We start from the raw sequence: 144,179 nt of genomic DNA on the forward strand, positions 1-144,179 counted from the left end.
GCCTGAGCCACAACCTGCCACACCAGTTTCAGAGTTGTAGCCAGAGACAAAGATGCCTGAACATGCCTTCAGTTGGCAATCTGGGACACTTCCTCTAGCAGAAGACTTCAGCTTCTTGCCAGTTTTGGAAGAATTCCGGGAACACAATTGAGAACACTTCCTCTAGCAGAAGACTCCAGCTTCTTGCCAGTTTTGGAAGAGTTCAGGAATTGCATTAAGCATTCCAGAGTTGTTGGTCATCCTTAAACCATCACAGATTGAGAACACTTCCTCTAGCAGAAAACTTCAGTTTCTTGCCAGTTTTGGAAGAGTTCCGGGAACTGCACTAAGCGTTCCAGTGTTGGTGGTCATCCTTAAACCACCGCCCTTTTTTACCAACATTTCATAGAGCACATTCAGCCTAGTGCTGCCATGCATTTTTTGCACATGTTGTATTACAGCTCTCTTCTTGGACTCATACATAACCCTTCGGATTAAGGGGGGGAATGTTGGACACCTAATCCTAAAGGGTTAGTGTGGAATTCGAATGGACAAAAGCAGTCCAAGAGACCTTGGGATCTGAATCCCAAGAGTCACACATTGTACTATAAAAGTATATCTGATGTTAATAAAAATATGCACTCACTGATTTATCTTTCCTATATTCTATGTTTTCCATGTGAGTTTAACAGGAGTGATGGCTGAGATGCTTTACAAGTCAATGCAAGGATGAGAATAACATTGTCAGGAGACTTTCAAATCAAGAATATACATATAGATATACATATTTGCCATGTCTGATGATCATGCCTAATGATACATGAATAGACATCTAATAATACATGAATATGCGGTATGGATGCAGCCATCAGAATAGGAGGGATCATGTGCAAAGATCCTCGGTATGGTCGTAGTCATCCAAATAAAAAGGATCATGAATATGGACCCACTGTATGGTCGCAACCATCCGTCTAGAGGAAACATGTGTACAATCATGAATGACTCATAACTCCACGCAACCTAGACTTTATCAGACAAAATTTAGGGTCTTGCGCTCTTGTCTCGACCCGATCAATTTATGAATCCTAATCACGCAAATAGATGTTCAAGTCAAACATGATAGAAAACCACTTGATTACCATCCAATGATGTAAACCGTTAACAGACACGAGAGAAACCACCAATAATGATAATGGCTCTCAAGGTACAATCAGCACAATCCATGAATGTGAATAATGAAGCTGAAGTTGAACACCCATGGAATCATCTGATCAAAGGTCAATGATGTAAACCTGTCATTGAATGCGAAGAACTTGCCATTGAGGCATGCAAGCTCTAAGGTATTGGAAGGGAGTTTCTAGATCATCTTCCCGGATAATGAGTTGAAGTCAAAAAGAAGTGATCCGTCGAAGGAGGGCCATAATGAATACCACTTCATCGACACAAAACAAAAGGATGTAGTAGAGTAGATAAGTGTGATCCAAGATTGTTGCAAAAAGTCAAACAATGTATAGGCAGTAAAGAACTGTATATAGGGCTTCTCTAGAACATATTGACGACATGACTCTAGAGTTTGGCAACATTTGACTCAACATAGGATCAGAGATCATGATGATGAAATGGTATAATCAGATGAGAGGAAAAATGGATTTGCCAAACCCAGGAAGGAAAGTTACCAAGTGAGGATGTCCCAAACCTGACACAAGTAACATATGAGTGTCATGTTCAAGAGCGACATGCTGCCTTTACGAAAAGCAAGAGATGATCTCTTTCTCTTTTTCCTCCACCATTTATGGCGAGTACCCCATATATTTTTATTGCAAGTTTGAAGGGGATAACATATGCTTGCCATATAAGTTCATCCTTTGGATCAATCCATCCTAGTAAGTTTTACGAGCACTAGGAAGGACAAACTCGATCTCATCATGGTGACATGTCCTACGTCGTTTAAGTTTTACGAGTCCAACGAAGGGGAAACTCGACATATTTTTCATATTTAGAGAGTATGAAAAAGAAGTGAGAAAGAAAATCCCAAAGTTCCCTTTTCGTAAATCGTCACTTGAACCTGAAAAGGTAGAAAACAATATCCAAGAGAACCTCTTAACCATGGTCGACTAAGGTATTCCTTTTTTGTACAATAGTCTAAGTCTGAAAAAGGGTTAAACTTATACTGAGTAGATGCCATTTTATTTACTATTACGAGTTCGAAATGACAAGTACTCAACAATCTTTTCATTTCAAGAATCAGAAAAGAGCTTAAAGATGATTCTCGGGGGCACTTTTTTGTTTATTTTTTACAAGTTCGAAAAAGTGATAAATAAAACTTGTTGAATCAGTCAAGATAAATCACCGTCATTAAGAACATATGACTTGTCACTGCACAAGGAAATGCACATTACTGATTTCGAGGAAAAATATTGAAAAATGAGTGAAATATGCCCTAATTTGGTAAAAAGATTATTTAAAACTTATAAATAGGGAAAAAAGTAAATTATTTTTACCATTTTACCAATTTGCAATTGTGAGAGCATTTTTACCTTGATTTTCAAGCAAGGAGCATGATCAATCCGGGACACCATTTGTCGATTTGCTTGATGCAGGTAAAAGATATGTCCCTCCTCTTCAATTTGGTAGTCATTTTATGCATTTTCATCCATAGGGTAGGCAACAAGGAAGACTTGCAAAAAATTCATATCGTGGGTGACCATTGTGGGTTTTACCGATCAGACTTGCACTGCTCACCCTATGGTCAATTAGGCCCTCGTGCTGGTAGCGCGAGAAAACCCATAAACAGATGCATTGGCATCGAGGTAAAAATTTTAAAGTGAAATATTCCATGTAAAATAGTTAATCTTGGATTTTCTTTCCATGGATTCTCATGAAATATTGGTTTGTTGATTTTTTGCAGGATAACTAGTCCAAAATGGTGATTGAATGGAAAGAGAGGGGTCATGAAGCCGAAGACCATTAGGCTATGCAAGATTAAGATTGTATTAATGCCCTACGAGCATGTCGATTACTCAAGTTCTTCATGATTCCCGAGATAAGATCACAACTTGAGTTATTGCAACGCCTAATTAGTTGGTGGGATGTAGATCACCAATTGTTCATGTTCAGGGATCAAGAGCTTGAAATAGAGGTCATCGACATTTATTTCATCACTAGGTTGTCTAGAAAGGGACAATGGGTTCAGTTGTCAAGATCACGCACTGGAGGAGAGAGCATGGATATGCTCATTGTGAGGCATTTTCTGGGGGCCAAGAAGACTCACAATGAGAAAATTGACATAAAAACCATTACCAACCTCCCACTATGAACAATCCTACACACTACGGCCTGAATAACTGGGGTGCAAGTGTTGCATGAGGAAACAAAGTCTCATTTCCAGTATGTAATTGAGTGCCTAAATCCCACGGTTTTCAATTGGTGCGAAGGTTTGTTGGTGTGCATGAAGCACCAACTTACCAAGTGCAAGTCAGGGAATTTGAAACAATTTGGTTTTGGATCTATTCTGGTGACGTTCATCCTAGAATGTGTGCCATTGTTCCATTATTAGTGGTTGGAAGTGGATCCACTAGCACCCAGAGATCCACGATTACTCAGATGGGGAGAGTTGATGCCTCGACATGGAGGTGGTCAACAGATGTCATTCCCTCTAGAATTTTTTGGATGGCTACACCAGCAGATAATCATGGTTGATGATTGGGCATATGCAGGCACAAATTTCCGAGGAGATCCAGATCTTCCACTCCCTCTAGGGGCATAGTGGATCGATTCAGGTTAAAAACTATTTTTGAAGTTTTATATTTTTTTTTATATGTGTACTGAGATTTGACTTATGATGTTCTGTAGATATTGGACCAGAGAGACATCAAGGGGTTTCTCTAATAACCTGGCAAGTGGCATACTAGATTGAGGAGGCTCCTCCATGTAAGGAGGGAGGAGATCCTATCATCGAGGTAGAGCGTAACATAGAAGTTTTAACCAGGGGGATTCCAGAGTATGCCTCGATCGATGAGGTGCCATTATGCTGCCAGAGTCACACTATAGGGGCTTCCGCCAGACTGCGTTGGATGTCGGGCCGAGAAATTAGGGTTGTCTTGTGCTATCATGAGCACCATGTGGGCAAATAGCAAACTTCTAGTTTACTTTCTACACTATTGTGGGCTTATAAAACCATGTGTCTCAGAACACAAAATTTTGTCATTTTGATGTAGCAAACTCTTTTGCAAACACTCGCTATATATGTGTGTGTGTGTGTGTATGTCTATGTGTTTTCATGTTTACCATGTCTGATATGTGATGCTTTACAATTTACAAGTTTTGCAAATGTCTATCTAACACATAATTAGCCAATGCATCTGTTAATGTGTTCATGCGTCATGGAATGTGATGATAAGTAATAAAATCAAATTCTCGTTCCAATGAAAAAACTCACAAATACATTCTCAAAATTGGAGGATTTATAACTAAATATTGTCCATTAATTGGTAGCACAATGAGTTCTGAATCAAGTTTTACTATTAACTCTCTAATGCCAAGAAAAATAGCATCTGAAAAAAACTCGATGACCGCACTATATTTGACAATGTTATTAGTCTTCCGACCTAAACATATACCTTGTAAATTCACTAACTCACCATTAGGGTCATAGTTTGCCCATGCAACAGAAGATAGATTCTGTGTACTACAACAAGCACTATCAGAAAAACCAGCGTAATGGTTGGATGACATCTGAAAACCAATAAGAGAACGAGGTAAGCAAAGGAAAACATTTGCAAAAACTAACACACAAAAACCACACTGCACACTAATGTACATAAGTTTTTACACGAATAATCATGCATAATACTTCTTTAGGTAAAGCCCGTTTCGGGGCTCAGCCAAAGAATTTCCTTCATATTCTAGTAACTCATAAGCACCTTTTTTAAAACGCGTTTGACAATGTAAGGCCCGTGCCACATTGGTTCAAATTTCCCAGCTCCCAATTTGTCATTAGCTTGATCATAAAGAAAGACCAAGTCACCCTCAACAAAAATGCAAGGAGAAACAGTTATATCGTATTGAGTCTTAACTCATTTCTTCTAGGCTTCAATTACTAATGTTGCAAAGTGGCAAGTTTCATCGAGCCTTTTGAGGTAAAGTAAACATTCCTCTTCACGTGAGGTATCCTGGAGTAATTCGACAACTAGTTTCAGTGAATGAATTTCACATTTAATTGGAAGAGTTGCCTCTAGACCATACACTAGTTGAAAGGGTGTAAATCCAGTGGCAATCTTAGTTGCAGTTTGGTAAGCCCAAAGAGCTAAAATAGCATAAGATTTCAATTTGATTTATGCATCCCAATGGTGTGTTGAAGCATAGTAACCAAGACTTTGTTGACTGCCACAACTTGGCCATTGACTTGTGGATAATAAGGAGTTGAGTTGTCACGACACAAACCCAACCGAGCAGTAAGTTCCGACATCATGTAATTTCAAAAATGAGATCCATGATGAGTAATGATGGCTTGAGGGACACCAAACCAAGCTATGACATGGTTGAAAAGAAATTGAGCAACAATTTTACCATCAACATCAAGTGTGGGCATCACATAAGCCCATTTACTGAAATAATCAACGACGACAATGATATAACCATGCCCCCTGGCTGAGCGAGGGTTACATGTCATGAAATCAATACCCCATTTAGCAAAGTGGCTAACGGTAACAACTGGGTGTAGAGGTGTGGGTGGGGCATGTTGTTTATGGTTGTAAATATGGTAGGCGTGACCTTTTTGGAATGCTAAAATGAAATCTTTAAAGATGGAAGGCCAAAAATAACCGGCACGAAGGATTTTCTGAGCAGTAGCATACTTTGACATGTGACCAACACAAGCCCCAGACTAGTAGTCATTTAGGACTCTCTCAGCTTCTTCGAGTGTCAAACATCTATGAAGGATAGAATCAACACCAACACGGTACAAAGTATCACCAATGATTCGATATGGTTGGGATTGATGTCAAATGCGGCGATGTTCATAATTGGAAACTCTGATCGAAAAGTTTGGGTCTGGAGATACACAATAATATCCTCATACCATGGTCAAGAGTGATGATGAGAAAGAGAATCTCATCAGGAATGATCTCATGAAAAGCAGTAGATGTGGTTGCAGAGGTAAGTTCACAAATAAATTCATTGAAAACCAATGATTTCTTTGATTTGGTTGTAGCAAACTCCAAATAAAATTCTTGAAGGATAACAATCCACTTAGAATATTTGCCCCCCAGCAACTAATGAGTCAGGATGTAGGTCATGGGTTGCAATCAGAAATCACAGTGGTTTTTAAAAAGAGAATATAGTGTCGAAAGCATTGAAGAACGCGAACAACTGCTAAAGAAAGTTTCTCGACATGGGCATATTGAGTTTCTAAATTGATAAGATTTTGGCTTAAGTAGTAGATCATGTGCTTTTTCCCATCATCATTGTCCTGCACCAGTCTCATGGAAATAGTACTATTGGTTGTGGCCAAGTACAAGAAGTAATTGTGGTAATAGTTGGGTAGATTGTTACGTGAATAAGACACCCTAGGTATGGGTTGAGCACCCCAATAGAGCAGAGGGCATACACCAACAAGAAGCAGACAAACAAGCAGCCTTAATACTTAAACTACTGAAGTAGGAAGAAGAAGTATTACCCGAAGGTCCTATGTTTGAGGTCATTCCCGTAGGGTCCAAACCCTTTGCTTCCTCTAATGCCTTAAAATCTACAACTCATTCAAGCAAAGCATATACAACAATAGTTACTAAAATCATGTTCATGATATAAGTGTTAGATCATATAAGCATATAAGTATAAAACATGGAATCATACATTAGTTAGATTAAAACATGAATTAAAGAATTAAGATATAATCATCAGGAACAAGACATGGCTTCTTTATTGATGAGAACAAAAGAGTATGGAAGAATACAACTTGATCCTTCTCCAACTCCAAGCGAAACATTTCTCCAGATCCGTCCAGCCCAAGCCTCAACAATCATCTTCCAAACACATACACATGGATTCCATATAAAGGATATGGACACCACGATGAGGAAACAAGGGTTTCCTATAGCTGGGATTACAGGAGGCACAGGGATAAAATCAGACTTGATCAGGGAAAGGTTGGATATAATATCAATATCCTATCTCTCTCTCCCCTTAGGCCTTCCCCATGAGGTGTTTTTATATAATCTCAAAATATTTTTTTTAGTTGGGAAACAGTTAGTCCATGGGATCCTTTAGGCAGGCTTTCGGTGTAACTCGTAAACCCCACCCAAAAAATAGGGGTTTTATAATTTTTTTCATATTTTAAATCATATACGCAGATTGGATATAGCTGAACCCACGTGTGCACGTGCTTTTTACAGTCCAGAGTTGCGTATGAAATTTAAAATAACACTTTTTAATATTTGGACCAAGTCTAAAGGGGAAGGGTTGCCCAATTCCATGACTTAGAGCATCAAGTATACAAAGGAGGTAAATGTTGTTATAATAGATGCCCCCTAATATATGAGGTCAGAAGGGGTACATGATGGTCAAAATGTATTAAGTGTATAGAAAGAATCATGTAAGGACTTGGGAGGAGATCACCAGATTCTAGCTCGCCAAACCAACGAAAGAGATAATAAATAAATCTCATGTCTGAGGCAAGCATACCCATGCTCAGAGATAGTAAAACATGTCTACATATTGAGTGTAGAGCAGATCCAATATGTATACAAGTAAAAAGGACACTGAGAAACACATAGCGGATTGTCTAATCACAGCCGCAAAAGTACATATCAATGCCACGTCGCAATATCACATGTAGAAGAACTGATTAATGATTTTGAAGTAGATATATGATCACTGAAGTCACATAACTAATCCTCAAAAGTACAAAGTCAAAAAGTGGAATAATGGTACTACATGTAACTCAGGTGCCAACATATAGGATGCTATTGTGATGAACTGCAACATATAAGGTGGATGGTGTCACTCGAAGTAAACTGGAGGGACTGACATGTGAACCATGGAATGCTAATGCAAACCAAGGTCTTCACTGACTACCATGGTACATTTCTACGTTATGGGAATAAATGAGTTGAAGTTGACCATGTGAGAAAGCATTTGATTACCGATCATTGATGTATACTGTTAAGAAATGTGAGACAACTCACTGATAATGATGATGAGAGTCAAGGTACCCCAGTATAATCTAACAAGTGTAAATAAATGAGTTGAAGTTGAACACTTGAGAGAATCTATCGATCATGAAACATTGATGGATTCTCACCATTGGTAGTGAAGGATTCTGCCACTAATGACTACAAACCCTAAGGTACTAAAAAAGGACTCTAGATCTTATTCCCAGAGCAATGAGTGGGAGTTGTTACACTAAAATTTGTCACCATGACTATTTGCAGTCAGTATGGCTCCATCAATTGTCATACTGTCCTCCTTGGCAAGTCTTATACCTCTGCTCCTCATGTCAAACTCCAAGAAAGAGAGAAAGTCTTTAAAAGTCAATATAACTCTGGTTATGCAGTTTCTCTTACCCTTACCTACGTGTACGCACCTAAAATACATAATACCTGTGTACTTGTACACTTTGTCTGTAAAGGGGTGGGTGCGTACTCCTGTAAAGGTCAAAAGGCACAAGTTTTACTTCAAAAAACTTACTTGTGGTCGATTCTAGAGCATTCTAGAAGATGGTTTGACGTGGATTGAGCGCCTCCAGATGGTTCATGCATCCCAATGAAAGAGGAACTTATCCCATCAAGAGGGGAGCTATCCCATTGAAAGAGGGGCTTATCCCATTGATGGTGGACCTGATTAACTTCCTCCAAAGCACTATAAATATAGGCATTGGGCCAGAGGGAGGGGAGGTTGAAAGTTGAACATTCCTAAGGGTAGATGCTGCTGAAATTAGGACTCCCTTTTAGAGCTTGAGAGGAGAGATTCCAATCCTTTCTTAGCTTCATTTGGAAGTGGGTGAGCTGATCAAAGTAAAGGAGAACTCTTGCTGGACCCTGGGAGGGACCTGCACAACACCAAGGCATTGGTTGTAATGGTTTCTTTTGTTTCCAATTAATACAATTAAGTTCATTTTTCTCAACAAGTTGTTATATATAATTTGTTTCATAAACTCCTTGGTCTTTATGATGAATATGTTTTATTATATGAGTTATTCAGGTGCTATGTAATCGTTTGCTTGTTAGTGAATGCAGGCTTAAAGGAGAAGGAGCTCATCTGGATCGAAGAGGCTTGGCTGCTACAAACAAGCGTTGGACTAGAGGTAAGCCTTAAACACCTGGTTGCTTTTATTTTAAATGCATATTTAGGGAAAGATAGTGCTTGATTGTTTTGTTTGTCACTAGAAAGCCTTACTTCTAGGGAGGTCGGTTTTGTCCGCAAAATTGACTCTTTCCGCATGACAGGAGTCAATGGGAAAATATATGCTAGAAGGTAGGAATTAAGGCATCCTATATCAATCCAACATGAGTGTAACCTGCAGGCTAATAATGTGGAAGGAATCGGATGAAGAAAGATGAAGTAACCAAACTGAAGCACATTTCCGGCGTACACAAGATGTGGCTAGCGCATGACAAAAACCCTCTGAACCAACCAATAATGAAAGTTGACATAGAGGTGAGGAATCCACCAGTGGGGTCAAATGGAAACCATGGTATTGCCTGAATCTTAATGTGTGATAATGTAAGCTGACGTCTAACACAAAGGAAACCACTCAGGGAAAGACCCATAATATTGATCGATGTTTAGCACAAGGTCACCTATCAATAATGGAAATAGGGCCAGGGTGCAGCTCTAGGCCTACTCTAAGAGCAATATGTCAAAGTCGATTAGAGAAAACCTTCCAGCAAGAAGTCAATGGAGACCTTCGCAAACCAACATGAGCAAATGACCAAATAGCCGATGGGATACTGAACATAACTTTGACAGACTAGGTATGGCTGACAAAATATGAGTCAAGAGACACCACAGAAAGGCAGACTCAGGTTTACTTCCTTTGAACAAAAGCACGACTTAACTGTGCCTATATGGAAGCATATGATAACTTTGTATAATTATGTCATGCAGGAGGCATAAACAAACTCTCCATATGATTGGAAGAGATAACCAACCAGAGGAGTACTAACCCAATAACAAGGTTATGGCTTCTCCTAAGTCAAACTAAATCCCATCCCGATGGAGGAAAGACTCATTTTAAGTGCTCTGTTCAAGGGCGACACAACTGACTCTTGATGCCAACAATGATGGAAGTAAAGTCCCGTTCCCACTCTTTTTGGAATATATTATTTTTTTGTCTTTTTCATATTTGGAAAGCCTGAAATAAGAATAAAAGAATGCCTATGGTACTGTGGAAAGAACGAGTGTCCAAATACAGAGGCGCTAGTTCTTTGGATGGGAACATTCCTATGCTCAATGCAAGGTGACGAAATTGGTCATTGACACTCAAAGGAATGTTCTTTCCATGGGCAAAAGGTGTCAAGTTGCAGAGGCTAAGTGATTGCAAGGTTGATTTTGCAAAAAGACATGGTCAAAAAGTGGATTATACATGAGTCCAAGTGAAGCCGACTTAAGGCCAAAAGGTAAAAATAGTCAACATGCAATGCAAGAGTACAACTCAACATGTGGGAGCCTCTAGGGTATAAATCTTGAAAGACAACGAAGAAGAAGGAGAATGAAGCTTCATCGCAAAAAGTCATAGTGGGACTAAAGAGGACTATTGAGCCTACTCAATATTTGCAGCATGGGAACATATGTAAGCGAGGATCTAACTAGGAAGCCCATGTAAAGGAAGGATCTACCATCATGTCATGATTTTATAAGTTGGCAAGTGAAAAATGGTTTTAAGAATCATAACAAAATGGGGTCGACCCTAAGGCAATATATCGTAGTATGGAGGCTAGAATGCATAATGCAACGGAAAAGTGATATTTCCTAACCTATATGCCAGTGATGAAAAATGATACCTTCCATGATGGGTCAATGGTCATGGAATCTGTTATCACCAAAATAAGAGTTTACATTTTTCCTAATCTTGGTCTTAGATGAGTGTCAAGTCATCCTATGTTTTAATGGGTAGGTGATAGGTTAGGAGTCTCATGAGTCTCATTTCCATTACTAAATAAAGTCCATCAGTGTTGTCTGACCCCTTATGGATCCCATATCATGTTTAAAGTTTCATGTGCCTGGTCATTTCAAAAATTTGAACGTGCTACGAAACTGTCTAGGCATTTTCGTACTGCAAAGTCCTGAAATTACACTACATGCGCTATGAAATCACTGAAGAAGCCTTTTTTTAGCAGAAAAATTGTTTTAAGTAGTCAACTTCCAGGAGGTTTTTTGAGCAACTGAAAGCATATTTTGGAAAATTGAAAGAGGTTCTTCTTCTTAACATACCTATCTAAAAAAATCTCTTTCAGTTTCTTCAAATTCATTATGATCTGGGAGAAGTTTATGACTCAAATTGCACTACGAAACTGCTGTAGGAGTAGTTTTTTCAGAAATCATAATTTTCCAGTTTACACATGATATTCAAAGACAGTTTCTGGGCAGTAAGAAAGGTATTGTGAAAAACCAAGAGAGGTTTTTGTTCAGAACCGAGTGGTCTACAAAATTTTCCTTTAGTTTTTCAAAATAAATTTTTGATGAGGAGATAAAAGCTCTCTCCCAACACCTATTTTTCAGCCAGAACAGAGCAGGGGTCAGTTTCCGAGTTTTCAGGGCAGATAAAGGAGAAGCTATTGAAGGCCAGCAGGAGGGTTATGGACATCATCAAGGTCGAATTTAAGGAGGAGAAACTGTTAAATATCAAATTTAATTCATATTTTAGGTTGTTACTATCATAAAAGGAGTTGTACTCCTAATTGTATTAGGACTCTAGGACTGTTAGTTAATTGTCTCTTGTAATTAATAGTCTGTTTTAGGTATGAGTAGGTGTCAGGTCAAGAAAATTCGAATTCCCCTCATGTTGGAGGAAGGAATCCAATATTGTAATGATGACTCTATATAGAGAAAGAGGTGTAATGCACCAGGGGTTGGAAATTTTCAAAAGAAACAGTCATACTGTGACATTGTGGAAGACTGTATTTTTTCATGTTAATACATATATTTGGCTTCATTGCTCAGGATTCAGAAGAGAGTTTTAATGTTTGATTTTCCTCATGGTTTCCTCCATTTATTCACTTGCAGTGGTATGAATGCATGTTACTTAGAATTCATTGACAATGCTCTAACTTCCTACATGTGTTTATAAGCTGTGTTTCTTATATTTTTGCTCTGTTTTGCTAATATATTAAAAGTCTTGATGCCATGAATTCCATGTTAAGCTAGTCTTACTGTGATACTGAAACATATGTTGACTCCATAATCCCAATGGATGTTTATTGATTGTGTTCAACCATTTATACCTTTTCACTTGTTTTTTCCATAGAGTTAGCCATCTAATCCTTAATTGAAATCTTTAATCGAGTGAGAGAGCCCTCTCAGGTTGAGGAGGCTAAGGCTCAGCCAAAAGCTTGGCTTGAAATAGTTACTCAAAGTATTCATGATCAGTAGCCTATCAGGGTTGGATTTTGTGATAACATTTTGGTGCGTCTACCGGGAGTCTGAAGATTATTCATTCCCAAAATCAAGAAGCTGAACTTTTGAAGGTAGAAGGAGCTCAGAAAGTTTTCGAGGTTGCAATCTACCTTGGCGACTCCATACATCAAATAACAAATTGGAAGGTGACTCCACTGCTAGAAGATCAGTAGCTTGATGAAGTTTCAAGATGAGTGCCATTGCATGAATGAATGCCATGTATGCCCCTATGAATCAGTCTCATATCCCTGGTTTTCCAAATCCTATGCCAAAGGTCGAATGGTTAGATGATCTTTCAATATTCAAAGATGAAAAGAAAGACAATGCTGCTCTTCATTTGGTTAGGTTCCATATGCATGTATGCAGTCTTAAGGTTCAGTTCCCTGAAGATTGTCTCATGAAGATGTTTATGACCACTTTAGAAGGAAAAGCATGGTCTTGGTATAAAAGCTTGGAAAATGGTTCATTATATTCTCTTGCTGATTTCCATGATGTATTCTATGACATGTATAAAGAGTGTCATCCCTCCTTATTGCTGGTCAAAGATTGCTGTAAACATTCTGTGAGTTTTATTCAATATTTGGAGGATTGTTATGATGATGATGAATTCAAGGATGAAGAAATTTTAGAGGTTCTTCATAACAATACATTTCAACACCAAGAAGAAAGGATAACATCCCATGAAATGCAACATGAAAATCAACAGGGGTTTACCTATGAAAACCATGTTACATCCTCTGAGATTAATATGAAGATGCAGCAAACTTGCCAGTGTTTTGATCATAAAGAGTATGAAAATGATTACAAGCACCTAGAAGAAATACTGGAAGAAATTTTTTATAACCCTCAGGCAGAGGAAAAGGTTGATCATTTATGTAATTCCTTGCAGTAGCTTACATCAAAGAATGATCATATTAATGAGGAAAATTATATTGTTTGTGGGAATCATTCAGAAAAGAAATTGGATAGCATATCAAAGGAATTTTGTGTGGCTAAGAATTAGCTGTCTGAAGATATAGAATGTTATGAGAATCATCAAACTAATCATGTCTTTTTTGACCCTATAGCTGATTACATGGAAAAGATTTGTTGTTCAGATTTCCAGTTATATTTTTATCTTGAAGATTAGTTACATCTCATGCTGACTCGGTTATTTCAGTATCATGTTTATTTTTTCTTCAAGCACAGCCAAGAGATTCAAGTGTCAGATCAGATTAATGACTGGCTTCATTGGAAGTTTCATGTTCCTTGAGCTACAAATGGAGGTTGCAGTTGATAGGGTAGGTAGGAATGTGAAAATAAGCTTAGGGTAGGTTGACTGAGCATTTTTCAGTAGATATAGATTTCTTTCTTCTACAGTGATCATCAAGCTTAAGCCTGAGTTGAAGGCCCAACAGTTTGAAGAAGATGCTTGTCAAATCAAATAAAAGTATTTATGTTTTACCAAAAAATAGATAGCACTGGAGCTACGAGTTCTTAGTGTGCCACAGGGGTACACTATCCCAAGTGGAGCCACTGTTATCACCAAAATAAGAGTTTACATTTTTCCTAATCATGGTCTTAGATGAGTGTCAAGTCATCCTATGTTTTAATGGGTAGGTGATAGGTTAGGAGTCTCATGAGTCTCATTTTCATCACTAAATGAAGTCCATCAACATTGTATGACTCCTTATGGATCCCATATCATGTTTAAAGTTTCATGTGTTTGGCCATTTCAAAAATTTGAATGCGCTACAAAACTGTCTAGGTGTTTTCATAGTACAAAATCCTGAAATTACACTACATGCGCTACGAAATTACTGAAGCAACCCTTTTTTTCAGCAGAAAAACTGTTTTAAGTAGTCAACTTACAAGAGGTTTTTTGAGCCACTGAAAGCATATTTTGGAAAATTGAAAGAGGTTCTTCTTCCTAACATACCTATATACAAAAAATCCTTTCAGTTTCTTCAAATTCACTATGAGATGGGAGAAGTTGATGACTCAAATTGCGCTATGAAACTACTGTAGGAGTAATTTTTCAGAAATTAGAATTTTCCAGTTTACACCTGATATTCAAAGACAGTTTCTGGGCAGTAGGAAAGGTATTGTGAAAAACCAAGAGAGGTTTTTGTTCAGAACCGAGTGGTCTACAAAATTTTCCTTTAGTTTTTCAAAATAAATTTTTGATGAGGAGATAAAAGCTCTATCCCAACACCTATTTTTCAGCCAGAACAGAGCAGGGGTCAGTTTCCGAGTTTTTAGGGCAGATGAAGGAGAAGCTATTGAAGGCCAGTAGGAGGGTTATGGACATCATCAAGGTCGAATTTAAGGAGGAGAAACTGTTAAATATCAAATTTAATTCATATTTTAGGTTGTTACTATCATAAAAGGAGTTGTACTCCTAATTGTATTAGGACTCTAGGACTGTTAGTTAATTGTCTCTTGTAATTAATAGTCTGTTTTAGTTATGAGTAGGTGTCAGGTCAAGAAAATTCGAATTCCCCTCATGTTGGAGGAAGGAATCCAATATTGTAATGATGACTCTATATAGAGAAAGAGGTGTAATGCACCAGGGGTTGGAAATTTTCAAAAGAAACAGTCATACTGTGACATTGTGGAAGAATGCGTTTTTTCATGTTAATACAGATATTTGGCTTCACTACTTAGGATTCAGAAGAGAGTTTTGATGTTGGTTTTCCTCATGGTTTCCTCCACTTATTCACTTGCAGTGGTATGAATGCATGTTACTTAGAATTCATTGACAATGCTCTAACTTCCTACATGTGTTTATAGGCTGTGTTTCTTATATTTTTGCTCTGTTTTGCTGATATATTAAAACTCTTGATGCCTTGACTTCCATGCTAAGCTAATCTTATAGTGATACTGAAACATATGCTAACTCCATAAGCCCAATGGATGTTTATTGATTGTGTTCAACCATTTATACTTTTTCACTTGTTTTTTCCATAGAGTTAGCCATCTAATCCTTAATTGAAATCTTTAAACGAGTGAGAGAGCCCTCTCAGGTTGAGTAGGCTAAGCCTCAGCCAAAATCTTGGTTTGAAATAGTTACTCAAAGTCTTCTTGATCAGCAGCCTATTAGGGTTGGAATTTGTGATAACAGAATCGAAGTGGTAGAACAAATCTCAAAGTCTTCAATTTAACCTGAAAGACAACCTATCCCAACACTCAAGGCCAAAATGTCACAAAGTTTATAAAATTATTAGAAATTAAAGTGAAACTTTGTAAAAGTGGCTTTTTAAAAGTTTTTCAAATGACAAGTTATAAATAGACCTTTTGGCCCAACAAACCTCATTTGCATTTTGAAAAATTGAGAGAAGGAGCTCCGGAGCAAAAACCAACAACCACAATCCACCTTATTTCTCGGCCCGAACAATTACCAAATGTCCAGGTATTCCTCAAATTCGATCCTTTAATGAATTTATGTGCATTTAAAACAATTTTTTAAGATTTTTACTGTAAATAATTTGTTTTTATATTTTTTCTCTGTGCGTACGCGGGTTGGGCATATTGAAGCCATGTATGAGTAAGCCCTATACACGACTTTGTATGATGTGAACCCGCATGTGCGCAATGAAAAATTTTAAACTATGATTTTTAATGCATGAAAATATTTGAATTGTAGGATGACTATCACATGGAAAGAAAGAGAGCATAGTGCAGTAGACAATGAAGTAATGAATGACCCACTGTCACTAGATGCATTGAGAGGGTGTGGGTTGTCAAAAAGTTTCAAAATTCCAAATATGAAAACTAACACAAGGTTGCTAGAGATGCTTGTGAATTAGTGGGATCCAGAAGAGGATGCTTTTATGATTGATCAAATGCACTTGCGAATTGAAGTAGAAGATATCTATTTCATCATTGGATTTTTCCGAAGAGGGGATCCAGTTAAATTGCAAGGGAAGGGCCGAGGCAGTCTCAACGTAGATGATTATATTCGCATATATTTCCCCAAAAATAATGAGAACGTAGGGACACATATCCTAATAAAGAATGTGGAGAGTCTACCCATCAGGATTGTCCTTTTTAATATTGATAGGGTAGCATGTTCAGCTTCATTGCACGAAGAATCACGTGTTAAAATGAGCCTAGTAGTGGATTCCCTCACCACGGTGTTTGATTGGTGTACAACCCTATTGATCAATCTGAAGAAGCAACCCACTTCTATAAAAAAGAGTAACACCAAACATTTTGGGTATGGTACCATCCTTTGCACTTTCTTCTTTGAGAGGATACCAGGGCTTTGACCCAAAGTTCTCTTTATCGTCAGCAGCCCGAGGGATCCACGTATAGGTAGGTGGGTTGATTTGATGAAGAGACTAGGAGGTGGCAAGGTCCCTATAACAACTTTTGATGACGATTTTTTCCTTTGGCGGGAACAACAAGTCATTGTCATCGAGGAATACCCCTTTGTAGGTATGGAATTCAAAGGGGATCCAAATCTAGTGCTTCCACCAAATGCTGCATGGGGTGCCATAGGTAAAAATATTTTTAAGTTTTTTGAAGTTATTTGATTTTTTTTTTTAGATTTCAAAAGATTATGAATTGAAATTCTTTTTGATGAGACAAAGATTCTTACAAAATTATTTGATCATGATACAGATGTGGGACCAGTAAGACCAGAGGGTCTACCTAGGCACAGGCATCGTGGAAGAGACGCTGAGAGTGCCACAACGGAGGCTGAGAGATGCCTCCATACTATACAAAGGAACTTAGAGAGGTTAACTCACAAGGTACCTATGGTGGCGATAGAGGATCTACCAGAGGCTATGCAGATATGCGTGGTTGGAATACCACGAGATTGGGTGCATCTCTTCAGACAGCTAGCTAATTCCATCATCTTCTTCTGAGATGTACTTTCGCAGCTAGACCCATAGATATAGATTAGAGATGTCTAGATTTTGATAGGCATGATTGGGCTTAAGCCCTAATTTTGTACGAAATTTTTGTCCCGATTTTGTATAACATTTTGAACAAAAACTTCTATCTATATACAGATGGTTTCATAATGTGATGATCATATACATAGATGATGTTCGACTATTTTTTATTTTTAATGCAATGAATGATTAATATGTCAATCTAATGATTGATTAGCTATGGAATCAACAAATGAATTTTCTGATTGTGGAATATGAATAAATGTGATAAAATTAAATGATGTTTGTAATAAATGCATTCTCAGAAATTAGCCATATAAATAAGGATCTCTCACACAATAGATGTTGTTTAACTCAGAAACCACCCGTTGTGAATCCAGGTATAATACTAAAAAATCAATACCAAGAGACATTGCTTCAGATAGTAGGTTAACCACAACAATATATTTGGAAACATTATTTGAAGTAGGGTTGATACATACGCCTCTTGAAACCAACAATTGACCTGATGTGTAGTAAATTACCCAAGCCGTGGATGCCAAATTTCAGGTATGTCGACTAGCACCATCAGTGAACCTTAGATATACCAAATCATCCATTGATACCTGCCAAAGCAGATTAAAATATCGATATCAGTATGAAACCTATAGACAGATATGCACAAACATATACAATATCTATAACCAAGAAAATGCTAGGAAAAAAGCTAGGCATAGTACATTTTAAGATAGAGCCCATTTCTGGGCTTCGACAGCTCATTTCTGTCAAAATCAACCAATTTGTAAACTCCCTTTTTTAAGACCTTTTTAATGATAAAAGGACCGTACCACATGGATTTAAAATTACCTGCCCTCAAGGCATCTTTGTCTTGGTCAGAGACCAGGACAAGGTCACATATATAGAAAACCCTAGGACACACAACCTTATCATATTGGATTTTCACTCTTTTTTTATGAGCTTCGTTGATTGTGGCAGCATCTTGACGCTACTTGTCAAGATGTTCCAAATGAACGATACATTCTTCAAGACAAGAAGTGTCTGGAAGAAGTTATATATCTAATTTAAGAGAAGGAATTTCACATTCCACATGGAATATCAATTTCAAACCATAAACTAGTTGAAAAGGAATGAAACTCGTAGTGGTCTTAACCGACATCTCATATGCCCAAACTGAAGGATATAACATGATATTCCAATTGGATTGAGCCTTATTAATTGTCCTTTGTAGGATAATTTTCAGGGATTTATTCATAGCTTCCACCTGACCATTGGCCTGAGGATAGTAAGGAGACGAATGCTCCTGTCGGAAACCCAACTTGAGAGCCAATTCAACCATCATCTTGTTCTGGAAATGACTGCCATGGTTAATGACAATCTCCTTTGGAATACCAAAATGAGAAATGTCTTGGTTGAAAAGAAACATGGTAGTTGTTTGACCATCATTCACTATAGTAGGCATAGCTTTGACCAACTTGGTAAAGTAGTCCATTGCTACAATATAATACTTATGACCCTTCGTCGAATGCAGGGTACAAGTTGTAAAATCAATTCCCCACTTTGTGAATGGTCTGATAGTAATAATAGGAAAAAATGGACATGGATGAGTGTGCATTTTCTGAGTATAAACCTAACAAGGATGGAATTTTTTGACCGCATCAACACAATCTTTGAAAATGGAAGGCCAAAAATACCCTGCATGCAAGTTTTTTTGGGCTATAGCAAGTCCAGATAGATGACCACCACAAGCTCCACTGTGGCAATCATTCAGTACTAACTCAACTTCTTCTAAGGTTAAGAACTGTCTAAGGATTGAATCAACCCCATGACAATATAAAGTGTCGCCGATAATAACATAACTTTTCGCTAAGGATTGAATCAACCCCGTGACAATATAAGGTTGGGGACAACCTTGGACTGAAAACTTGCGCTGGCATGCGAGTGTATGACTGAGCAACTTGCCATCAAAATGAGTAGGCAGTGGAGCGAAATGCACTAATCCCAAAAAATAGGGTTTTAGACAACCTTCTTCATAATGGATTTAGGGCAGTTTTCCTTTGATTCTTCAGGGAGGCTTTGGTCTGTATATCATGGTGTATATGCTGCACAGTAGTCAACGTTTTTGAACTTCGTGATATGGAACAAGAAGTGAACAGGAGGTGTGACAAAATATTGTGTAACAGATTGATGAGCCCCAAAAATGGACAATTATTTGGGCTCATTCAACCTCCTAATTTGACTTAATCCACCATTCTCATTAGTTTATTGCATGTTTTTGATTATATTTATGTTAATAGAGTGAATTTGGTTAGTCATTATGCCAACAAGTCTAATGGGTGCTTTGTGTAGCCTTTTTGGTCAACTTGGAGACAAAATTGAAGGTCTTAATGAGCACTTGGCAGCCAAATTCGTGGGAGAACAAGCTAGAGGATTTGTAGGAAGGTGTCCCCTTCATTTATGGGCCCTTACCTCGAATTCTCCACCATCAGCTCGGATTTCAAGGGCCACCGAATCAATCAGCACAAGGGCAGCCAAGCAAGTCAAGTAGGACTGCTGTTAACTCCAAGTTTTGGGCAGCCGAGTCCCTAAAGTTTAGGAGGACTGTTGGGTCCTCAATTTGTATAAATAAGAAGGCTTAGGCCTCATTTTGGTTAGCCAGTGGATGTTAGCTAGTTAGCCAGTAGATAGTAGCTAGTAGTTAGTCATTTCGTAGCCTTGTTGTAGTCATTTTGTAATTCGATTTGTATGCAATAGATTAGCTTTGCTTTCAGCTCATTCTCAAGCTCTCCTTGTGGACAGTTTTGATGTAACTCTTCATTCTTGATTAATAAAGATGAATTCAGCTTTGCACCAGCTCTAAATCTCTCTTGGGAGGCTGAAGCTATTGGGGTTGGGCCCATCTCAAGCGCCCAGTACCTCCCTTGTTTATCTTTATGTGTGTTTGCTGCGTTCTTAAAATAAACTCTGCTCTTTAGATCTTGCTTTGTTATTTTGGTTGTTTTTGTTGGTTAAAGTAGCTTTTTATGATTGGGAATCGATTGGTAGGAGTTTGTCATGCATTTAGATCTTTCGGAATGTTCTTGATCACGTGATGTACATGGTTCTCTTTCCAAACGAGGCTGCTGTTTATTCATTTCATTGACAGTTAGATTAAGTTAGCTAGGACTTAGTTTGTTTGCAAGAATTCATTGATTCGGTTGAATGTGCATTGTGCAGGGCATCTCTATCACTCACTCACATGGTCAAGCTTCATCAGAGCCATCTGATTCATCCCATATCTAGGCTTCTCGCTTCACACCCATCCTCTTGCCCACGTAACCCTACCTTCTTCTCCATTGTTGTCTCAACTACCTTAAAGCCAAATCAGCCTTCCACATATCATCTCACCACTCCATCTATCAGTTCCTGGGTCACTTCAGACCCCCATCCTACCTCCATAACCATCCATGCATCTTCCATCAATCACCCATCCTCAAAAATCCCATTTCGAAACATCCTGTAGAAGAATTACAGAACATCCTGTAGAAACCCCTGCAGACTTCCTGTAGAAGTCCATAACCTCGGTTGCATAGCATCCAGACTTTGTGAAACTCTCGGAAAGAATGTTAGGGATCCCTTAGACCCTCTCTGTACCATCCCAACCTTTCCCAAAGCATTTCATCCCTTGATCCATCCCTGCACAGTGGAAAACTAGTTAGAAGCACATGCATGATAATTTCAACAACTTAAGCAAAAATACAAAAAGATGTTTTCTTCAGATAGTGATAACTTAGACACATGCATTTTACCTTCCTAGAAGTAATGGCACTCTTTTCGTAGTTTTCATTCTTTCCTTTGCATCAGTATGACTAGTTGGTAGAATTAGGGTTTTCTAGGGTTTGCGTTTCTTTTTGGCTTTCAGTTTCTTTCCGCAAGTAGATTAGCTTCCTTTGAGTTAGCTTTCGTCCATCAGTTAAAAAGCTTCTTCTAAGAGCTCATAGAAGTTGGCTTGAGCCCCTAGCGGACTTGTGCCAGCTGACCAAGTGACAGCTGCGGCAAGAGCTAGTACTTGTGCATACAGCACCGTCACTTCCAAGTTTGTTACGAACTATCGGGTTGATAAAATTAAAGAAGGGAGTTCCAGGAGTTGTAGCATTATTGCTACAATACTGGAGCCCACCACAGATGCCCCCTAAAGCATGAAGGAAAAACAAGGAGTGATGGTTGAGATCCTTTACAAGTCAGTGCAAGGACGAGAACAACACCGTCAAGAGACTTGCAAATCAAACATATACATATACATATACATATCTGAAATTTCTGATGATCATGCCTAATGATACATGAATAGGCATCTAATAATACATGAATCGACAGTATGGATGCAACCATCAGAATAGGAGGATCATTTGAAAAGATCCTCGGTATGGTCGCAGTCATCAAAATCAAAAGGATCATGAATATGGACCTGCTGTATGGTCACAACCATCTTTCTAGAGGAAACATGTGTATAATCATGAATGACTCATAACTCCACGCAACTTGGACTTTATCAGACAAAATCCAAGGTCTTGCGCTACTGTCTCGACCCGATCAATGTATGAATTCTAATCATGCTAATAGATGTGTCGAAGTTGAACATGATAGAAAACCACTTGATTACCAGTCAATGATGTAAACCGTTAACAGACACGAGAGAAACCAAAAATAATGACAATGACTCTCAAGCTACAATAAACACAATCCACGAATGTGAATAATGAAGATGAAGTTGAACACCCATGGAATCAGAAGCTCAATGATGTAAACCTGTCATTAAATGCAAAGAACTTGCCATTGAGGCATGCAAGCTCTAAGGTACTGGAAGGGAGTTTCTAGATCATCTTCCTGGATAATGAGCTGAACTCTACAGGAAGTGATCCATTGAAGGAGGGCCATAATGAATCCCATGTCATCGAAACGAAACAAAAGGATGTAGTAGAGTAGATAAGTGTGATCCAGGATTGTGGAAGAAAGTTAGACAATATATAGGCGATAAAGAACTGCATATAGGACTTCTCTAGAACATATTGACGACATGACTCCGGAGTTTGGCAACATTTGACTCAACATAAGATCAGAGGTCATGATGATGAAATGGTATAATCAAATGAGAGGAAAAATGGATTCCCCAAACCCAGGAAGGAAAGTTACCAAGTGAGGATGTCCCAAACCCGATACAACTAACAGATGAGTGTCATGTTCAAGAGTGACATTCTGCCTTTACAAAATACAAGAGATGATATCTTTCACTTTTTCCCCCACCATATATGGTGAGTACCCCATATATTTTTATCGCAAGATTGAAGGGGATAGCATATGCTTTCCATATAAGTTCATCCTTCGGATGAATCCATCCTAGTAAGTTTTACGAGCCCTGGGAAGGAGAAACTCAGTCTCGTCATGGTGTCAAGTCCTATGTCGTTTAAGTTTCATGAGTCTAACGAAGGGGAAACTTGACATATTTTTCATATTTAGAGAGTTTGAAAAGGAAGCGAAAAATAAAACCCCAAAGTTCCCTTTTCGTAGATCGTCTCTTGAACCTGAAAAGGTAGAAAACAATATCCAAAAGAACCTCTTAGCCATGGTCGACTAAGGTCTTCCTTTTCTGTATAATAATCTATCTAAGTCTAAAAAAGGGTTAAACTTATACTGGGTAGATTCCATTTTATTTACTTTTGCGAGTTTGAAATGACAAGTACTCGGCAATATTTTCATTTCAAAAGTCAGAAAAGAGCTTAAAGATGACTCCAGGGGGTCACATTTTCGTTTATCTTTTATGAGTTCAGAAAAATGAAAAAATAAAACTTGTTGAATCAGTCAAGATAAATCACCGTCACTAAGAACATATGACCTTTCACTCCAGAAGGAAACGCACATTACCGATTTCAAGGAAAAATATTAAAAAATGAGCGAAGTATGACCTAATTTGGTAAAAATATTATTTAAAACTTATGAATAGGGAAAAAAGTTAATTATTTTTACCATTTTACTAATTTGAAATTGTGAGAGCATTTTTACCTTGATTTTCAGGCAAGGAGCATGATCAATCTTGGACACCATTTGTCGGGTCGCTGGTTGCATGTAAAAGATATGTCCCTTCTATTCAATTTGGTAGTCATTTTATGCATTTTCATCCATAAGGTAGGTTGCAAGGAAGACTTGCAAAAAATTCATATCGTGGGTGACTAGCGTGGGTTTCACCCATCAGACTCGCCTTGCTCACCCTACGGTCAATTAGACCCTCATCCTAGCATCGCGAGAAAACCCATAAACAGACGCATTGGCACCGAGGTAAAAATTTTAAAGTGAAATCTTCCATGTAAAATAGTTAATCTTGGATTTTCTTTCCATGGATGCTCACGAAATGTTGGTATGTTGATTTTTTGCAGGTTAACCAGTCCAAAATGGTGATTTAAAGGAAAGAGAGGGGTCATGAAGCCAACGACCATCAGGCTATGCAAGATTAAGATTGTATTAATGCCCTACGAGCATGTCGATTGCTCAAGTTCTTCATGATTCACGGGATAAGATCACAGCCTGAGTTATTGCAGCACCTAATTAGTTGGTGGGATGTAGATCACCAATTGTTCATGTTCAGGGATCAAGAGCTTGAAATAGAGGTCTTTGACATTTATTTCATTACTGGGTTTTCTAGAAAGGGACAATGGGTGCAATTGTCAAGATCACACACTAGAGGAGAGAGCACGAATATGCTCATTGTGTGGCATTATCTGGGGGCCAAGAAGACTCACAACAAGAAAATTGACATAAAGACCATTACCAACCTCCCACTGTGAACAATCCTACACACTATGGCCTGAATAGATGGGGCACAAGCGTTGCATGAGGAAACAAAGTCTCATTTCCAGTATGCAATCGAGTACCTAAATCCCACAGTTTTCAATTGGTGCGAAGGTTTGTTGGTGTGCATGAAGCACCAACTTACCAAGTGCAAGTTAGGGAATCTGAAACAATTTGGTTTCGGATCTATTCTTGTGAATATTATCCTAGAACATTTGCCATTATTTCGTTATTAGTGGTTAGAAGTGCATCCACTAGTGCCCGAAGATCCACGATTACTCAGATGGGGAGAGTTGATGCCTCGACATGGAGGCGGTCAAGAGATGTCATTCCCTCTAGAATTTTTTGGATGGCTGCACCAGCAGCTAATCATGTTCGATGATTGGGCATATGCAGACACAGATTTTCGAGGAGATCTAGATATTACACTCCCTCTAGGGGCATAGTGGACTGATTCAGGTAAAACACTATTTTTGAAGTTTTTATATCTTTTTTATATGTGTACTGATATTTGACTTATGATGTTGTGCAGATTTTGGACAAGAGAGACCTCAAGCGGTTTCTACAATAGTCAGGCAAGTGGAACACCTGATTGAGGAGGCTCCTCCATATGAGGAGGGAGCAGATCCTATTGTCGAGGTAAAGCGTAAACTAGAAGTTTTAACTAGGGGGATTCCAAAGTATGACTTGATCGATGAGGTGCCATTATGCTACCAGAGGCACACTATAGGGGTTTCCGCCAAACTGTGTTGGCTGCTAGGTTGAGACATTAGGATTTTCTCGTGCTATCATGAGCATCATGTGGGCGAATAGCCAACTTCTAGTTTACTTTCTGTACTATTGTAGGCTTATAAAGCCATGTGTCTCAGAACACAAACTTTTGTCATTTTGATGTAGCAAACTCTTTTGCAAACACTCGCTATATATATATATCTATCTATCTATATATATATATATATATATATATATATATATATATATATATATATATATATATATATATATATATACATGTTTTCATGCTTACCATGTCTGATATGTGATTCTTTATGATTTACAAAATCTGCAAGTGTCTATCTAACACACAATTAGCTAATGCATCTGTTAATGTGTTCATGCATCATGGAATGTGATGATAAGTAATAAAACCAAATTCTCATTCCAATAAATGAACTGGAAAATACATTCTCAAAATTTGAGGATTTATAATAAATTATTGTCCATTAAGTTGTAGCACAATGAGCTGCGAATCAAGTTTTACGATTAACGCTCTAATGCCAAGAAAAATAGCTTCTGACAAAATCTCGATTACTGCACTATATTCGACAATGTTATTAGTCTTCCGACCTAAACAAATACCTTGTAAATTCACTAACTCACCATTAGGGTCATAGATTTCCCATGCAACGAAATATAGATTATGTGTACTATGACAAGCACCATCAGAAAAACTATGGTTGGATGACATCTGCAAGCCAATTAGAGTAAGAGGTAAGCAAACAAAAACATTTGCAAAAACCAACACACCAAAATCACACTGCACACTAATGTACATAAGTATTTACACGGATAATCATGCATAATACTGCTTCAGGTAAAGCCCGTTTTTGGGCTTAGCGAAATAATTCCCTTCATAGTCTAGTAACTCATAGGCACCTTTTTGTAAAACACGTTTGACAATGTAAGGCCCATGCCACATTGGTTCAAATTTCGCAGCTCCAAAGTTTTCATTGGCTTGATCATAAAGCAAGACCAAGTCACCCTCAGCAAAAATATGGGGAGAAACAGTTCTATCGTATTGAGTCTTAACTCGTTTCTTATAGGCTTCAATTACTAACATTGCAAAGTGGAAAGTTTCATCGAGCCTTTTGAGGTAAAGTAAACATTCCTCTTCAAGTGAGGTATCATGGAGGAATTCGACAACTAGTTTCAGTGAATGAATTTCACATTCAATTGGAAGAGTTGCCTCCAGACCATACACCAGTTGAAAGGATGTAAATCCAGTGGCAGTCTTAGTTGCGGTTCGGTAAGAACAAAGAGCTAAAAATATCATAAGTTTCCAATTTGATTTATGCATCCAAATGGTGCGTTGAAGCATATTAACCAAGACTTTGTTGACTGCCTCAACTTGGCCATTGGCCTATGGATAATAAGGAGTTGAGTTGTCTTGACGCAAACCCAATCGAGCAGTAAGCTCCGACATTATGTAATTTCAAAAATGAGATCCATGATCAATAACGATGGCTTGAGGGACACCAAACCAAGCTATGACATGGTTGAAAAGAAATTGAGCAACAGTTTTACCATTAGCATCAAGTGTGGGCATCACCCCATTTAGTGAAATAATCAACGACGATGATGATATAACCATGCCCCCTAGGTGAGCGAGGGTTAAATGTCATGAAATAAATACCCCATTTAGCAAAGGGGCTGATGGTAACAACTGGTTGTAGGAGTGCGGGTGGGGCATGTTGCTTACGATTGTAAATATGGCAGGCGTGACCTTTTTGGACTGCTAAAATGAAATCTTTAAATATGGAAGGCCAAAAATAACTGGCACGAAGGATTTTCCGAGTAGTAGCATACTCTAATATGTGACCACTACAAGCTCCAGAGTGGTAGTAATTGAGAACTTTATCAACTTCTTCAAGTGTCAAACATCTACGAAGGATAGAATCAACACCAACACGGTACAAAGTATCACCAATGATTCAATATGGTTGGGACTGATGTCAAATGTGATGATGCTCATAATTGGAAAACTCTGACCGAAAATTTTGGGTCTGAAGATACACAATAATATCCTCATACCATGGGTCAAGAGTGATAATCAGAAAGAGAATCTCATCAGGAATGATCTCATCAAAAGTCATAGATGTCGTTGCGGAGGTAAGGTCACAAATCAGTTCAGTGAAAACCAATGATTTCTTTGATTTGGTTGTAGAAAACTCCAAATAAAATTCTTGAAGGATAACAATCCACTTAAAATATTTCCCCCCAGCAACTAATGAGTCAAGATGTAGGTCAAGGGGTTGCAATCGGAAATCACAGTGGTTTTCCGTAAGAGAATATAGTGTCGAAAGCATTGAACAACATGAGCAACTGCTAAAGCAAGTTTCTCGAGATGGGCATATCGAGTTTCCAAATTGATAAAATTTTGGCTTAAGTAGTAGATCATGTGTTCGTTCCCATCATCATCGTCCTGCAGCAGTCTCATGGTAATAGTACTATTGGCCGTGGCCAAGTATAAGAAGTAATTGTGGTGATAGTTGGCAGGATTGTTACGGGAATAATACACCCTATGGTATGGGTTGAGCACCCCAACAGAGCAGAGGGCATACACCAACAAGAAGTAAACAAACAAGAAACCTTAATACTTAAACTACTGAAGTAGGAAGAATAAGTATTACCCGAAGGTCCTACATTTGAGATCATTCCCGTAGGGTCCAAACCCTTTACTTCCTCCAATGGCTTAAAACCTGCAACTCATTCAAGCAAATCATATACAACAGTAGTAACTGAAATCATGTTCATGATATAAGTGTTAGATCATATAAGCATATCAATATAAAACATGAAATCATACATTAGTTAGATTAAAACATGAATTAAAGCATTAAGATCTAATCATTAGGAATAAGACATGGCTTCTTTATTAATGAAAACAAAAGATTATGCAAGAATAAAACTTGATCCTTCTCTGACTCCAAGTGAAACCTTCCTCCAGATCCATCCAACCCAAGCATCAACAATCATCTTCCAAACACATACACATGGATTCTATATAAAGGATATGGACACCACAATGAGGAAACAAGGGTTTACTATAGCTAGGAGTACAGGAGGCACAGGGATGAAATCAGACTTGATTAGGGATAGGTTGGATATAATATTAATATCCTATCTCTCTCTCCCCTTAGGCCTTCCCCATGAGGTGTCTTTATATGAGCTCAAAAAAAAAAAAATCAGTTGGGAAATAGTTAGGCCACGGGACCCTGTAGGTAGGCTTCCGGTGTAACTCGTAAACCCCGCCCAAAAATTAGGGATTTTATATTTTTTTCATATTTTAAATCATATACGTAGATTGGGTATAGCTAAACCCATGTGTGCACGTGCTTTTTACAGGGTAGAGTCACATACATAATTTAAAATAACATTTTTTAATATTTGGACCAAGTCTGAAGGGGAAGGGTTGCCCAAGGCCATGATTCGGAGCATCAAGTATACAAAGGTAGTAAATGTTGCTATAACAGATGCCCCCTAATATATGAGGTCAAAAGGGGTACATGATGGCCAAAATGTATTAAGTGTATAGAAAGAATCATGCAAGGACTTGGGAGGAGATCACCAGATTATAGCCTACCAAACCAAGGGAAGAGATCATAAAGAAATATCATGCCTGAGGTGAGCGTACCAATACTCAGAGATAGTAAAGCATGTATGCATATTGAGTGTAGAGCGGATCCAATATGTATACAAGTACAAAGGACATTGAGAAACACATAGTGGATCATCTGATCACAACCGGAAAAGTACATATCAATGCCACGTCGCAATATCACATATAGAAGAACTGATCAATGATGTTGAAGTAAATATCTGATCACTAAAGTCACATAACTAATCCTCAAAAGTACGAAGTCAAAAAGTGGAATAATGGTACTGTATGTAACTCGTGTGCCAACATATAGGATGCTGTTGTGATAAACTGCAGCATATAAGGTGGATGGTTTCACTGGAAGTAAACTAGAGGGACTGACATGTGAACCATGGAATGCTGATGCAAACCGAGGTCTTCACTAACTTCCATGGTACATTTCTACACTATGGGAATAAATGAGTTGAAGTTGACCATGTGAGAAATCATTTAATTACCGGTCATTGATGTATACCATTAACAAACGTGAGACAACTCACCGATAATGATAATGAGAGTCAAGGTACCCTAGTACAATATAACAAGTGTGAATAAATGAGTTGAAGGCGAACACTTGAGAGAATCTATCGACTAGGAGAAATTAATCTATTCTCAATTTTGATAGCGAAGGAGTCTGCCACTAATGACTGCAAACCCTAAGGTACTGAAAAAGGACACTAGATCGTATTCCTAGAGCAATGAGTTGGAGTTGACGGGAAACGATCTGCTGGAAGGCAAGCATTAAGGCATCCTATATCAATCCAACATGAGTGTAACCCGCAGGCCAATAATGTGGAAGGAATCAGATGAATAAAGATGAAGTAACCAAACTGAAGCATGTTTCCAGTGTACACAAGATGTGACTACACATGACAGAAACCCTTTGAACCAACCAATAATGAAAGTTGACACAAAGGTGAGGAATCCACCAATAGGGTCAAATGGAAAGCAAGGTATTGCATGAATCGTAATGTGTGATAATGTAAGCTGGAATCTAACACAAGGGAAACCACTCAGTCAAATACCCATAATGTTAATCGATGTTGAGCACAATGTCACCTATCAATAGTGGAAATAGGGCCAGGGTGCAGCTTTAGGCCTACTCTCAGAGAAATATGTCAAATTCGATAAGAGAAAACCTACCAGCAAGAAGTCAATGGAGACCTTCTCAAACTAGCACGAGCAAAGGACCAAATAGCTGATGTGATACTGAACATAACTCTGACAGACCAGGTATGGCCGACTGAATATGAGTCAAGAGACACCACAGAAAGGATGACTCAAGTTTACTTCCCTTGAACAAAAGCATGACTCAACTGTGACTATATGGAAGCATATGATAACTTTGTATAATCTTTTCATGCAGGAGGCATAAAAAACTCTCCATATGATTGGAAGAGATAACCAACCAGAGGAGTACTGACTCAATAACAAGGTTATGGCTTCTCCTAAGTCAAACTAAAGCCCATACCGATGGAGGAAAGACTCATTTTAAGTGCTTTGTTCAAGGGCGACACAACTGACTCTTGCTACCAACAATGATGGAAGTAAAGTCCCGTTCCCACTCTCCTTTTTGGAATATATTATTTTTTGTCTTTTCAATATTTGGAAAGCCTAAAATAAGAATAAAAGAATGCCTATGGTACAGTGGAAAGAATGAGTGTCCAAATACAGAGGCGCTAGTTCTTGGGAGGGGAACATTCCTATACTCGATGCAAGGTGACGAAACTAGTCAATGACACTCAAAAGAATCTTCTTTCCATGGGAAAAAGGTGTCAAGTTGCAGAGAATAAGTGATTGCAAGGTTTATTTTGAAAAAAGACATGGTCAAAAAGTGGATTATACACGAGTCCAAGTGAAGCTGACTTAATGCCAAAAGGTAAAAATAATCAACATGCAATGCAGCAGTACAACTCAACATGTGGGAGCCTCTAAGGTATAAACCCGAAAAGATAATGAAGAAGAAGCAGAATGAAGCTTCATCACAAAAATTCATGGTGAGTGTTAGTGTCAGTCTTTACAGCCTTCCTCCAATGATCAAACATGCTCTTACAAAGTGATTTTAATGTGTCAAGGTCAAATTTTGTCATTTCAGTGAGTCTTCAAGCAAAATTTGGTCACTAGGCATTGGGTCTAGGGTTTGATTTTACCCTTGTCAAAGTTGTCCAAATGTCGGTCCATGTCATAGTTCAGCTGAGTGTACCATCATTCAGAGAGTTTTCATTATCATGTCAAGTCCCACTGGGTCATTTTACACCTTGTTCATGCTTCAGTTGCGCCTAGGTAAGGTCATTTCCCTCTCCTAGGGTTTTGAAGGCAATTTCTCTTGGACAGCCAAATCATCAGCAAAACTTGTATCCGGATGTTCATACACCTTCCCCTATCCTTAAAGTACCTTATCAAACACTTCCCATCACTGAGATCCCCCAAATTCCTCATTTTCACACAAACCCTAGTTTCTTGCTACAACCTGGCAATTTTCTAGGTTGAACCTGTGTTTTGCCTTTTTGGACCCCTTCCCCTCACTCAATTTTAGAGATTCCACTTTCCCCTACTTCCTAACATCCCTCCCTACTTCCCAAAATTTCCTGAAGAATTTAGAAGCTCCCTATCCCCTTCATTTCGCTTCATTTCGACAAATCCCTTGTTCCACACATCGGGGTAGGTTTCATGAAAATGATGTTTCTGAGAAATCAAAGATGAATTTATGAAAAATGAGAGAGGTTTTTGTCCAAAACAGGCCAAGAAATAAAAACCTCCTTCACTTTTTACACAGGTGTCATGGTTTTAGAGAAATGTCAAAACTACAATTGCCTCAGGAGAATTGATGCACCTCTGAAGTGACCTTGGGAAAATCAAGTTTTCTCCTAGCTAAGTTGGCCAAATGACTTTCTTGATGAGTCAAATGATAACTAGACAAAAATATATTTCCAATGAGCTATCATGAGCTCAATTTGGAGTTGAGGAAGGCATTCAAACGTTGACTGTAACAGCACTCTGCCTTGAGGCAGCCTCACTGGGCACATTTTGACCAGTCTTGGAAGATTTGATTTTTGACAGGGAAAATGAACTCCAAATTGAAAAATTCCGGTTGGGTTGGAAATTAGACTCAAATACCTTTCTAAAAAGCTATCTTGCGCCCAATTTAGACACCAGGAAGGCCTCCAAAATTCACCTAGAAAAGAGCACAATGCACAGAGGGAGCGCGGTGCACTGGGAGAGGTTTTCCAGTGTAAAATTTACATTGGCGCGGCGCACACAGAGAGCGCGGTGCAAAGGGAAAAAAGGGCCTGAAAATGTTCCAAATTGCCTCAAATTTCTTGGTGAAAGCTATCAAGTTGAGAGGTATGCCTTATGATACCTCTTGTCCATCAATTTTGTCAATGATATGGTGTTTATAAGATGTTTAAATGGTACCCCGAATGCACGAGGTCAACCATGAAAAAATCATCAAGAAAAATGATAGATGGGGTTGCAAGATTGTGATGATGCCACCAAGGTTCCACTTCACTCCCCTTGGCCCCTCACCCCTCATCTTTCTCATCTCCCCTTCAACATTTTCCTAAGAAACCCACCCTAAATCCACCACTAAAACCCTCCCCCTATCCTTCCAAGCAAAACTGGGCGATTTTTGTAGCGCGCGGCGCACACATGAAGAGGCGCGGCGCACTCAGGGTGCATGGCACACTGGGAGCCCAACCTCAGTGCAAAATTTCCACTGGCGCGACACACTCAGAGCGTGCGGCGCACTGGGCAGAGCGCGCGGCGCACAGACCTATAAGCTCAAAAAACCACTAAATCGCCCAAAATTTTTGTGAATGCCTATCAAACTTGAAAGGTGGGGCAAATACCTTCACTCTTGGCATTAAAATTGATAAGAATATCATGATTTTGATGAGTATAAATCCAATGCCAAATTTTTTTTTATGAACAAAGGAATACAAAAAGAAAATAAAAAAACTAGGGTTTTGCTACAGTGACGTTGTTGCTGAAGTATTCTTTTACCCCACCCATATCAACTAATTTCCCTGTAGCATTTTCCCCTTACCATCACCCTAGCACCACTATGACCATATTCATTTGGTTCCCTCGATTCCTATGGCTAAAAACCCAAACCCTACCTCAACAAAATCCAAACCTTGTCCCATCAAAACTATACCCAAAATATTCCTAAATCCCTAATAACTTTCTCCTCTTAAATCCCTATTCCCCTTTCATCATTCCCCTCCTAACACTCCCTGTTTTATTTTCCCCTTGGTGACAGATTCTCAGGAAAAACACCAGTTTCATTGGATTCAGAGGGCAGCAAAAGAAAACTCAAGGTACACACAGTAATAATGGCATCAACAGTTTCATCAGATTATGAGGGGGAGACACACAGTACACATCTTTAGGGGAGAGGGCCAAGTGGAACGTGCAGTATCTGGAGCAGAGGAACAAGCAACTTGAGGATCGACTATCTGAGATAGAGTTGCAAATGATCAAGGAAAACCTGCGACACATCCTGGCAGCACAAGGCAGATCTATGGAGCAAAGAGACGAAGACCGGGAGTATGTGCTAGAGAAAGTGAACGTTCACTCAGAGCAGCAGTTGGATAAAGCAAACAGGGAGAAAGACATGCTGAGGCGCATGACTCATCACTACTAGGCCCGAAACATGAGTTCCAAAGCAAGAATAAGGAGCCTAAAGGCAAAATTGAGCAAAGCGACAAAGGAGGCCAAGGAGGCAAAGGAGGCAAAAGAGCAAGATCGGCTTTGAATCTTGGCTGAAGCTTTCTTGGCATAGCATAGCACTTCATAGGGAACCTCCAGCCCAAATTTCAAAAACTTTGGGCAAATTTTGTTCATAGGCAAATTTTTTGGGTATAAAACAGGAAATTCCTCCCTATGCGCAGCGCCACTGGCGCGACACTAAAAATATAGGACTATAATCGAGGAACGACTTGCATATTTGGATTCAGCATCGAAAATTATGACTACTAGTGTCCGGGCAAGAAATTTTGACAAGATCTGAGTCTCCTAAAGGTCAAAAAACACCCAAAAATGGCCTCTCTGCCACTTTTTTGACACACAGACAGCAGTCTTGGGAGAATGAAGATTTGGAGAGGCAAATGAGCACCAAATTCAAAAATTCTAGTGGGGTTAGAAAGTAGACAAGGCAGGCTTTCCAAAAAGCCCACTTGGGCACATTTTGAACACCTGCAAGTGCCCTAAAACAGGCCCCAAAGTAGCGCGACGCACAGAGAAAATGGCATGGCGCATAGAGGAAAAATTGCCAATTTGCTCTTGTTTCGTGAAATTTCGGGTCGCGACTTCTCCAAGTGGGCCCACTCATCTACACTTCAGTTTTTTGGCACCAAAGGCGGCATTTAAAGAGTTTTCTCTCCAAATGGGCATCTATCCAAGTGGCAAAAGAATGCAGAGGGTCACCACAGCAAAATGTCATGCTTGAGAGCGCTGCACCTATAGCTGATGGTTGGCTCTCCATCTCCTTTTCGGAATGATTTGAGTAACTTCCCAACCCCTGAGCGTTCCATCACTTCTCTACACTTTCTATATATTGTATGCAAGTTATTTGCAAAGGGTTGGATGGCTTGTAACCTTTGGGAGACTGTGGGAAAGAAACTTTGTTTCTGCACTGTGTATTTTTTGACAGAGAATTAATGAAAGGCAGCGGCTCTGTTTCATGAGATTCTTGTGGTCGTGAGTATAGCAAATGTGTTCTTATGTTCCATATGTATATTTTTATGTTTCATATTTCATTTCATGCTTCATTTCAGTGAAATTTTCTAAGTGAGATTAGGTAGAATTAAATTTATATTGCACTGCCTATGGGAAAATTCCATGTGCAGTGTTATTCTTCTGTTGAAAAGGATTCATGCGACCATGCCCTTTTCACCCTCTTCAGCAATCTTTCCATTCCGCATTACCTTAAGCCAAAATTTCTACGCTTGCCGCCTACCTTGCCTCACGGAATAATCTGTGCCTTCATATTCATTTCTCTGTTCTTTGCTAAGCGCTAGTCCCATATACATCCCAGAAGCTCGGTCACTTCAAAAATCCTTTCCAAAATCCATTTTCACTTACTAGCCTAAGGTAAATATTGAATTGTAAGTCATCTCAGACCATTTTGCCTATCCGTTAGCTGAGTGTGACTCGGAGAGAGCCCTCTCCTGCTCTGGTAGGGCTAGCTACCAGACTGAGCGTGGTTTGTGGTTACCCTATTTTTTGCCTTCTTTCAGCCTAAGGCAGATTTAGGTGCTAACATAGTGGCGACCATATTGGGGAACAAAAATGGTTTGCTTGTAGATTTTCTTGCCCCCAGAAACATATCTCAAGTGCAGATCTGATGGTTGACGGTGAACAACGATCAGACATAAGAAGACGATTGAAATCATTCACCTGGCGACTCCTTTCACTGAAGAATCTAGCAACCAGTGCTTCATGGTGACTCCACTGCAAAGAGATCAGTAGCTTTGACATTTTCAAGATGGATCAGATTGCAAGAAGATATGCTCCCATGAGCTGAGATCACATTCTAGGCTTTCCCAATAAGATTCCGAAAGTAGATTGGTCAAGAAATCTGCCTACGTTTAAAGATGATGGTAAGAAGGACGCTGCTTTACATCTAGTTCGATTTCACATGCATATTCGCAAGTTGAAGGTTGATTTTCCTGAAGATTGCTTAATGAAGATATTCATGGCCACTCTAGAAGGTGAAGCCCGATCTTGGTATGAAAATTTGCCCGCTGCTTGTATTTACTGTCTAAAAGATTTTCATGCCCTGTTCATTGAAAGATATCAAGAATCTTATCCATCATTAAATATAGTTCATGACTGTTGCAAGCATGCTTATGGTTTTATTGAAAGTCTTGAAAAATATTATGAGGATGATAATTTCATGGATGATGAGATTATAGAGGCCTTGTATGAGAATCCGTTTCAGCAGCACACAAAACTCTTAGAGGAAACTTTGCAGCAGGATCAAAATCAGTAGGTTGAAGAGTTCCATATGGCTGAAGGTGATGAAAGAAAAAGTGTCGGTTCAGATCTGTCAATAGTAGAAGACGGCATGCAAGTAAGTTCATTTCTAATTTCAAAATGTGATAATGTCGGGACAGTTATTTCAGTTCCAGATTTAGATTGTGATGACCAAGAATGCCTAGTACGGAATCCTATGAAAGAGAACTTTGCTGTTGAAATCATCTGGGATGCAGAAGACACAGTTATGGATCCAAATGTTCTCAGTTCATTAGAATACAGCCTTCATGAGGAGGTAGTCCAATTAGTGTATGAAAAACAAGATCAGACCTTCATTCAATACATTCACACCATAGAAGATCAAAACATTCAGGATTTCCATTCAGATTCCTCTTCATATGTTTCATGTGTTGAAATGGTTTTCCAAGAAGATATCTGCTCATCTACCTGTTCAGAGTTTTTTGAGGCCCACGAGCATACTTTTACTGAAGTACATGATGAAGGAAGATCAGAATTTGAAGCAAAGGACACCTTGTTTCTTCAGCAGGAAGAAAATCTTCATTTTCTTCAGGATCCAATGGTAGGTTTACTGAAGTCAGCCATGAAGGTGATTATTGCAGTATTCGTTGATGAAGGAGATCAGGGTCAATTAGTTTTTTGGATGCCCAGTTACAAGTATCTATTGTTGACCAGAAGATCTGATTAGGAGAATCAATCAGGGAGGCATCTACTTGATTGTTTACATTGGAAGACACATTACACATGATTGTACATATTGCATTAGTACGCAGGTGGCTGTCATCTTGATTTGAAACCCTCGAATCTTGATGGACTGCTGCCATTGAACAAGCTTTGTAAATACTTGTTTTAGTTAAGTTAGTCATGAGTCATTTCCTTTTGCATAGAGTCAAGTTTTTCAGTCATTTCAGTTCGCATTGAGTCAGTTTGAGTCAAGTTTCAGTCAATAAAATTGAGTCATGTTGGTTTATCGGAATAATGGACCCCATAGCCCAATGGACGAAGGCACTGTTTGCTCACCCAAAGATATGCAGTTCTTGGCACCTCCAAGGAGCTGCCATCCCTATTGGAGCCAATGTTAGTGTCAGTATTTACAGCCTTCCTCCAGTGATCAAACATGCTCTTACAAGGTGATTTTAATGTGTCAAGGTCAAATTTTGTCATTTCAGTGAGTCTTCAAGCAAAATTTGTGTTAAGAAATTTACTGCATAACATAAATAAATACTGAGAGGAATAAATATAAAATTAACCAGCAATAACCATAAACACATAAACACACATGTTTATCCAGGAAAACCCCAAATCCGGGGAAAAACCCAATCATAATGAAATTTCATTATCCTTGGCCAAAACCCAGGCCAATCCGGCCAGTGAACCTTCACCGCTCACCTCCAGGCCTTTTTATTACAATGAAGTCCTTCCAGCCTTTTATAGGCTCCATTACATATAATACCACGGGCATAATACCATGGATGCACAATACCATGTGCCCCAAAACCATCACTGTTTACCCTCGTCAAATTTTGACTCTATCCCGAGTCAAGTTTACCTAACAATTCCCCCCTTAAACTTGACTTGGGGTTCCTTGACTAACTCCAGCCAAACCTGCTAAGTAAGCCAATCCCGCTCACTCTAGCTCTTACCCCCCTTAGAGTTTTTACCTGGGGTATTGTTAACTCGACATCCCCCTATCACCTAGGTCTAACCCAGACTTTATTGGTGATCACCAAGGGGTACACATGCCTTACCAGGTCTTACAGTAGTATGCCCATTTACATGCAATAATTTTGACTTCATTAATTTTTTTTTTCCTTGCTGCTGCGATTCTGATCCATCCTCTCTCAATTTGATTTGCTCAAAAACTTCTATCAAACCGCTCCAACTGCGAGCCTGATGAGAACCTCGTAGATTCCAGCACCAGTGGCCTCACGTAGCAGAAAACGAATAATTTTTGAAGCTGCATGAACCCTGAACAATTCGTCAGAATGTTCCAAACCGGTAAATATCGCAAATGCACTACGATCCCTGGCGGTTATGGCACTATCTTCCGCACATTCTCCTCGAGGTTCTTCCACGTACGATTGTTCCACCATTATTTTCCAGACCCAGATTTGGAAAAACGAATAATTTTTGAAGCTGCATGAACCCTGAACAATTCGTCAGAATGTTCCAAACCGGTAAATATCGCAAATGCACTACGATCCCTGGCGGTTACGGCACTATCTTCCGCACATTCTCCTCGAGGTTCTTCCACGTACGATTGTTCCACCATTATTTTCCAGACCCAGATTTGGAAAAACGCTGCATTGATATCATCAAGCACTATAAACCCCTGGCATCAAAGAATCCCTTTGAAGCCAATATCTGGCTCTGATACCAGTTGTTAAGAAATTTACTGCATAACATAAATAAATACTGAGAGGAATAAATATAAAATTAACCAGCAATAACCATAAACACATAAACACACATGTTTATCCGGGAAAACCCCAAATCCAGGGAAAAACCCAATCATAATGAAATTTCATTATCCTTGGCCAAAACCCAGGCCAATCCAGCCAGTGAACCTTCACCGCTCACCTCCAGGCCTTTTTATTACAATGAAGTCCTTCCAGCCTTTTATAAGCTCCATTACATATAATACCACGGGCATAATACCATGGATGCACAATACCATGTGCCCCAAAACCATCACTGTTTACCCTCTTCAACTTTTGACTCTATCCCGAGTCAAGTTTACCTAATAATTTGGTCACTAGGCATTGAGTCTAGGGTTTGATTTTACCCTTGTCAAAGTTTTCCAAATTTTGGTCCATGTCACAGTTCAGCTGAGTGTACCATCATTTAGAGAGTTGTCATTATCATGTCAAGTCCCACTGGGTCATTTTACACCTTGTTCATGCTTCAGTTGCGCCTAGGTAAGGTCATTTCCCTCTCCTAGGGTTTTGAAGGCAATTTCTCTTGGACAGCCAAATCATTGGGAAAATTTGTATCCGGATGTTCATAAACCTTCCCCTATCCTTACAGTACCTTATCAAACACTTCCCATCACTGAGATCCCCCAAATTCCTCATTTTCACACAAACCCTAGTTTCTTGCTACAATGTGGCAATTTTCTAGGTTGAACCTGTGTTTTGCCGTTTTGGACCCCTTCCCCTCACTAAATTTTAGAGATTCTACTTTCCCCTACTTCCTAACATCCCTCCCTACTTCCCAAAATTTCCTGAAGAATTTTGAAGCTCCCTATCCCCTTCATTTCGCTTCATTTTGACAAATCCCTTGTTCCACACATCGGGGTAGGTTTCACTCAAATGATGTTTCTGAGCAATCAAAGATGAATTTTTGAAAGATGAGAGAGGTTTTCTTCCACAATAGGCCAAGGAAAAAAAACCTCCTTCACTGTTTACACAGGTGTCATGGTTTTAGAGAAATGTCAAAAATACAATTGCCTCAAGAGAATTGATGCACCTCTGGAGTGACCTTGGGAAAATCACGTTTTCTCCTAGCTAAGTTGGCCAAATGACTTGCTTGATGAGTCAAATGATAACTAGACATAAATATATTTCCAATGCACTATCATGAGCTCAATTTTGAGTTGAGGAAGGCATTCAAAAGTTGACTGTAACAGCACTCTGCCTTGAGGCAGCCTCACTAGGCACATTTTGACCAGTCTTGGAAGATTTGATTTTTGACAGGGAAACTGAACTCCAAATTGAAAAATTCCAGCTGGGTTGGAAAGTAGACTCAAATAACTTTCCAACAAGCTATCTTGCGCCCAATTTGGACACCGGGAAGGCCTCCAAAAGTCACCTGGAAAAGAGCGCGATGCACAGAGGGAGCGCGGCGCACTGGGAGAGGTTTTCCAGTGTAAAATTTACACTGGCGCGGCGCACACAGAGAGCGCGGCGCACAGGGAAAAAAGGGCCTGAAATTGTTCCAAATTGCCTCAAATTTCTTGGTGAAAGCTATCAAGTTGAGAGGTAGGCCTTATGATACCTCTTGTCCATCAATTTTGTCAATGATATGGTGTTTATAAGATGTTTAAATGGTACCTCGAATGCACGAGGTCATCCATGAAAAAATCATCAAGAAAAACGATAGATGGGGTTGCAATATTGTGATGATTCCACCAAGGTTCCACTTCACTCCCCTTGGCCCCTCACCCCTCATCTTTCTCATCTCCCCTTCAACATTTTCCTAAGAAACCCACCCTAAATCCACCACTAAAACCCTCCCCTATCCTTCCAAGCAAAACTGGGTGATTTTTGTAGTGCGCGGCGCACACATGAAGAGGCGTGGTGCACTCAGGGCACGCGGCACACTGGGAGCCCGACCTCAGTGCAAAATTTCCACTGGCGCGGTGCACTCAGAGCGCGTGGCGCACTGGCCTATAAGCTCAAAAAACCACTAAATCGCCAAATTTTTTTGTGAATGCCTATCAAACATGAAAGGTGGGGCAAATACCTTCACTCTTGGCATTAAAATTGATAAGAATATCATGATTTTGATGAGTATAAATCCAATGCCAATTTTTTTTTTTATGAACAAAGGAATACACAAAGAAAATAAAAAAACTAGGGTTTTGCTACAGTGACATTGTTGCTGAAGTATTCTTTTACCCCACCCCTATCAACTAATTTCCCTGTAGCATTTTCCCCTTACCATCACCCTAGCACCACTGTGACCATATTCATTTGGTTCCCTCGATTCCTATGGCTAAACACCCAACCCTACCTCAACAAAATCCAAACCTTGTCCCATCAAAATTATACCCAAAATATTCCTAAATCCCTAATAACTTTCTGCTCTTAAATCCCTATTCCCCTTTCATCATTCCCCTCCTAACACTCCCTATTTTATTTTCCCCTTGGTGACAGATTCTCAGGACAAACACCAGTTTCATTGGATTCAGAGGGCAGCGAAAGAAAACTCAAGGTACACACAGTAATAATGGCATCAGGAATTTCATCAGATTATGAGGGGGAGACACACAGTGATACATCTTTAGGGGAGAGGGCCAAGTGGAACGTGCAGTATCTGGAGCAGAGGAACAAGCAACTTGAGGATCAGCTTGCGGAGATAGAGTTGCAAATGATCAAGGAAAATCGACGACACATCCTGGCAGCACAAGGCAGACCTATGGAGCAAAGAGACGAAGACCGGGAGTATGTGCTAGAGAAAGTGAACGTTCACTTGGAGCAGCGGTTGGATAAAGAAAACAGGGAGAAGGACATGTTGAGGCACATGACTCATCACTACCAGGCTCGAAACATGAGTTCCAAAGCAAGAATCAGGAGCCTAAAGGCAAAATTGAGCAAAGCGACAAAGGAGGCCAAGGAGGCAAAGAAGGCAAAAGAGAAAGATCGACTTCGAATCTTGGCTGAAGCTTCCTTGGCATAGCATAGCACTTCATGGGGAACCTCCAGCCCAAATTTCAAAAAATTTGGGCAAATTTTGGTTACAGGTAAATTTTTTGGGTATAAAATAGGAAATTCCTCCCTGTGCGCCGCGCCACTGGCGCGACGCTAAAAATATAGGACTCTAATCAAGGAACGGCTTGCATATTTGGATTTAGAATCTAAAATTACGACTACTAGTGTCTGGGCAAGAAATTTTGACAAGATCTAAGTCTCCTAAAGGTCAAAAAACACCCAAAAATGGCCTCTCTGCCACTTTTTTGACACACAGAAAGCAGTCTTGGGAGAATGAAGATTTGGAGAGGCAAATGAGCACCAAATTCAAAAATTCCATTGGGGTTAGAAAGTAGACAGGATAGGCTTTCCAACAAGCCCACTTGGGTACATTTTGAACACCTGCAAGTGCCCCAAAACAGGCCCCAAAGTAGCGCGATTGACAGAGGAAAAATTGCCAATTTTCTCCCGTTTCGCGAAATTTCGGGTCGCGACTTCTCCAAGTGGGCCCGGTCATCTACACTTTGGTTTTTTGGCACCAAAGGAAGCATTTAAAGTGTTTTATCTCTATATGGGCATCTATCCAAGTGGCAAAAGAATGCAAAGGGTCACCACAGCCAAATGTCATGCTTGAGAGCGCTGCACCTGTAGCTGATGGTTGGCTCTCCATCTCCTTTTCGGAATGATTTGAGTAACTTCCCAACCCCTAAGCGTTGCATCTCTTCTCTACAATTTCTATATATTATATGCAAGTTATTTGCAAAGGGTTGGCTGGCTTGTAACTTCTAGGTGACTGTGGGAAAGAAACTTTGTTTCTGCACTGTGTATTTTTTGACAGAGAATTAATGAAAGGCAACAGCTCTGTTTCATGAGATTCTTGTGGTCGTGAGTGTAGAAAATGTGTTCTTATGTTCCATATGTATATTTTTATGTTTCATATTTCATTTCATGCTTCATTTCAGTGAAATTTTCTAAGTGAGATTAGGTAGAATTCAATTTATATTGCTCTCCCTGTGGGAAAATTTCATGTGCAATGTTATTCTTCTATTGAAAAGGATTCATGCGACCATGCCCTTTTCACCCTCTTCAGCAATCTTTCCATTCCGCATTACCTTAAGCCAAAATTGCTGCGCTTGCCGCCTACCTTGCCTCACAGAATAATCTGTGCCTTCATATTCATTTCTCTGTTCTTTGCTAAGCGCCAGCCCCATATACATCCCAGAAGCTCGGTCACTTCAAAAAATATTTTCCAAAATCCCTTTTCACTTACTAGCCTAAGGTAAATATTGCATTGTAAGTCATCTCAGACCATTTTTCATATCCGTTATCTGAGCGTGACTCGGAGAGAGCCCTCTCCCGCTCTGGTAGGGGTAGCTACCAGACTGAGTGTGGTTTGTGGTTACCCTAATTTTTGCCTTCTTTCAACCTAAGGCAGATTTAGGTGCTAACAGTGAGAATAAAGAGGACCCCTGAGCCTACTCAATATTTGCATAATGGGAAACATATGTCATTGAGGATCTAACTAGGAAGTCCATGTAAAGGAAGGCTCTACCATCATGTCATGATTTTATAAGTTGGTGAGTGAAAAATGGTTTTAAGAATCATAACACAATGGGGTCGATCCTAAGGCAATATATCGCAATATGGAGGCTAGAATGCATAATGCAATGAAAAAGTGATATTTCCTAACCTATATGTCAGTGACGAAAAACGATACGTTCCATAACGAGTCAATGGTAATGGAATCGAAGCAGTAGAGTGAATATCAAAGTATTCAATTTAACCTGAAATACAACCTATCCCAGCGCTCAAGGCCAAAATGTCACAAAGTTTATAAAATTATTATAAATAAAATGTAAACTTTGTAAAAGTGGGTTTTAAAATGTTTTTTAAATCGCCAGTTATAAATAGACCTTTTGGCCCAACAAACCTCATTTGAATTTTGAAAAATTGAGAGAAGGAGCTTTGGAGCAAAAACCAACACCCACAATCCACCTTATTTCTCGGCCCGAACAGTTACAAAATGTCCAGGTATTCCTCAAATTCGATCCTTTAATGAATTTATGTGCATTTCAAACAATTTTTTAAGATTTTTACTATAAAGAATTTGTTTTTATATTTTTTCTTTATGCGTACGTGGGTTGGGCATATTGAAGCCCCATATGAGTAAGCCCTATACACGACTTTGTATGATGTGAACCTGTGTGTGCACAGTGAGAAATTTTAAACTATGATTTTTAATGGATGAAAATTTTGAATTGCAAGATGACTATCACATGGAAAGAAAGAGAGGATAGTATAGTAGACAATGAAGTAATGAATGATCCATTGTCACTAGATGCATTGAGAGGGTGTGGATTGTTAAAAAATTTCAAAATGCCAAATATGAAAACCAACACAAGGTTTCTGGAGATGCTTGTGAATTACTGGGATCCAAAAGAGGATGTTTTTATTATTGATCAAATGCCCTTGGGAATTGAAGTAGAAGATATTTATTTCATCGCTGGACTTTCCCGAAGAGGGTAGCTAGTTAAATACCAAGGGAAGGCCCAAGGCAGTCTTAGCATAGATGATTATATTCGCATATATTTCCCCAGAAATAATGAGAACGTAGGGACACAGATCCCAATAAAGAATGTGGAGAGTATATCCCTCAGAATTCTCCTTTTTAATATTGAGAAGGTAGCATGTTCAGCTTCATTGCACTAGGCATTGTGTGTTATAATGAGCCTAGTGGTGGATTGCCTCACCACAGTCTTTGATTGGTGTACAAACCTCCTGATAAATCTGAAGAAGCAACTCACTTCTATAAAAAAGAGTAATACCAAACATTTTGGGTATGGTACTATCCTTTGCACTTTCTTCTTTGAGAGGATACCAGGGCTTTGACCCAAAGTGCTCTCTACCATCAACATCCCAAAGGTTATCCAAGTGGATATTGGATGCAACCGACCAATTCCACTTGGACACCCACCATTGTTTCTTTCAGCTTTTTAGTTTCCTTAATTGTAGCACAATTTACTATTTTTAGTAGATTTTCAAGTCCTAAATTTCTGGAGACGTTTTGAGGCCCTAAACGACATTTTTTAGAAAACTATGAGCAACATGTGTCCATAGATCGATGTTTCGCTTCCCAAAGTTGTAATCCTTGGATAGATATTTCTAACGAGGTATTGTGTGTGTCAAACGGAGATGATATGCCAAAGTTATGACCCCAAGAAGTTAATGTACCAATTTACCCAAAACAGGGCCCATAGTTTGGTGCTTCATCTCCTAGGGTTAGGTTTTTTGATGTTTAGGGTTTTTCATTGTTTCTCAAAAATAAATAGGTCTTCAAGCCTCATTTTAAGACAATTCGGAGGCATGTATCCGCCACATCTCTTCTCAAAGATAAGCTACCATCGCCTTAGCTAGTTTATTTCCATTTCTGTTTGTAAGCATATTTCATTATTTTACAGTAATGAAATTAAGTATTATTTCTATTGCATCTCTCTATGTATGGTTATATTTGTAATTTGTTGTGTTCCTATTTAAATCTGGATCAAAGGGATCCACGTATAGGTAGATGGGTTGATTTGATGAACAGACTAGGGGGTGGCGAGGTCCCTAGAACAACTTTTGATGATGATGTTTTCCTTTGGTGTGAACAACAATTCATTGCCATCGAGGACTACCCCTATGCAGGCATGGACTTCAGAGGGGATCCAGATCTAGTGCTTCCACCAAATGCTGCATGGGGTTCCATAGGTAAAAAAAAGTAAGTTTTTTAAAGTTATTTGATTTTTTTTTTAGATTTCAAAAGATTATGAATTGAAATTCTTTTATGAGACAAATATTCTTACAAAATTATTTGATCATGATACAGATGTGGGACTAGTAAGACCTGAGGGTCTACCCAAGCATAGGTGTCATGGAAGAGATGCGGAGAGTACCGCGGCGGAGACCGAGAGATGCCTCCATATCGTACAAAGGAACTTGGAGAGGTTAACTCACCAGGTACCAATGGTGGCAATAGAGGATCTACTAGAGGCTATGCAGATACGCTTGGTAGGAGTACCATGATATTGTGTATGGCTCTTTCGACAACTGGATAATTGCATCGTCTTCTTCTGAGATGCACATCCGGGGCTAGACCCATAGACATAGATTAGAGATGTCCAAATTTTGACACGAATTATTGGGCTTAAGCCCTAATTTTGTACGACATTTTTGTCCCGATTTTGTATAACATTGTGAACAAAAACATCTATCTATATATAGATGGTTTCATAATGTGATGATCATATATATAGATGACGTTCGTTTATTTTTAATGCGATGAATGATTAATATGTCAATCTAATGATTGATTAGCTATGGAATCAACATAAGAATTTTCTGATCATGGAATATGAATAAATGTGATAAAATTAAATGATCTTTGTAATAAATGCATTCTTAGAAATTGGCCATATAAATAAGGATCTCTCACATGATAGATGTTGTTTAACTGAGAAACCACCAGTTGTGAATCCAAGTATACTACTAACTAATCAATACCAAGAGACATTGCTTCAGATAGTAGGCTAACCACAGCAGTTTATTTGGCAACATTATTTGAAGTAGGGTTGATACATATTCCTCTTGAAACCAACAACTGACTTGATGGGTAGTAAATTACCCAAGCCGCGGAAGCCAAATTCCAGGTATGTCAACTAGCACCATCGGTGAACCCTAGATATACCAAATCATCCATCAATACCTGCCAAAGTAAATCAAAATATCGATATCACTATCAAACCTATAGACATATATGCAAAAACATATACAATATCTACAACCAAGAAAATGATAGGAAAAAACCTAGGCATAATACTTTTTAATATAGAGCCCATTTCTAGGCTCCGACAGCTTGTTTCCATCAAAATCAACCAATTTGTAAAATCCTTTTTTTTAAGACCTTTTAAACGATAAAAGGACCGTACCACATGGATTTAAAATTACCTGCCCTCGAGGCATCTTTGTCTTGGTCAGGGACCAGGACAAGGTCACATTTATAGAAAACCCTAGGACGCACAACCTTATCATATTGGACTTTCACTCTTTTTTATGAGCTTCATTGATTGTGGAAGCATCTTGATGCTACTTGTCAAGATGTTCCAAATGAACGAAATTTCTTCAAGACTAGAAGTGTCTGGAAGAAATTTTACAACTAATTTAAGAGATGGAATTTCACATTCCACAGGGAATATTGATTTCAAACCATAAACTAGTTGAAAAGGAGTGAAACCCGTAGCAGTCTTAACCGACATCTAGTATGCCCAAAGCACATGATATAACTTGATATACCAATTGGATCGAGCCTTACTAATTTTCATTTGTAGGATAAGTTTCAGGGATTTATTCATGGCTTCCATAGTAAGGAGACAAATGCTCCTGCTGGAAACCCAACTTGAGAGCCAATTCAGCCATCATCTTTTTCTAGAAATGACTACCATGGTTAGTGATAATCTCCTTTGGAATACCAGAATGAGAAATGTCTTGGTTGAAAAGAAACATGGTAGTTGTTTGACCATCATTCACTACAGTAGGCATAGCTTCAGCACACTTGGTAAAGTAGTCCATTGCTACAATAATATACTTATGACCCTTTGTCAAATGTGGGTTACAAGTTGTAAAATCAATGCCCCACTTTGTGAATGAACCGATGGTAATAACAGGAAAAAACAGAGCTGAATGAGCACACATTTTCTAAGTATAAACCTACCAACAATGACATTTTTAACTGCTTCAACACAATCTTTGAAAATTGAAGGCCAAAAATACACTGCATGCAAGAATTTTTGGGCTGCAACAAGCCTAGATAGATGACAACCATAGGATCCACTATGGCAATCATTCAGCACTAACTCAACTTCTTCTAAGGTTAAGCATCGTCTAAGGATTGAATCAACCCCATGACAATATAAGGTTGGGGACAACCTTGGATGTTGGTTAATGGCCATGCGAAAACTTGCTTCCTTAAGGACCCAAAATATTTTTGTCTCTAGTCTTCCGCACGGGGTCCTTTGTAGCCCATAAGGAAGCAAATTGCGTTGCCTCCAGCAATCCTTCCTCAAGTAGAGGAAACTGGTTGTCCTCCAGAAATTCCCATGTGACAAGTACAATGGACAACAATAACCAAGCGTAGTGAAATGACTTGGTTTCATCCTGGACCTCTCGGCAGTTTGTGAGGAACTCCTGACAGAGATGTCTGGACCAATTGAACTGCACACCCTTCACGCATTATGCAACTAGGGACACTATGGGCGCTGGAACTTCATTGGCGCGACATTTCCTCATCTTCTTTCCTGCCAAAATTTTGGTGGCTAATTGGAGTATTGGGTTAGTGATAGACATGATAAAATACCCTAGTGACTTCTTCATGAGGTTGTAATCTCTCTTCATTCTTTTGGAAAGGTCCTTCTCCCCCATCTTTCTACCAAACTCCTTAGCTGGGTTCAGGCCTTCATATGGCAGGTGTGTGATTTTGTTTATTAGCATGTCAGTGATTGGGATAGGCCCTCGTAGTCATAGGCACCCATCGTGTACCAATGTAAGTAGTTGGTGCACACAAATTTTGTTGATAGGGGTGCGGTGATAATTGGGCACCCAAAGCAAATTAAGTAACCCCGAGTTCTCCACACCATGCACCCATTCCGCCATCTCTAATGTGGTTACACCTGAATCTGCGTAGTAGATGTGCTTCATGTAATTATCTGTCCCTAATTGTGGAAACCTAGCATGACCTACGAGGTCCCAATCCTCCACTTTTAACAACGGGATCTGCGTCAGCCGCAGACCTTCAAAGAGAACTTGCTCAAGCAGCAGGGGCGTGGAAATGGTAAACTTCTTTGAATCTGGGTGCTTTGTGATCTTCACCTTTCCCTTCCGAGGAGGGATAGAGTTAGGTAGCTTCATGATGGTCTCCACTCCTTTAGCACCTATGTCCTATGTTCCTTGGCCTTCTTCCACTCCCAGGTCAGCTATCTTCTCTAGCTGCTTATCTTTCTTCTGTTTCTGCACTACAAAATGCTTCCTAGGAGACTCGTGCACCAAAGTTGACCTCTTCTGCTTGTCCTTATTCAACTTGGATATTTGGGTTTCTCTGGCAAGGGTAGGTTTTAGCCTAGGCGACCTCAGTGTCATAGGCACAGGAGGCGGAGCTTCCATGCTCACAACTTCTAGGGCAGCTCACTCAGAGGCAACATCAACACCAATACTCATGGTTTTTGTAGGGCTTGGTCCAAGCATTTTCTATAGAATGAACTTTTGATTTAGATCAGATAACTTAGAAAATGCAGGGCTTGTGACTAAATCATCCCAATACGATCAGTTCATAAGCGACAGACAACAAAACTCACTAGCAATTATGAGAGTGCAAAGTGTTCTCTGTTGGACCGGCACACGTAATTTATAGGGGTTATTGAATTCAAATCTGACCGTTCCCCCCAATTTCTAACAATTAATGTTGTTTTGGTGGAAAATCTTCAAATATTTTTGCCTTAAATACCGCCATCCACACAACCTACCTGCTACGTAGTCCTCCAAACTTGGCTATGTAGTTTATTGTCCCCCGCTCCCTTGCAACTACCTGGAGCACTACGATTGTCCTGCAGGCATATAGTCATTGCAAAGGATTCCCTATATACTGCTTCAATCTGCTCCCATTCACTCTTCACGGAAAATGTTCTCCATTCAACTTCGTGAGTTGAACTGTGCATCCATATGTAATTTCTTTGATAACATATGGCCCTAGCCAATGCATCAGGAATTTTCCCATAAATTTAGTGAAATTACTATGATATAACAAGACAAGATCGTTTACCTTGAAAGTGTGAAGCTTGATGTGGCAATCGTGCCATGATTTTTCATGTTCCTTCTGTACTTGCTGATGGAATCCTACCAAGAATTAGTCCTCTTCAAGCTCCATCAACTGCATGATCCATTCCTCCAAGGCCTCACAAATGGTGTTTTCCCTATCAGTTTCTTACATGTAGTTCTATAGGCCCATAGCCGTGTAGGTATGTGCACATCCCAGTCATTATAATGTGTGTTGCAGATCTTTGTCAGCGCATTCTCCAAAATCTTACTGAAGGCTTCAACAATTCCATTGGCCTGTGGGTGATACAGTGTACTCTTTTGATGGTAGACCTGAAATTCTTCTGTCAACGTGGTGATCATTTTGTTCAGAAAGTGCGTACCTCTGTTGCTCATCAACACTTTCGGGCAGCCAAATATGGTTAAGACATACTCAAAAAAAACTTTGTTGTACTTGCCCATGTAAAATCCTTAACCAGTTGTGCTTCTACCCATCTGGTTAGATATTCAGTCACGGTGATGATATAGCATGCACCAGTTTTCTTCCCTGGGGGCTGAATAGGCCCAAAGAAATCAATCACCCATTTCTTAAAGGGTTGCAAGGATACTTGAGGTTGTAATGGAAAATCATCCCTTTGCGATGGTCTGCTCATTTTCTAACATGCATCATATGCCTTGGAATCCTTATGCACTGTTGGCCACCATAGACATGCACGCAAAATGTTCTGTGCAGTCGCCTTTCCTGCATAATGTCCTCCCACAGAGCCTCCATGAGCTTCAGTGATAATGTTATCCCTATCAAAATCTGGCACATATCTTCGCAATATTTCATCAACACCCATCTTATACAAATGTCCTACAATAACTAAGAAAGTTGTCATGCGCACTACGAGTTCCTTCTTTTGTTGACTTGTATACCCTTTCGGTGTCATCCCCGTAGTCAAGAAGTGAATGATATCTACAAATGATTATCTGCTACGTGCACTGCAAAGAGTTGCACATCTGGAAACCCTTCCTCCAGATCATTAGGTTCCTCGCCTATTTCGGTTCGAAACAGATGGTTAGTTCATGCACTCAACCTCCCTTGCTTCACAATGACTTCACAGTCATACTCTTGAAATAGTAGCAGCCATCTGCAGATCTTTCCCCTAACACTGGCTTATTGACCAGGTATTTCAAGGCAGAATGATCTGTGTACATTTTGAAATGTCCACCTAACAAATAGTGCCTGAATTTTTGCAACGCGTACACCATAGCCAACCCTTCACACTTAGTCGTTGAGTAATTCTTCTCTTCCTTTGATAATTTCCTACTCGCAAAGGCTATAGGATGGTTCATTTCTCCTTCGCCGACTTGCGTTAACACTGCACCCAATGCAATGCAAGAGGCATCCACATGTACGTGAAACTCCTTCTTCCAATCAGGGAATACAAAGATTGGCGCGGTGACCATCTTTCCTTTCAATACATCCAAGCTACACTAACATTCTTTGTCCCAATAGAATGCTGCATCCTTCTTCAGCAGTTTCTCCATGGGATCAGTAATTTGAGCATATTCTTTGATAAACTTTCGATAATATCCCATATGTCCTAGTGTCGCATGTAGCTGCTTAACATTCCTTGGGGCCTCTAAATTTACAATTATTGCAATCTTTGCAAGGTCCACCATCAGCCCTTGCTGCACACTACATGATCCAACAAGATTCCAAAGGGAATGCAAAAGATGAATTTCTTCAAATTCAACGCGATCTGGTATCTGTGACACGTATCTAGCATCAAGCACAAACTTGCTACATGGCGCTTTACTATTCTGAACATTGTCCAGTCATCAAAGTACACTTCCAGGAACTTATGAATGAACTCCTTGAATGCTGCGATGAACATGCGAGAAAATATCACAGGCACATTCTTGAGTCCAAACAACATCATAGTGTATTGAAAACATCCCCATTCCATCGTGTAGGCCATTTTTCTCCTATCCTCGGGTGTGATCTTAATCTGATGATACCCAGAGAACCCATCAGTAAATGAGTAGGCCTCCTGCCCTCTAACATTATCTAGCACTTCATCGATATACGACGTCATGAATGGATCATTGACACACACATTGTTAAGCTTTCACAGATCTACACAAATCCTTATTTCTCCTTTCTGTTTCTTCTCCTGAACGACCATCGGGCTTACCAAATCAAATTCTTCAACTGGTTCTATTATTCCCACCTCCAACATCTTATCCAACAGGTGATACAGTCTTTGCTTAAGGAGCTTCATCTTCGGCTTCAAAGTGATCTTTTTAACACCCAAATATCCTACTATGCCCTTCAAATCTGAAAACTTGGTAGGGAAAAAAATCCTAATATTCGCAAAGTAACTCAACAACTTTGTCCATAGTAGCGTCATCCCAATAATCTCCAACCTTTGCAAACTTCGGTTCTACTTCAGCACCAATGTTTACTTGCTTTGTCTTCAACAGCGCGGTGATGTTTGGATTATCTATTTGCAGGCCCTCGACTTCGCGATGCCCTTCTGCCTTTGGAATTTTAATATTTCTTGGATTTTCATCCTCCTCTTCAGCAGTCACATTATAGCATTCCACTGCATGGCTCAGGTGGGTGCTCCAATCTGGTTGGACCCACTCCGTAGGTTATTGCGGTGTTTTGAATATTACTGCCTTAATCTCCTGTAGAGCTTCATCGATGCTTGCAAAGCCGTCTTAAAAACTAAATGTCAATAAGAATGCTTCTCCAAATATATCCCTCTCCACAGTGCCATGGCAGAGCTCCATTTCTAGATACCAGTTCATGGGAATTGTGTCCAAAGTATGGAAAAATAGGTGTACCCACTCTGGTTATGGTTCTGTCCCCCATGCTTTAGTCCATTTTGCTAGGTGATCGCCCGGATCATCCTTCCCACTATATTTCTCAGTTAATATAGTGTTAGGCCACCCAAACCATAACCTCATCATTCTTTTGTAATCTCGCCATCCATCAAAGTTATCCTTGTGCGCACCCCACCATCGTGTGGGCATAGCGCGCAGTGCCAAATCTAATGCTTGGAGGCAGTGAGCCTAAGGGACTTCACACTCAAATGCATCCAAAAACTTATCAACGTCAGTTAAACCATCATAATAGGGTAAGTTCCTTACCTCCAACGAAACACAACACAACGCTTTTTTCATCATATTGCAGCGCAGTGTAGATACTTCATGCAAGCGATTCTACCAATGCTCCAAATATTCATCTGAATAAGAGGTATAGGAAATCTCTCGATCCCATGCAATTTGACCATATGTCGTCAAATTGATCTGGTCTTGGTATCGTGCTGTTATTTTTTATATTTAATCCAGTTCATCCTTGCTTTCTTCATAATCGTTGACTGGTTTAGTGTAGCATGTCCCTTTTGCAGGGTCCAATGGTATTACAACTCGAAGCGATTTCTTTTCAAACGATATTTTCCTCTTTTTCAGATTGATGACCCCATTCATGTCAATGGCCCAGTCAATTCCTAGGATTGTGAGGTATGGATTAATGTCATCAACAATCTCTATCACCTCAAAGTTGGCCATCGTGCTTGCACCTTCTATATAACATGTTACCCCATATAATCGTCCCATAGGGATGATTTTATGCTGGTTCACCATTCTGAGCTGGATTTGAGACCACTGTAGCATAGGTCTCCCCATTATTTCCCACATTTGTTTGGGAAATATGTTCGCATTCGACCCCAAGTCCAAGATGACTTGGTCCATCTCATAATCCCATATCTGTGCAGTGAGCCTCATCCCGCGCCCTGTTCTTGCCTTATGTTTGCCAATTTTTCTGACCACCTAGTGTCCACCAGGGACCTTCTCTTTGCTCACGCATTTGTTTATCAACTCCTGCAGGCCTTCCACATCTTTTCTATCGCGTATAAGTTTGATGCAGGTCTCCAAAAATGTAGTAAGTGCAAAGGGGTCAACCTTTTCTTAGCCTCCATAAAGGTTTCCTTATCGTACCCTAGTTCAATGCCAACTTCCTTCTCTAAGGCCTTGTGAACCATCATCTATAGGTTCTGCGTAGGTTGTTGAGGTTGCACTTTCTTTTCTTGGATTTTAGCTATCATCACTAGACATTCCTCTATGGTATGGTCAAATTGGCTGCATTATATATATGATGGGTGTTTCTGATTCTGACACTCTCATGCACAGTGCCCTGGTGTCCCGCAGTTGTAATAGATAACCTAACCCCGACCTCTACTAGGCCCTCCTCCTCCCCAGCCTCGTCCCTGATATCCTTCAAGACCTCCTCTAGCACCCTGCTGTGGAGACTAAGTTTTTGCTTGCATCCCGTATGTAGTTGTTCTTTCCATTATCAGCTCATAGCTGCGATAGTGCCGCTCATCGTGGCCCACTGATTTGCATAAGTTACATAACAACTGTTGCGGTGTCTGGATGAAATTTTGAAGCAAATGGCAATTATCTGTCACGTGTTGTCTAACAACCTGAAAAATAGTGCAACATAATATAGCCCCCATGCTCGGTCCTACTGGAGCTTCTGGCCTCATGGGAACTTGTCACCCTCCTGTAATATAATTCGCAAATAAGGCACAATGGTCTTTATTGTGCCCCCGGCTCTTACACTTCAGACACCAAGCTTCTGCGTGCACCTATGGTTTAGTCTCTTTGTCTTTCTTCAAGATTTGCAATTCTAAGTAGAGCTCTGTAACTTAGAGTGAATCTGTTGTATGTTAGAAAATTATATATTACGGAGTAATGGAACACATAAAATATTGCAGAAATATAAACATAGAAAATGCATAAAACATGAGAGAAACAGATATGCGTGGTTCATCCAGTTTGGGCTACATCCACAAAGAAACAACCAGTCCTTCCTTTTATATTATCCAGAAAACTGAAGAGATACAACCTACAACAAATCTGTTGTAACACCCTCTTCGCTCTCAATCTCCTCTCTCTTTCTCACTCAGAATACAAATATACATAGATGCAATACAATTCCCTCATATATAGTGAGGGGTTGCCTTATAGGGAAAAAAACCCTAAATTAAACATAACTTCTATCGTCAGATCTCCGCCTAATGAACAACCCAGATTAACTAGAAATTACTATACTTTTACAAGGCAATTTTACATCTAGTCTTAGCTTCGAGGGAAACCCCTGGCCAGGGGGGCTCCCCAAAGGTCGCAGTCGCCCCCCCTGGACCCCCCCTGCAGCGAATATTTTTTGGGCGGCATTTCGAACTGGAGTCCAATGTGGCGATACCTTTGAATACAGAAGATAATCAGGCTCCACACCCAACAATCTCCCACTTGGAGACTGATTATAACAACTCCACCGCTGCTTCATTTGTTGGACAATGACACCTCTTTGGACCTAGCTATTTCTCATCTTCTTCATCATACTTGAATACCAATTGAAACTGAGCATATTCTTAGTTTCTCCCTGGTTACAATTTTTGTTAGCATATCTGCAGGATTCTGGCTAGTGTGTATCTTTTCCAACTTCAACTCTCCATCTTCCAACACTGATTGTATGAAATGGTACTTGAGTTTTATGTGTTTAGTCATAGAATGAAATGTTGAGTTCTTTGCAAGATGAATGGCACTTTGGCTATCACTGTATAATGTGCCCATATCATGCTCCTTACCCAATTCACCCATAAACCTTTGTAACCAAATCATTTCTTTACTAGCCTCTATAGCAGCAAAATACTCTACTTCTGTTGTTGAAAGTGCAACAACACTTTGGATTTTTGAAACCCAACTGACAGTTGTTCAACCTACAGTAAATACATATCCTGTAGTGCTCCTCCTATTATCTCTGTCACCTACCATATCTGCATCAACATATCCCTGTAGAGAAATGTTTGAACCACCAAAGCATAATGCTTGATTTGTGGTACCTTTCAAATATCTGAGAATCCATTTCACTACCATCCAATTTTCCTTTCCTGGATTGTTCATGTACCTACTTACAACTCCCACTGCATGTGTAATATCAGGCCTTGTGCAGACCATTGCATACATTAAGCTTCCAACTGCTGATGCATATGGAACTTTAGACATATAATCCATGTCTTCTTGGATCTTTGGGCACATTTCCTTACTAAGTTTAAAATGGCTAGTAGAAGGTGTACTAACTGGTTTTGCATTGTGCATATTAAATCTTTTCAACACCTTTTGTATGCATTCATTCTGAGACAATGTTAGTTTGCGATTTTTCCTGTCTCTAGTTATTCTCATACCAAGGATTTGTTTTGCAGCTCCCAAATCCTTCATTGCAAATGAATTTGCCAATTTTATTTTGAGCACATTTATTTTCTGCATTTTAGACCCTGCAACAAGCATGTCATCTACATACAATAACAATATAATATAGCTTCCATCATTTTGCTTTTTCAGATAGACACAATGATCAGAGTGAAATCTAGTATAACCTTGTTCAAACATAAACTTGTCAAATTTTAGATATCACTGCCTTGGAGCCTATTTTAAGCCATACAAGCTCTTCTTCAACCTGCACATTACTTTCTCCTTCCATTTTACCTCATATCCTTCTGGCTGCTGCATATATATCTCTTCCTCCAAATCCCCATGGAGAAAGGCTATTTTTACATCTAACTACTCAAGATGCAAATCTTCAGCTGCTACTAGACTTAAAATAGTTCTGATTGAAGTCATTTTAACAACAGAAAAAAATATTTCATCAAAATCAATACCTTTCTTCTGTGAAAACCCCTTCACCACAAGTCTAGCTTTGTACCTCTGTTTTCCTCCATATTCTTCCTTCAGCCTGTAAACCCATTTATTCTTCAATGTAGTTTTACCTACAGGCAACTTGATTAAGTCCCAAGTCTGGTTATGCATTAAGGAGTCCATCTCTTCTTCCATGGCTAGCTCCCACTTCTTCCTGCTTTCAACCTTCATTGCTTCTTCATAACATTCGGGTTCACCAAAATCAATCAACAATAAATAATATAATGAAGGAGAGTATCGTTCAGGGGGTCTACTTATCCTGGTAGATATTCTAACACCACTTTCAGGTGTTTGGGGTGCCTGTTGCTGTTGTGGTGGTTGTTGTTGTTGTGGTTGTTGATTATTATTATTTTCAGGTACCTTTACTTTTTCAATGATCTCATCAAGAACCATTTATTCCTTATCTTATTTTTTCTATTTCTTTTCCTGCAACTGATTCTTATATAAGACCTTTTCATGGAATATTACATCTCTACTCCTAATGATTTTGCGATTTTCATAATCATATAAGCGATAACCAAAATCATTAACACCATATTCAATAAAAGTACATTTCTTTGATTTTGCCTCAAGCTTTGTTCTATTTTCTTTATTAATATGGACAAAGGCCTCACAACCAAAAGGCTTTAAAAAAGAGTAGTTTACCATTTTACTTGTCCATGCCTCCTCTGGAACACCACCATCCATGGAACTTGAAGGCCCTCAATTTATTAGATAAACAACAGTATCTACAACATTTGCCCAAAATTGTAAAGGCAATCCTGCATGCAATCTCATGCACCTTGCACGCTCCATGATTGTTCTGTTCATCCTTTCTGACACACCATTTTCTTGTGGTGTTCTTGGAATTGTCTTCTCTCTGTGAATTCCATGCTCTGAATAGTACCTATCAAACTCATTGCTGCAATATTCACCTCCATTGTCTGATCTGAGACACTTCAATTTCTTTCCTGTCTCAATCTCAACCAAAGCTTTCCATTTCTTGAAAGTATCAAATACATCAAATTTATTCTTAATAAAATAAATCCAAGTTTTTCTAGTTGCATCATCAATAAAAGTAACATAATAACGAGAGCCACCGAGAGATGATACCTAAGAAGGTCCCCATACATTTGTATGCACAAGCTCTAATTTTCCGCTCTTCTTTTCTTTCCCAAATCTGAGAAATCAGACTCTCTTCTGTTTTTCATAAATGCAATTCTCACAGAAGTCGAAATCAACATTCTTCAAACCCGGCAACAAATTCCTTGACTGAAGGAACTTCATCCCCTTCTCACTCATGTGTCTGAGCCTATGATGCCATAATGCTGCATCTTCTCCTTTGGAAGTTAAAGCATTAACAAAGTTAGAAATACCATTGCATAAATACAATGTACCAACATTTTTTCATTTTGCTATTGCCAGGGCTCCTTTGGTGACCTTCCAAGCTTTATCTGTGAAATTTGTCACACAACCTTCACCGCCTAACTGCCCTGTTGAAATCAGATTTTTCTTCAGATCTGGAACATGCCTTACCTCCTTTAGTAGCCATTGGTTTCCATTCTATTGTTTTACAAGAACCTTACCCATTCCAACAATTTTACAGGGTTGATCATCACCCAAACGGACTTGTCCAAAATATCCTTGAACATAGTCATGAAAGTATTTCTTATCGAGTGTGGCATGGAATGAGGCCCCTGAATCTACCCCCCACGAATTAGTAATATTTTCGAAAGAAAGAATCACAGAATCTTGTAACACATCACCTGCCACATTTGCTTCATGATTGTTTTCTTGTTGTGCATCTCCTTCTTTTCCCTTCCAAGATCTACAGTCTTTCTTTAGGTGTCCTTTCTTTCCACATTTCCAATGGACTATCCCCGATCTAGACTTGGATCTGCCTTTCCTTGATTTACTGCGATATCCTGAGCTCTTTCCTCTTTCCATTTTTCTTCCCCTAGACTCTGCACTCAAAGCATTACCTGATGTCTCACCGGAGCTTTTCCATCGCATCTTCTCGCTAAGGATAGCATCGACAACATCATCAAAATTTAAAGTACTAGATCCAGAAACAGAGTTACTAATGGCCATTACTAAAGCATTCCAACTTTCTGGCAATGAGAACAAGAATAACAAAGCTCTAACTTCATCATCAAAGTTTACCCCTACAGAACTTAACTAACTTGTAACAGTATTAAAATCATTTAAATGGTCTGTAACAGATCCACCTTCCGACATCTTCATATTAAATAAACGCTTCATATGAAATACCTTATTTGAGGCCGAGGGTTTTTCATATAGTTTCGCCAATGCCTTAATCAAACCCTCCGTCATTGTTTCCTTCGAAATGTTGAAGGCGACCTATGCTACGAGGCACAACCGTACTGTTCCGAGTGCCTTTCTACCGAGAAGGTTCCATTCTTCATCTATCATACCTGTTGGCATATTTGTTTTTCCACCCAATGGTAGGTATAGATATTTTTGATACAAATAATCTTCCATCTGCATCTTCCACAACGAGAAGTTTTGGCCGTTAAATTTCTCGACCCTAAACTTAACATCTTCTGCCATTGCTCCCACTCGAACCAGGAATCCTTCTCTCCTACAAGTTTGTCAGCCAAAAAAAGACCTTCGACTGTGATACCAGTTGTTAGAAAATTATATATTACGGAGCAATGGAACACATAAAATATTGCAGAAATATAAACACAGAAAATGCATAAAACAAGAGAGACACAGATATACGAGGTTCACCCAGTTTGGGCTATGTCCATGGAGAAACAACTAGTCCTTCATTTTATATTATCTAGCAAACTGAAAAGATACAACCTACAACAGATCCACTGTAACACCCTCTTCGCTCTCAATATCCTTTCTCTTTCTCACTCAGAATACAGATCTACATAGACACAATATAATTCCCTCATATATAGTGAGGGGTTTCCTTCTAGGGGAAAAAACCCTAAATTAAACATAACTTCTATCGTCAGATCTCCGCCTAATGAACGGCCCATATTAACTAGAAATTACTATACTTTCACAAGGCAATTTTACATCTATTCTTAGCTTCGGGGGCGCTGCCCCCGAAACCCCCCGCCAGGGGGGGGGCTCACCAAAGGTCGCAGCTGCCCCCCCTTAGACCCCCCCTGTGGCAAATATTTTTCAAGCGGCGTTGCCGCCCCATTTCGAACTAGGGTCCAATGTGGCGATACCTTTGAATACAGAAGCTAATGAGGCTCCACACCCAACATTGTAACCCCGAGGTCACATCCTGAATGGGCATTGCATGCAACCTCATCGCGATTTACAGGAATTTTTTCTAAGTTCCTATCTTTTGTGAGTTTCATGTTAGCTTCTTGAATTTGACATTTCAACCTTTGATCTAATTCCTAAGGTGTCTCATCAACCCTCATCATGATTTTCTTAAATCCAACTACTGACTGCGAGTCATACTTAGGCTTACTAAACTCTTTGTTTAAAGTAGCCTTAGTATCTGCTAGCGATGCCAGAGCATTATCCAAACAATACTTAATATACCAAGTCAACATGTGATCTTGTAGAGCGGTAACCAACTATGCCTTCTTTATATTATCATTAGTAATTTGTTGTGTTGTCCAAATAGCATTCGTAACAAACCAGAATTGCTCTGTGTCTTCACTCCCGATGCCCTTGAAAATCAGCAGCTTCATAGTGTTCGCCATGTTAAATGGAGGTGGTAGAGTTAGAGGTGTGGGCAAGGTGTATATAGTGGAGGTGGAGGTGGAGGTGGAGGTGGAGTGGATGGATGATGTGTCCCTGGGAAACCCTGTGCTATCAGCTGGACAACACTCCATGGTGAGGCTTGTACCTCTCCTTGGTCATCGCTTGAAGGAGGTCTAATCAATGGGCTATATTATGGACTTGATCTATCTCGATTTCTAAAGAGTTTTCCACGTCGCATAGCTCTAAACATAAGGCAATGGCATAACCTTTTGTTCACATAACAACATTTTAATCCAGGTATTCAAAGATCTTAAATACTTACCTCGTGGTCCCTTGAAAACCCGTTTCCCCACTTTGCTATAGCTAGCTGAGGTATCAACTGCGAATTCTATAACAAATATTCCTAGAATCTAATCGAGCCAATGATTAACAGCCCACATGATCTAATTTTCATAAGCTTCTAATTGTCGCACTAATTCAGGAGTCCATACTATAGGATTATCAAGCTTCCACCTTCCTTGGTTGGTTGTCAATTTAGCTAACCACTCGTATAGTTCAATGGGAAAAGTGGAGAAGAAGTATTCATGTATCTCTGTATATAGATATTTGTTCAACCACTCTTCTTTTGACAAACCAAGAACCAAGTTTTGACATCTAGAGACAAGTGTGATGTCTTTTAGCACCTCAGATATTCCTTTGCACAGATCGATAAGCCCTTAGGGCTCGATACTGCAATTCTATTAAAATAGCCTTTAGACCTTCTCGAAGGTTTACAATCAGACTTTGCGGACCTTTAACAGTCGATTTATCCACTTACACACATCAGAGAACAACCCTTAATTAGTGTTCATGCAGATCTACTTAAGTTATTTAATAAATATAACAGAATTCATCACAGTCTTCACGAAATTACTTAACATGCATTGCCTACATTTTTTAAGACTTATTCAAGAGAATCATGCATCATTAATCAATATTATATAAACAAATTATTCATCAACAACATATATCATAAACAGAAGTAAATAGAGATAAACAAATATACACAGGAATCCTTCGGTAACTTTCTTTATTGATCTTCAGTTCAGATTTACAGACTCAAACTACCCTGCGCACTCAACTGCAGGGGTCCACACACTTAGCTGCGGACTCTACCTAGGCCTCTATGCACTCAGCTGCAAAGCCTTTCTTCTCCTATCTAGCCCACTTCTTTGTGCTATCACTTCTCTTCTATTGAACCATTACATACATAACTAACATAACATGACACGCCTTAGAATCCCTAATACACACCTATTTATAGCCTTTTTCATACAATACCATGGTCCACGGACCATGGGTGGGTCTCAAAACCGACTCAAAATTTACATAAACAAGGGGCTAAAACCCCTTTGACTCCTAACCATCTGTGCGCTCTGCATCCACAAATCGCGGAGACTTTACATTACTTACAAAAATATATCAAAACTTGGATTATTTTAACCCCAAAAATGACACAGCGAACCCCATCCCAACATAGACCAAAAGGAGGATTTTTGCACAAAGGAAAGTAGTACTTTCCATTTATTTATAAAAACCCTTACTAACAGATCCATATTGATTTGGGTTAAGTATGAGGACTAAGTGGAGAGCATAAAAAACAACATACATCAATGGGAGGGACTCCCAACAATAGAGAAAAGGATCATCTTAGAAGGGAAACTCTTACAAGACAAGAGTACCCTCAAAGAATACAAGATACGCAGAGGCTCCACTCTATCCTTAGTGTTAGGACTATGTGGAGGAGTAGTACCAAACCCTTCAATCTCCTACAAAGAAGCGGCTAGAGGGGTTGCAGAACTTTTTAAGGCCACATCTATAGTTGGGACACTGCTTAATCTTACATATTGGAAAAAATGGAGAAACACCCACAGTTAGAGATCTTGAACTCATCAGTAAACAACATGTTCTCATATTTTCACAAATAGGTTTTATTCTATAGATTTAACAGTTTCTAGCTTAAATTTGAGGACCTCTACCGATGGATCTACACAAACTAGACTACAGAATGTGACATCTACTTATGCTCAAAGGGTTTCTTCATTATACACCCTTCCTCAAATGAATATTACCAAAAAATCATGGAGCAAGGACTATGGTTTTGGGTAAGAACTAGGTTATTCACTACTCCCTAGTTCCCAGAATTCGACTCATCAACCATGAAAGTAACCAAAATGCATGTCTAGGTTCATTTGTGTAACCTCTCGCTCCCCTTTTGGCACCATCAAGTTCTTAGAGACATTAGAAATGCACTGGGGGTTTTCACATACGCCAACATTTGGGTAATACCCATGGTAAATTTATTTTATGGCTTTTATTTTGGACATATTGCTAAAAACTTAAAGTGGGACAAGTGATATGAAGTGACAATGTAAATATTTATTTTGATTTAAAAAAAATTATTTTTTTGTATTATTATTCTTGAAAATGTGTTAAAGGCTATCATGTGAGATTATACTCCTAATTTCCAGGAAAACGGTTGAAATCAGTTATGCCCAATAAGGGGAAAGAACAAAAGAAGAAAAAACCTCCTTTTGACATAGTTGAATTGTTGGCTATGCATACCACCAAGAAAATACATGATTGGAGATAAATGTCATGGGTGGAACTAACTTCAAAAGGACTACAAGAGATAAAAGCAGACATATTAAAGAGAAAGGTATAGTGGGAAAGGAAGATTATACCTATACCCAAAAATTAACAGGATGCTGCTAAGGGTCATGGAGGTTTGAATTCAAAATAACTATTGAATTATTCTCCTGGTAGGAAGGACTTAGAGCTAGGGGGGAACTACTGAGAAATGTAGTTCATATTTAGGAGGAATGTGGAAACCTTTAATTTATTTCTAGGAAAATCTTAAATAAGTATATGATTTTCTAGTTAACTATTTATTAATTGTGTTATTATGATTTTTTAGGATTAAGAGTGCAAGTAATGGGATCTGTCATGATATTGAGTGTTTTGGGTGTCTTCTAGAAAATGAATGGATACCCTACTAACTTTTTGTGAGGAAATATATAAATGGATGTATGTGTATTTGTATTGATTCTTGTTGCAGGAAAAACTAAGTTTACAGGTGCAGAATAATCCTCTCAGATTACTGAAGGTGTTGGTTAAGAGAAACTCTAATCATAGACAAGTCTTGGCATGTATTATTCAAGTGGAACCAGTTATTAGTAGTGAAACATGTTTCCCAGTTAGTATGTCTGAGGCAAAAGATGATGAAGAGAACCCTGTTGACTGGGAAAAAGGAATGCACTCCATGGTAATAAAATTTAATAAGGCCTAAAGGAAACCTTTGGTGGTCCCCCACAATAAGAGTCCACAAGGGCTTTTGGCCTAGGTGGTCTTTTCAATAGAAAACAATACACTTGTACATGTGCAGAGATACAAAAGGAAATTATATAATACGTTAAAAAACCTTGATTATATATATATATATATATATATATATATATATATATATATATATATATATATATATATATATATATATATATATATGCTAACATGCACAGTAACCCTCATTCTCATGTAAAAACCTGGTTTATTGTAGACTATTGTAGAAAAGGACTATTGTAAATAAGAAAAATAAATGCATGTGCAGGTTAGCTTGTTATAGGCCAAAAGGCTGGAATTGTGTTGATTGGCCTTGAAATGGGCAATCTTGGGTGGAGTAGTAATAGGGCCTAAGGAAGAACTTTAGTAGACTCTTGCAACAGGAGTTCACTCGGCCTCTGGCATAATTTGTGTTTCTTCTTTTTGAAAGAAAATGATAGGAAAATGTAACTATATCACCAATGCAGATGTGTAAACATCATTAAGCAAAAAGCAAAGTGTATATAGCTTATAGGGATACCGCGACATAATTGCACAAAATAGAAATCGAACAAATTTTAGAGTACCATAACTTATTGATGTAATTACTATATCATGCACAATAAAAGATATAAACCATATAAATTTCCTTCATTAGAAAAGAAATATTACATTGTTGGGCCACAAGATGGTTGAAACCATATCTCTTAGTGTAAGTGTCTCAATAACAAAAAGAGGGTAAAAACCAGTAATCAATAAATATGGCTCTACTATGGTGTTTGTACTTCAGATCCAATCTTTAATAAACCGTTAAAAGATTACACTAGAAGTTATCATTGGAAAGCCGTGACTAGATAAGGGTTTTCTTCACACTCAAACAATGTCAATTTTCCATATGGTTGGCAACATGCAGAAGTCGAAGTAGACATCGAAATCCTTGTAAAATGGAAGTAGTGGATAAGTAACTAAAGAAAGGGAAAACTTTGCATTCATTTTGACCCCAAATTAATGTCGCGAGATAACCCCAATCCTATCATAGACTATAGGCTAATCTGCACATACAAGAAAGGAACCCCTTTATTTGTCTTGAAATTACTTAAATTGTTTTGCAAAGAAAAATATGTAGGGGTTTGTGATAATTAGAGTATGAGCTTGAAAAGATATATCAAAATATCTAGCTTGTTGTTCTCTTGTAATGGGAACATAATATTAGTATTGTAAAACACATATTTATACAAAGAAAACCCTACTAAGAGGAAAATAGAGTGAGGGTTTAATCTCCAATTGAAATTTCTAAAAAGAAAATGTTAGCTGAGAAGAATCCCATGAAATATGGGTAGTACGGTCATGAAACTAATGAAAAAGGGTGGACAACATGTCAAAATCCTCAGAGAGAACCACAATTAACTTGCAATATATCACCAACCACAAAGTTAAAAGACATACTCTATGACAATCTTACCCAATATACATAATCTGTATGATATAGTAAAGAGAAGTGAATGAAAAGAATGAGAATGTTGAATTCTGAGAGCTGGCACACTAGTTATCTTCTGGCCGAAAGGTAATGCTCATTCTCATCAAAAGGGAAACATGATAATCTAACCTTGATGATAAAATATTCAAAGACAACAAAAAAATTTGTTCCTTATCCAAATGCCATGAGGCTACAGAGCTCAACTCTCAACCTATGCCAAATCTAAATGATCCCAATGCAGTGAGGGACTAGGGGTATATAGTTACCCTAACTATGCAAATCCTATGCTTGCTGTTGATCTAAACAAGTAAATCATCATCGTTTAAGTATGACACTTGGCTAGGTCTTTGCCAAATATTATGGACCTATTATCGCGTATTCTCTTCATGTGAGCAGGGTGCCATATAATTCCATGTGTACAAAAGTGCCACGAGGGCCTCTAGTTCCTGAAACTTAATTAGAATTCAACATATTATTAACCACAAAGGTTAATTTCCAAAGTTGTGTATGTAATATATATAATACGTGCGGACTTAGTAATAGTCCACGGTTGAAATGATATGTATATTGCATTGTATCGACTTCAGAATCGTTTTGTGAACCAACCTAATATATGGTAAGTGTGACAAGAACTTGGTTTATGTAATATCAAAAAGTAATATAAATCTCAATGAAATGCATCATTATATTGAGAATGGAATCATATTGGACCAAAAATACAAGATTAAACATGAAAAAGTGGCCGTGGTATAATATGAGACAATTGAGTCAAGTTGGAAAAGAAGGAAAGAATAAAGAATATAGATCATTACAATGTTACTTGAGGATAGGATAAACCAAATATGTGGATAAAAAAACAAGAAAGTGTTTTACCTTTGCATGTAAAATTAAAAAGAAATCATCATGTTGGTGTGGCTACAATGGATATATTATAAATAAATAAAAATCACTACTTGATGCAAGGTAACTATTTGTTATTTTTTTGGTAAAAGTAGAGGGATGTTACATATGGTATCAGAGCTAGGTTCAACACTATGAGCTTTGTGCTAACCATGATTTCATTTAACAAAATGAATGCTTGCTTTTGCACATAATAAGAAGAAGAGTGAGCAAAAAGAAATAAGTGATGGGAGAGTCGCAGGAAGACACTAACAGAGGTGAAGAAGGAATCTATGTGCATCTGGGTGAACAAGGAAGACACTAACAGAGGTGAAGAAGGAATCTATGTTACATCTGGTGTGAATGCAAATTCCTATCATGGAATTATTGAATATGGTGAGAGATCTCGAGACAAATCTAGTAAATCTCTGTGTCGCACACGAGCAGTTGCTAAAAGTTAGTGCAAAACAAGAGCAACTTATTAAAAACTTGATAAACAAATATAATCCTAAAATTGTGGAAATAGGATGGAAGGAAGAAAACAAAGGAGATACATCTAAGAGGAATACCTCTGAAGAGGTGGTTGAAAGTAAAAAACCAAGATTTGAGGGGGAGGAAGGACATAGTTTACCAAAAATTCATTCAAATTTTGGAAAGGAGCAAAAAATGGAGCTACAAGGAGAGTTCAAAAATATCAGACCCCCAACTTATGATGGGGAATCTGAAGAAGAAACAAAAGCATCATTTCTTAATATCAATAGATGTTTTCAAGTTTATGACTATTCTATTGAATTAAAAGCTAATTTAGATACCTACTAGTTACAGGGAAAAGCTTCCCTTTAGTGGGAAGAAGTAATAACAAGGAAAATGATTTTGGTCACCTTGACAATTCACCAATTTTTATGGGGATCATGGTTGGCATCTTGTAATCAAAATAAAACAGATCAATAATTCAAATAATTTTTTATTAATTAACTTTTTGTATTGACTAATTATAAATATGAACATAACATAATGATAATATGGTTGTGTTCAGTTAACATATCTTTATTATTTAGAAATCTACAAAAATAACATAATGACTATATAAGCTCAAATAATGATACATTTTTAAAGTAAATAAATACATGAAGTTATAGATGATTATATGAAATTGTATAGTAATAAATTTTAAGAATCATGAAAAATTATATTTAATGTAAATAACTAATTGTAAATACCAAAATAACGTTAATAAAGTAAAAAACTATGACAATTCGCTAATTTTATGGGGATCATGGTTGGCATCTTGTAATCAACATAAAACAAATCAATAATTCAAACTAATTTTTATTAATTAACTTTTTGTATTGACTAATTGTAAATATGAACATAAAATAATCTTAATATGTTGTATTGAGTTAACATATCTTTTTTATTAGATCCTAAAAGGTAGTAAATATATATAAATAAAATTAATAAAATTAGCAAAGAAATGATCACATGATTCTACAAACTAATAACTAATTATCATAATAGTTATTGATTATAAAAGCTATATATGTAAATAAAACAAATTTAACAAAGTTAGGCAAGGAAAAAGTAGGAGATATTAAAAATTAGTAATTATATACAAATAAAACTATTTTAACAAAATTACGAAAGAAATGCTCACACGATTCTAAAAATTAATGACTAAATAATAACATAATGGCTATATAAGCTCAAATAATGATACATATTCAAAGTAAATAGATACATGAAGTTAACTAATATTTGTGCAACTTCCATCACTATCATTACTCTAATGATTATTTACACCCAGTTCTTCTCAACCATGAACCAACTCTAGAATGTAATGAATTAATAGAATTGCATGACCATAAGAAAATACTTGAAGATGGGCTTAAATAAGTTGATTCATTTCTTTATATGTAACTTACTAAATCTTCTTTTCCTAATGCATAGGGAATGCAATCCAATAAGGGATGAAAATTTTCATCTAGGGAGTCTCAAGTAGTAAATTAATGATATGGAGTTTATTTTTTTGGATAATCTTGGTAGATCCTCCTTTTCTATTAATTATAAAGAAAATTTACACCACATAGATTGGCTAGGTGGCCTCAACTTGCCCAGTGGGAAACCAAGTCTGTTGGCCAGCTATCCCCATTGTATACCATCCAGAAACAAAAAAAAAAAATCAGTATTTCTACCAAAGCTATATAAATTTTAAATTCTTGCCCATACTCTATAGATCTACACACACACACACACACACACACAAATATGCATAGGGAAATGTAAAGGCTATCCGTATATATAAACAAACTCATAAAAGTAGACTAGCTAGTCATGCTACTCAGCAGAAGAGGATTCCACAGGTGTTGGATCTTTGGCATTCGTCCTCGGCATCTCTGTCTAGAACAGGATATAAGGTAGGTGCCTCTCAATTCTCCCAAGTCGAACATCCTATTTGTGCAATTGGAATTGCACCTTCTGGAATTTATCTTTGTAATTAGGCATGCTTTGGACAGTGACAACCATGCCCACCAAAATCTGTTCCATAGCCTTACCCAGGAGATTTTTCATCAATTAGTACAGGTAGAGGGTTTGCTTGAATTAAGTGATTCTGCCCCTCGTGTTTCCTGGATTTGGGACAAGGGTTCTCCAATATTCCACTCCCGTGTTTGTCTCGCTCTCTTGTTTCACTTCTTCTTCCCAATCCTCTAACAATTTACGAATTTCCTCATTAGTGCCTTCACAATAGGCAATTGTCGCTTCACTTAATAGCCTTTCAACAGATTTCCTTCCTCTGCATCCCTCAGACGTGTCCGGTTTTGCTTCCTTCCTGGTCGCTTGGTCGCTCCTTCCACGACCAGAGGTTTTGCAGGACATGTCATGTTTTTTCTGACCCAATCCTATTCATTACAACAAACCATAATCCAGTTATAATTCAACAAAATGAGACAGGGAGCTTTCACATAGGTGGTAGGATTACCATGCACCAACCCGCCTTCCTCAAACCCTCCCCTTTCGGTTGCAGTGCCCTGCCTTTTGGGGTCGCAAGCTAGTTCCCTAGAGGGGGCCAACCCACAACCAGCACCAATGGATACACTTTGCCTAAGACACCTCCTCTTAGCCTCAATTCGGTTTGTCTCTTCTCCTCGGTTCCAGGTTGGTAAACACCATCACTTACCAGCTCTCCGCCAACCTTTGCTACCATACCCTTTACCCTCTGCCTAGGATGCGAGAGGAGGACCCAACCCAATCATCCACCCATCCTTGAGCCCCATGACGTCGCCATCGCCAATTTGTCTGCCGAGGTTGCAACCTACGTCTCCGCGGCTATGCATGGGCCTAAAGCAAAGGCTACCACCCAAAATGGAGATGGGCCAACCAACTCTACCCCCAAGGCTCATATCCCTAGCATTACCAACAGGACTCCTACAAACTACAAAACTAGGCCCTCTATGCAGTGCCAATAGAATTCCCATATAGGAAAGGAGAAATTCAAAGGAAAGAGAAATAGATAGTATGCCAAAAGGGTGAGAGAGACATACACAGAACCAAGCATGTGCCACCAACCTAGAGCCCCAACGCTTCTCAATTTTGCAGGTCTCCCCCATAATTCCTCCCCTCTCCCCTAAACGAAAATCAGAGTAGGTCAACATTACAAGAGCAGAGATATATCTGAGTACATACTCGTTACCCTTCGCGCACAATCAGTAGGCTTGTTGCAGTTGGTGGCGCCATAGACCCTACCCGTTTCACCAGTATCCTTGCTCGCAAACGTTTCGATCAACACCAACCTTCCCTCCTTCACTATTACTAAAAGCAACATTGTCTTTACTTCCACTGCCACCTTTCATTTTGATGTTCTTGATTTTGATGTTGACAGTTGTGTGAGATATTCAAGAGCGTGATAGTGACGGATGTGAATTTTGATGTTCTTGATTTTGATGTTGACAGTTGTGTGAGATATTTGAGAGCGTGATAGCGACGGATGTGAGCGAGCAACAAATCAGCTACACTCCCAAGCGTCCCAACATAAAGTACGCGGTGACTCCCCAGGGTATGTCGGTGGAGGAGCTGGAGAGCACCGTAGGAGCAGAGGGGAGTGTGGATCTGGTGATGGTGGTGTAGGCTCTTCGCTGGTTTGATCTTGAGACCTTTTATGGGCACGTGAAGCACGTTCTGCGAAAGCCCGGTGGGGTATTTGTGGCGTGGTGCTACAAAGAACTAGTTGTGAACCCAAGCGTGGACTGCATATTTGAGGATCTGTACCGCGCATCCGTCCTCCCCTTTTGGGACCTCGCTCGTCAAATAGTGGACAACGAATACACATTATTGTCCTTCCCATTCCAGGGCATTGTCCAGGAGGGCTCAGAGGACGGGGAGTTGACAACAGGTCCCATAAAATTGTGGGCAAAGAAGGAGATGGGGTTATATGGGTTCATGACTTATTTGAGATCGTGGTCTGCTTATTAGATGACGAAGGCCACGGGAGTTGATCTGTTGGACGAACAAATGGTTGCTCGTTTCAAGGATGCGTGGGGCGGAATCGAGGTGAAGACCGTCAGTCGGCCTGCGTTCCTCAAAATAGGCATTGTTTAGCCTATTCTAAGGTTTATTTGTTTCATCGCTGCAGACATGTGAACAGGTCAAATGATTCCAATAAAAACTTATCCTTACCAGGAATAATACCTTTTTATAATATTTATATCTATTTTTCAATATTTATATTTAAATTATTTTTAAAAAATTCCCATAAATTCTAAAATAAATGATATGCACTACATATTTCACAAAACCTAGTAAAGCCAATTATAAATCTAAATTACACCAAAGGCATTTTTTTTTGAGGTAAATATATACACGGTTATTGAAATTACTTTAATTTAGCCAAAAACATTTTCTCGTGGACGCTTTTCGAACCAGCATCTTCTTATTATAAATTACAGAGGTCTTAATTCAAAAATTAAAAATTATTTTAAAAAGTTAAAATTAAAAAAAATAATAATCTAAAAACAATAATTATCTAGCAAAAATAATTATCCCACCAAAAATAAATAAAACCAAGCTTTAAACGTTAATCCACCCGAATAAATTGATAAGACACATGCTTTAAATGTTAATCCACCAAAAAGCGAGCCTAATCCAAACAACGTTCCCACCCCATTTTCAGCGGACTCTTTGTTGATATTTATTTTCAACATACGATTGTACTGATTGAGAAATGTTTTAAATGACATGTGATTATTGGAAGCACTAATTCTTTTATCTTTTCATTGTACTAATTCTTTTATTACATATACTGCACTTATGTAATGATAACTTACTTTTATTAATTTCTTGTGTCGAGAGAACCATTTTTATTTTACATTAGTAGTTTAATTACTTGATCCGTGTTCTTTCCTAATGAGGAAATATATCGTATACAATGAAACAAATATATTTTAGCGTCTATTGTATTAGTTTCAATATCGTGTAAGAGACAATATATTGTTTTTATTTTGTGCTTCTTGCATTGATTTTATTCATGTTCTAATGTAAAACAATAAGTTGCAACGATTTTAATAATGGTAGATTCGTATTATGATTTTGATTTAAAGTTATTTTAAAAATGATTTAGACTCTATATTGAGTAGTGATTTCGACTCTATAGTCAAGTAGTGTATTGATTTTGACAATGAAATAATCCAAAACGATATGGTAAATAGATTTTAATGATAATATCAAGTGAAAAATAATTCAAGGTATTAATTAAAAAATTGAAAATTAATATAGTAAATTAATTTTAAAACACATATTATGATGTAGTGAAAGTGATTGAAAATTAATATAATAAATTAATTAGATTATTTAATGGAATTTTTCCTGTTTTACAAAGGCTAATATCCTTAAGGTTATTCAACCAATTTTTTTCTTTTGTACAAAGCTAATATCACTATTAGGATTTAGGATATTAGTATTTAGGACTTAGGATTTGTTGGTATAATCCACGTTCCATCCAAACATTTTTATAGAATTGGTTATTAATGCATAAAAATAAAATAACGTAAAGTATTAAACACTATTACTTCCTTTTCCATCTATGTATCCTTTATTTATGGAAATTACACTTTACATTTATGTATTATTTGTTTATTGAAATTATACTTTACAAGTGGGCATTAAGGATCAATAATTTTGTTTGTGGTGAGTTCTTTTGTTACAATTGGAATTAACACCAATTTAAATCAACTCCACATCTTCTTGCTCCTTGGATTTATAAATGATACCTAATAATGATCCATGACTCCATTGGAAGATCTCCTTACTTCCTACTCCACTTTTGGTTTGGACCCTGATTATCTTCTTTATTCAGAGGTATCGCCGCATTGGACCCTAGTTCTTATGAAGGTATCATGATGTTGAATATTGTAAGAAGGTATCATGATTATAAGGGTTACTTATGCTACTATGAAAATGTGGAATATTTAATTCTAAGAATGTGTTATCTTGAAGCTTACCTACGACATTTGGGATCATCCCATGGAGGTGCAAAGTTAAAAACTTTTAAGCTGGAGGTGCAAAGTTAAAAACTTTTAGAGCGAATTCAATGTTTTAATAAGAGCAGTTGGATCACCCATAATAATAGCAATTGATCATTTTTGGGAACCCGCTCCATGATATGAACTTTTTCTCTATGATTCATAACCTTCTGGTTTGGTAGATTCCAGTAAAGAGAAAGCTACTTGCAAATCGTAGCCAAGGATTTTACATTATTTTTGAATTCAATCTACAATCACTGTTCGGTTCAGATCTTGCAAATATCAATTGCCAGCATATGAAGAAAAAAATTATAATGGGAGAAATTAGTCTTCCTAAAATGTTTGAAAAATAGGGAAGGGTAGATCCTATGGAGAATACAATGTTGAGACCAATTCTTTGTAGGGAGAGAGACATGAACAATGAGTATTGGTCACTAAGAATATTGTAACTCTATGAAATTCACAATTGGTGTAGTCCCTTGCTATTATTGGTTAGAAGTTTCTTTCCAGAAACAAAAGATTTTTATTTCAGAGTATAATATTTTGGAGATAAGCACAAGTTGCTACCTAATTGTATTCGAAATTTTCTAGTCTTCTTTGTGCTACTGATTGCAATGGAAAAATGTTTTTCTTCAATTATGATTTTGTATTGTAGGAAATATGTTACAGTTTGCATTTTCCTTTGTTCGATTTCTTATAATCAGTACACACCCCTCACAATGACTTAAGATATTTGTAATCTTGAATTCTGAATGGTTTTGAGGGCAAGAACAAATACCTACAAAGTAAATTTGTCAAAAATGTAGTTGCCATTATGTACGTGTCTTAATAGTAACAATCTTTTGATAGCATGAGTCTTAGAATTTCTTGACCATCTTCTAAATATAGGACATCTCTTTTATTATAATTTAATGTGGATGTCTTTACGTTTCATAAGTCTCAGAATTGCTTGACGATGATCTTCTAAATATAGGACATCTCTTTTATTATAATTTTACGTGGATTTCTTACATTTCTCAAACATAGCTTAATTCTTCTAACCTCATAAGGGTGTGTCGTGGTAATCATAATATTACTAATTCCGAGATTGTTATGAATTCAAAATATATTGTATTATCATTAAAATGTTTTATAGATTTTTATTTTATTATTTTATTATACTAAGTTAATATATTTGTTTATATTACTTAAAAGTTTCTAAACCATAAATATGTAGAAATTTCTCATTTCCCACCCCGGTTTTCAGTTTCTCCTTATTTCTCCCATATAGTTAAATGCCCTTTCCCATAACCATACATTCAACAAGCTGGAAAAAATAAATATTGCTGAAAACACAAATTCTGGAAATTTTACAGAATGCTGGAAATTGCAGAAATAAAAATCAGCAGTAATAAACAGCCATTAAAACACATTTAAACACTGAGATTTTTGGTCAACTTGACCCTGGAAAAACCCCCTACAACTCTTGGGGAAAACCAGTTTGAGAGCTCTTCTTTATTTATGGAAAAAGCCTTTTTACAGTAGGTGAAATGTTTAGCAAACAAAAAAAATCAGCAAACAGACTTTTGCAACTTATCTAAGCCTTGCTGATACACCACTGCTGATACTCTGCAGCTGTTGCTGTTACACCGCGACTGTTGCTGTTACACTGCTGCTGTTGCTGTTACACCGCGGCTGTTGCTGTTACACTGCGGCTGTTGCTGTTACACCGCTGCTGTTGCTGTTACACCGCGGCTGTTGCTGTTACACCGCGGCTGTCGCTGTTACACCGCTTTCAGCTGCTGAAACTCCGCTCTCAGCTGCTGAAACTCCACTCTGCTGAAACTCCGCTTTCAGCTGCTGAAACTCCGCTTTGCTGAAACTCCGCTTTCAGCTGTCCAGAAATCTCCCTTGCTCTCTTGCTCTCCTTCTCTCAATCTGCTCATGAAAGAATGAATGATCTTTTCCTCCTTTTCCTCCCTTAACCCAACCCTAAGTGACTTTTGGGTGATCCCTAAATCCAATGGCTGAAATAGATTTAGATCAATGGCTGAGATTAAATGCTCATTTAAATCTCACTTTCTATTTTTTAATTCACCCCACTTTAATAAAGACCCACTTAGTCATTTATTTCCAAAGTCACTTTTCCTTTCTAATTTTTCATTGACTTTATAAAAGTCACTTTAAAATTAGACTTAGTAACTTTATCACTTAAAGTCACTTTTAAATTAGATTTAACTTTATAAAAATTATAAAGTTACTTTAGGAGAAAAATTAAATTCTTTTGGACACTTTTCCCTAGGCCAAAGATCAAAGCCTAAGGGAACCACCTGTCCTCCGGTACCAAATTTCAACACTCCCTCTTACCGAGGAAGGTGTTCCTCACCACACCCATCTTGTCTCTGAAATAGACATGCTTGCCCCGTGGTAAGGCTTTGGTAAGAATATCCGCAACCTGCTCATCAGTGGAAATATACTCAAGCTTCACAGCTCCCTTCTGAACATAGTCTCTGATGAAATGATATCTGATCCCGATATGCTTTGACCTGTCATGAAATACTGGATTCTCCGTGAGTTTAATGCAACTCTGATTATCATAGTAAATCACTGAAGGTCTCAACGGCTGACCAAATAAGCCAAACAACATCTTGCGAAGCCAGATGGCCTCACAACTAGCTAGACTGGCTGCCATATACTCTGCTTCCGCTGAACTCAGTGCTACTGACTGCTGCTTCCGGCTGAACCATGACACTACTGCTGAACCCAACCCAAAACAGCACCCTGAAGTGCTCTTCCTATCAAAAGCACAACCTGCCCAATCAGAATCAGTGTATCCTGCCAATCTCAATCCATCTCCCTGCCTGTAGTCCAGACCATAATCCACTGTCCCCTGCAAGTACTGCAAAATGTGTTTTGCAGCCACCCAGTGAACCTTCCTAGGCTCACACATAAACTGACTCATCGTGTTGACTGCAAAACAGATATCTGGTCTAGTGTTGACCAAATACATCAAGGAACTAATCAGCTGCCTGTACAATGTTGGATCCACCAACTCGGAATCTGAAGCATGAAGCTTCTTCCAGTTGGTGATCATCGGTGTCGACATGGGTCTACAATCCTCCATGTGGAATCTGCTAAGGATGTCCACAATATACTTCCCCTGCCCCAGGAAGAAATGCCCCTCCTCCTGCCACACCTCCAAACCCAAAAAGTAATGCATCAAGCCGATGTCCTTCATCTCAAACTCCGCCGCAAGATCTCTCTTGCAGTGCTCTATGAGTCTCTCTGCACCTGTAATGACCAAGTCATCCACATACAACACCAGAATGAGAGGCTCCTCACCAATCACAATAAAGTAAAGGTTTGGATCTGCCTCACTCTTTGTGAAACCCATCCCCTGCAAATATGTATCTATCCTGGAGTACCAAGCTCTGGGAGCTTGCTTCAGGCCATAAAGGGCCTTCTTCAGTCTGCACACATGGAACTCCTTCCCATGCACCTCAAAGCCCTGTGGCTGCTCAATGTACACCTCCTCCTGTATGAAGCCATTGAGAAATGCGGTCTTCACATCCATCTGGTGGATCTTCCAACCCATCTTTGTTGCTATCGATATAATGGAGCATATCGAAGTATATCAAGCCACGGGAGCGAAGGTCTCCTCATAATCAACTCCCTCTACCTAGGAGAACCCTCTAGCCACAAACCTTGCTTTGAATTTCTCAATGCTGCCATCTGCAGCATGCTTTACCTTGTAAAGCCATCTGGAAGTAACCACGGATTTGCCCTCAGGCCTCGGCACCACCTCCCAAACATCATTCTTCATGATAGAAGAATACTCCTCCTGCATGGCCTCTCTCCAGACCTGCTGGCTAGCTGCCTCCTCATAGCTAGAAGGCTCAAAGTCAAGGATGCTAGTAACCATCGCCATATAACTACAAAACCTCTCAGGTGGTCTACTCTCTCTGACCGGCCTCTTCGGCTCAGCAACAGATGTGGCATCTCTCAAGGTGTCCTGAAGCCACTTGGGCTTCCTCTTCCCTGAGCATGCTTCTCCCATAGGAGAATGAAACTCCTCCTCCTCATCACCATCAGTAACCTGAACTCCTGACTGTCTGTCTGCTGTCCTCCTGCCCGCACCTGAACCTGTAGAAGCTGAGGTACCATGTGAACTGTCCATCAGTGGACTCCCTAGTGAACTGCTCTGTGAACTGCTCTGCATGCTGCCCGAAGCACCACCCCTTTGGCTCGGCGAGCCACTGCTCACTGATGGACCTGACATCCTCATGGATGTACCTCCGGATCCTCCTGATCCCTGCCCACTGGATCCCTGTGACTGACTCAACTGTTGCTGAGGGTCTGGCTGATCCAGATACTCTAACTCCCGTGACCTCCTAAAGGCCCTGTCCTCCTCGAACTTCACATCCCGTCTGACAACAACTCTCCTCTGTGCAGGAATGTAAATCCGAAAGGCCTTTGAGGTCTCACTGTAGCCCACAAAGATACCCTTCTCTGCGGTGGGCTCTAGTTTGGTCCTCTTCTCCTTGGGTATATAGGAGTATGCAATGCATCCAAAGATATGAAGATGACCAAGATCAGGCTTCTTCCCAGAGAAAGCCTCCTCCGGAGTCATGTGCCCCAAGGCACGATGCAGACTCCTGTTCTGCAAGTAAACAGCTGTGTTGCAGGCCTCTACCCACAAGAACAATGGCAACCCCTGATCATGTAACATGGCTTTGGCAGCCCCTATGATGGATCTGTTCTTCCTCTCCGCAACCCCGTTCTGCTGGGGGTTGTAAGGAACAGTGAACTCCCTCCTAATGCCTGCCTCCGCACAATAGTCAACAAACTCTCCAAGGGTGTACTCTCCTCCATTGTCCGACCTCAGGGACTTGATCTTCCGACCTGTCTGTGCCTCCACAAGAGCTCTAAACCCCTGAAACCGCTTGAAGACCTCACTCTTGGTCTTCAAAAAATAAATCCAGGTCCTCCTGGAGTGATCATCAATGAATAAAACATAGTACTCATATCCACTCAAGGAAACATGAGACATCCGACCGCTCACATCGGAATGAATCAAATCAAGTATCCCAGTCGCTTTGCTGTCACTGCTGGGAAAAGGGGATTTGGCAAACTTGCCCATCGCACAACCTCTGCAAGTATCAAAGTGATCAGTACTGAAATCTGGCACACCTGTAGTGATCTCCCGCAATGTCCTCAAGGCTCCATGATACATGTGTCCCATCCTGCGGTGCCAAATCTCACACAACTCAGAACTGCTAGCTCTGCTGTCGGTACTACTGCTCAATGCCAAAAGGGGCTGGAATGCAAACTTGTACACCTTTGCATGGCGTACACCTATCACTCTAGCTGAATCAGCTGGAGTGTCCCTGGGATACATCAACACCTGTCCTCCCTTGAACAGTACCTCATATCCTCTGTCCTCCAAAGCTGAGACGGATATGAGGTTCTTCCTCATCCCTGGCACATAAAGAACCTCTGACACGTTCAAGGGAGGTTTGGACTCCCTCTGAAATGTCACTGTCCCCACCCCGACTGCTCTAACAACTCTGTCATCACCGAGTACTACCTCAATATCAGTGCCACTCTCTGAAAGCTCTGAGAAGTACTCACAGACTCCTGTCATATGACATGAAGCCCCACTGTCCACATACCAGATACCTGAAGATGCTCCATTAATCGAGGGAAAAGCATGCTCCCTCTGAACCTGTGTGGCAGGTGATCCTGCACTAGAGGAATCACATGTAGTGAACGCAAACTCCCGGTCAAAACGACCTGCAAAGTCCTCAATCTCTGCTGAAGCTGCCACGTCCTGGTTCTTCCCCTTCTTCTTCTTCTTCTCCGGACACACAACTGCATAGTGTCCCATCTTCTGACAATTCCAACACTTCACCTTGGAATAGTCCTTCTGTGTGTTCCCCTGTTTACCTTTACCTTTGCCTTTGCCCCCACCACCGCTTGTGGAAGCCTGCTTCTTCCCTTTGCCTTTCTTGCCTCCTGCCACCAGTGCTACGTCCTCATCCTGCTCAACTGGCTTGGCTGCCCCAAGCTGTCCTTTCCTGATCTCTGTCTGAATGCAATCATCCCAAAACCTCTCCCATGTGGGAAGGGTCTCACGTGCACAAACCCCATAAGCAAAGTTCAACCATGAACGGGGGAGGCCATTCACTGCAATCCACACCAACTCAGTGGGTGGAATGGCCTCTCCAATCGCTGCCAACTCATCTCTCACATTAGTAATATTTGTGAGATATCCAGCTGCACTATCATTACCCATCTTAATGTTCTTCAGCTTCTCCTTCAGGACCATTTTTCAGTTCTCATTGGTACTCTGGTAGAGATTGGACAATGCTGTCCACATCTCATGGGCATTGCTCTTTCCTCTCACATGAGGAATGCAATGGTCTTTGATTCCGTCTAGAATCAACTTCTTACCCTTGTTGTTCTTTTTATTATAAGCAGCCAACTGAGTAGCATCAGTAGGCACAACAACAGGGTTCTGTGTTGTATGCACCATGATATCCCAGACTTCTGCCTCCTCAAAGATACTCTACATTCTCTCCTTCCAAACGCTGTAATTTGTATGCCCATCCAACCTATCCTCCACCCTCAATCCCAATGACATCCTGCTGTCCTAAAACTGAAAAATAGCACTGCTGTGGTAAAGATAAAACTGCTGTTTATAAAAAAATCAGCTTGCTGGAATTTTCTGAGTGAAAAATCAGCAGCTGTAATTTTTTTCTTTTGCTGTTCCAAACTGCCCTTCAGCACTCAAGCTCTGATACCATGTAGAAATTTCTCATTTCCCACCCCGGTTTTCAGTTTCTCCTTATTTCTCCCATATAGTTAAATGCCCTTTCCCATAATCATACATTCAACAAGATGGAAAAAATAAATATTGCTGAAAACACAAATTCTGGAAATTTTACAGAATGCTGGAAATTGCAGAAATAAAAATTAGCAGTAATAAACAGCCATTAAAACACATTTAAATACTGAGATTTTTGGTCAACTTGACCCTAAAAAAACCCTCTACAACTCTTGGGGAAAACCAGTTTGAGAGCTCTTCTTTATTTCTGGAAAAAGCCTTTTTACAGTAGGTGAAATGTTCAGCAAACAAAAAAAATCAGCAAACAGACTTTTACAACTTATCTCAGCCTTGCTGATACACCACTGCTGATACTCCGTAGCTGTTGCTATTACACCGCGGCTGTTGCTGTTACACCGCGGCTGTTGCTGTTACACCACGGCTATTGCTGTTACACCGCTGCTGTTGCTGTTACACCGTGGCTGTTGTTGTTACACCGCGGCTGTTGCTGTTACACCGCGGCTGTTGCTGTTACACCGCGGCTGTTGCTGTTACACCGCTTTCAGCTGCTGAAACTCCGCTCTCAGCTGCTGAAACTCCACTCTGCTGAAACTCCGCTTTCAGCTGCTGAAACTCCGCTTTGCTGAAACTCCGCTTTCAGCTGCTGAAACTCCGCTTTCAGCTGTCCAGAAATCTCCCTTGCTCTCTTGCTCTCCTTCTCTCAATCTGCTCATGAAAGAATGAATGATCTTTTCCTCCTTTTCCTCCCTTAACCCAACTCTAAGTGATTTTTGGGTGATCCCTAAATCCAATGGCTAAAATAGATTTAGATCAATGGCTGAGATTAAATGCTCATTTAAATCTCACTTTCTATTTTTTAATTCACCCCACTTTAATAAAGACCCACTTAGTCATTTATTTCCAAAGTCACTTTTCCTTTCTAATTTTTCATTGAATTTATAAAAGTCACTTTAAAATTAGACTTAGTAACTTTATCACTTAAAGTCACTTTTAAATTAGATTTAACTTTATAAAAATTATAAAGTTACTTTAGGAGAAAAATTAAATTCTTTTGGACACTTTTCCCTAGGCCAAAGATCAAAGCCTAAGGGAACCACCTGTCCTCCAGTACCAAATTTCAACAAAATATATATAGATTCATGTCAGAGTAGTAAATTAAGGATTTGTATCATGGTTTTAACGGGCAAAGATGGAATTTGGTTGTTTCAATCTTCATTGTATTTATATTGTAATTATCATTTTGATTCTTTGGCTTGCTTTGTTTTCAGTGTTTTAAGCACATTGAAATTGTGAGTTAGTTTATATTTAAATTTGAGTTCCCACTCATCTCATTGTAGTGGGTAGTTATCATTTGGTGTAATATAATTAGCATTTTGATTGTTTGGCTTGCTTTGTTTTTTGTGTTTGAGGCATATTGAAATTGCGAGTTTAGTTTATCATTAAAGTTGAGTTCTCACTCATCTCAATGTAGTGGGTGGTTATCATTTGTTATTTTTTGTTGTAGTGGGTAGTTATTAATTAGTGTTTTTTAATAGTATTGACTTCATAAAATCCATCTATCATGAAAGTCACTATTATATTAATAACTACCATAAAAGTCAATCAAAGTTTTTGTTATGTATTAGTTTTTTTTTTTTAGATTTATTCTTAGTTTAAATTTTGATTAGTAGCAAATATAAAATTGAAACAAGAATAATCATCCAAGTTAAGTAAATCGAAAAATAAAAATAAACCATAACTTGCAATACCAATTAAATCTAGGTATAGCAAGAAATTATTACTCCTATTTCTCAAAAGCTTTAATTGGGTTTGTCATTACAACTCGTATGGAGGATGATACAAACCAACAAAATAAAAAAGATATAGATTATGATAAAGTATCTTAAGAAATCAAAGAAGATATCAAACAATAATTCCACAGTTGCCATCTTTTAGAGTGGCTTAAAATACAAGACTTTCTGGCTTCGAGAGAATCTTCCAAACCAACTCGATAAAAGCATGCAAAGTTTATTTTGGAGTTGAGGGTTATGGCTCCTATTATGAAGGAAAATCCCCTTTGTGGACAGAGGTGATCCCTCTAGCCCAATGAGTGGGTCTAGCCACAAACTTAACAAACTAACATACACTTTCCTAGCTTATGTTTGACAAATGCAGAGAGAAGGAGAAACCTACCTCGCTCTGATGTTAATCACTTGATCTCTGCAGATGGATTTGAAGATTTCACTCCTGTCTTCATTCCTTAGTTGTTCTTCACGTCTGAGTACCTGCAAGGAAGATCAAAGTACTATGCAAGATACAAGAGCATATATAGCATACATCAAACATTGACTACTTAACACATCAAGGAACATTAAGCTAATAGCATAAGCATTTACACAATTATGGAAAGTGAACATCAGATGTATATATTAATAAGCTAAAAAGGGAAGCATACAACCTATGCCTTGATGTTGGAGACCTCCTTTTGGTGGATGTCCAAGTCCAAGCAAAGACTCTTCAAGCACTCCTTCTCCAAGCTATAATGGGTAGCATGTAAGCATAATCTCAGCATACGGATGCAACAATCAATGACCAACCATTTCGCAATGGAAGGGAGTGAATTTATAGGAAGGGAGAGGGAGTTAGGGATCCACAAAAGAGGGAGGAAGGTCCACATATCAAGGGGAAAGCCCATGATGATAAGATCAAGAGGCCCAAATGAGAGAAATCGACCATATCAACAACAACCAATATCTAGCTCGTTGTTCCCGAATGTTCTAGTGAGCAAAGCTTCTCCTCCAGTTTGGGAAAACCCACCAAAAGAGATTCAGTGTGGGTTTTCCTATGAAAACCCACGCTGGAAACGCGAGTGTATAACTGAGCAACTTGCCATCAGAACGAGGAGGCAGTGGAGCGAAACACACTGATGCCAAAAAATAGGTTTTTAGGCAACCTTCTTCAGAATGGATTTAGGGAAGTTTTCCTTTGATTCTTCAAGGAGGCTTTGGTCTGTATATCATGATGGATATGCTGCACAGTAGTCAACGTTTTGGAACTTCGTGATATGGAACAGGAAGTGAACAGGAGGTGTGAAAAAATATTGTGTAACAAATGCCCCCTAAAGCATGAAGGAAAAACAAGGAGTGATGGCTGAGATGCTTTACAAGTCAGTGCAAGGACGAGAACAACACCATCAGGAGACTTGCAAATCAAGCATATACATATACATATACATATCTGACATCTCTGATGATCATGCCTAATGATACATGAATATGAATCTAATAATAAATGAATCTGCGGTATGGATGTAGCCATCCGAATAGGAGGGATCATGTGCAAAGATCCTCGGTATGGTCGCAGTCATATGAATAAAAAGGATCATGAATATGGACCCACGGTATGGTCGCAACCATCCATCCATAGGAAACATGTGTACAATCATGAATGACTCATAACTCCACGCAACCTGGACTTTATTAGACAAAATCCAGGGTCTTGCGCTCCTATCTCGACCTGATCAATGTACGAATTCTAATCATGTGAATAGATGTGTCGAAGTCGAACATGATAGAAAACCACTTGATTATCAGTCAATGATGTAAACTGTTAACAGACATGAGAGAAACCACCAATAATGACAATGGCTCTCAAGGTACAATCAGCACAATCCACGAATGTGAATAATGAAGCTGAAGTCAAACACCCATGGAATCATCTGATCGAAGGTCAATGATGTAAACCTATCATTGAATGCGAAGAACTTGTCATTGAGGCATGCAAGCTCCAAGGTATTGGAAGGGAGTTTCTAGATCATCTTCCCGGATAATGAGTTGAAGTCAACAGGAAGTGATCCATCGAAGGAGGGCCATAATGAATCCCACATCATCGACACGAAACAAAAGGATGTAGTAGAGTAGATAAGTGTGATTGAGGATTGTGGCAAAAAGTCAGACAATGTATAGGTGGTAAAGAACTGCATATAGTACTTCTCTAGAGCATATCGACGACACAAATCAGGATTTTGGCAGCATTTGACTCAGTATAGGATCAGAGGTCAAGATGATGAAATGGTAAAATCAGTTGAGAGGAAAAATGGATTCCCCAAACCAATGAAGGAAAGTTACCAAGTGAGGATGTCCCAAACCCAACACAAGTAACAGATGAGTGTCATGTTCAAGAGAAAAATGCTGCCTTTACGAAATACAAGAGATGATCTCTTTCAATTTCCCCCCCACCATTTATGGCAAGTACCCCATATATTTTTATCGCAAGCTTGAAGGGGATATCATATGCTTTTCATATAAGTTCATCATTCAGATCAATCCATCCTAGTAAGTTTTATGATCCCTAGGAAGGAGAAACTCGGTCTCGTCATGGTGACAAGTCTTACGTTGTTTAAGTTTTACGAGTCCGACGAAGGGGAAACTCAGCTTATTTTTCATATTTAGAGAGTTTGAAAAAGAAGCGAAAAATAAAACCCCAAAGTTCCATTTTTGTAGATCATCTCTTGAAACTGAAAAGGTACAAAACAATATCCAAGAGAACCTCTTAGCCATGGTCAACTAAGGTATTCATTTTTTGTACAATAGTTTATCTAAGTCCAAAAGAGGGTTAAACTTATACTGAGTAGATTCCATTTTATTTACTTTTACGAGTTCAAAATGATAAGTACTCAACAATCTTTTCATTTCAAGAGTCAGAAAAGAGCTTAAAGATGACTCCAGGGGGTCACTTTTTCACTTATTTTTTACAAGTTCGAAAAAGTGATAAAATAAAACTCATTGAATTAGTCAAGATAAATCACCGTCACTAAGAACATATGACCTATCACTGCACAAAGAAACGCACTTTACCGATTTCGAGGAAAAATATTTAAAAATGAGCGAAATATGCCCTAATTTGGTAGAAATATTATTTAAAACTTATAAATAGGGTAAAAAGTAAATTATTTTTACCATTTTACCAATTTGCAATTGTGAGAGCATTTTTACCCTATTTTTACCTCAATTTTCAGGCAAGGAGCATGATCAATCCGGGACACCATTTGTCGAGTTGCTTGTTGCAGGTAAAAGATATGTCCCTCCTCTTCAATTTGGTAGTCATTTTATGCATTTTAATCCATAAGGTAGGTTGCAAGTAAGACTTGCAAAACATTCATATCGTGGGTGACCAGCGCGGGTTTCACCCATCAGACTCACGCTGCTCACCCTTCGGTCAATTAGGCCCTCGTGTTGGTAGCGCGAGAAGACCCATAAACAGACACATTGGCACTGAGCTAAAAACTTTAAAGTGAAATCTTCCATGTAAAATAGTTAATCTTGGATTTTCTTTCCATTGATGCTCATGAAAAATTGGTTTGTTGATTTTTTGCAGGATAACCGGTCCAAAATGGTGATTGAATGGAAAGAGAGGGGTCATGAAGCCAAATACCACCAGGCTATGCAAGATTAAGATTTTATTAATGCCCTACGAGCATGTCGATTTCTCAGGTTCTTCATGATTCACAGGATAAGATCACAACTTGAGTTATTGCATCACCTAATCAGTTGGTGGGATGTAGATCACTAATTGTTTGTGTTTAGGGATCAAGAGCTTGAAATAGAGGTTTTCAACATTTTATTTCATCACTGGGTTGTCTATAAAGGGACAAGGGGTGCAGTTGTTAGGATCACGCACTAGAGGAGAGAGCACATATATGCTCATTGTGAGGCATTGTCTGGGCACCAAGAAGACTCACAATGAGAAAATTGACATAAATACCATTACCGACCTCCCATTGTGAACAATCCTACATACTATAGCCTGAATAGTCGGGGCACAAGTGTTGCATGAGGAAACAAAGTCTCATTTCCAGTATGAAATCGAGTGCCTAAATCCCATGGTTTTCAATTGGTGTGAAGGTTTGTTGGTGTGCATGAAGCACCAACTTACCAAGTGCAAGTCAGAGAATCTGAAATAATTTTGTTTCGGATCTATTCTAGTGACGTTCATCCTGGAACGTGTTCCATTGTTCTGTTATCAGTGGATCCACTAGTGCCCAGAGATCCACGATTAATCAGATGGGAGAGTTGATGCCTCAACATGGAGGCGATCAACATATGTCGTTCCCTCTAGCATTTTTTGAATGGCTGCACCAACAACTAATCATGGTCAATGATTGGGCATATTCAGGCACAAATTTCTGAGGGGATCCAGATCTTCCACTCCCTCTAGGGGCATAGTGGACCGATTCAAGTAAAAAAATATTTTTGAATTTTTTGAAGTTTTTATATGTGTACTGATATTTGACTTATGATGTTGTGCAGATGTTGGACCAGAGAGACCTCCAGGGGTTTCTCCAATAGCCAGGTGAGTGGCATGCCAAATTGAGGAGGCTCCTCCATATGAGGAGGGAGTAGATCCTATCATTGAGGTAGAGTGTAACCTAGAAGTTTTAACCAGGGGGATTCTAGAGTATGCCTCAATCGATGAGGTGTCATTACACTACCAGAGGCACATTGTAGGGGTTTTCGCGACACTGCATTGGCTGCTAAGTCGAGACATTAGGGTTGTCTCATGCTATCATGAGCACCATGTGGGTGAATAGAAAACTTCTAGTTTACTTTCTGCACTATTGTAGGCTTATAAAGCCACGTGTCTAAGAACACAAAATTTGGTCATTTTGATGTAGCAATATCTTTTGCAAACACTTGCTATATGTGTGTGTGTGTGTTTTCATGTTTACGATGTCTGATATATGATGCTTTAGGATTTACAAGTTCTGCAAATGTCTATCTAACACATAATTAGCCAATGCATCTGTTAATGTGTTCATGCATCATGGGATGATAAATAATAAAATCAAATTCTCGTTCCAATAAACAAACTCGCAAATACATTCTCAAATTTTGAGGATTTATATCTGAATATTGTCCATTAAGTTGTAGCACCATGAGCTGTGAATCAAGTTTTACGATTAACTCTCTAATGCCAAGAAAAATAGCCTCTGACAAAAGCTCGATTACCGCACTATTCGACAATGTTATTAGTCTTTCGACCTAAACATATACCTTGTGAATTCACTAACTCACCATTAGGGTCATAGATTTCCCATGCAACAAAAGATATATTATGTGTACTATGACAAGCACCATCAGAAAAACTGATGCAATGGTTGGATGACATCTGCAAAGAAATTAGAGCACAAGGTAGGCAGAGGAAAACATTTGCAAAAACTAACACACCAAAACCACACTGCACACTAATGTACATAAGTATTTACATGGATAATCATGCATAATACTTCTTTAGGTAAAACCCGTTTCAGGGTTCAACCAAAGAATTTCCTTCATAGTCTAGTAACTCATAGGCACCTTTTTGTAAAAGACGTTTGACAATGTAAGGCCCATGCCACATTGGTTCGAATTTCCCAGCTCCCAATTTGTCATTGGCTTGATCATAAAGTAAGACCAAGTCACCCTCAACAAAAAAGTGGGGAGAAATAGTTCTATCATATTGAGTCTTAACTCGTTTCTTCTAGGCTTCAATTACTAATGTTGCAAAGCGGTAAGTTTCATTGAGCCTTTTGAGGCAAAGTAAACGTTCCTCTTCAGGTGAGGTAACACGGAGTAATTCGACAACTAGTTTTAGTGAATGAATTTTACATTCAATTGGAAGAGTTTTCTCTAGACCATACACCAGTTGAAAGGGTGTAAATCCAGTGGCAGTCTTAGTTGCGGTTTTGTAAGCCCAAAGATCTGAAAATAACATAAGGTTCCAATTTGATTTATGCATCCCAATTGTGCGTTGAAGCATAGTAACCAAGACATTGTTGACTGCCTCAACTTGGCCATTGGCCTATTGATAATAAGGAGTTGAGTTGTTGTGACGCAAACCCAACCGAGAAGTAATCTCTGGCATCATGTAATTTCAAAAATGATATCCATGATCAGTAACAATGGCTTGAGGGACACCAAACCAAGCTATGACATGGTTGAAAAGAATTTGAGCAGCAGTTTTAGCATCAGCATCAAGTGTGGGCATCACCTCAGCCCATTTAGTGAAATAATCAACAACGATGATGATATAACCATGCCCCCTGGCCAAGCAAGGGTTACATGTCATGAAATCAATACCCCATTTAGAAAAAGGGCCGACGGTAACAACTGGGTGTAGGGGTGTGGGTGGGGCGTGTTGTTTACGGTTGTAAATATGGCATACGTGACCTTTTTGGACTACTAAAATGAAATCTTTAAAGATGGAAGGCCAAAAATAACCGACACGAAGTATTTTTTGAGTAGTAGCATACTCTGACATGTGACTACCACAAGACCCAGAGTGGTAGCCATTGAGGACTCTCTTAGCTTCTTCGAGTGTCAAACATCTACGAAGGATAGAATCAACACCAACACGGTACAAAGTATCACCAATGATTCGATATGGTTGGGATTGATGTCAAATGATGTTCATAATTGGAAAAATATGATCGAAAATTTTGGGTCTGGAGATACACAATAATATCCTCATACCATGGGTCAAGAGTGATTATGAGAAAGAGAATCTCATTAGGAATGATCTCATCAAAAGCTGTAGATGTTGTTGCAGAGGTAAGGTCACAAATCAATTCAGTGAAAACCAATGATTTCTTTGATTTGGTTGTAGCAAACTCCAAATAAAATTCCTGAAGCATAATAATCCACTTAGAATATTTTCCCCCAGTAGCTAATGAGTCAGGATGTAGGTCATCGGGTTGCAATCAGAAGTCACAGTGGTTTTACGCAAGAGAATATAGTGTCGAAAGTGTTGAAAAACGTGAACAACTGCTGAAGCAAGTTTCTATGTAACAGCCCTGGTGAAAATTCCATGTAAAATATATATAAATACCATGGATGATGCGACACGTATTCCAAGCTGAATGGCAGGAAAGAAATCCTAGTGGGTGTTCATTTGGTTGTTTATGGTTAAGGAAATTGGAAAAGGCAATGGCTAAGGCATTAAAGAGGCAAAAAGGTATTTTGGCACATTTATTTATGAAAATAATGGAAATTAGGAGAAAAGGAAGGTGAAAGGTCACATTTTTCATGTGAGGAGGAAATTGAAGGAAAATTATGGAAACTTATGGAAATAGAGGCCTCATTAATAAAATTGCTTATGAGGATCAGTGGGGAAGACTTGGTCAGTTAAGTTTTGGAGCTCTCTCATTATTCTCTCTCTCTCTCTCTCTCTCTCGTACTCTTGGTTACTTAGAGTTTTCTTGGAGCACTCTTGGAGGGGGTGGCATCCTTGGGTTCTTGGAGCAAGAAGGCAAAGGAAGAGCAGGAAAGGGCAAGAAGGCATCAGCATCAGAAACTACTTCATATTTCATTGTAGGTACCGAGTTGCATGTATGATTTATTCACTAGTTTTGGCATGCATGGCACATGCATGTGGTTTCTTGGTTGTGATCTATCATTGGCATGGAGGATTTCCTAGATCGACAGTGGATTGCCTAGCCTTTCCATTTCTTGGATAGCATTGTGGGTTTACTTTCATTGTTTTTTATTGGTTGGTTCTCATGTTTCCTTAGCTTGGGTTGAGTTACTAATCCTGGAAGCCCCGGTTGAACAAACACTCTGTAAGCCCTGTAACAGCTTGGGTTGAGTTACTAGTCCTGGAAGCCCTGGTTGGACAAACACTTTGGAAGCCCTTGGTGGGTTAAGCTACTAGTCCTAGAAGCCTTCATTGGAAAAATGCTATGGATGACTTGTTTGGTCAATTTAGTGTGTTCTAAATTGCTATTTAAAATGTCAATCCGGGATTCGTAAACTGACGAAGTGAAGTGTACTATATGTACAAGATAACCATTTCCTTAGTCTTTTCTCGTTTTTGAGTTTTTTTTAGTTTGTTTTTTGATTTATCTTTCCCTAATGTGTGATGGCGAAAATGAAAGTTAAGTCTGGATGGTGATGGTGATTTCTACAGTGATTTTTCCTAAACTTAAAAGTGCCCAAAAATAAAGCTTTAAAACAACTGTAATGAAATCAGTTCTTAAGAGGAAGTAAATGTATCAAATAGTGAACTAATGACAATGGCCCAGTATCCTTGCTGCTGAATGAAAAAGAAAGTAAAAACTGAACTTAAAGCAACTCAAAAAAACTAAAAGCAAAGCAACTAATTCACACTACTTCAACTCTTCTGATCCTTTACCCTTCAGCTCAATCTACCTTGTGGGAAGCAATCATGAACAAGTTAAGCAATATGATATCTAAATGACAAGAAATTAAATTGCATAAAGGAAACTAATCACACTACTTCAACTCTTCTGATCCTTTACCCTTCAGCTCAATCTACCTTGTGGGAAGCAATCATGAACAAGTTTAAGCAATATGATATCTAAATGGCAAGAAATTAAATTGCATAAAGGAAACTAATCACACTACTTCAACTCTTCTGATCCTTTACCCTTCAGCTCAATCTACCTTGTGGGAAGCAATCATGAATAAGTTTAAGCAATATGATAACTAAATTGCAAGAAATTAAATTGCATAAAGGAAACTAGTCACACTACTTCAACTCTTCTGATCCTTTACCCTTTAGCTCAATCTACCTTATGGGAAGCAATCATGAATAAGTTTAAGCAATATGATAACTAAATCACATTACAATAAGTAATATTTTGATTCCTTACTAATAGAGTCACTTGACTATAGAAAGAAACCATAAACAAATGAGTAGTATGATGTCTAAGTAGCAGAAAAATAAATAAGCAAATCACAACTTGAAAAAGGACAGTGCTGGAATTAAACTTCAGAAAATGGAAATTAGCAGGAAGGACAAGATGATCTCATATGTCAATAGTTATCAAAAAGATGAAAATTTGCCCGGGCTGCCTAAGAAAACCTGCAGAAAAGCATTGATCAGCTGACAGCTATAAGAAAACAGAAGTGAACATGTAAACAACAGTGAATTAAAAACATCCAAATAGCATGTTATATACAAGCTAGTAATTATGAAAACAGAAACAGAATGAAATCAAATGACAACTATACAGGGCTTTAGTGCGCAGGGGCCCTTTGCCACCTCAGCTAGTCAACGAACAGTCACAAGAACGAGCTCAGAAAAGTAGTCTTCTCATGTATTAAAGTAGCAACAAAATATATAAAACAGAGTATAGTGGGGTGATAATAGAAACTGTTCAAAAATTACATCGCCAAAAGCTTCTACACAACGTTCATCAACGCGTTATTTATAATGAAAAAGTGCTGAAACTAACTAACTGAATCCTATGCTATTAACTGCGTTGCCAAAGACACGTAGATCTCCTCAGCCGAGATCTAGCGTAACTGTCATCATGTCTATTAAATATTCGGAGTGGTAGTTGTTGGATTCAGGTTACGGGGATGATCTCCAGGTGTGCCGATGTCTCCGTGGGCTGAGGACTGTGCCACGTAAACTTTCACGTGCTCAAAACAGAGACATGCCACCGCTAAATTCCTTGGTTGGCTTTGCCTTTGACCCTTGTTGACCGTGACCTTCTATGGATGATTTGGCTGATTTGAAGGGACACGTTCCATGTACCCGTCACCTGTAGCTTGCCCATGTGGCTCGTTTCTTCATAGGACACCTGTAGCATATCTTTTAACAAAATAGCTGCGGAATCCTGTGCTGGCTGCGGAAACCTGTGCTAGCTGTGGAAACTGTCAAGTTTCCGCAACTTCCTGAACAAAAATCTAAACCAAACAACAGTCATAAGCATAGTTAGAAAACCATGTCAGAAGCTCTCTTTAGACTATAATGCAATGATTTAACAGCTTGATGGATGAAGTAAGTGGGAAAAAGAAGGCTGAGAGGGTGTATAGGAAGGTGCAGGTTTGAGGCTCAACATGACCTGTATAAGTTGTTGGTTGAGTTACTAGTTCTGGAAGCCTTGGTTGGACAAATGCTCTGGGAGCCCTGGAAGGCTTGGATGGAGACCAATCTGATGATGGTTTTTGGTGATGTCCGACCGTGAGGTGGAATCAATGTTTGATGGGTTGAGGTGGGTGGCCTCTGGAAGCCCTCGATGAGTTTTGATTGATGTGTTCTATAAGATCCCACATTCATGCTTGGAATATGGCACGAAGGTGATTGGATGAAGAGAGACTTGGCTCATCCAATCTATGGTCGAGTGGAACATGGTAGTCCCATCTCTGGTTGGTTCATTGCATTTATTAATGAAAAAATTCATTCCCTTGATTTTCATGTGCAAATGTACTCATGTATATATGGATTTTGATGGCTGATATGTTTATTTTATTTATGTTCCTATTATGTTTTTTTTTTAATATGCACATTTACCTGGAGGTTGTTGCAGAGTGGTATCAGAGCATGGTTCAAACACTTGGGCTGGATGGGCTCTATCATAGGTAAAATGAAGAACAAAGGTTAAATTTTAGACCTTTGTGTCATATCTATTATAACTTTTCTTCTGTGGCATATTAGAAATCGAAAATTTGTCTAAATTGAAGGTAAATTCCACTGATAATGTGGTTAAAATTTAAGATATTGGTTCACAATACTTTAGGAATTATGATCTAAGGAAGATGACCTCCTGAATGCACCTTTAAATAGGTCATGTTGGCATTTCTGCAATAACTTTTCTTCTGTAGGCTTTCAGAAGCTGAAAAATCATCCACATTGAGGCAACATACCATTGATTATGTGGTAGAAATTTCAGATATTTGGTCACAATATTTTAGAAGATATGAGTAGGGGGAGTCGAGCCTTTTGAATGTTCCTAAAATCAGGCCTCAAACATGTCATGCTATCATTTTCGTTAGAACTTCTCTTCTGGGCACTATCAAGAGCTAAAATGTTTTCCACAATGAGGGGAAATCCCACTGATATTGTGATAAAAATATCATATATTATTTCGCTATATTTTAGGAGATATGACCAGTGGAAGTCGAGCTTTCTAGATATTCCTAGAATCATGCACCAAATAGGATTGTGTTGGTATTTTGTTATAAATTTTCATCTATGAAATCTCAGAAGCTGAAACTTAAACAATAGTGAGGGATAATTCCACTGATCATATGGTTCAGTTTCCATAACCTGTACTACTACAGTTTAGGAAATATGCATTTAATCATTCGTTATATTAGTTTGCATGCAAAGTGTTTGATGAAATGCTTAAGTGGTTCAATTATTAATTGCATACAAACTATTTGATAAAATGCCCCAATGAGTATGTTGTTTGTGTTTGGGGATAGTATTGATGTGTAATAGTATTTCTGTAGTTGATATATGCTTACTTGTATGCAAATAGTTTTCTATATTAGTTTGCATGTAAAGTGTTTGAATAAATGCTTACATGCAAATGTAATAGTAGAGTAGTTGTTTGAAGAAAATGTAAAAGTATGGTAATTGTTTGAAGAAAATGTTATTTTTTCTTGGATGGGATAGTATTGTAATATGATAATATGGATGTAGCTGATCTATGCCTATTTTCATGCAAATAATTTGAAGAGTTGCATGTAGGGAATTTGAAAGGTTGCATGCAAGGAATTTGAAAAGTTTCATGTAAGGAAATGGAAAAGTGACATGTTTTTAGTTATTATGTTACAAGTGGAATAAGTGAAATGTTTTAACTTAATCTCATACAAAAGTAGGAGAAATAAAAATCAATTTATTTTCAAGTGTGGTTAAATTTAGTAGAGCTTTGGAGATCCCATTTCCATAATTGGACATTGGAGATCAGACCTTATAGTAGCTTCCTCCTTCTACCTTAGTGTGGACCATGGATAGTAAGGGGGTATGCTTATAGGTTGTTAGTATTGGTGAATGATGATTTCAAATTAATAGACACGATGTCTTGATTTTTGGAACATGTGACGAACTGTGTGTGGATTATATGTCGCTTACATGTTGATTTCACGATAGCTACTTACATCTTTGTATGTTAGGTTACATTTTTGAATATTTTGATTACATGTATCAATGTTGTAAGTTGATTACAAGAATTGATCGCTTATGTTAGACTACATGTGTTTATGTGTAGGTGTAGTTGATTTGGCATTGCTTATGCATATTGTTGGTTGCATGTGGCAATGTGTACAATGGAGTAATGGTTGTTGTCATGCATGAGGTCATGATTTGTGTATTAGATATGGTCATGCATTGATGAGTGGACTCTAGATAAAATGATGTGTATATGGTTTTGTACTCATTTGTTATGTGTGTATATGTAGTTGTTATGCATGTATAGTAGGTCAAACATGCCTTGTGAAGTCATTGTATGAAATTTAGGTCATCATGATGCTATTGGTTGTTATGATGCTAATGTGTTGGCTGAGATAGAGCAGGAGATGTAGATCATCACAATGAGGTTGCAACATTGGACTATGGGGTAGAGCAGATCGTCATACATGTATTATATGTTCGGCATGTAGGTATGTAAGTTAAGGATTTTTATATGCATTAGGCTTATATACATTAGGTTTGTGTACATGTCTTTTGATGTTATGGTTACATTAATGGTAGATGTTGGTTGATTAGTGTAGTTATATGCATATGTGTCGGATAGTCAACAATGATAGTAACCTATAGTTGTATGCATTTCTATTGTTTTTTTATATTAGATAACCCGTTGATTATGTTGTATGTTGTTGATGAGTATGTTATAGGTTAACTTATTTATTGTTATATGATAGTTAGCTTGACGATTCAGTTTTATGTTGTTGATGAGCATGATATATAGCTTATTGTTGTTATATGCTATTAACTTGATGATTAGAGTTACTTCATTGAGATCTTGATGCCATAATTTGGATTGGTCATATGTGTGATGGTTATGTTCATTGCATTGAAGATCTTGATGTTATATGTATTGCGTTAATCTAGTTTGACCTATGCAGATGGTTATGGTTACAATACTTAGGTATGAGATGACATATTTGTGATATGGTGCCGTACTAATCTAGACTGATCATACATATGTGATTATTATGCATGAACGACAAATGCTTATGAGCTTGTAATATGAACATGTTAGTTAGTTATTATTATGGATATCATGATTTATGTTGACATGTTGTAAAGTTATATCTCACTAACTAGATTGATTATGCAGACAAGATAGCCTCCCCTGAGGTACACTAAGGTATGAGTTTTCTTATGTATTATATTTGGTGCTTGGTTGTTTGTTTATGACATCTATTTGGTGTTTGAGTGTTTGGTGCCTAGTTGATTTATTTAACATGGTATGTTTGCAAGTGTTTGAATGATTGATGAATTGCTTAATATGAGTATGTGTTCAAATGATTTTGTTTTAAGATGATTGTACTAACATGTATGTATTGACACCTAATCATAGGGATTGGGTGAACAACTGTAATTAGTGTAAATAAATAATAGAGAAGATAAAGATTCATCGGGAGATGAACTAAACAATCACTCCCTCTTGTATATAATAATGAACAAATTGAATGAATAATATGATTTAATTTGAGGAGTTACCTCCTAGCATGACATGTTATCAGAGCCAGTGCCATTTTTGGCTTCCCTCTTTAATTTGTAACTCCTATTCTGCCTACTCTACCTATTCTGCCTATGTTATGAATCCTTTGCAGACTGAAATCTCTCTCATATCACCTACGACTCACTATTATTCTGTTGATTCTCACACCCTCCACAACCATCAAGCCTACCAGGTCCATAGGCCTTCTAAACCCCGCGTCCCACTTAGATAACCGACATATTTTCCACATAGTTTTCTGTAAACTCCCCCAAAGGTCTCCAACTTGTACTCTCTGTTATTGTGCTCCTCAGGATCCAGATAGATCTTCATTATCTTGGAACCATCAACGCAGGGCTTCATGATTCTCAGTGTGGCTCGATAGCTCATTGCATGGGGAAATTGGCCTGATACAATATGAAAGATCCCTGTGTGGGATCGCTGCTCCTCAGACCATACAGGCCCCTCCTCCCACGCTGTGTTGCCCCTCCTCCCACACTGTGTTTCTCCTCCTTATACCACGCTCCCACGCTTCCAGCAACTCTGGTGGCCTATGCAGGTCCATACGCTGCTCTTGTCACCATTAATTTTTCGATTGAGCCCATAGCTCCAATGCTATTGCTGTCTAGCAAATCTGGTGGCCTATGCAGGTCCATACGCTGCGCCTGTCACCATTACTTTTTTGATTGAGTGCGCAAGGTCTGGGTTCCTGTCAATAATTTCCAGCATCTGCGGATTACTCATAATCAAGTTCGACATCAAATCGGGGTTGTTCATAGGGTTCTGAATGGTAGGCATATTCATCATTTCACCACATATTTGAGGTAAATATCTTCTCCTGTTTCCTGAAATAGCCACGATGTTTTCGATAGCAACTCGTCCGAATATCCACTCGATGCATAGTACTTCTTTGCTACATTGATACTCTCATCATATAGCCCTCGATATTGGTCCGCGAATGCAAATAACTACTTTGCATGTTGTAATAAGGTAGAGGAATACGTTGCATTCGATATTGTGAAGGCAATAGAGGCTGCTACCATTGCAGCTGCAGTTTCACCAGCGAGATCAAGCACACTATCCCCACATACCACCTTCCATAGTGCGTGTGCCTCTCCAATAACACCTTCCTCACATAATACCTCTGTCTTCATATATCAAAATCATGTTTTTTTTAGGAGTAAAATTTTGCAGCAGAAGTATTTTTTTTCCACAGTACATTGATTTTACAATGCATTCATTAATATCTATTGTGGCAGTAGTTCTCACTGGCAAGGAGAACTATCCTGAGTGGTCCCAGAAGATAAAACACACCCTCATTTTCAATGAGTTGTGGAAAGGAGTGTGTGTTGGAGATGGAGACAAAGAGCCAGAACAACCTACCTCAGACAAGGAATTCGTCATTTGGGAAAATAAGAACGGCAAGGCTTATGCATTGATTGCAACATCAGTAAATGAAGAGGTGAGTCGCCATATTTTTCCATTTTCAAATGCTTTTGAAGCCTTACAAAACTGAAGGAACTCTATGACTCACACTCTACACTTGAAGTTGTTCAACTCATGATTAAACTCTTCACCCTTGAATTACAAAATAATGATCCTCTTGCTCTTGCATCAGAAGTAAAATCTATAATGCATGATATCAAAGTCACTAATGTTGAACTAGATATTCCTCTAATAGCTTTTCTCAAGGCACTTTATCCCATTTAAATTATCTTGAGTCATTGCAAGAAAATGGAAACCTCAAAGATATTAGCTTTGACTCCCTTGTGTAAAAATTTGCTGAAAGAGAGAAAGCTTTTGGGAAGAAGACATCTCTTGAATCTTCTCAAGAGGTTGTGTGCCTTGCTCATAGAGAAAATAATCTTGCTCAATATTCTTCTAGAGGAAGAGGTGGTCGAAGAGAGGAATAAATTTCAGAGGCGGGGGGGCAGACACTCTCAAGGAGAAAAGTCAGATTTGCACTACATATGCTACAAAAGAGATGGATCACATGATGCATCCACATGCAAGTTGCCTTACGACAGAATTAAGCATGAAAGAAACCAACCTAAAGGTAAAACTAATGACAAAGAGAAAGGTAAAGCACTTGAATCTACTCACTATGTTGTGGCACACTGTAATATTGGAGTAAATGAAGGCTTATTTAATGCTTCACTTGCTTCTTGGAAAAATGATTGGTTGCTTGATTCGGGAGCAACTTGCCACACGAATTTTAGAAGAGTTTTTTTTGAAGAATTTACTGACATTGTTGATGGAGCAGTATACTTTGTAGAAAAATCAAAACTCAAGCCATCAGGGCTTAGCACGATCAGGCTTAAATTGCCTGGTCTTCCAGACTTTCTTCTACATCATGTTCTATATCTCCCACAGCTGAGGAGAAAATTGTTGTCCTTGGTCCAAATCCACCATCAAGGACACTCCATTCATATGTTTGATGGCAAGCTTGAGGTGATAAAAGCATCAGACCACTCACTTATCATGACGGGGATAGAAGAAGAAAGGCTTCTCAAGCTGCAGGATACCTCTGCTCGTGCACAAAATTTCTCATACAATTCTCATTATGAAGAAGGTACATTTCCATCAAGTTTATTATGGCATGCTAGATTTGGACACTTGAACTATGATAGCCTCCGCTCGTTGAAGAAAAATGGTGTTACTAGTTTGCCTACAATTCCTAGGAAACTTAAGCAATGTGATGCTTGCATTCTAGGAAATCATAACAAACAGTCTTTTCATGATTCACATTCGAGAGCACATAGAAAACTTGAACTCATTCATTCAAATTTATGTGGTCCAATTTCTATTCCTTCTGCAAATGGAAATAAATATATGATGACATTTATTGATGGCTACACCAGAATGTGTTGGGTTTATTTATTGAAGAACAAATTTGATGCTTTTTAAAACATTCAAGAACTTTCATACATGGATTGAAAATGATGCACAATCTCATATTGGCTCTATTCGCACTAATAATTGAAAAGAATACACTTCAAATGAATTTGAAAACTATCTTCTCCAAAATGGGATCAAACGTCAAACAACTGCGCCTTATAGTCCCCAACAGAACGAAGTAGCTAAAAGAATGGATAGGACAATCTTAAATATGGTACGCTCCATGATGTTTTTCAAAAATGTAAAATTGATGTTTTGGGCTGATGCAGTTCTATGTGCTGTATATGTAAAGAATAGATGTCCATATAATGCTATTAGAAGCAAGACTCCTTACGAAATGTGGTATGGGCACATTCCTTCGGTAAAGCATCTCAGGGTCTTTGGTTCGACATGTTTTTCCTTGATACCAAAGGTACATAGAAACAAAATTGGTTCAAGAAGTCGTACGTGTATCTTCCTGAGGTATTCAAACACCTCCAAAGCATACCATCTCTATGATGAAGTCAATAAAAAGTTTGTTGTATCTAGAGATGTAATCTTTCTTGAATCATCCAAAACTGACAATGTTGTTGAGCGACAACTTGATCGCTTGGATAGATTCGCAAATGAAAAATCATTTCAAGATTTTGATAATCAAATTCTACATCTTGAAGGGGGGATTCCTATACTAGATCAACCTGTGGAATCTTCTTCTGAAGCACTCTCTCCCCCGCATGAAACTCCAACAACGGATGATACTTTGAGTGATGTGATTGACAGAATTGGGAGACTCAATCTTGATTCAGTCCCAACTCAATCAACGGAGCAGCTTGGACCATATGAGAAAGGTCCCCTAAAGTGGCTGACAAAGACACTTGAAAGTGTTCATCCTGATGAGGTTGGAAAGACAGGAACTAGAAATTCAAACCGAAAAATTGGAGGTGATGTAGATGACTTTGATTCACCTGTTGATATGGATGTTTCTTATGATTGTGAATTGAATTTGTCTACAGCTTTTGAACCAACTTCCTTCAAAGAAGATGCTTCTCATGATGAATGGAAAGAAGCGATGCAAAAGGAGTATGATGCCCTGATAGAGAATGGCACTTGGAAGTTGGTTGATCCTCCATTGGGAACTAAACCAATTGGTTGCAAGTGGGTCTAGAAGAACAAGTATAAAGTTGATGGCTCACTTGACAAGCACAAAGCCAGGCTTGTGGCAAAAGGTTTTGCACAGAAGGAAGGGGTCGATTATGAGGAGACTTGTTACCCCACAACAAAATGGGCTACCATCTAGACACTCTTTGCCCTAGCAGCTCAGAACGGTTGGAAAGTCCATCAAATGGATGTAAAAACTACTTTCTTGAATTGAGATCTAAAAGAGAATGTTTTTATGTCCCAGCCTGAATGATTTGCTGTGAAAGGACATGAACATAAAGTATGCAAACTTGTGTAATCCTTGTATGGCCTCAAACAAGCACTGCAAGCCTGGTATGAAAAACTAACTAAGCATCTTCTGAAACTCAATTTCAAACATTATGATCTTGATGATGCAACTTTGTTTGTCAAGAAGGTTGGCAAAACAATTGTATATCTTGTTGTATATGTAGATGATCTTTTGATGACAGGGAACAATGAGAGCTACATTGCATCCATAAAGAAGGAATTGAGGAAAGGTTTTGAAATGACTGATTTGGGCTATGTTCATTACTATCTTGGTATTGAAGTAACTCAACATCTGAAGTCCATATTCCTTTCTCAAAAGAAGTACATTGGAGATCTGTTGAACAGGTTTGGCATGACAGAATGCAATCCTCTGACTACTCCAATGGAACAAAACTTAAAGCTCACATCCATTGAAGGAAAAGAATTTGAGGATGCAACAAAGTATAGACATCTTGTAGGAAGTCTCAACTACCTAACTTACTACCAGACCAGACATTTTATTTGTCGTCAGAATCCTCTCCAGGTTTATGTAAAAGCCTTGTGAGGGACATTGGTCTACTGCAAAAGGAGTTCTAAAGTACTTGAAGGGAACTCAAGACTTTGGAATCAAGTATACACAGGTGGGCGACTTCAACTTGATTGGATACTCTGATTCAAACTTTGATGGAGACAAAGAAACTAGGGTATCTACTTCAGGTTATGTTATGAGTCTTGGATCAGGAGTTTTCTCCTGGAGATCACGCAAACAATCAGTTCCAGAATATTCCATACAGAGGCAGAATACGTGGTAGCGGCTGAGGCAACAAAAGAAATTGTGTGGCTCAGGAAAATTCTTGAAGATTTGTAGGTAAAACAAGTACAATCGACTCCACTCATGATTGACAATACCTCGGCAATAAAGTTGGAAAAGAACCCAAAGTTCCATGATCAAACAAAGCACATCAATACTAAATTGTTGGCATTATGACACAGGTGTTGTCCTTGATGGCAACTCACTCAGATGACAGATCACGGTACAACAGGTTAACAACACAGAGTTATAGATTAGACTTCACAGAATGAAGAAAGAGAGGTATACGTAGGTTCACCATTAGCCAAGCTGCGTGTACATGCGGGTTCACTGTATACAAGTCGTGTATACGTACACATGCACTTTCACAAAAGGAAAAGCGTGTATACCTTGGAAATCTAGGTTTTGGTCCGAAGTATTTGGTCCATGGTATTTTGATCCATGGTATTGATCCAAGGTATTGGGTCCAAGGTATTGACCCTAGGTATTTGGTCCAAGGTATTGGTCCTAAGTGGTTTTGGTCCATGGTATTAAGAAAGGCCTAAAAACTATAAAAGGAGGAGAAGATCATTAGGCCAAGGTGTGCAAGTATCGAATATCTGATGAAGTGTGAGATATAGTATGTAGGTTATTGTATTATGGTGCATAGCTAGATCTGAACCAAGGAAAAACCTTAGCTGATGATGAGGAATCAAATCTAATGATGAATCAGGATCTTAAGGTGTAAAATGAACTATCTTTTGTGTTGAAGCTCATGTATACTCTAGATCTGAATACTGACGCATATATTATTCTGTATATGATGATCTGGGTATAACTAAAGTCTGGAATAGCAGCAGAACTCTGAATTTATATTTCTAGATGTATACACTGGTTAGCTTTGAGAAAAGCGCGTGTACACGCAGGTTCGACACATGGAAGTAGCGTATACCTTATAAAATATGTTTTAGTTGCTGTTGTTTTTTGTTGCAAAGTTTTGGGTTCTGGTTTGGGTTCTGGTTACTGTATTCTGGTGACAGTGTTCTAACAGATCAGATTGATGGCTTGTCAAAGTGATTGATTGATTCAGTTGTGGTTGGTTCAAAAGGAGATAGGTTGATGCAGGTATATTTGATGATTGAATGATGCTGTTGATGGATCCAGTCTGAAAATTTATGAAACATGGTCCCTGGAAGAAAAGAGAAGGTTGTAGCCTTCTGTAGGCTTGCACCTACGTACTAGTAAACATATCAGCTAGCACAAGAGCTAGGGGTTATAGCTCCCTTCCAGTAGAAGCTGGAGAATGAGAAAGGTTGTAGCCTTTTGCAAGTAGAAGCCTATGTACTGGTATAAGACTGCACCAATCCAAAAATTGTAAATAGTTTTTCTTATTATTAAAAGAATACAAAGACGACAGCAACAGGTGGTTTTCACCCACATTGGGTTTCCACCTTATATCTTGGTGTTCATGTGTGTTGCTTGTGTGTGATGTTTTATTATGCTTTTACTGCACTGTCTAATGAATTCCTGATATATTGGTTAAAGATCAATGCATGATAATTTGGGTAAATCAAAAGATCTCTGCATATACGCTGGTTGCATTAAGTATAGTTGCGTATACACACTAGTTCACTAAGTTGAAGTAGCGTATACAAATTAGTTTTGAAAATTAAATTATTGATTTGATAATATTGATTCACCCCCCCTCTCAGTATTATTTCCAACAATTGGTATCAGAGCAAGTCCTTCAGAAGAATCTTGATCGCTTGAAGGAAGATCCATCATCATGACTAATCAGGAAAGCGAGGGATCCATCAAACCACCAATCTTTGATGGGAGCAATTTTTTTTATTGGAAGGTAAGAACCACAACCTATCTTCAATCACTTGGAATAGATGTCTGGGAAATTGTGGAAGGAGCATATACATTTCTAGCAGCAATTCTTACAGATACAGCATGTAAAAAGCAATATGAAACCAATGCCAAGGCTGTCAATACATTATTGGGAAGTTTGTCACAATCAGAGTTTGTCAAAGTTATGCGGCTCAAATCCGCCAAAGAAATATGGGACAAAATCGTTCTAAGCTACAAAGGAGACACTCAGGTAAAACGTGCTAAACTGCAAACTCTCAGAATTCAATATGAAACTCTGAAGATGCACAATGATGAAAGTATAGCTAGTTACTTTTTACGGATAGATGAGATTGTTAATTGCATGAAGAATCTGGGTGAAGAGATAAAGGTAGTTACCTTAGTTGAAAAAGTTTTAAGATCCTTGTCTGCTAAGTTTGAATCAAAAGTATCTGCCATAGAAGAAAAGCAGGATCTACAGACTATTACTATGACACAGCTGCACGAAATCTTAACTACTTTTGAGATGAGAAAAGGAGGTCCATAAAATATGAGAGAAGCTGCATTTAAAGCTTCAACAAAAGGAAAAGAAGAACTCAATGAATCAGGACATCTTTCAGAAGAAGAAGAGGAAGTAAACTTTGTCAAGAAGCTTCAACGGGGTTCCAGAAGATTCAGAGGTAAACTACCTTTCAAATGTTTTTCTTGTGGTAGAGTTGGTCATTATGCTTCCAAATGTACTCATAAAGATAAATATGATAAAGGGAAGGAATCTGCAAAATGGAATAGAAAACAAAGTGTAAGTAAGAGCTACTATACTCATGAAGATAGTGATGGTCTATCAATTAGTGATGAAGATGAAAATAGTAATGACTATAGACTTTTGATGGCTTATGAAGATGATGATTTTTTAGATGCTTTAGATGAAGATGAACTTTATGAAGAAATTTCAAAAATCAAAATCTGTTTAGAAGAAAAGAATATGATTATAGATACCTTGACATTCCAACTTGTTGAAAGAGAAAAACACAATGAAAAACTGGAATGTGAAATTGTGGTTTAAGAAACGATCTTGTGAAAACAAAAGCTCTCAATATTAGATTTGCTAAAGGATCAGAAACCTTAAATGAAATTATCAAAGTGCAGCATTCTCCTCTGATAAAGACAGGTCTTGGATATACTAAAGAAGCATCTCAAGCACATAAGCCGTCTACCTCCACTAAAAGCTATCTTGATGCAGCAAAGAGAAGTGAACAGTTTTACAATCGTCAGCAAAGGTACAAAGCAAATCACCAGGTAAATCAAGATCAATTTACTTCAAGGATGAACAGAAGCCACAACCAACCTCAGGTAAATCGTACTCAATTTGCTTGAAAAATGAATATCAATAGAAACTACAATCACTAGGTCAGTAGATTCAATAATCGCAGGAACTTCTTTAATGGTCAATGTTTCTCATGTCATAATTTTGGACATAAAGCTACTCAATGTGTTGCTTACAAAACCATCATGACTAGAGAAGCACGAAATCAAAGGAATGTGACAGGGATCAAGAAAAGTTCCTATAATAACTTTTCTCTTCTTGAAAATGAAATAGAATGCTCAATCTGTAACAACTTTGGCCATGAAGAATCTGAATGCAGGAGTATATTTCAGGAAATATCTCAAAAGGAGCAAACTCCATTAACACCCAAAATATGAAGAAAGAAAGAACCACAAACAGAAAGATGTGGCGTAGCCTTGTATGCAGAAGGACAAGAAAATCAATGGTAAATCGATAGTGGATGGTCAAAACATATGACAGGTGACAAAGAAAAACTTCACTCATATAATGCCTTAGAAAAGGAAAAGAATGTCTCATTTGGAAATGAAACTCCTGCTGTCATAAAAGGTAAAGGCTATGTCTTCTTAAAAGAAAAGGTTAAAGCTGGAAATGTTATGTATGTTGATGGTCTAAAGCATAACCTGTTGAGTGTTAGTCAAATGTGTGATCAAGGAAATGAAGTAGTATTTCAATCAAACGAATGTGTTGTTCGTGAGCTTGATACAGGAGAAACCGTGATCAAAGGTACAAGAACTCTAAACAACCTTTACATACTCAAGGGAGGACAACAACAATGCTATCTAAACAAAAATGATGAACACTGGCTATGGCACAGAAGATTGGGGCATCTAAGCTTTTCTCAAATAAGAAAAGCATGCAGATTCCAGGTTGTTCATGATCTTCCTGATATCAGCATTCCTCAAAATACAATATGTAAATCATGTCAATTCGGTAAGAAAACTAGAACGCACTTCTCGGAAAAGGAAGGATCAACTAGTAAGCCTCTTGAACTTGTTCATACTGATTTATGTGGACCATCAAAGAAAAGTCACCTCGTAGAGAAGAATACTTTATATTGTTCATTGATGATTTTTCCAAAATGTGTTGGATAGGTCTTCTAAAGCATAAAGATGAAGCATTGGAAAAATTCAAAGCCTTCAAATCTCTAGTTGAAAATGAACCAGATCGCAAAATCAAATGCCTCAGATCTGATCGAGGAGGGGAATTTACCTCGGATGAATTCTTTGACTTTTGTGAATAACATGGAATAAAAATGCAATTATCCACTGCAAGGACTCCTCAGCAAAATGGAGTGGTAGAAAGGATGAACAGAACTGTTCAAAAAATGTCTCGAGCTATGCTAGATGAATTTGGAACTCCTGCAACCTTCGAGGGTGAAGTTGCATTTGCCGCCGTCACTATTCTCAACCAAGCAAATATTCGGGTAAATAGCACTCAAACTCCACATGAACTTTGGTATGGTAAGACTCCTACTGTAAAATACTTCAAAGTTTTTAGAAGAAAATGTTACATCAAAAGGACTGATGAAAATCTTGGTAAGTTTGAACCCAGAGCAGATGAAGGTATTCTTCTTGGTTACTCTTCCCGAACAAAAGGATATAAATGTTATAATAAAAGACTTGGGAAAATTATTGAAAGTATTGATGTTGTGGTTTATGAAACATGCAAAAATCCAAAATAGATAAAAACCAAAGATTATGAAGAAGATGAGGATTATATTCCCACATCAAATCACACTAATTCTGAAGAAGAAACCAATGAAGCACCAGAAGAAGAGATAACGGTAGAAGAAAAGACTCCTTCTAGGTATGTCTAGAAAAATCATATAGAAACTCAAATTTTAGGGCAGAAAGAGGCAGGTGTGCAGACAAGAAGAACTATTATAGAAGCTTCGAGCTATCTAGCATTACTATCTTCCACCGAACCTCAAAATAAAAATGAAGCATGCAAAGATGAATGTTGGGTCAAGGCCATGAATGAAGAAATTGAGCAAATTGAAAAGAATAATACTTGGGAATTAGTTCCTAGACCTCATGATAAGAACATCATAGGAAATAAATGGATATTCAAAAACAAGCTGAACGAAAATGGAGAAGTCATTAGAAACAAGGCCAAACTTGTTTGTAAAGGATATGCTCAACAAGAAGCTATATATTTTGAAGAAACTTTTGCACTTGTTGCTAGACTTGAAGCCATAAGAATGTTTCTTGCTCTTTCTAGTTTTTAGAAATTCAAAGTATACCAAATGGATGTAAAATCTGCCTTTCTTAATGGAGACTTGGAAGAAGAAGTCTATATTGAACAACTAGAAGGATTCATTCTTGGAAATGATGCAAAACTTATATGCAAACTCAGAAAGGCTCTCTATGGTCTAAAATATGCTCCAAGTGCCTGGTATCACCGTCTTGACAAATATCTCCACCAGCAGGGTTTTTCAAAGGGGTCAACATATAGCAATCTATATACAAAGATTGACACTGGTAAATTGCTAATAATTGTTGTTTATGTTGATGATATCATTTTTGGTAGCAATGAAGAATCCATGAGGCAAAAATTTTCTTCAGTAATGTAGCAAGAATTTTAAATGTCCTTGCTTGGTGACCTCACCTATTTTCTTGGTCTACAAGTTCAACAAAATAAAAATGGCATTTTTCTCTCACAAACCAAATATCTCAAATAGATCCTTAAAAAGTATGGCATGGAAGATTCTAAACTAGTATGTACCCCAATGGTAACAGATGCAGTCTTAGCTCAAATAATGAATCAGCAACAGTACATCAACCAACTTACAGATCCATGATTGGCAGTATGCTTTATCTAATAGGTACCCAACCTAACATCATGCATGTAGTGGGAATAGTTGGAAGATTTCAAGTAAATCCAAAGGAATCACACCTTTAGGTAGTCAAAAGGATTTTCAAATATCTTCAAGGAACACATAACTTTGGTTTATGGTATCCCAGAGATATAGATCTTACACTTCATGCATATACAGATACAGATTGGGTAGGAAGTGTTGATGACAGAAAAAGCACTAGTGGTGGTGCATTCTGTATGGGTTCTAGGTTAGTGTTTTGCTTCATCAAGAAACAAAGTTCGATTGCATTATATACAGCTGAAGAAAAATACCTGGCTGCTGCATCTTGCTACACACAACTTCTTTGGATGATGCAAACATTGCAAGACATTTAGATCACATGTACTCCACCCATCTCCATTCTATGTGATAATACAAGTGCCATCAATATTTCAAAGAATCCAGTCATGCACTCCAAGACCAAGCACATGCACATCAAATATCATTTTCTACGTGAACAAGTGCTTGAACAAAAGGTCAAATTGGAGTATGTTCCCTCCAAAGAACAGGTTGTTGATATATTCACTAAACCACTGCCCAGAGAGACATTTGAATATCTCAGACAGGAGCTGGGTGTATTTGCTGCATCATCCTACTGTTAAAATCCATTTTTTAAGAAAGGTTGGTATACGCGAGTTTCATGAAGCGTAGTCGCGTACATATGCTGGTTTCTGTGGGTATAGTCGCATATATGTTGGTCTGAAGAAAAGCAGTGGGCCAGACTCAGGAGAAAGGGGTATGATATGGTTCAATGAATTATCTTCTCTACTTGATGATGGTTACAATATGTTGATGACATGTGGAAATATGTTGGCTCTCATAAGTTGTTGATAACTTGATGTATATCTAATTGATGATGATACCTTGATAACTCTTCTGATATATGCAATGATTAGATTTGACATTGAACATCTGGCACAAGTTCAGGGGGAGCATATGCTTCTAATAATGCATTGTTGGCATTATCTTAGAAGATCTTGGTACAGATTCACATAGTTGTTTTTGATTCAAGTGGAACAGGTTTAGGGGGAGAACATGGTTGCTGATCTGGATGCTGATTGACAGATGCTGCTGATGACTATCATGGTCTTGTTTAAGACATTTGGTCTCTGTTATATATGTCATGTATTTCATTTAATGTAAAGTTCATGAAAAGACCTACTATGCATGGGACGGATGATGTAATGTTTCTTGTATAAACAATTGATATATCCCCACTTGGTTGGGTGGATAAGTCAAATTTGGTATATCCCCATTTGATTGGGAGATGGATGTATGTATGAGTCTTTGGTGATAGGAAGGTCATTGGTGATGTATGTATAGAGTCATGTTATCTTTTTGCAAACCTTGCTTGTGCTCAGGGGGAGCATGGACTCGATCATAGGAGCTCAATCAGCACACTTCAGCATATCAGAGAATTTAGCATGTATTCAGGGGGAGCATGACCCTTTGCCCTTGATGACAAAGGGGGAGAGTGACTTGGTGTTGCCATCAAGTCCAAAGGGGGAGATTGTTGGCATTATGACATAGGTGTTGTCCTTGATGGCAACTCACTCAGATGACAGATCACAGTACAGTAGGTTAACAACACAGAGTTACAGATCAGACTTCACAAAATGAAGAAAGAGAGGTATACACAGGTTCACCATTAGCCAAGCCGCGTATACATGCGGGTTCACTGTATACAAGTCATGTATACGTACACATGCACTTTCACAAAAGGAAAAGTGCGTATACCTTGGAAATCTAAGTTTTGGTCTGAAGTATTTGGTCCATGGTATTTTGATCCATGGTATTGGTCCAAGGTATCGGGTCCAAGGTATTGACCCTAGGTATTTGGTCCAAGGTATTGGTCCTAAGTGGTTTTGGTCCATGGTATTGAGAAAGGCCTACAAACTATAAAAGGAGGAGAAGATCATTAGGCCAAGATGTACAAGTATCGAATATCTGATGCGTGTGAGATCTACTATGCAGGTTATTGGGTTATGGTGCATAGCTAGATCTGAACCAAGTAAAAACCTTAGCTGATGATGAAGAATCATATCTAATGATGAATCAATATCTTAAGCTGTAAAATGAACTATCTTTTGTGTTGAAGCTCATGTATACTCTAGATCTGAATACTGATGCATATATTATTATGTATATGATTTGATCTAAGTATAACTAAAGTTTGGAATAGCAACGAAACTCTGAATTTATATTTGCAGATGTATAAGCTGGTTGGCTTTGAGAAAAGCGCGTGTACACACAGGTTCGACACATGGAAGTAGCGTATACCTTATAAAATATGTTTTAGTTGTTGTTGTTTGTTGTTTCAGAGTTCTGGGTTCTGGCTTGGGTTCTGGTTACTGTATTCTGGTGACAACGTTCTAATAGATCAGATTGATGGGTTGTCAAAGTGATTGATTGATTCAGTTGTGGTTGGTTCAAAAGGAGATAAGTTGATGCAGATATATTTGATGATTGAATGATGTTGTTGATGGATCCAGTATGAAAATTTATGAAACGTGGTCCCTAGAAGAAAAGAGAAGGTTGTAACCTTCTGTAGGCCTGCACCTATGTACTAGTAAACATATGAGCTAGTACAAGAGCTAGGGGGTTGTAGCTCCCTTCTAGTAGAAGCTGGAGAACGAGAGAAGGTTATAGCCTTCTACAGGTAGAAGCCTGCGTACTAGTATAAGACTGCACCAGTACAAAAATTGTAAACAGTTTTTCTTATTATTAAAAGAAGACAAAGACGACAACAGTAGGTGGTTTTCACCCACATTGGGTTTCCACCTTTGGTGTTCATGTGTGTTGCTTGTGTGTGATTTTTTATTATGCTTTTACTGCACTGTCTAATGAATTCCTGATATACTGGTTAAAGATCAATGCATGATAATTTGGGTAAATCAAAAAATCTCTGCATATATGATGGTTGCATTAAGTATAGTTGCGTATACATGCTATTTCACTAAGCTTAAGTAGTGTATACAAATTAGTTTTGAAAATTAAATTATTGATCTGATAATACTGATTCACCCCCCCTCTCAGTATTATTTCCAACATAAATATCATCTGATTCGACATCAGGTTGAGGCCAAAACAATCCATCTCCGCCATTGTTCCACTAATGAGCAAATTGCAGACATCTTCACCAAAGCACTTGGAAGAGAAAAGCTTGAAACATTCAGAACAATGCTTGGACTCACCAACATCCCTTCAGATTAAGGGGGGGAATGTTGACACCTAATCATAGGGATTGGGTGAGCAACTGTAATTAGTGTAAATAAATAATATAGAAGATGAAGAGTCATTGGGAGATGAACTGAACAGTCTCTCCCTCTTGTATATAATAATTAACAACCTGAATGAATAATATGATTTGATTTGAGGAGTTACCTCTGTTGGTCGCTTTAATTGTTTTCACAATTCGAGCTCCACATAAATTGTCAACCCGAGAAGGTCTTTTTATTCCAAAGGTAATAGCGCACTGTATGTGCTCAATTTCAAAAGCAGTTCAATGTTGTAGTAAAAGAAAATCACACACAATTGTTAAATTCAGTAATCTATCAATTTACAGTCTACTTAATTAAAGCTGAAGTCAATTAACTTATAGCAGACACGATTTCTCTGTTACAGCAAAAGGAAAATAAATGTATAAAGAAAGAAATCATTCAACTATAGCAGGAACAGGACCCTATTCCTTGGTGGGAACTTCAGCACCTGCTGCCTGGCACTAATCACACTGCAAAAGAAGTAATCTCGAGAGGTCAAGACCCTATTCCCAGGAACAGGAATCTTCAGCACTTGGCCTCTCTGTTCTAATCACACTGCAAGTAAAAGAAAGCAATCAATGGAGCAAGACCCTATCCCTCTGTACCGGGATCTTCAGCACATGCTCTCATCATCCACTCGTGCAATCAATACATGTAGCGCTAAGAAACAGAGTATCACAAACCATGTAACTAGTGTTTCAGCAACAGAACCAAACACAACGCAAATACATAAGAAATGAACAACTACAGGAATGAAGGGGTGAATCTTGTGAGGAAGGCGGGCCCTTTCCTTCTCACAAGATTCCCCAAGAGAAAGAATTAAACTGGAATGCTCAAAACAGGTCTTTATTCATCTGTCTAGAAAACTGGTACATACAAAAGAGGAGACTAGCTCCTGTCTCACACGATGCTGTTCTCAAAAATTACAATTTGATCCCCCCCCTCTAATGATGATGTCTCCTCTTTTTAAAGAGGAGGCATCATTTACAATTTTACACAAGAACGGAGATCTCGATTCTGTTCTAAACAAAACTATTCTGTTCTTTCTTAAAAAGAGATACTGTTACAACCGAGACAACAGAGATGCTATCTTCAAGATGATTCAGGTAACCGTATCGTCTGGCTGCTGCTATTATCCACAAAAAGTTCTTCCAGAATCGCAAAACGCATAGCGGGAGTTGCGTGCTTTGACGGTTGTTTCAGCAACTGCGTTGGCTGTTGCAGCAACGGGACAGCTGTTTCAGCAACGGAGTTGACTGTTTCAGCAATGAAGTTCAGCTGTTTCAGCAACGACCGCTCATTCCCAATAAGGCATATATTATCTGCGATCTTTGACTTGTGTTAGCAACAATGCACTTCAATAATTGATAAAATATAAGAGTATTATGGAATTAAATGTAAGACAGATTAATCATATAATAAAGAGAAGGTTTCCATATACCTTAGGATATAGTGAATGAAAAAGACATTGGAGCTTATGGTTTTGAGAGTAAAATGATATGAAAGTATATAACAAAATGATACATATTGGAGTCCTAACAACCTCCTGGTCTGACAAGTTGATATGTACTTGAATGTAGTTAATAGTTGTAGCATTATGTCTAATGACTATGGATTATGACATGATTGTTTGTAAAAGTTGATTTCAAATTAATAGATATGATTGTCTTGATATTTGAACTTGTGGTTGACATGTGTGAGCAGTTGCAGGGTAACATGCTTGGTATTAACATGACAAGGTAATAGTTGATGTGTCTATATAACTAACAGTTGGGTGGTGTGACAACACATAGTAAGCCTCAATTCCAATAAGGTAAAAAGGAAAAATAAAGGAATTGGGCAAGAATTCCTTTGGCTATGTTTGGAAACCCTAATTTCGAACGAATGAGTGCTTTGCACATAGGAAGTCTTCTTTACCTTGATTTTTTTGACATTATGTGGATATGTGTTATATTCATGAACATGTACTTGACAGGTATATTAGCTAGTATTTAGCTATAGGTGGATCTGTTAAAGGATTTTAGTCCCTTGAGAGATGGCATGGATGTGTTTAGTTGCAAGCAGTGTGCTTGGCACAATTATATGAGGTAACTAGTATATTATTATGCTTAATTATACATTGACAATTATGTGTTTATACAAGTATGATTAAGGGAGTTGCATGGCAAGAGAGACAGGTTGCCATGAAATATTGAAGTTGGCTTGGGTTGATATTTCCTTGGGAACCATGGGGATTGAGTCATGGTGTTGGTCTTGTGCTTTTGGTATTTTAAGCTTGATTTGTGGTTTTGTTTATGTCTGGTGCAAGGCCTTGCCACTTTGTTGTAGTGTCATATCGTTATGGGCTTTCATGGTCTTCTTCTTGGTTTTTTCTTGTCTTCTCTTTTATTGTTTTGAGTCTTGGGAATTGGCTGGGAAAGAGGAAAGTTGATGGAGCTCGGGGAGAGCTGTGTGGTACTCGAAAGGTAATGTAATGATCTGATAATGAGATCTAAGATAAATAATAAGGTATTATAGACTCATGTGCATGGACTTGTCTATGTTATTTTATGCAGTGGATTGATAAGCTTACAAAATACACAGACAATGAAGCAGTAAACAAAACATAATAGACAACACATAACACAACAAATTTAATAAGGAGTTCACCCAATACTCCTGGGCTACATCTCCTGGTCCAGCCTTTAGTGGTGGCCTCTCTATTATGTCTTCAAGTAGAGTTTTTACAACAGTGAGCTCAAATTGAGCATCACACAAAACAGATGCAACAAGAGCTTTGCTTGAAACTCTCAAGCTTTCTCAGAGTACACAAACTTCCTTAATGCTCTCTATCTCTGTCTCAACTCTGTCTCGGCAGTGACTTCAATACTGCCTCCTTTTCTTCACTTTCTGTCTGTGGTTTTAAAGCCAAAGCTGTGCTGCCTGTTCATTTTAGATTCTCATCTCACGGTTTCCCCGGCCTCTGTCTGCTTTGAATCCCTCTTCCAATGTTATACAATCATTTCTTAATGCATAGAGAGGAGGTGGCTACCTATTCTATAACATAAGAGTGCCTCGGTCCTTTGCAACTCTTGAAACAACCGCGCTCTATTAAACATAGTGAAATGTATTTTAACTGAGAAAATCTGCCAAAACTTAATGTATCAGACTTCAAACATTCATAACTGCACCCTATTCTCCCTTCAAGTCCGCTTATTGGTTGCTGTCGCTTATCGCAATGGCTCTGTCCCTTTGTGTTTTGTAAATATATTAAAAACTGTGAAAATGCACTAGAAATGGCTTTCCTCTGGACTTGAAACTATATATAACAGCGTTAAGGTACCCTTTCGGGTCTGGCTTATCGCATCGGAGCCTTCTCCTTCGCATTTAGTTTAACAAACAAACTACGAAAAAACATTAAAAATGGTGTTTGACGAATCTCAAGATCCATACAATATGGCTTATAGTATTATCGAGTTCGGTCCATCGGATCGCGTATATGCATATATACATAAACCCCCGCTCCTTTGTATTTCTTGATTACGATTTTCTTTGGTCTTTGGCATGATTTTTGTGTTTTTGAAGATAGAGAGAGTGTTTCTTGGATCCATTTGGATCATGCCTTCCCACTGAAAAAGGCTTTTGGACCACCAAAAGTTGGTTTTAAAGCATCTCTTAAGTGAGGATACAACTGCCTCACTTTCCCAATCTCTATCCATTTTTCACTGTTGGGTTTTGAAACTTTGAATCCAATTCTTAGGTACTCAACATCCCCTTTGTGCATAGTTCTCACCTTCCTGTCTGGAACTGTATCTTCCTGCAACTCATTGAGATATTTAGGCAACAGATCATCAATAGAAGGAAATTAACTTTGCTCTTCGGGATCTTCAATTAAAGAAGGTTCAAACAGTCTTAAATTTTCTGCATTTACCACTGAATAGATGTGCATGTATGCTGACAAATCAAGGTGAAAAGCATTCTCACCAATTTTCTCAAGTACCTTAAAAGGCCCATACTTTATTGGCTTTAGCTTCTTTCCTTCACCTTGCATTCTGTCCTTACTGATAAAAGCCAAACTTGATCACCAACTTGGAAGCTGTGCTCCACCCAGTGTTTATCGTGCCTTGCCTTGTACTTGGCTTGGATATTTTCTAGCTGTTCCTGCATTGCCTGGTGAATTTCTTGGATTGTTTTGATGAACCTAGTTGCTTTGTCCACATCACTGTGTCCAGCAACTGCTATGTATTTTTCGAAGACAAAATCCAAGGGAGACCTTTGTATAAAACCAAAACAGGTCTCAAAAGGAGATCTCTATGTAGAAGAATGTTTAGCACGGTTGTAAGCATGTTGCACATAACATAAATGTTCATCCCAAAGCTTGGGATGCTTGCTGCAATAACCCCTGAGCAACTGGATCATTGTCCTGTTGACTACCTTTGTTTGGCCATCTATTTGTGGATGAAAGGTTGTGCTTTTCTTCAGTTTGGTGTCCATTAATTCCCACAGACTTGACCAAAACTTCCCAACAAATCAAGAGTCTCGATCAAATACTATGGAAGTGGGTAACCCAAAATGCACCCAGACATGCTGAAAGAACAACTTCGTTGTTTGTTCAGCTGTAATCTGCTTATTACAAGGTATTAAAATACACATTTTGTTGAACCTGTCCACAATAACATATAAATAGTCATGTCCCTTTCTAGATTTTGGCAATCCCCCAACAAAGTCCATGGAAACACTTTCCCAAGGACGGGAAGGGATTGGTAGTGGAGTGTACAAGCCCAGTTTTCTATTGTTGGGCTTACTTTTAGCACACATGGTACACCCTCTCACATATCTAGAAACTGTTTCATGCATTCTTGGCCAATAGCAGTATCTTTGCAGCTGCGCAACTGTTTTACTTACACCAAAACGACCTGATATCAGAGAAGTATGTGCCTCCCTAATTGTGTTAACTCTTTCTGTTTGTGGAATGCATAGCTTTCCCAAATGATACAAGAGTTGGTCCTTAACATAGTAATCCAATTCTTCTACCTTTTGCCATTACTTAAAGTTGCATATACATCTTTAAAGTCTATATCTTGAGCACATTGTTCAATATAACTTTCATGCAATACTGAGTTATGCTTACGTATAGTAGATGCATTTGTGATTGGTCTGGACAACACATCTGAAACTTTATTGTGTATGACCTTTTTATATCTGATGACTAAATGAAACTGCTGTAGGAAACCCATCCACCTATAGTGTCTTGATTGTTGCAATTTAGTTTGTTAGTGCAAGTACTGAAGTGGCTGATGATCAGTATGTATAATTGTTTCTTTTCCCATTAAGTAATGTTTCCACTTCTTCACACTCTGGACTAATGCATACAATTCTTTATCATATGTAGGATAATTAACTACTGCAAAATTAAAAGTCTCGGAATGGTAGCATATGGGTTTACCATGTTGCGTCAACATTGCTTCCATGGCATAGTCACTGACATATGTTTTGATCTCAAATGGTTGTTGAAGATTTGGAAATGCTAGTACTGGTGCTGTACTAATTTTTTCTTTCAAGGTGTCGAAGGCTTTCTGCTATTTTCCTCCCCACTGAAACTCCTTGTTCAATCCTGTTAAAGCATGTAAGGGAGCTGCAATTAAGGAAAAGTTAGCAATAAACTTTCTCCAATATTGTGCTGCCCCTAAGAAGCTTCTAACTTCTGTAACAGACTTGGGCTTATGCCAGTTCACAATGATTGTGACCTTAGAGGGATCTATCTTCAATTCACCACCTCCTACAATATGACCTAAATAATTCAAAGATGTTTTACCAAATTCACATTTTGATAATTTAACATAGAGATTTTCTTGCTTCAAGACATCTAGAGTCTGCTTTACAGGCTTTAAATGTTCTTCCCATGTTTTACTGAATATAAGAATGTCATCTAGATATACAATTACAAAATCATCAATAAAAGGCCTGATTACATCATTCATAACTCTCATGAAAATGGCAAGAGCATTAGTTAAGCCAAAAGGAATAACTAGCCATTCATACAGCCCTTGCTTCGTTTTGAAAGCAGTCTTCCATGCATCTTGCTCTGCTACTCTGACCTGATGGTAACCACTACATAGGTCCAACTTGGAAAAGTAAACAATTTCCTTCAACTGATCCAATAGATCATCAATGCGAGGAAGGGGATAACTATTCTTGATCGTTATTTTATTCAGTGCTCGGTAATCAATGCACATCCTCCACGAACCATCTTTCTTCCTCACCAACACGAATGGAGATCCACATGGTGATGTGCTTGGTCTTATGAACCCTTTCTCGAGCAGCTCCTGTACATGCTTCTTGATTTCTGCATTCTCTAAAGTGGATAACCTACACATTCCGATGTTAGGCAATGGAGCATATTGTTTCAAATTAATATCATGTAAAATTTTCCTTTTGGGTGGTAGACCTTTTGGTTCTTGAAATAAGATATCATATTCTGAAACAACTTTTTCTAAATCAACTTGTTGTTTACCATCACAACCTTCAAATATATTGGTTTTATCAGGTTTCTTTTCCTTTACAACCATCAGCAAAAATTGCTTGCATGAATTTACAATTCTTTTCATCTGCCCTGAGTTTATGAGAGTATAATTATTCTTGAGTTTATGAGCTCTTACAATATATTCGATTCCATCTTTAACGAGTTGATACTTATTTTTAGCTCTATAGAAAATGGCTTTTCTATCATACAAGTAAGGACTTCTTAAAACAATTCCACATATACCAAGGGAACGATATCTAACTCAAACTCATCTACAAATGCTGACCCAAAAGAAAACCTAAGTTTATATTGTCTAGTCACTTGTAGTTTTGCTTTATCACATACCCAACCTAATGGATATGGCTTCTTGTGAGGTGTGGTTAGCAGTCCCAATTTCTTTACAATTTCTTTAGAAATTAAGTTTACTTGTGAGCCACTATCAAACAAAGTATCAATCTTTTGATGCTTGGAAATAACTTAATGTGAAAAATCTCATGTCTTTTCCTCTCATTTTCTTCACTATCAATAGTTTGGGTAGAATTACAAGTAGATGCTTCAGAATTTTTACCTTTTATACCTATGGCTGCGATTGTTGTTTCATCACCTGAGTCTAACCCCAAATCTTTTTGTATAGCAGCAACAGTCTTCTTATTCTTGCCATCAGACTTCTTGGGTTTCAGTTCTAGATGCAAAGACCAACAATGTTCATCATCATGTCCATCCTTCTTGCAGTGAGTGCATGAAGGTTTGGCCTTTTGTACAACATTTGCCTTCCTCTCTTTCCATTTTTGCTTCCTCTTTTCCTTGTTCTTGCTTGCAGTGGGTTTCGTGATCCCCCAATCTCTGGGTTCACATTCTTGCCCCTAGCCTCTAGATGGGTAGCCTATATAGACACCTCATCTATGCTAGTTGGTTTAAACATGAGAATAGTGTGCCTTAAATAGCTGTGTAGACCACCTATATACTTCAGCAAAGTTTTAGGTGAGTCTAAAGAAATGCCTAGAATCAAAGCTCTTTTTCTAAATTCTTGGGTGTAGCTTTGTACACTTTGCCCTTTTAATTGGCGAAGAGTTTGCCAACTCATCATAGCTTGCTGCATATAAGCTAGTGGATAGAATTGTTTTTAAATTGCAGAATCAAATTCACTCCAGACAGAAATAATTTTACCATGATTCTTCAAGTCAGCTTGTCTCCTACCTTCCCACCATACCAAGGTAGTTCCTCCAAGGCGTAGGCTGGCCAGTGGAATTTTACTCCTGTCTGAATCAATATTCTGCACCCTAAAATACACATCAATCTGTCTGATCTAGTGATCCAGCTTCTCTGCATTTAATTCTCCATCATATATTGGCAAATCAAATTTAACATCTAATTTAATCAAAGATGTTTTCTTCTTTTTATTTTCAGGGCTATCAGGAGGTGTGGATAAAGAAGCCTCTTTTCCTTTCCATTTTCCTTCAGAATGGTCATCTATAAGAGATTCTTCTGTTCTGTTGTCTTGCTTGGAAGTTGAAGAATCTCCACTTCGACCTTTCTTAAACTATCTATACATTTATTCTACCATGGCTCTCATGGTCATGAAACTGTCCATGAACTGAGAGTCTTATTCCAAGGGATTTTCTTCTGCCATTTTCCTCCTAGGATGGACTCTACCAATTTCTGGATTAGTTTCAACCAATTCTCCTTTTCCTAATTTGAGCTTTGACCTAGTTATCATTCACCAATCCAGCACAAGCTTGTCTAACCTTAGTAAACCTAAAGCTCTGATACCAATTAATCTAATAATGAGATCTAAGACAATTAATAAGGTATTATAGACTCATGTGCATGGATTTGACTATGTTATTTTATGCAATGGATTGATAAGATTGCGAAATACACAGACAATGAAGCAGTAAATGAAACATAATAGACAACACATAACACAACAAACTTAATAAGGAGTTCACCCAATACTCCGGGGCTACATCTCCTAGTCCAGCCTTCAGTGGTCACCTCTCTATTATGTCTTCAAGCAGAGTTTTTACAATAGTGAGCTCAAATTGAGCCTCACATGCAACAGATGCAACAACAAGAGCTTTGCTTGAACCTCTCAAGCTTTATCAGAGTACACAGACTCCCTCAATGCTCTCTGTCTCTGTCTCAACTTTGTCTCGGCACTGACTTCAATACTCCCTCCTTTTCTTCACTCTATGTCTGTGGCTTTAAAGCCAAAGCTGTGCTACCTGTTCGTTTTAGATTCTCGTCTCTCAGTGTCCCTGGCCTCTGTCCGCTTCGAATCCCTCTTCCAACATTATACAACCATTTCTTAACGCATAGAGAGGAGGTGGCCACCTATTCTATAATGTAAGAGTGCCTCAGGCCTATGCAACTCCTAAAACAACCGCGCTCTGTTAAACACAGTGAAATGTATTTTAATGGATAAAATTCGCCAAAAATCAATGTATCGCACTTCAAACTTTCATAACTGCACCCTATTCTCCCATCGGGTCTGCATATTGGTCGTTGTCGCTTATTGCAATGGCTCTGTCCCTTTTTGTTTCATAAATATATTAAAAATTGAGAAAATGAATTAGAAATGGCTTTCCTTCGGACTTGAAACTATATATAACAACCTTAAGGTACCCTTTCGGGTCTGGCTTATCGCATCGACGCTCTCTCCTTTGCATTTCGTCTAACAAAAGAAACTGCGAAAATACATTAAAAATGGTGTTTGACGGATCTCAAGATCCATAAAATATGGCTTATAGTATTATCGGGTCCGGTCCATCGGATCGCGTATATGCATATATACATAAACCCCCGCTCCTTTGTATTTGTCGATTGCGATTTTCTTTGGTCTTTGGCATGATTTTTTAGTTTTTGAAGACAGAGAGAGTGTTTCTTGGATCCATTTAGATCATGTAAGATTCATATGAAGCTTAGTACATGAGTAAGCACAGCTGAAGGTAAGGCTATGACAGTCGGTTGGACTAGCTGGGTCCATTGTGGTAAATGGATGGTAGCAATATAGTCATGAGAAAGGTAACAGGAAAAGGTAAAGTAAATGGATTTGAGCCGTCATATGCCTTGGATATGTTGGAAACTGTTGTTCTCAATGTTGTGCATGTGTTGCATGAATAAAGGAATTTTTGTTAACCTAGATCTTATGTTATCTGGTAATTATGTTATGATCATGATTATGTTGATGTTTATATATGTATACATGAATGTATGTATGTCGTTGTCTGATAGGATCACGATTGTTTTATGCTAACATGTTGAAATATGGATACAAGAATATTCCAATTTAATTTGTCCTTGAATTAAATTGTGAATTAAAATCGAATTTAGTCTTAACATCTACTTGGAAATAATTAATTAATTTATTTTAAATTAATTAGTTGGAGAAATTCAAGTTAGAAGTCCTTTTGAAGTCATGCAAGAGTTATCCCTTAAATTAAGGAGATAAGATTGAGTTATATTTGCTTTGTAATTAGTTAACTCAGTTTACTGATTTAAGTCCAGTTAAATTAGTTCCAAACTGTTTGAGGAACTAATAGTGAGTTAACAGTCAATTGATGCATTAATACACTCAACTAGTGCTACTCTAGTTAACTGAAGATTCCCTCATCAGAAACTCATGCATGTCTATTCTGAGAAAGACCCAGTTGAGATTAATGTTCAAGGACATTGTACTATCAGTCGCATGTGTTTTCTCATGGAGAAAACTCATGCATGCAGTCAAGGATTCATCCTTGAGGATTGCACAGTTTTGAAGGTTGATTTTCCACTTGGTAATAGGAAAATCATCCACAAGGAACAACGCTAGGAAATAGTAGCTTGGAGGGTAGAGAGAAAGGCTAGAGAGAAGCCAAGATTTCCTATGAGCATCTGTGAGGATTGTAATGAGAGCTAGATAGCTGTGAGAGCTACGGATTTGTATAATTCCTATATATTTCCTCCATGTATGATAATACAATAGTGTGGGGTTTTTAGCTGAGGCTTGCCCCAAAGTATTTTCATGTGTATTGTGCCACTGATTCTTCTTCTTCTGGTTATATTGTTCAGCTCGATCTTTAAGCTTCCACAAATTGATAGTAGAAGTAGGTTATAGTATTATGCTTTGATCTATATTGCATTATTGGGTTAACCTACACAGATTTTGTACATGGTATCGAAGTTGTGAATAGTATATTGAGAAGAGAATTCGAAGTTTGAAGTTCGGGGTTGCAGGTGCAAATCGAATTCATATCATACTTCAAGGTTGGCCAATGGTGTTCTATGGCTTGAGACTCGAGTATGCCTTGGATGGTAGCTCGAATTACATAGCATCGAAAGATAGAATGGAGGTTGTATTAGAAGACAATGGCTTGAAGGAATTAATTGATCAAGAAATCCCAAAGCCAGCTTCAACTAATGCACAAGAGTTGGTTGAGTGGAAGAAGTGTGTGGCGAAGGCAAGATAGATCATCCTTGAGGGAGTTCGAGACCATATTTTCTCAACTCTCCATGGGAAGGATACCCCATTTTCAATGTGGAAGACATTGAAGGAACTCTACCAGAACAATAGTGACCAGAGGAAATTGGCGCTCAAGGATAAGCTTCGAAGAATCAAGATGGAGAAGGGCAATACTATTTCCACATATTTGAACAAGCTCACCACCTGCAGAGATGAGCTTGGCAGTGTGGGAATAACTACTGCCGATGATGATATGGTGAGCCTCGCTCTCCTTGTCCTTCCAAAGAGTTGGAATAGCTACCAGGACTCTATGAATGGAAGGGAGAAACTGTCAGATTGGGAACGACTGTGGTTGGATATTATGCAAGAGGAGATCAGAAAGAGCACACGAGATGGTTCTTCATCCAAGAATGATGATGAAGAAAATCTAGCTTTAGCTAGTAAGGGAAGGAAAGGGAAGGGGAAGGCTTCCCATTTCAAATCAAATTCTTCTCATGGAGGGAAGAAGGGTGACATGTCTAAAGTAATATGCTTTAATTGTCACAAGATGGGACATTATGCGACTAATTTCCCATTGAGGAAGTCCAAGAAGAGATCCTCGGAAGGATCGGAAGGTGAGGCATTAGCCTCTCAGTTCGGAATGGAATTTACCGTCATCGCATGCATGGTGTCATCGATGATGGGTTGTGTTTAGTATCTTGACAGTGGAGCCTCATTCCACAGGACCAGTGATAAAAATTTATTCAGTGCCTTGGAGGAGAAAGACCTCAAGATGCGCATAGAGATGGGTGACGAGGAAAGGTATAGTGTTTTAGGAGTGGGCATGGTTTCTTTTCAGAGGGAGCATGGAGCTCCTATCACCTTGACAGATGTGATGTATGTGCCTGGACTGAAGAAGAACTTGGTATTGGTCGCGATGTTGGAGGACAAAGGCTACAATGTTGTCTTTAGTAAAGGAAAGGCGTTCCTAAGACACATAACCATAGGTCAAACTAAGAGGATAGGGATTCGGGTGAAGAATCTCTATCAACTAGAGGTAGATGATTGTGCAACATTGAGTATGAAAGAAAAATTGGTGCAAAGGCAAGACATTAGCGAGTTGTGGCACAGGTGGTTGGAGCATTTGTATCATGGGGCTTTGAAGATAATGCAGTAGATATCTATAGGACTTTCCAAAGGTAAACTTGAGCAAGTTGACACATGCAAAGGTTGAACCTTGGGAAAGTCCACCAAGTCTTCCTTTCATGATCGAGACAGTCCAGCAGAGGCTGTCTTAGAGTGAGTTCGTACTGATTTGTGTGGACCATTCTCAACGGAATCCACAGTGAAGCAAAGGTATTATGTGATTTTCATTGATGACTATTCTCGTAAATGCTGGATTTATTTCATGCAGAAGAAGGACCAAACTTTCACAAAGTTTTGTGAGTTCAAAACTTTGGCCGAGAAAGAGTTAGGGAAGAAGATCAAAGCCTTGAGAAGCGACAACAGTGGAGAATATGTCTCTCAAGAGTTTAAGGACTTCTGTGCAGCGGAATGAATTAAATGAGAGTTGACAGCACCTCATAACCCACAGTAGAATGGGGTGGCTAAGAGGAAGAACAAAACTATTGTAGGGGTAGTATGGGAAATGCTGCATGACCAAGGACTACCACTTCACTTGTGGGCTAAGGCATGCAACACATCGGTCTATTTGCATAATAGAAGCCCGCATAACATACCTAGGATGAAGACACTAGAGGAAGCTTTCTCCAGTAAGAGACCAGATGTGGGTCACTTTAGGATCTTTTGCTCATCGATATATTGCCATGTGATAAAGGATGCACAAAAGAAGCTTGAGCCAATAGCAGAGTTGGGGATATTTTTGGGGTACACTGAAACACCTCACAACTATCAGGGGTACTTGCCTACCAGTCGGAGGATAGTGGTTTGCAAATATCTCAAGCTTTATGAACAGAAGGCCATGCGAGTTTCCCTTGAGAGGGAGCTCCAACTACAAGCTATGGAGGAACTATTGGTTCCTAAGGAGGAGGATCCTCGAACTGACGCGGAGCAGCCACATGCAGAGGTTCCAAGAGTGGAGACATCCACTCAAGCAGAGTATTCCAGAGATGGATGGAAGTGCACAAGAGAAGCTGACTGATTGTTGGAGGATGAGAGAGAGAATGTGGGAACACCATCTTCTTAGTGCAAATAGAGGAGGTCACCTGAGAGGTACACTGTATACATGGCCCTTACTGGGGAATGTGTTGATACTGAGCCATCTTCCTTTGAGGAAGTAGTGCAGCAGCCGATTTGGGTTGATGTTATGGTGGAGGAGTATGACTCCATAGTTCATAACGGTGTTTGGGATGTGGTTTAGAGACTAGAGAACAAGTTATTTGTGAGTTCCCATTAGCTTTACAAGGTAAAGCAAGCTACTGAAGGTAGTGTGGAGAAGCATAAGGCAAGATTTGTTGCTCGTGGCTTTTCACAGGTCAAGGGGATTGACTATGATGGGACTTTTGTGCTTGTTGCAAGGTACTCATCTATCAGATCTATGTTGGCACTATCAGCATAGATGGGTTGGAAGATCCATCAAATAGATGTGAAGACCACATTCCTCAATGGCCAGATTGAGGAAAAGGTGTACATAGAGCAGCCGGAAGGTTTTGAGACCTTCGATCATGAGTCGCATGTGTGCCGACTCAAGAGAGCGCTGTACGGGCTGAAACAATCACCTCGTGCTTGGTACACCAGGATAAACAACCACTTCACCTGGTTAGGCTTCACAAAGAGTGAAGCGGATGTGAACCTGTACCACATCATGGTGAAAGGTAAGTTGTTAATCATTGTACTTTATGTCGATGATCTCATATTGACTGGTGATGATTAGTTGATCGTGTCTTGGAAGGAGGACCTTACAAGAGAATTGGAGATGAAAGATATGGGTCTCATGCATTACTTCCTTGGCATGGAAGTGTGGCAGAAGGATGGGGAGTTGTTTGTGTCTTAGGGAAAGTATGCCAACGAGATACTCAGGAGATTCCACATGGAGAAGTGCAAGCCCATACAGACTCCTCTAGCAGGTAACTGGAGGAAGGAGGTTACTACTTCAAGAGAAGTGGTAGAGGCTACTGTGTATAGGCAGCTTGTGGGTTCACTAAGGTACTTAGTGAACACACGAGCAGATTTGTACTATACGGTGGACTAGCTGACTCAAGTGATGGTTCAGCCTACCAAGATGTTTTGGAAGGAAACAAAGCATGTATTGAGATACCTCAGAGGCACATCTCAGTATGGATTATGGTACAGACGGATAGAGGGAGTGAAGCTACAGGGCTTTAGTGATGTAGATTGGGCAGGGAGTCCATCAGATCAGAAGAGCACATCAAGAGAGATTTTCAACCTTAGGTCAGTGGCGGTTTCTTGGTACAGCAGGAAACAGAGGTCAATTGCACTCAGCTCGGCAGAGGCAGAATACATGGCTGCAAGTCAGGCAGCATGTGAGGCCATCTGGATGTGGAAAATCCTAGTTGGTTTGTTTGATCAAAGGATGGATCCAACTCTAATCTATTGTGATAATAAGAGTTGTATCAAACTCTCTGAGAATCTAGTATTTCATGACAGGTCCAAGCACATTGACATCCGGTATCATCATCTCAGAGACTATGTAGCGAGGAGGATCATGTTGCTGCAGTATATTTTGACAGAGGAGCAAGATGCTGACATTTTGACAAAGGCATTGTCAAAGTGTAAATTCGAGTTCCATAGAGACAAGATCAGGGTGGCATATAATCCCTTTCTTATTGAGAGGGAGTGTTGAAATATGGCAACAAGAATATTCCAGTTTAATTTGTCCTTGAATTAAATTGTGAATTAAAATCGAATTTAGTCTTAACAACTACTTGGAAATAATTAAATAATTTATTTTAAATTAATTAGTTGGAGAAATTCAAGTTAGAAGTCCTTTTGAAGCCATTCAAGAGTTATCCCTTAAATTAAGGAGATAAGATTGAGATATATTTGAGTTGTAATTAGTTAACTTAGTTTATTGAGTTAAGTCCAGTTAAATTAGTTCCAAATTGTTTGAGGAACTAATAGTGAGTTAACAGTCAGTTGATGCATTAATGCACTCAACTAGTGCTACTCCAGTTAACTGAAGATTCCCTCATCAGAAACTCATGCATGTCTATTTTGAGAAAGACCCAGTTGACATTAATGTTCAAGGACAATGTATTATCAGTTGCATGTGTTTTCTCATGGAGAAAACTCATGCATGCAATCAAGGATTCATCCTTGAGGATTGCACAGTTTTGAAGGTTTATTTTCCACTTGGTAATAGGAAAATCATCCACAAGGAACAACGCAAGGAAATAGGAGCTTGGAGGGAAGAGAGGAAGGCTGGAGAGAAGCCAATATTACCTATGAGCATATGTGAGGATTGTACTGAGAGCTAGCTAGCTGTGAGAGTTAAGGCTTTGTATAATTCCTATGTATTTCCTCCATGTATGATAATACAATAGTGTGGGGTTTTTAGCTGAGGCTTTCCCCAAAGTATTTTCACGTGTATTATGCCATTGATTCTTCTTCTTCTGGTTATATTGTTCAGCTCGATCTTTAAGCTTCCACAAATTGATAGTAGAAGTAGGTTATAGTAATCAGCTTTGATCTATATTGCATTATCGTGTTAACCTACACAAATTTTCTACATAACGTTTAAATATGTATGTATGTATCCATGTATCTATATTACTATCTAACAGTGTTTCTAGGGATCATTCTTGTGGAGGAATGATTGCTTATGCAAGAGAAGAACATGAAGAGGTTCCCAGGCTTACGAGGAATCAACTGGGAAGACTAGTCGCGAAAAATATACGAGGTCAGTATCATGTGGATATGATTTGATATTATATACTTGTATTATGCCTATGTATATGTTATAACATGTAATATTGAAGGATACATCAATAAAGTGAAAGCAGTGTGGTCTGTGGCATGCTAGGATAAGCATGGATGAGATACCAGAAGCAAGGTTTCTTGGTAAGGACAGTGTGGTTTTAGATGTGTGGTACTATTGTTGAGCATACGTTGTATATGTTGTACATGTTTCATCTATGATGTGTGGACTTGTGGTGTTGTGTATACATAACATGTTTACATGTTATTTATGTAATGTTAGGTACAGGATGGTACAAATAGGATTGTGTGAATATTGCATATGGGGTGTTGTATACATATTGTATTGCCTTCATCATGTATATGCGGTGTGTGTGCATATGGTTCTCTGTGCATGTTGGATATGCAGTGTTGTGTATGGATGATGCTATGTAAATGTTGGATATGCAGTGCTATGTACATGTGGTGTTGCATGCATGTTGTACATATGGTGCTATGTACATATGGTGTTGTGTGCATGATTGTACAAGTAGTGTTGTGAGCATGTGGTGCCACGTACATGTTGTACATAGTGTTATTGGGAAATCTAGAATCTATGCAGAGCTCCTAGTCCCACTAAGGCTGGTAGCTACCTTAGAAACAAACAAACTAAAACCACTTTCATTTTCCTTTATGAGAAGTAGGTAAGAGAGGAAAGAAGGAGACCAACCTCTGTCTTGCGCTTGGTTCCTTTCTTGATTCCTCTCCCTTCTGATAGATCTTTGCCACTCGCTTCCTCGTTTACCCAACATCAAAGAGAACATGTAGAATCAAAGTAGCATAACACTATCCAAGAATAGAGATCTACTATCATAAACAATATAGGACCAGATATATATTGACCACACTAATGCATATATCATCAATCATACAAGAATGTGGAGGAAAACTTGAATAGCTTTATTAATAATCAAGAATAGCAAAGAGGATTACAACCAATTGTTCTGACCCAGCATCATCCTCTCTGCAAGAAAGCCCTTCTTCACCTCATGAAAAGCTTAGATCACCCAACATTATGATGTTACACCAAGAAACTAGTAGCACTTCCTTACAAGATACGAAATTCCAGCCCCTTAGGATCTCTGGGATGAGGGATCCATATATAGATGTTTGCAAGGGGGTGAGTTAGCTTTTGAGATTTGATTAGTGTCCTCTCTCTGATAGTTCTTGATTCCACTTGGAGATTGATGATCTCTTACTCATCCCTGGGCGAATGCAGAGAGGCAAGTGTCACAGGAGAAGTTTCTGGAAGATTCCATGATCCTCCACCTTGCAGATTGACCTTGCCATTTGTCCACTCTCGCCCATCGCACCCCATAGAAGGGCTTTTCAAGATGCATCGCACCTCCCGTGTGTATTTAGGTGGGATGCAACACACTTTGACCATGGAGCAGGTGAGATGGTCCAGTTTTGACCAGTTCTGAGTAGTTTTTCATGGAGAACTTCTGGGAGATGCTGTAATCAGTTGACCTTGTTCTTTTAGGGGTTGGAACAAAACTTTTAGGAACTTAAGAGCCCTTGGTTTATGGACATTTATGATTGGGGTTGCAGTGCCCAAAAATGTCTATAACAGTTGCCCCCTAAAGAATGAGGTCGTTAATATTTTTTGATGTCGGGTGAAATGCTTTATCAGCAGGATCCGAAGTTTTTTCAAGCTGGAAGGCGACCTGTAATAAGATACAATATAATACATTATCTTCATAATATTTTCATGATCTAGCTGAGGCAGGCATTCTGATGGTCAGCTTTATAAATTCATTTTCATGTACATAGGACAGACAATCGCCTGTGTATGCAGATTGTTGATTCTGATAGAGCCATCATCCCTTGGATTCGATGATTATCTATGCAGCAATGATGTACACTTGATGTCTTTATTTTTCTGAATATATATCGTAGCCGGGATGGATGAAACTAGATCCAGGGTCTTTAATCTCGTTCGATCTTCACTCAAAGTACAAGTCAATCCATGTGAGATATTTTCTGGAGTCGAACATGGAAAGACATCGCCTGATTACCAGCCAGTGATGTAAGCTGTTAACAGGCGCGAGAGGAATCACCGATAATGATGATGACCCTCAAGGTACTACAGTACAATTCACGCGATGTAAACCTGTCGCCGGAAGTGAGAAACTTGCCATTGAGGCATGCAAGCTTCAAAGTACTGAAAGGGTTGTTCCTAGATCAAATTCTCGGATAATGAGATGATGTCAACAAGAAGCGATCCGTCATAGAAGGGCCTTAGTGAATCCCACATCAATGACATGGAACGGAGCAAATGATTTTAATGGAGGTGAAAACGATCTGACGACATAAGATTCAGGGTGGCGGTCATGAAAGAATGGAGCATAAATGTATTGCAGTGGATGAGACACAGGTGAATTCTTTGAGCGACTTCCCTTGAACATATCGGTGACACTGACATGATGGATTGGTAGCGTTAACCCCAAATATGTATGGTGTGATGGACCAATGGTGATATGACCAGTGAACGGAACAACCCAACCCGACTCGAATGTGGAGTGAAAGTGTCATGTTCAAGAGCGACTTGCTACCAATAAAGTTTCTTCAAGTTTTCTTCCCAATTTTTCCCTAGTCATTGCTGACCAGTACCTCTTTATTTTTTTCAAGCTTGAGGAGGATAACATATGCTTGTTCTATAATTTTCCCTTGAGGAAAACCCATCGCTATGTTTTAACGAGCCTAGCGATAGTGAAACTCGTTCTTGTCTGTATGGACAAGTTTTTTCGCTATTCGGTTTTAATGAGTTTAACGACAAGGATAACTCAGTCCTTTTCAATTTTAGAGAGTCTGAAAAAAGGATGTAATGAAAACTCCAACAATCCTTTTTCGTCATATAATCCCTTGAGTCCGAAAAAGTATAAAATAATACAAAAGGGATGAAATTTCGGTACTTTTAACGAGCTGAACAAAACAAGCGAATGATCTTTTTGTGTAATAATCCCTCAGGTCCAAAAAGATTAAAATCTAAAGGAGGGATAGCACTTCCGATCACTTTAACGAGCTGGAGAGGCCAATCGCTAGGCAATATTTTCATATTTTATGAGTCAGTTGAAAAGAGCTTAAAGGAGACTCATTTTTTGAGGAACGAGTGATAAATTTGGGTATCAGCTAATTCCAGGTAAGGTTTGGAATTTTCCAATCACGGCAGTGTCACAAGGATGGCTAACAGGATCACTCTTTGCAGCTGTTCCTCAAAAAGGGTAAACAATCAAATGGAGGTGAATGATCGGCCAATACAGAGTGGAGGTGATGATGAGAACATGACCAAGGCTTCAAAGGCTGATGATAATACATTCACGATGGTTATTTACCAGAAATTGGTTCATTTTTTAATGAGCTTAAACTCTGGGGGAACATTTGCTCATTGCTTATGTTTATTTTTTAACGAGCTTGAATTCCACGTTAAAACTGCTCGATATAATGGTCATTGATTATCTTGATTTTACCATTGACAATTTTGTTCCTTCAAAGGTTGTACTACCTTCTCAACTAGTTAGAAACGAACAATATATGTTTGAAAAATGAGTTAAAACACTAATATTTTACTTGAATTACGTGAAAAGTAATTTAAAAGTGCTTTCTTACCTCTCATTTTACCATTTCATTTGAAATTTGGTTTGTTGGAGCTTTGGAGGTGCTTTCCCCCCTTGATTTTCACCAGCTTATTCCGAGAGATTCTGTGGACGATTCTCAGTGCCGTCTGGACCAGGTAGGAGCTAAACCTGAGCTCTTCAATTTCATCCTTTCCTTTTTGAATTCTAAGCATGTTTTCTGGTTTTTCTGAGCCTCTGGGGTTTGAAAAACTCGCCCTGGCTCCATCGCACCTCTTCTATATCGAAAGGTGCGATGCATGCTGGCTTGGTCATTGGCCAGTTAGCATGCATCCCACCCTGAACACTGCTGGGGGTGCGATGGGCGCAAAGAGGGAAATTTATGCACAGTTTTTCATGGAAATTTTTGCCTGTTTTCACCAAATCAGGATCCTGACTCTCCTCTTGTTTGTTTTCAGAGATTTCTTGGAGAAAAATGCCTGTTACATGGTGAGAACGTGAGCATGAAGAAGAGGACATGCTTGCTTTCCATGATCCGATTACGGTAAATGCACTCGGAATTGTGGCCTGTTCAAGTTTTTCCGCATCTCTTGCATGAGGCAACAAATCAACTTGTTGCAATATTTTCTCGATGCATGGGATCCTACCACCTAGGTGTTCCAGATTAGGGTCAAGTCCATCCCCTTGACTATCGTGGACATCTATTTTTTGACCGGCTTATCGAGGCGGGGTGCCCCTATCTCATTATCAGGTTCGGCCTGTGGGGGTGAATCTGTGAGAGATTACATTTGCACGTATTGCAGAGAGGGATCTTAGCCGAGTAAGGACGGCAAGATCATTATCCAAGATGTCACTGACAGGTCCCTGAGGACCATTCTGTTTACTTTTGCTAGACTGGCCGGTAGTGTGGCTCTTCATGTGGCCAACAGGTCTTATATGCAGTACGCCTTGGAATGCCTTGAACCAAAGGTGTTCAATTGGTGTGATACAATACTCTCTGTGATGAAAGAACAACTGACCAAGGTGAAAAATGGAAGACTGAAGAACTTTGGATATGGTTCTATTTTGACCACTTTTTCCTTGGAAAAGATCTCGCTGGTGCAGCTGCAGTATGTTTCACTTGGTTTACCTCCACCGACTGAGCCACGGATGCAGAGATGGGTCAACCTTATGGCCAGACATGCTGGTCAGTCCCAGGTTTCCTTTTCTGATACCTTTTTTGAGTGGTTCAATCGTCAGGAGATGGTTTTTTCCTAGTATCCATATGCTGGTATGGATTTCCGGGGTGATACGGATTTGGTACTGCCTGCTAGCGAGCAGTGGGGTGTCATCGGTAAATTCTTTGACCATATCTCTATTTATCGTTTCTTTTTATAATGTTCTTGTGCTTTCTTCTATCAAGACTAATAAAAAATCATGTGCTCATGTAGATGTTGGACCAGTTCGGCCAGTAGTATGCCTGAGAGTGCCCATTGCCGCTCCAGCAGGAGAGGTTGTGGGAAGGGCTATCCTTCGCGACCTTGATGTGGCCGAGATTCCTTCAGCATTGCAGGATCAGGTCGAAGGCCTCACCCTTGGTATTCCAGATGTGAGGACTGACGAGCTGCCTCTGAGGTTGCAGCGACATACTACCGGCGTGCCGAGTGATGGACTAGGCTTTTACGCATGATTGCACAAGCGGTGACTTGTTATCACCAGCATCATTAGACTAGGGTGCCCCCTAGAATTTTGAGTTTTGGGTCATTTGAACAATTTTGTCTTGGTTACAAAACATTATGTGTAAACCATAAACAGTTATATATATATTTTTGATTTTCAGAGTTTTATTTTGGTTAAGTTACATGATCCTGATGCAAATACTGATGAAATGCTTCTTTTCATAAATGTTGCAAATGTCTATCTAACACATAATTTTCCAATGAATCTGTTAATGTGTTTAAGTTTCTGGAAATATGCTGATATTGAATAAAATCAAATTACCTTTCCAAAATCTTGACCCTTAGGAACATGCGATAGATAGCTGGATTTCAGACGGAGTAGATACCAGTGAGTTGTAGTATGACGAGCTGTGAGTCTAGCCTGACGACAAGTCAGCTTATGCCATGTGTGATGGCATCAGAGAGAAGTTCTATCAACGCGCTATATTCAGCGATTTTATTTTTTGACCGACCAATACATACCCCTCTGAAACTTACTAACTCGCTGCTCGGATCAAAAATGGCCCAGGCCGCAGAAGATAGGTTCCATGAACTATGACTCGCTCCGTCGGCATATCCAACAAAAGATTCCAATAGGTTAGACATCTGCGACAAATGTAAAAAGTGGATTACTTGACTAAAACAATTACCCTTAGCGAAAACAAAAATGTAACAAAAGCATATGGGTTACTACACTGAATCATGCGTAGTAACGCTTAAGGTACAACTCGTTACGGGGTTGTGCCAGTGGAATCCCGTCATAATCCATTAACTCGTAGGATCCTTTTGCTAATACCTGTTTAACAATATAGGGGCCCATCCACAAAGACTTGAATTTACCTGCTCCCAATTTATCGGACTCCTGGTCGTAAAGTAAGACCAAGTCACCTTTTGAGAAGACACGGGGTTTGAAATTTTTGTCGAACTGTGCCTTGACTTGTTTCTTATGGGCTTCGTTAGCCAAAGCGGCATCACGATGGGTTTCATCCAATTGGATTAGTTCCAAGAAACGAGCCTCCTCTTCTGAAGTTCTGGGGAGAAGGTCGACTGCGAGTTTGAGGGACGAGATTTCACACTGAACTGGTAAGATTGCTTCTAGGCCATACACCAGTTGAAAAGGTGTGAACCCGGTTGCATTCCTTACCGATGTTCGATATGCCCAGAAGGCTGAGTATAGGATTAGGTGCCAACTCCTTTTGTGGACTCCAATCATCCTTTGCAGCATCCACTTCAAGACTTTGTTGATTGCTTCAACTTGTCCATTGGCCTGCGGGTAATATGGAGTAGAGCTGTTGTGGGACAACCCTAATTTGGCAGCCAATTCAACCATCATGTGATTGTGAAAATGCTATCCATGATCTGTGACTATGGCCTGTGGAACGCCGAATCTGGCAACTACATGATTGAAAAAGAAAAGGGTAGCTGTTTCACCAGTGTTATCTAATGTAGGCATCGCCTCGGCCCATTTGGTAAAATAGTCTACTGCAACTATGATATACCCATGCCCCCCGGTCGAGGTGGGGTTACATGTCATGAAATCAATGCCCCATTTGGCGAATGACCCAACTGCAACTATTGGTTGCAGGGGTGCGGGTGGTTTTCTGGTTTTGCTGTCGAAAATTTGACATGCATGGCAACTTCTCACTGCAGTTATGCAATCTTTGAACATTGTTGGCCAGAAGTAACCTGCTCGTAAAAATTTTTGCACCATAGTGTAACCGGATTGATGCCCCCCACACGCGCCTGAATGGAAATCATTTAGGACTTTTTCGGCCTCCTCATGGGTGAGGCACCTCCTCAGAACTGTATCGACAGCATGACAGTAAAGTGTATCACCGATGATCATGTAGTCTTTTGCTTGGTATCGAATACGTTTTTATTATGAGCGAGAGGTATTAGACCTATATTTTTGGGTGTGGAGATAGATGATTATATCTCCATACCATGGATTGCTTGAAGATATCAGAAACAAAGATTCATCCACGATTGTTTCTTCGGATGTTTCATCGTTGGACGACGATGGGAGATCGCATAGTAATTCTGCGAAAACCAGGGATTTCTTTGATTTGGATTTTACAAATTCCAGATCAAACTCTTGAAGAATTGCTATCCATTTTGGATATTTTCCCCCCAGCAACTGTCGCGACAATATATAAGTCATGGGGTTGCGATCTGATAAAATGGTAGTTTTTTGAAAGAGGACATAGTGTCGAAATCTCTGTATCGCTTGAATAGCTGCTAGAGCCAACTTTTCAACATAGGAATACTTGCTTTCTGTATCATTCAAGTTTCTACTCAAATAATGTATAGGATGTTCAATTCCGTTATATTCTTGAACTAAAACCATTGCCATGGTTGTATCTGCTGCAGCCAGATACAGGTTAAAGTCTTTTTGATAATCAAGAGAGTACATTAATGGTGCTTTCATTAGGGATTCTTTTAAAGCATCAAAGGAAGTTTGCGCGACCTGATCCCAGATGAAGGGTACTTCCTTTTTCAATAGACATGTATAACCTTTAGCAAGTTCGACGTAATTTGGAATGAACCTCCTCAGAAAGTTTGCTTTCCCTTGGAGTTTCTGAATCTGAAGCAAATTTGAAGGTGGAGGAAAATTTATGATTGCCTGAACCTTACATGGGTCGAGACAAATTCCGTCCTTTGAGACTACAAAGCCATAAAAACGACCAGAACTAACACAGAACACACATTTGTGTGGATTGAGTCGTACCTTGTCGTGTCGGCAACGTAGAAATATTGCTCTTAAATGCTGCGGATGATCGGTCTGCTTTCGCGAATGAGCCGGAAGATCGTCGAGATATGGTTGAACGATGTTTTTGATGTCATGGAAGGCATAATTCATTTCCCTATGAAATGTTTCCCCTGTGTTCTTTAAACCAAAGGGTAATTTGCGATATGCAAATGTGCCCCACGGACAAATAAATGCAGTCTTTGACTGGTCCTGTGGGTGGATATTTATTTAATTATACCCAGATAATCCATCCATAAATGAAAAGGTTACACATCTGGCGCATTCATCAATTATCTGGTCAATAAAGGGTGTAGGGTAGTTGTCCTTTGTACAAGCTTGATTTACATCCCTATAATCGAAGCACACTCTAATCGTTCCTTGTTTTTTCATTACAGGAATAATGTTCGATACCCAATCGGTTAGAGGAACCAGGTAAATAAAACCAGCATGGAGAAGTTTCTCAACTTTTTCCTTGCTGGCAACGGCTTTCTTGGGGTGCACCTGCCGTAGCCGTTGTCGTACTGGTTTGACATCTGGATACATATTTATTTCGTGTTCAACTATACTCGAGTCAATGCCTGGAATTTCATCATATGACCAAGCAAAGACATCTCTGAATTCGCGAAAAAGAGCGTTATATATTTCCAGTTCTGATGGAGAACAACATTTTCCAACATAAATATTCTCTACAACATCTGTTTTGGTCGAGATATTTATGGCGATAGTCTCTTCAATATTGGACAAGTTTCGCTCGGAATCCACCGTGTTTACAGTATTTGATAGGAAATAAAAAACTGAAGGATGATTAAGGTCATCAGGAGTATCTTCTTGACAATCTGGAAGATGGGAACGATGGTGGTAATCTTCCCATGGCGCCCCGTCAGTTATCATTGATTTAACAATTCCTTCGTCGGTGTGATGCACTTGCGACCAAGGATCTAAAGGGGTGTCATAATCCTTAGACTTATCTATCCAAATGCTTGATGAGCGTTGATTTGGGTTTGCCTTCGATGCCAAAAACATTGATTGCTACAATATTTCTATTTGGCTTGGAGGCAATACCTGCAGATGATCCATGCTAATATCGTTTTCTGAGATCTTTTGAATGGAAGATATCATATTGCAGGTTGCTACTGTTGCCACTTCCACCAGATTGATTGGAGGTGGGAGGGAAAAAGTCCCCATTAATATAGGGTCTTTTAGTAGGCCTATTCCGATATTTTGAAGTGAATGGGGGCTTCCATGGATCATCAGAATGCTTCCCGTAACTTGGGAACTATTGGGGAGAGATGTTTGTTGGTCGACGATTGTAATTCCTCCTTGAAAAGGAAATGCAATCTTCCTAAAGTAGGTCGACACAACCGCAACCATAGCATATATCCATGGTCTTCCCAGTAGGATGTTGTAATCGAGGTTTCCATCGATTACTTCGACATCTATTTCTATTGTTTTCCCCCCTAGTTCAACTTGCAAGTTACTTAGAATACCATATGGGGTATATGTTCATCCATCAAATGCTTTTAATGTCGTCGAAGATCGTCACAAGGTTGGAGATCCTAAAATTTTCCAGCAACTCATCGACATAATACATGTAGATTCCCCCTCATCAATAATTGTTCGATGAACAGTTTTGCTGAGGGCTTTCACTTGAATGAGGAAAGCTAGTTAAGCTGGTAACTGAGGATCATATCCTTTGTGATTAAAGGATACAAGATTAGATTTCTTTGGGTCTATCCCACCTATCGCTGATAATAAAGCCTGCTTTTGGGAGGGGCAATTTTGCAGTACCTCAAGTGTCGACATAGCGGATGGCGATTGGGTCAGATCTTCCACTATATTATAATGTTGTGCTGCTCTGGCACACGGATTAAATGTCGACTTGTGTACTACTCCCTTTGGCGGTTTTATTGTTAGCTCTGGAATGATGGGTGGCGCAACTTTTGTCGAAGTTGTTGTCAAACTACTAGGTTGATCTTTATCCTTGTTGTTCGACAGCTGTGGATTCCCGTAATCTTTATTTCTCGTCGATATCAGAGCATCATTTTGCTGTTTCGAAACCGATAACATCAGCACTTGGGACGGGGAAGCATTGTCACTGGCCACCAGATTTGGAAACGGATCAGTCAATACCGCCGAGGTCTTTGAATTCTTGAAGAATTTTCTAAGCTCAGGTTTATATGGACAATCTCTTGTCCAATGATCCTCATCACATATAAGACATGGACGATTTGATTTCTTATCTCCAGAAGGGTTTGCAGAATATTTTTCAGGTGTTGATTCCTCCTGTTTCTTCTTCTTCCCTTTATTTTTCTTCTTGCCTCGTGGTTGCTTGGTTTCTTTGCCTTTATCAGTTGAGATGGCATTTACTTCCGAGGCAAGAAGTTCTTCTTTTGCATTTTGACTGGAAGTCTTACGGGCCTTTTTAGATGTAGCCTTTTTCGATTTCGTGTCTGTCGTACCAATCACGCCATCACCGGCATGAGAGTCATTGTTCGATTTAGGAGGAGGAGGAACGGAAAATTCCCGTCTGGGAGCGTCAGGGATTTTATCGTAGAGCATGCCAGACTGAGTATAAATCAAGTCTAAATATTGCACACGAGCAATAACTTGCTCTTCAGTGACGACTCCTCCCTTTGCCACATCTTTTGTAATGGAAGGTAATAATGACTTAATAAACCATTCAGCTAAAAGCTTATCAGGAACATACGTTTTTACCATTCTACGACGACGTTGCCACTCATGAATATGATCAGATATGTGAGTGGCCGTCGTTTGTTTGAAATTGGTAAGAAGTTCTGTTCCCGTTTCGTACCTTATGGGTAATTGAAAATGGGTTAAAAAGGTTGTGGCTAGGGCACTGAAGTTGTCAAATGAAGCTCTAGGTAATTCGATATACCATTTTGCTGCCGGACCAGTTAGCGTCCTCTGAAAAAGGCGAAGCCTAATCGAATCATCGTTTAGGGTGTTTGATGAACACCACAGATGAAAGGTCATCACATGATTCGACGGGTCTTCACCCGGATTTCCATTAAATTTAGGAATATTTGATGGAAGTTTATGCGGAATTGTTGGCCACCACGGAGCGTAAGCAATTGGATCATTCATTAGCCAATTTAGATCCGGTAACTCCAAAGTTGCCACGAAGGGTAACTGTTGATTCAGGTTAGGCGAAGCATACCCAGGATAAGATGGGATTGCCTGAGCAGTTGGTCTTTGCATACCAGCATAATGCATTTGATGCTGGTAACTTTGGTAAGGTTGATGGGCATAACCATTGTAGAATGGTTGATTTTGACCGTTTTGAATATACGGCTGCCCACTATTTGCAAAGGTTTGTTGCTCAGACCCTTGGTAAACTTGTTGGAATTGCGGTTGTTGATATTGCACTAGCCATGGTTGTGAAGCCATGTGCTGTTGTCCAATACTGGCTGTTTGACCAAGATGAGTGGTAATTGTACCCGTTTGGGCCTGTGTCTCCACTAGTTGGCGATTGTGGTTGAGTCGCAGGGATATGAGGTTGTTGCATTACAACCTCAGAAACCTGAGGTTGGCATACAACAGGCAATGCTTGTACTTGCGACACTGTCACAATAGCCGGTGTAGTTGGTATATTTGACATAGGTAAACATTGTTGCATTGAATATACAACTCTTGGTTGTTGAGGCAGTATTGGCACCCAACTGCTAGATGTAATTCCAGAATAACCTGAATTTTGTTGTGAACTCTCGTATGGTTGTCCTCTCGGAGGAGACAATGAAAGGGTATATTGCCCCCCATATGGCGGTAATCCGGTACTTAAAGGAATCGTTTGCGTTTGAGGACTGGATTGCCCAAATTGACAATGTGAAGGATCAATTTGCTGAGACTCAACATAAGAGTTCCCGGATATTATTCCGGATGAACAAACAGAAACGGACCATACTGTCGAAATAGCCCCTGAGTGGGCCCCTTCTAGTGATTGAGAGCTAGTTGGGACAGATGGTATGCCAGCGAACATTGTTGGAGTGACAGCAGGAAGTTCTGCCATTTCTGTGTCGGATGACACAGTACTAGATGTCGACGGTTGTTCAGACATTTCTAGTCTATCCAAAAGATTTCCTAGCGATTCTACAGGAGCTTCCAATAACGGTAGACTAATTTCTGATGAAGAAGGATATAGGGTGATCCAAACTCCAAATTGCGATGGAGTAATAGATAGAGGATCCTCCACAATCTCTTCTATAGCAATCAGACCAGGTGGAAGAGGTAGACCGTCAGGTCTGTAAAATATTTCTGGCGCCGAAGAAGGTATAGAATCTGCAGCGACAGATGTTTGGGGAATAACACCTTCCGAATCAGCTGTAGATGGAGCTGGTTCAATAATACAAGTGTTCACCTTCACTCTAGGATCAGTTCTATTGTCCTTTGGTGGCTACGGAACTTCTTCTGTAAAGGCAGGGATACCAGAAATGTTTGGAGTAACCGGAGTCTTCGATGGTGTTGGAAGTCTTGTTCTAACTTTACCAGGGGATTTGGAACTAGTTAAACAAGTTTGCTTTGTCCGTAACAATTTTGATTCTGGAGACAAAGACGGTTGACTCGTAAGTCTCCATGAACGATGGGGTTTCAATTGACTTTCTTCCACGATTGCGGATTACTTGATCAACTAAGAATAAAGGGGAAATATGTTTCTGAATTAAATGAATTTTAGATGCTTTGACACAACTTGTTTTTTCAATTTTTAAGAGTCGAGAAAAAACAAAAGATGACTCTAGTCGCCTTCGATTTTTAATGAGCCTGAAGTGACAAGTGCTCAGATGGACCTTTTCCTTTAAGGATTCTAAAAAGGAACGAAAGAGACTACTCTGGAAATCTAGATAGAGGGATTACCAAACCAATCGCAAAACTGCATAATACTTTTTACGGTACGGTAGTCAATCTTCCCGAATGTTGTATTTAGTGCATTGCGATCGATAGGGCAGCAGACACGGCTTCCTATGGATAAAGGATAAAGCCTATTGTGGTCTCCCAATATATACTCGACGGTACGTGGGAGCACAAGTCCGTACTGGCACTTATCGTCTCAAAGTGGAGGAATCACCCAACCATCAATGAAAACAACAATTACCAGGCTTTACGACGCCGGAATACGTCTCTAGCCTAGACTTCTAAATGTTGTGCATTAGGTTCCAAAGCATTTTTAGATTCATTAAATTTATTTTACAGTTGATATTGCTTAAGAAATTTGCCTTTCAGGTTCACCGCATGATGTAGATATACAATTCCTAAAATGCAAGCTAAGATGATAAACAATCGTTTAATCTTCTTTTTGCAATGAAAATCCTAGTTACTAAGGAAAGAGAGATGATATTCTTTCAACATAGAGCAGAGAGCACGCACTATATGCACTGTCCTAAATCAAACCAACAAATAGTCTAAATGCAAATGCACATGCATGTATTTGTTTTTAGCCTTCTTAATGTGTGAATGATAAAAAGAAAGCTAAGCACAAATCTAAATTATTTTCAAAGCGACTTTACTAACAATTTTCTTTTCAAGACAAAATGAAGACAATGACGACACTTTGCGATTTGGAATTGAAAACTTGCTTTCGACACTTGAAAAACTATTAATTCAAATCAAATACAAGAGTAACAGTGTAATCGACTATCAAGAACAATCGGATTCTCTTCTATGACTGAAAACGACACTTGCGACACTTTCAAATCAAGAAACGACAGTTCAATTACGCTACTTCTTTGTAAAAGAGAACTGAAAATGGCTCAAAATACATAAAACATTTACATTTCTTTGCACAATAGAGGCAGAATAATGTCAAGGAAAGGGGTTTCAATAGAGGTATACTGACTACAGACAACAAAACTCCTGAATAAAGCTGAAAAGAGTGAACATAGAAACCAAGATCTAAGAGCAGAAGAGGTCCTGTCTGATCAACGCACCTGTAACACAGGGAAAGTGAGATGCAGTGCAGCTACCACACTCAGGAAGTGCGATGCATCCAGATTCCAGAGAGGAGACAGTGCGATGATCTAGGGACGAGAATTCAACTGGATTCCGGGTCACAGTTTGTAGCTCAGTTCAGGGATTTAGGCCGAGCAAGTGGTAATCAGTAAATCAATCACAGGGGTAGATCTAAGGAGGTTACTAGATGTTGTTGGGAAAAGTATCCAATACGGAATGACCCTATCCCACTCTAAGGGTGATAGTACCTCAGCAACAACCGAATGCAAAGCTATTCAAGATTACTTCTTTATGAGATGTAAGAGAGGGGAGAAAGAGATCCACTAACCGTTGTCTTCCGCTAATGTTTGACCCAATCTTCTCTCCTTGCTGCTTGCTCCCAGCTCCTTGCTCTTTCACTGGCCCAGCTACACAAAGATCCTGCAAAAGCACAAGAAAGGGAAACTACAAGAAGCATACATCCATAATTGATTCAAGGATTAGAATAAATCAAATATACAGGCATGTCACACGGAATCTGTCAAGGGTGCGGACACGACTGACCTTCCTAGAAGTCTAAGACATTCTAATGACAAACAAGACAAAATGGAGTGATCTTTCTCTAAATACACCTTTTACAACATGAAAACTACAAGTGTTTAGGCTTACCTTATTCCAAAACGCTGTTGTTGAAGTCCGTTCTTGACGATCCGGATGAGCTCCTCCTTCAAGTCAATTCCTGCAACCACAAACAATCAAACAATTACCAAGCACTTGCATTTCATATAATAAAACATATATTCAACATGCAGACCAAGGAACACATGAAATAACTCATTAACACAAGCTATTGAGAAAAATAAACCAGTTTGTATTAATAACGAAACAAAGAAACTCTTACAACCTGGCCTTGGTGTTGTGCAAGTTCCTCCCAGGGTCCATCAAGGGTTTTCCTCTACTTTGACAAAGCTCACCCTCTCCCAAGTAGAATCAAGTGAAGACAATCTCTCCTCACAAAGGCTCTAATGGAAGACCTAAATCCTGCAGCATTTACCCAAAGAAAATGTATAGCTCCAACCTCCTCTCCTTCTGGCTCAATGCCTTCATTTATAGTGCTGTAAAGAGGTTATTCAGGTCCACTATCAATGGGATCATCCCCCTCTATGGGTGGGATAGCTCCCTTATTGATGGGATAAGTTCCCCCTTAATAGAGATACATGAACCAACTGGAGGCGCATCCATTTCATCAAACCGACCTCTAGAATGTTCTAGAAGTAACCACAAGTAACTTTTTCAAGATAAAACTCGCGCATTTTGCCTTTTACAGAGGGACGCACCTGTCCCTTAACATACAGAGCGTCTATGGACGCGGATTTTGTGAACATGGTCAGCGTCCCCGCAGGTAAGGCTAGAGAGAACCTGCGACCCCAGAGATAAACATGATTTTTACAAGACTTTCTCTCTTCTTTGAGTTTGAGATGGATAACAGAGGCATGAGACTTGCCTAAGAGGGTAGCATGACTTGTTGATTGGAGCCATACTAGCTGTAAGTAGTCAAGGTGACATTTTTTAGTGTAACAGATTGCCCCCTAAAGTGCGAAGCCTGGAATAGAATAGGGTTTTGTAATTCTAGGAAGGGTGAAGCGCTTTATCATTTCAAGGATTGCCTTGTGGATGGCCTGGTTGGAACCTGCAATTTTCAACACAAAATACATGGATAAGATTATATCATCACTGAGGTAGGCATTCCCATACTCAGATTCAAAACTTTAACTAATGGACTAACTATTCTGATACAGGAATGATCTTGCAGTACATCATTTTTATAGACTTTTGTAGACACAGTATGGACGCAGCCATCTGTTTATGATTAGTCTACATAGATAATGAATACAAAACTCCTCGCAGCCTGGATGGTAGAAACTAGATCCAGGGTCTTCACTTCTACTTCCCGAATTGGTACGATTCTAGCCATGTGATTAAATGATTCGATGTCGAACATGGTAGAAACCACTTGATTACCAGTCAATGATGTAAACTGTTAACAAGCGTGAGAGAAACCACCAGTAATGTCAATGGTTCTCAAAGTACCAAGCACAACCCGTGAAATGTGAATAGATGTTTTGATGTCGAACACTTCACGGAATCCTCTGATCGAAAGTCAATGATGTAAACTGACGTCAAAGGCGAGAAACCTGCCATTGATGCATGCAGACTTCAAGGTACTGTCGATTCCTAAGTCATCTTTCTAGATAATGTGTCGATGTCGATAGAAAGCGACCCGTTGCAGGCAAGCCTGCAACACGAAATCATTGTTCAAGTTGAAGAAATGTTGCTGTAAGGACTGACTCAGGGATGGTCAATGGATGACAAGTATTTTGCAGATGAAAGTTTTGCTTGCAGACCTCTTGAACACATAACGACACAACAGATGGTTTGGTGATGAATAACTCAAAGTTGATCCCTGAACCCGGTTAAAGATTTTCAAAGTGATTTAGTCAACTGTGAGGTAAAAGATTTCCCAATCCAGGTGAATGAAAAGTGTCGTGTTCAAGAGCGGTAATAAAGTTTCTTCTGAGGCAAAAGGTGACAAATAGGTTCATTCTTCTCTTTTTTCCCCCACCATTTCTGGCAAGTACCTCTTTATTTTTAACAAGCTTGAGGAGGATAACATATGCTTGATTATAAGCTCATCCTTCGGACGAGTCCAACCTAGTTTAAATGCGAACCCTAGGAAGGAGTGGTTCGTTCCTGTTTGTAATTGAACAGGTCCTTTACTGTAAAAGTTTAACGAGCCCAGTATAGGAGAAACTCGGCGTTTTTCAATTTTAGAGAGTCTGAAAAACTTAAGGAAACTCCACGTTGAACTTTTTCGTATATTTGTGTCCCTCAAGCCGGAAAAAGTATAAAATAATACCTGGGGGAACCGCTTGATCTTGCGACCAAGGAGTACTTTCATAATAGTGTCGTTGACCTGAAAAGTAAAAAGCGATCAAGGACACGTCGTTTTATTTCCTTATCGAGTTTGAAACGACAAAAACCCGGCAATCTTTTCCTGATTTTGCGGTCAGAAAAGAGCTAAAAGGGGACTGTCTTTTAATTCCGTTTTAACGAGTGTAAAAGAAACACTCGGCGATCTTTTCATGTTTTAGGAGTCAGAAAAGGGCTTAAAAGAGAACTCCAAGGTTTCACTTTTTCGTAAGTTTTAATGAGTTCGAAAAAAATGATAAAAATGTACTCATATAGCCGACTTTCAATTTAATTTACGAGCAGGAAAAGACGGAAAGAACTCGGCATTTTCGTTTGTTTTACGAGAATGAAAGATAGCAAAATAATCTCGGGATTTTCATGAGTTTAACGAGTCTTGAAAATAACTGAAATTGACTCGAGATAGGTTTCATTTTTACAAAAGCTTGAAACATATAAAAACTATGCTTCAAAGTAGTTTCATTTTTTCACAAGCTTGAAACAGAGAGAAAACTGTGCTTGATGCCCCCTAAGCATAACTGCTAGAGTGCATGCCCCCCAGCTTCATTTCATTCAATTGGTTGGATGAAATGAAGGTTCAAGTACGAGATCATTTGAAAGACTCGACCTAAAACTATAAGAAAATTATGCAAAAACTGAAATAACTAACCTAAAAACTTAACATTTATAAGATCTCGTCAATCTCTCAACTTAAGTAGAGGAGGATTTGTTTCATTTTTTAACGAGCTTGACACAGGAAAAGAACTATGCTCGGATTCGGTTTCATGTTTACACAAGCTTGAAACGAAAAACTATGCTTGTTATAAGTTCACATGCCCCTAGCATAATGACGCAAATCAAGGTACATGCCCCCCAAGCTTCATTGCATTCAATGAGGTGGATGGAATGAAGCTTTACTTTCAAGATCTGAGAAAGACTTGTGGGAGTTGTTTCATTTTTTAGTGAGCTTGACACAAGACAAGGAACTATGCTCATAACTACTTTCTACAATCTACCTAACAAAAACTTTACCCTAAAAACCTTGATTCATTTTTTAATGAGCTTGACACAAGACAAGGAACTGTGCTCTAAAATCCTTGATTCATTTTTTAATGAGCTTGACACAAGACAAGGAACTATGCTCATAACTACTCTCTAGAATTTACCTACTTAACCTACCCTTGTTTCATTTTTTAACGAGCTTGACACAAGACAAGGAACTATGCTCAAAAAGTTCGCATGCCCCCAGCATAATGATGCAAAATGAGGTACATGCCCCCCAGGCTTCATTGCATTCAACCGGCTGGATGAAATGAAGGTTTACTTTCAATATTTAACTTGAAAAGGGAGTTGTTTCATTTTTAAGGAGGTTGACACAAGAAAAGAACTATCCTCATACCTGATTCATTTTTAAACGAGGTTGACTCAGTAACAGGAACTTTCCTCGTACCTGATTCATTTTTTAACGAGGTTGACTCAGTAACTGTCCTCATACCTGATTCATTTTTTAACGAGGTTGACTCAGTAACAGGAACTATCCTCGAACCTTACTTTCTACAATCTACTTACATATCCTAAAATCTAGCTGATTCATTTTTTAATGAGGTTGACTCAGTAAAAGAACTATCCTCATACTAACCTGTTTCATTTTTTAACGAGGTTGAGACAGGAAAAAACTATCCTCGTAACCACTGATCATGGCTTCCAACTGGAGGAAAGACATGTCAATGGACACACCTTGATCATGGCTTCCAAGAGGTCTTCATCCGAAGGAAGAATACTTCTTGGAAAGGAACACATGTCAAGGGACTCAAAAGGGATAAGAACATCGTGTTCAAGTAATCCCATAGAGTTTTCCATGTCAATTACCGGAGCTAAATCAAAGGAAGATGAGCAAACAGTGAGAGGCTCACTTACATCGGTGACTGAAAACATGGGACCAGTTGCCACATAATTAACCCGTGGCGGGGTAGATACCACTTTAGAATCAGGAACATTTAGGGGTGTCATATTATTGGTAGTTGAAAAAAGACTAGGGAACGAAAGCTGGTCTACAGTCACAATACTGCCATTGTGAGGGAAAGACATCACGCGAAAGAGTGTCGATATGACAGCTTTCATTGCATAAACATAGTCTCGCCCAAGGAGTAAATTGAAATCCAAGGGACCTCGAACTACCATAAGATCAACACAAACAGTTTTACCTTCCAAGGTAATAGAAAACTTAGGAAGGATCCCTAAAGGTTCACTAATTGTTCTGTTAAAAGCTTTCAGATTCTGCGTAATAGGCGCAAGCTGAGGGGAACCCAAAGCTTTCCAAACAGCTGAGGATAAAATACTAACAGAAGCACCTTCATCTACCTGAGTACGATGTATGTCCCTACCACCAGCCTTGACAATGATTTGGAAAGGGATGGAGGAAGGAAGACGAGGTTCTGTCAGTCTATTCCAGTCAAAGGAAAAGACCTCAGTACTTGGAGGGGGTTCTGTAGAAACAGGTGAAATGCCCCCTGGCATAGAAGAATCTGATGTAACAAGAAGAACCTGAGCGGTATTAAGTTCACTTTCTAAATGGAAAGTGGGATCGACCGAATGTGAAATTGAATCGACCACTTGATCAACTAATTGATCATCAACCTGAGTGACATGAGTTTCACTCTCCAATGGAAGAGTGTGATCGATTGTATTTGAAATTAGATCAATCACTCCGTCAGTTGACGGTAGGTTGGGAGAAAGTTTACGGTAACCAGTTGGAAATTCTTGCTGGGGAACAGTGAGGTTTTCCAACAATGTTGAGGCTTCATCCGTGTGAGGGCAAATGTGAGTTTGATGACTCCCTTTGCATAACTTACAAGGAAACCTAACTTTACCCTTTTTCCCAGGAACCTGACTATCACTGGTTGATGGATCAACGGAAAGTTGATGAGATTTTTCTGACCATACTTCCAAGACCTTTGGTATACCAGGACAATTGACAAGGAAGTGGTCACCCTTACAAAGCCTGCAAGGGTATTTGGGTTTACGATGCATGTCGGAATTTTCCTCAACACCACTAACACTTACAGCCATGGTTGGTTGGTTGACTTCTTTCTTATCTTGCTTCTTCTTCTTC

The 144,179-nt window shown here is 38.9% G+C and overlaps 1 pseudogene; it reads left to right on the plus strand.

The window, feature by feature from the left end:
• Positions 1–6,059: 6,059 nt before the first annotated feature.
• Positions 6,060–69,699, plus strand: LOC149267260 (uncharacterized; annotated as a pseudogene).
• Positions 69,700–144,179: the final 74,480 nt, after the last annotated feature.

Source organism: Pinus tabuliformis, chromosome 6, assembly GCF_031772625.1.
Source record: "Pinus tabuliformis cultivar Carrire ecotype Pingquan chromosome 6, CPIR1, whole genome shotgun sequence".
In the NCBI taxonomy this organism is placed as follows: domain Eukaryota; kingdom Viridiplantae; phylum Streptophyta; class Pinopsida; order Pinales; family Pinaceae; genus Pinus; species Pinus tabuliformis.